We start from the raw sequence: 144,179 nt of genomic DNA, 5'->3' as shown, positions 1-144,179 counted from the left end.
AGGTATGTTTATGATCAATAAGCTGATGCTATATGAGGAATGTGATTACGTGTTTATATGTATATGAATAATGAATAGAAGTTAGGGACTCTGGTTTATGAAAGAGTATGTTGGAAACCGAGAATCGTACTTTAAGAGTTATGAAATGTGTGCATATGCGTGAATGTATCACTATGCTGGCGAAAATTTTTTGGACACTGTTATATTTACAGGATTTTGTTTCTACAGATTTGAAACGCAAATACTCGACCTGTGAAATTTTTATATGAGACTGTCACTCTAGTGCAAACTGGTGTCGTAAATATTTCAGTAAGAAAGTTAAGTGACCACCTGCACATAATGCGTTGTTGGCACCCAGCTGCGCGACAGTCACCTGGAAAAAAAGCCATTAGTGTGTGTCTTTCAGAGACACAGGTGGAGAAAAAAAAAGGAGGCCATTATCCTCGCTATTGACATTCGTTTGTAGAAAGCATCGCAAATACGACATACTCAAACTTGAAAACATATGATTATACTGTGGAGCTCTTAACTTATGATATTTACTAAAATGCCTAATGAAACGATGAGAAACATTTCACGGCTATTGCCTAGCTGGTTGAGAGAAATGCCATATGGCTTGCTTTATGTATTTATTTACTCATTTTGTTTAATATCTAGTTTATAGCTGCACTGCAGCATTGGTTAAAATAAAATTTAATAGCTGTACTAATATACACTCCTGGAAATGGAAAAAAGAACACATTGACACCGGTGTGTCAGACCCACCATACTTGCTCCGGACACTGCGAGAGGGCTGTACAAGCAATGATCACACGCACGGCACAGCGGACACACCAGGAACCGCGGTGTTGGCCGTCGAATGGCGCTAGCTGCGCAGCATTTGTGCACCGCCGCCGTCAGAGTCAGCCAGTTTGCCGTGGCATACGGAGCTCCATCGCAGTCTTTAACACTGGTAGCATGCCGCGACAGCGTGGACGTGAACCGTATGTGCAGTTGACGGACTTTGAGCGAGGGCGTATAGTGGGCATGCGGGAGGCCGGGTGGACGTACCGCCGAATTGCTCAACACGTGGGGTGTGAGGTCTCCACAGTACATCGATGTTGTCGCCAGTGGTCGGCGGAAGGTGCACGTGCCCGTCCACCTGGGACCGGACCGCAGCGATGCACGGATGCACGCCAAGACCGTAGGATCCTACGCAGTGCCGTAGGGGACCGCAGCGCCACTTCCCAGCAAATTAGGGACACTGTTGCTCCTGGGGTATCGGCGAGGACCATTCGCAACCGTCTCCATGAAGCTGGGCTACGGTCCCGCACACCGTTAGGCCGTCTTTCGCTCACGCCCCAACATCGTGCAACCCGCCTCCAGTGGTGTCGCGACAGGCGTGAATGGAGGGACGAATGGAGACGTGTCGTCTTCAGCGATGAGAGTCGCTTCTGCCTTGGTGCCAATGATGGTCGTATGCGTGTTTGGCGCCGTGCAGGTGAGCGCCACAATCAGGACTGTATACGACCGAGGCACACAGGGCCAACACCCGGCATCATGGTGTGGGGAGCGATCTCCTACACTGGCCGTACACCACTGGTGATCGTCGAGGGGACACTGAATAGTGCACGGTACATCCAAACCGTCATCAAACCCATCGTTCTACCACTCCTAGACCGGCAAGGGAACTTGCTGTTCCAACAGGACAATGCACGTCCGCATGTATCCCGTGCCACCCAACGTGCTCTAGAAGGTGTAAGTCAACTACCCTGGCCAGCAAGATCTCCGGATCTGTCCCCCATTGAGCATGTTTGGGACTGGATGAAGCGTCATCTCACGTGGTCTGCACGTCCAGCACGAACGCTGGTCCAACTGAGGCGCCAGGTGGAAATGGCATGGCAAGCCGTTCCACAGGACTACATCCAGCATCTCTACGATCGTCTCCATGGGAGAATAGCAGCCTGCATTGTTGCGAAAGGTGGATATACACTGTACTAGTGCCGACATTGTGCATGCTCTGTTGCCTGTGTCTATGTGCCTGTGGTTCTGTCAGTGTGATCATGTGATGTATCTGACCCCAGGAATGTGTCAATAAAGTTTCCCCTTCCTGGGACAATGAATTCACGGTGTTCTTATTTCAATTTCCAGGAGTGTAGTTATTTTATGCCTACAGATCCAGTCAGTAATAACTTTATAATCTATTCCAAAAAAAAAGAGGGAGCACAAAAAGAGATTTCCCTTCACAGGAATTGCGTACATAATTTTTGTCAATGACTGGGTAACTTATTTAGTAGTGTAAGTTAAGGTGATGCATCACCCTAGTGTTAAGATGTGACATAGGTATTAAACATAGCCATTTTAACTGTAATTTTTTTTTCTGCTTGAGCTTTGTCATGTTTAGATATAAGTTATTGTATTTGCTGCTGCTGTTTGCCATGCATAATTTTACTGAATTTGACTTTGTATTACTCTTTTAAGCCAGTTTTACTACGGTTTTTTTTTTTGTTGTTTGCTGCGCATTAGTTGTAATATTGCATTTGCTTTGCTAATTTATGCTGCTTGCTTTGCCAATTTCCATTTTTTTTCTGTCATTGCCGTTTGTGTTAGTTGTTTTGTGCTGCTGCATTGCCTCGTCCCTTAGTTTAGCATCTGACCTCAGTAGATTTAAGTTAGCTTAAGAGGGGGTAGACTATATAAGAGAATGAGTTGCGATGAATTGGAAGAAATGCATTGAGAAGTTATACGAAAAAAGTACAGAAAGCAGGTATAGGCAGGATCTTCTTGGAAATAAATGATGAGGTAAGATAATCGAAAATAAATAATGACGTAAGAAAAATGTGAACATATAAATACAGAAAGCATGCTTGGATAGGATTTTTTTGGTGGAAACAAATGTTGAAATAAGAGGAAAGATCTATGAAGTGAAGTTTTGGGTTGGACTGCACTACCAAATGTTACACTGAACACGAACCCTGTCTTTCCTTTTGTATTATTCCGCTATGTGTTTATGTACTCTTGTGTATTTGTCTTCTTCCTGTCTTTATGTGTTTAGCTAATAAGATTTATGTTGTAGAATTTTTCTGATAATATGTCATTTACCTTGTAAAGATGCTTAGACATTATTTATTCTGTTTTGTTTTAATGCTCATGTGTAAAGTTGATGTTTCAAAACTTATTCTGATCTTTTATGTATTTACTTATGTCATAATTCCTATAACACTGATGTATATGTTAGTTCAATTCTTTTGTAAAGCCCATATTACTACAAATGTTATCTGTATTGTTATGTTCTTTAATGATATATTTTGTACCTTTGTCATTGTATTCTCATGTTATAATATTGTAATTGACACCAGTTCAGCAAATTAAGTAACTTGTAAGCATTCATTTCACTGCACACATTTCTGTTGGTCATAGTATATGGACAATATGTGAGAAGTAGGGACTAACAGTTTTTGCATGTGTGTTGATAATTCAGCAAGGGACTGGTTAACAGCATTGCTGGTTCTAAGGATATTCCAAAAACTTTTGTGAGTACACAAGTGGTGGTTTATGGACTTGCTATATTCTCTGCAAGACTCTTCGATGGTGGTTGTGTACATGCACAGTCGCAACAGATGGCTGCTGGCCGTCTCTACATGGACTGCAGTGGGTCTGCATCTTTAATGGACCACCAATACCATTATTTCTACAAGGACTGCACTGGGTATGCACCTCTGGTGGCCCACCAATACCGTAATCTCTACCAGGACTACAGTTGGTCTGCTCTGTGATGACATACCTACCAATATCCTTCAACTTCGGCTGACTCTGATGTGGGTTTGCTCTGTTGTGGCCCATTATCTGTCTGCATGTCAAGAGTCAGCACTGTCTTTCTGTTGGAAGGAAAACACTACTTCTTCAAGACTGCATGGAAATCCACTACGTCCGTGTGCATTTTCTTTTACTGCTCAGACATTGAGAAAAACAATGCTATTTTACTGTGATGAACTATCAGGACTGTCTTTATGGACTGTGAGAAAATTTTAGCTTTTGACTAACATTGTATCAATAAGTGTGTGCATTTGATTTCTTTGTTATTGTAATTATAATTATGAAAAATTTTTTCAAATCCGTATTGGCCAGTGCCCAAAACAATTTGTAAAATTTTTTGTGGGGAGCATGGGGGCTATGTAAGTAGGCTGTTTAGGTTTTTTTATTGGTAACGCCACCTCTGTATGAAAATCACTGGCTGTGCTGTGTGCAGTCTGTGGCTGGTTGGCATTGTTGTAATACTCGCCATTGTAGCGTTGGGCAGTTGGCTGTTAACAGTGCATAGTGTTGCGCAGTTGGAGGTGAGCCACAGTGGTGGTTGTGGGGAGAGAAATGGCGGAGTTTTGAAATTTGTAAGACTGGATGTCATGAACTGCTATGTATATTATGATTTTTCAACACTATTAAGGTAAATACATTGTTTGTTCTCTATCAAAATCTTTCATTTGCCAACTATGCCTGTCTGTAGTTAGTGCCTTCCGTAGTTTGTATCTTTTGTTTAGCTGGCAGTAGTGGCGCTCGCTGTATTGCAGTATTTCGAGTGTAAGGCGTATAGGTTAATTTAGTCAGGGCCATTCTCTTGTAGGGATTACTGAAAGTCAGATTGCGTTGCGCAAAAAATATTGTGTGTCAGTTTAAGCACAGTCACGTATAAATTTTTCTAAGGGGACGTTTCACCGTTTATCCTCCGCATTTCTTCTTGGTGTAGCAATTTTAATGGCCAGTAGTGTATATATAGATGGTTTTTATTGACTTTTGGAGGATTCTTTAAATATTTTATTTTTAATCACATGTGTAGTTTTGGTTGGGTTAAATTAACAACAACCTTGTGTATAATTCACCATGGTATGGGGGCTTCCAGCGTTATGTTACAACAAAACATCTGGAGTCAGCAGTCCTCGTCGTCCACTCCCTATTATAAGATGAAAGTGTTTTCGTATCAGATTTTCATGTAACGAATGCTCAGATATCCCTTTTTCCACCCCAAAAGAGGATTACAATGGCTCTCTCTCTAGATGGTTCAGTGCGGAATTATTTTGCTTATGCGAATACCTATGGCGCCATTCATTGCTCTATCGTTTCAGGTTGGTGATAGTGCACCCACGTTTCATCTACTGTAAGAAATATGTCCATCAATCCATTACCTTCGACATGGAAACGATTTAAACGTTCCTCACAGGCATCGAAGAAACGATCTCTCAGTTCAGCAGTCAGATGACGTAACACTTGTCTTTCGGACACTTTAATGAATCGCAGCACATCATGAACAATTTTTTTGTGCCAAACCACCATAATATCCAAAACAGTGGCTGTTTCGTTTACAGTAAATAGCCTGAACTCCTTGACATACTCTCTGAATAAGTCACTGTTTTCGTTCGTCAATCCGCTGTGTGGATGGTGCGGGTAAGCCTCCTTTAAACTTTCTGGAGCACTTGTACACTTGTTGCAGGACACACACAAATCACCGTACTGCACTTTCACCCTGCGATGCATCACTGTTTGAGCAGCTTCACTGCTTAAAAAAGTGTGATAGATCGCTGCTCAAAAGCGTTGCAAGTCGACAATGGTGTGGCCATTTCTTACTGACTCAGCTTCCTTACCCATTTATTGAATCACACCGGTAATTCCTGTTAACGGTCAAGCCGATAGAACTACTTTTAGTAATTTTATTACACTTATAAGGTTCTGAATTGAGTAACATTCTATTTCACCCTGAGGTCACACAAATCGTACGATTTTCGATGTTTTAACAACCAATAGTACCATCTGTGTAACCTGAGGCTGAACTACACTATGTGGTCAAAAGTATCCGGACATCTTGCTGAAAATGACTTACAAGTTCGTGGCGCCCTCCATCAGTAATGCTGGAATTCAATATGGTGTTGGCCCACCCTTAGCCTTGATGACAGCTTCCACTCTCGCAGGCATACGTTCAATCTGGTTCTGTAAGGTTTCTTGTGGAATGGCAGCCCATTCTTTTCGGAGTGCTTCACTGTGGAGAGGTATCGATGTCTGTCGATGAGGCCCGGCACGAAGTCGACGTTCTAAAACATCCCAAAGGTGTTCTATAGGAGTCAGGTGAGGACTCTGTGCAGGCCAGTCCATTACAGGGATGTTATTGCCGTGTAACTACTCCGCCACAGGCCGTGCAATATGAACAGGTGCTCGGTCGTGTTGAAAGATGCAATCGCCATCCCCGAATTGTTCTTCAACAAGGCGAAGCTAGAAGGTGCTTAAAACATCAATGTAGGCCTGTGCTATGATAGCGCCAAGCAAAACAGCAAGGGGTGCAAGCCCCCTCCATGAAAAACATGACCACGCCATGACACCACCGCCTCCGAATTTTACTGTTGACACTACACACGCTCGCAGACAAAGTTCACGGGCTTTCGCCATACTCACACCCTGCCATCGGATCTGCAGATTGTGTACCGTGATTCGTCACTCCACTTACTGTTTTTCCACTGTTCAATCGTCTAATGTTTACGCTCCTTACACCAAGCGAGGCGTCGTTTGGCATTTTCCGGCGTGATGTGTTGTTTATGAGCAGCCGCTCGACCATGAAATCCAAGTTTTCTCACCTCCCGCCTAACTACGATAGTACTTGCAGTGGATCCTGATGCAGTTTGGAATTCCTGTGTGATGGTCTGGATAGATGTCTGCCTGTTAGACATTATGACCCTCTTCAACTGTCGGCAGTCTCTGTCAATCAACATACGAGGTCAGCCTGTATGCTTTTGTGCTGTACGTGTCCCTTCACATTTCCACTTCACTATCACATCGGAAACGGCGGACCTAGGGATGTTGGAGAGTGTGAAAATCTCGCGTACAGACGTATGACACAAGTGACGCCCTATCACTTGACCACGTTCGAAGTCCATAAGTTCCGCGGAGCGCCTCCATTCTGTTCTCTCACAATGTCTAATTACTACTGAGGTCGCTAATATGGAAAAATACGTAATACATATAGGTGGCACAGAGAATACAATCAAAACGGCGGGCAAAAAATGTAGACACTAAAAAACAAAAAACATGGAGCCGTTCACGCTGGACGAGAAACATCACTAACACTAGTTGACACGGCGCACATAACATGGGTGATGGTGACGGTACACGTGAATAGTGGTGGCGTGACGACGAACAAACACTAAACATAAACGAAGGCACACACACGAGACACTGATGGCGATGATATCTGGTGCGCGAATGTTAACTGAGCGTGTGCGAGTCCGGGGACCTGCCAAGAGAGGAGGAGGGGGAAGGGGAGTGGGAGAGGGAGAGGGGAGAGCACGGATGCCATGGACAGGGGAGATGGGGGGAGGGAGGAAGGGGGAGGGGAAGCCCAGGGGAAGAGGGGTGGAGGGAGGGGACAGGGGAAAAGGGAAGAGAAGGGAAGGGAAGAGAAGGGAGGGAGGGTGCCTAAAGGAAAGGACACCGAAAGTGGGGGGGATAGGATCAAAGTTGATAAGTTGATAGGAGGGGTAGACGGAGGGGAGGAGGACATCATCAGGGAGGGGGAGCTGGCGGAAGCCACCTTGGGAGAGGGTAAGGAGGGTGGAGAGATGGAGACCGGGTGGGATGTGGGAATACAGGCACGGCAGTGGGGGGGTGGGGGGGGGGGTGGGAGAGGATGGGTGAGACAAGTGGATGAGGAGGATCGAGTTTGCGGGAGGTGTACAGGATCTGTATCCTTTCAAGGAAAAGGAGGAGGTGGGGGAACGGAATGAGATCATACAGGATCCGCTTGGGGGAGGGGAGACAGATGCGATAGGCGAGGCGGAGAGCAAGGCGTTCAAGGATTTGAAGGGATTTATAAAAGGCAGGGGAGCGGAGATCCAGGCCGGATGGGTGTAACAAAGGAGAGGGCGGATGAGGAATTTATAGGTGTGGAGGATGGTGGAGGGGTCCAGACCCCACGTACGGCCGGAAAGGAGCTTGAGGAGACGGAATCAGGAGTGTGCCTTGGCTTGGGTTGTCCGGAGATGGGGAGTCCAGGAGAGGCGATGGTCGAGGGTGACGCCAAGGTACTTAAGGGTGGGAGTGAGGGCGATAGGACGGCCATAGATGGTGAGATAGAAATCAAGGAGGCGGAAGGAAGGGCTGGTTTTGTCTACAATGATCGCCTGGGTTTCGGAGGGATTGACCTTGAGCAACCACTGCTTGCACACCTGCGCCAGACACTTGTTGTCTTATATAGGCGTTGCCGACCGCAGCGCCGTATTCTGCCTGTTTACAAATCTTTGTATTGGAATAAGCATGCCTATACCAGTTTGTTTCGCTCTTCTTTGTATTTGTTCTACCATGGTGGCGTTTCAGTGTCATTTCTATTGTGCGTTTTGTGAGTCGGAGTATGTTTTGTCGTTTGAACCAGTTCTGGAAGCATTTATTGCACTTTGGTGTTGGTACGGCCGGCCAGTGTGGCCGAGCGGTTCTAGGCGCTACAGTCTGGAACCGCGCGACCGCTACGGTCGCACGTTCGAATTCTGCCTCGGGCATGGCTGTGTGTGATGTCCATAGATTAGTTAAGTCTAAGTAGTTCTAAGTTCTAGGGGACTGATGACCTCAGATGTTATTCCCATAGCGCTCAGAGCCATTTAAACCATTTTGTTGGTACGCCAAAACACATGGTATCTGAACGACTCAACCGTTTCCTAAGGCAAAGAAAATCTCTATCCGCCGATTATTTTATTTTTTTCAAAACAAAGAACATAAAGTTGTTAAACGAAAGCTGGTGAATTAATCTGAGGTTTTTATCTATCAGGTAATTGATCGTTTGATGTGCAGTGTGACAGCTGACAGTATCATGACAAAGAATGATGCCGATTTTCGGTTTTCTCTCCTCATTTCATCGATAACTCCTGACAGACAAACTGTCGTGTGCGACTCCGCATAATGTCCACTGAAAAGAATGAAACAAGCGATCAGTTCCGTGGACGTACCGGTACCTCGCGAACAACCGTTTCTGTTGGTTTCGGCTCGTTTTGAAACACCCAAACGGTTGATCGGCGCTTCATAGTTTCCGGCTAGAACGAATACAAAATGATTCAAATGGCTATAAGCACTATGGGACTTAACATCTGAGGTCATTAGTCCGCTTGACTTAGAACTACCTAAACCTAACTAACCTAAGGACATGACACACATCCATGCCCGAGACAGGATTCGAACTTGCGACCGTAGTAGCAGCGCGGTTCCAGACTGCGGCGCCTAGAACCGCTCGGCGAAACGAATATATCCGAGTTCCCTGCTACTAAATTCTACAGGGATTGTTCATGACCTCCGTCGGATTTTTTGAGCATTCCCTTACGCCAGTTGAAACGAGCTTATTTCGATATTCATTCAAACTGCACAAAAGTCATCGGGAACGGATCTTTTTCGCAGATAAACGATAGAAAAGCTAACGTACTGCAGCTTTCGATGTGTCTCTATCTCAAGGTAAGTTAAGTGCTGCCAATCTTGAGTCATGTAGAGCAGAGAATCTATGTTTTTGGAAGGAACAACTCACTTTTGTCGATCCTGACGTAATTCATCGCTGAATGAAGCAAGACCACAACGAAATTCTCACCACCAAATTTAATAAGTCTTTTCTGAAGGTGACTGGACACATAAAGCTGAACGATGCCATCGTAGGCACTGTTATTGAGTATTCCTCTACGACAATTGTAGAAAATCATCTGACGAAAAATCTTAACGTGTAATTTCTATTTTTTCACAGTGCTGTTCTTTAAATGTTCACTGTAAACTAGCCACTCGGCCAGTATCTGAGCTATCATTTTTAACAGAAATATACTGCAAATTTTAAAATTCAGTAATGCCAATTTCAATAGCGTCATGTAGATGCTGCTGGTAAAATTTAAAAAGCCACTCTCGTAAGTGAATTAGTGCGAGGTAATCAACATCTAAATTTGTCCCTGTTCCATTCGCGAATCGTGTCTAAGAAGAAGGAGAGTCAGTAAGCCACCATATGAGCGTTACTAATACTTCGCGAATCGTGCGTGGGAGGAAGTAATATACTGCCTGACCTTTCCTGGAACGCACGCTCTTGGAATGTCATCATTTCGCGTCTGCCTGAAGCTCAACGGTTCTCTTGTACAGTCTTATACTGGTGTTCTTCCCTGTTTTCCGTAAGCTCCCAGCCAGATGAGCAAGCTATACTGCTAACAAGTGGACCAGGCCTAGTCGTCATCACTGATTTCGTCCAAATATGTATCTATTTGCAGGGCTTGGCGAGAAATGAAATTGACTTAAGTGGGCACTCAAGATGGCCAAGCATTTAGAAAAATAGCATTTTTTGAGGTGGATCGGATGAGGCATGAACCACATCCTTTAGCGTAGTCTGCAGGCGGTGCTTTGCGCATGAGAAAGGATACCGAATGGTAATCCGAGGGTCGTGGGATCGTGTCCCTATACAGAAACGTTTTTCAATTTTTATATTACTGCAAATAAACCGATATATGAACAAAATAACTCACATTTATACAGCACAGTATGTTATAACCCTTTCTGGAAGGTTATTACCAATCGTCTACGTATGCCTACAATTCTAATTGCCCTTTTGGACCGAGTATTCGAAAAACGGTGGATGAATACTTGATAAAACATAGTAATGCCGTCATTACTTCGACAAAATCTGAAAAAATTACAACAGCCTAATACAAAATTTTTTGACTCACATGGTGAATCGGGACATGCAGGAGCAAGAGTTTCTTCTGTTAACTGACTCGTGGGGATGTCAAACAAATCCATTATTGTATGTCGACATTTCTCATGATCAAAAATAATTCCAGTCGTGCAATATTAACGTGATTGCTCCCCAAATTCACTTCGCTAGTGCATCCCTGTGATGCTTATTTTTATCTTCAGGTAAATAATTTGATGAAAAAGCATAAAAACAGGTCTTACGTCATCTAAAGAGAAAAAGAAATCACATCCCGGGAAGACTGCATCAAAATACATTCCATTGCACACCACCGCCACCTAACGTCGTCAGTGCCTGGCGAAATGATGCGCGCCCGCATCTCGTGGTCGTGCGGTAGCGTTCTCGCTTCCCACGCTCGGGTTCCCGGATTCGATTCCCGGCGGGGTCAGGGATTTTCTCTGCCTCGTGATGGCTGGGTGTTGTGTGATGTCCTTAGGTTAGTTAGGTTTAAGTAGTTCTAAGTTCTAGGGGACTGATGACCATAGATGTTAAGTCCCATAGTGCTCAGAGCCATTTTTTGAAATGATGCGTTACACGTGGTTTCCTGTCAAACTACGTGATGAGAGTGAACCTTTCATGAATGTAAACAAAGTTTCTTATCCCATAGAAAATTTATAATTACCACGCAAGAATACGAAATATATAACGTTTGCAAGACACCGAGGAAATTACTGCTTCCCCTGTTTTTACGATGAATATCACTCCAGGCCGTGTAAATCATTAACTTTAAATTGGTAAAAGTATCCAATTTTAAATACGAAGATCTCGTGTGCGCCTTGTAACCCCTTCCTGGAAATTTACTCCCAATTCCCAATTTACGTTCAAATGGTTCAAATGGCTCTGAGCACTATGGGACTTAACTTCTGAGGCCATCAGTCACCTAGAACTTAGAACTACTTAAACCTAACTAACCTAAGGACGTCACACACATCCATGCCCGAGGCAGGATTCGAACCTGCGACCGTAGCGGTCGCGCGGTTCCAGACTGTAGCGCCTAGAACCGCTCGGCCACCTCGGCCGGCACACATTTTACAGACAGTGGCCACATACAGCACTGAATATCTCTGCAAAATTACATCACTGTTCAGGTGAAAAATTTAAAATAGAAGCTGAGCGCGAAGAAAATGACTATGATATTGTGAAAGTGGGAGCGAAAGAAACAGAAATACGATTTCGTGGCGTATATTAATTCAGTTAATAAAAATGAAAGCAGGGCTAGTGTGACTTACCTACAGAAGTCGGACAAGTCTGACAGACAAGTTTTGCTTGCTGCAGATGCAGAAACTTGTGAAACTAGCTTCACAGATGTGATTTGTAGACTACCAAAGCCTTCCTCAGTCGACGGTACAAAACGACCTGGAGAAATATTCGTATTTCCTATTGACATGGGTACTTACAATGTCCAGGGATTTTATTGTGTGGAGATTCAATTTATCATACAATGTTTATTAAGAAAAATAAATGTTTCCAGTCTGCCGGTGGATCTTGTTTACCGCTGCACTCAGTGACCCAGGGTAATGCTCAGGTCTTCCCCGTAATAGGAGTAGAGTGGGCATTTTCGCATCACTTTGCTGTCAGTTATTCTGTTTGTAAAGTTTGTATCAGAAAAAAAGCACGTAAATGGTATAGGCCACCTACGTGACACGAAATAATAAAAAAAATCATCAAATTTCATCACAAAATATTCTAAAAAAAATGTACCCACTGTCTCACAGTCTCCCCTTATTCTGTTTACAGCGGTGGTCTAGCGGTTCTAGGCGCTAAGTCCGGAACCGCGTGACTGCTATGGACGCAGTTCGAATCCTGCCTTGGGCATGGATATGGGTAATGTCGTTAGGTTAGTTAGGTTTAAGTAGTTCTAAGTTCTAGGGGACTGATGACCACAGATGTTAAGTCCCATAGCGCTCAGAGCCATTTGAACCTTAGATTACGGTTCTTTACTCTTCCCACTGCACTAATCGGTTCCTGGAAATCACTTTCACATAAATGGCTCATGTCTCGCTTGACGAGCCCTAAAAATGCTATTCTTCCTAAACTTCGGCCATCTGGTGCCCTCACTACCGTCCCTTTCATTTCTAGCCAAGCCCTGCACACACCATAAATTTGGACGAAATCGTTGATGACGAGCAGGCGCCTTATCCTTCTAAGCTGCCGTCTCAAGGCACGGAACCGACACGAGCTGCAGGATGTCAACAAACCAAGGGTAGTCAATCAGCTTTACTTACCACCCACTTTTGTATTTCTGTTAGTACACTACTGGCCGTTAAAATTGCTACACCAAGAAGAAATGCAAATGATAAGCGGGTATTCATTGGACAAATATATTATACTAGAACTGACATGCGATTACATTTTCACGCAATTTGGGTGCATAGATCCTGAGAAATCAGTACCCAGAACAACCACCTCTGGCCGTAATAACGGCCTTGATACGCCTGGGCATTCAGTCAAACAGAGCTTGGTCGGCGTGTACAGGTACAGCTGCCCATTCAGTTTCAACACAATACCACAGTTCATCAAGAGTAGTGACTGGCTTATTGTGACGAGCCAGTTGCTCGGCCACCATTGACCAGACGTTTTCAATCGGTGAGAGACCTGGAGAACGTACTGGCTAGCAACATGCGGTGGTTCATTATCCTGCTGAAATGTAGGGTTTCGCAGGGATAGAATCAAGGGTAGAGCCACGGGTCGTAACACATTTGAAATGCCACGTCCACTGTTCAAAGTGCCGTCAAATCGAACAAGATGTGACCGAGACGTGTAACCAATGGCACCCCATACCATCACGCCGGGTGATACGCCAGTATGGCGATGACGAATACACGCTCCCAATGTGCGTTCACTACGATTCGCCAAACACGGATGCGACCATCATGATGCTGTAAACAGAATCTGGATTCATCCGAAAAAAATCACGTTTTGCCATTCGTGCACCCAGGTTCGTCGTTGAGTACGCCATCGCAGGCGCTCCTGCCTGTGATGCAGCGTCAAGGGTAACCGCAGCCATGGTATCCGAGCTGATAGCCCATGCTGCTGCAAACGTCGTCGAACTGTTCGTACAGATGGTTGTTGTCTTGCAAACTGTTGATTCAGGGATCGAGACGTGGCGGCACGATCCGTTACAGCGATGCGGATAAGATGCCTGTCATCTCGACTGCTAGTGATACGAGGCCGTTGAGAATCCAGCACGGCGTTCTGTATTACCCTCCTGAGCCCACCGATTCCATATTCTGCTAACAGTCATTGGATCTCGACCAACGCGAGCAGCAATGTCGCGATACGATGAACCACAATCGCGATAGGCTACAATCCGACCTTAATGAAAGTCTGAAACGTGATGGTACGCATTTCTCCTCCTTACACGAGGCAGCACAACAACGTTTCACCAGGCAATGCCGGTCAACTGCTGTTTGTGTATGAGAAATCGGTTGGAAACTTTCCTCATGTCAGCACGTTGTAGGTGTCGCCACCGGCGCCAACCTTGTGTGAATGCTCTGAAAAGCTAATCATTTGCATATCGTAGCATCTTCTTCCTATCGGTTAAATTTCGCGTCTGTAGCACGTCATCTTCGTGGTGCAGCAATTTTAGTGGCCAGAAGTGAGTGAAATTTTCTAATTAGTCACTGCTTCCTTAGTAATGATGATTTATGAACTGGGGAAGTAACTTCACTTTGTGAAATGTAGAAAGCAGAGTTACAAAATATTAAGCCATATAATGATAATTTCTTACCATATGCTTTATGTCAAAATTTTATGCAAACCTGATGAAAATGTTTTTCATACACCAACCGCCTGCCGCCCACCATAAAAGATGTAGCGAATTAAACAATTTTAAATTCTGACCTAATCTACTCACTAAGTCATTGCCTTGAGGCAGCTTAACTCACCACATTCACGTTACACAGACTGGAATTCATCCAGCATTTGGGAATGAGAACACTTAATGACTTGCAAAACACTTTACACATAATTTCCAACCATTACGATACTTGTTCTCGCTCATATCACCCAAAAAATTATCAAAAATTATATGTTTTACTACATTTTCGCTCTTCATGCACTAAAACCGCCGCATGAGACATGAAGTTTTACTGATTTTTTTCTTTACTACCTATTGTATTCGCAATACATTTTACAAAAACTTCAAATGGATCTGAGCACTATGGGACTTAACTGCTGAGGTCATCAGTCCCCTAGAACTTAGAACTACTTAAACCTAACTAACCTAAGGACATCACACACATCCATGTCCGAGGCAGGATTCGAACCTGCGACCGTAGCGGTCGCGCGGTTCCAGACTGTATTGCGTAGACCCACTCGGCCACCCCGGCCGGCACACATTTTATAGACAGTGGCCACATACAGCACTGACTATATCTACAAAATTACATCACTGTTCAGGTGATATGACGTCATAAACATTGAGATGCGTGAAAAACTGGTTTTTGATTAAAACGGAACGCAGATTACCAGAATATATTTACTCAATGTTTGATAAAGAGTGCAGTTAGCGACTTCCAAAAAACTTCAAACATAATTTCAAAACTCGCTGATATGGTTAACTTCAAATATATAACTGGTTGACTCATTTGTACAGTTATCAGATGTTAGCAATTATTTTATGCATGAGAGTTAGATTCTTTAAATAATCGGGGGTTTGGTGGTACTTAGAGAAACGATCGAATGAGTGTTTCCTAAGCAATTTTATTCTTGGATGAATTACATGTCCTCAAGATTCTTTCAGTGAACCTCAACGCACCAATGATTTATTGACAATTAGTGTGATCGAAGGTTAAAGGATCTCTTCATTTTTAATATTCGTTGCATATACAGGCTGCTTCACAGTAATTCATGTTACAGGCTTCTAGTGGTTGCAGAGGGAACGCAGTACGTAAAGCAATGATACGGAACCCATGGAACCCATGTCCGCGTATCTATCGTTTGGATATAAAATAAACTTGAAGTTGGGATCATTTTAAAACCTCCCGCATCACGGTAAGGTTGGTAATGGCAGAGTTGCACGACGCAAGTATTGAGAGTGTTTCCCGGAATGCCTCAGTCTGTCACGTACAGTTTTGTCCGACTACAACGAAGATTGTGAGGAACTGGTATGTTCGCAACTGCAGGGTGCGTAAGAAGTCGCTCCATAGTTTTAAATGCCTAAAAAATTGGATTAAGGGGAAGTTAACTATCTTTGGCCCGAAAAAAGCATGTTCTTTGAGAATTTTTTTCTCTGGATGTATTATAGATATCAATGTCAAATTTGGTAAAAATGGTTATTGATATTTACTCCACAAACTGGAATTTTTTTCGACTGGAAATGTCGAAGAGCAAAGGCGGAAGTGCCGTCGGAACGAAACAAAACTTCGATATAGACCTCCACGCGCGGAATGTCACAGGTCAGCCGGCTCGTCTCAAATCAAAATTGAGTTGACGTTAGGGAAGAATATAAGATTCTTTAGGAGTTGTACCTCGCTTAAGTTATTTGGATGATAGGAAACAATATGGCAGCCATTTGAAAAAAATTTCGTCGGCCAAGTACAAATATTTGTAGTTGATGGATCGGAATAAAAGTGGTACAACTCCAAGACAATTTAATTAGCTTCGTCGGAAACAAAGAATCTTGCCAATCTGTTCAGTAGATTTGAAGTTACCATACCACGCGATAAAAAAAAGTCATTTCGAGAAAAACGCGTTTCAAGTTTTGACTACATATAAATTCAATACTATGCAACTTACGTTCAATCTGCTATTCCGGGTCCATAAACTAGTCCTTCCTCTTCCTCATAGAGGGCGTTCTGCTCGATCTGGGGCATCCTGCGCTGCTCTAGAGCCGCTCGTACGGCCGGTGACAAGTGGTTTTCGGGAGCTTGAATCCGGTGGTCGTCCGAATGCTTGGCGAACTGCGTCGAATAGAGTCCTAGGGTGATGTCCATCGTTGTCGTGGTCTTCAGAATTGCTGAATACCCTTCGTTGAAGCTGCTCACTGCCAGGAAAGTCGCGATCTCCAGTCTTCGCACCAGAATGCAAATGCTTGGGGGCTAACCTCCAAACACATGCGTTCAAACTTTCATTTGAATTTTGTGTGTTTCTCCCAAGCACCGGTACAATAACTCATCCTCCGAAGAAAAAAAATAGTGCGTGAAAAAGGCCGGTTTCAGGCAGGTGCATTTTTTTGTTCAACAAATAACAAACATTTCCGTTCCGTATTCGGAAAAACCATTTCAGTGGTTGATTCTAAACACTTTTATGGATCCAAAAATGCAATTTAAAAAAAAATCGATTTTTTGAACCAAAAGATAGTAAACCTCCCCTTAATGGATATTTGCTCATGGAACAAGCTATAGTTGGCTCTCAGGACCATGGGAACAAGTATACTACGTGTACTACACTGCAATTCTACATATGCTACTGCGTTGTCGACCAAGCGACGTAAACGTATAGGAATGTCATCAATGAGACGATCTGTGCTCATACCTGTTAATTTTGGTGGACTTTGAGATTTTTCAGTTGTTATTCCTGGATTTTTTTCTGCCTAAAACTGACAGTTGGGTCGATTGACGAATCTCTCAACGTGAAACACCGCCTCATCGTACCAAGTAAAGTCGTTGAACAGATCGGGCCAATCGTTATCCCATGACAGCATAGTTTTCCCATATTCCATCTGCCTGTCACAGTTCTTCACAGGTAACTTCTGAACATAATGAGGTTTCGATGGCTTCCAAATCAGGTCTTTCTCTAACACAACATGCAACGTGTGTCTACTGATTCCACTTTCGCGACCTGACTGGCGTGTTGATTTACGAGGACTGCGCATTGAGGTATCCCTTGGTGCAGCAACGTTTTCTGGAGATCGTGTCGCTGAAGGTCGTCCTCCTCATCGTTTATCTACAATTGACACAGTTTTAATTATCTTTGTGTGACAATTCCTTTTTTTTTAGATCAAGATGACCATGAAACCCCTCCACCATCGCTGAGTAAGGGCTACAGATCGCCACACTTAAAACCGCGCAGCGGCCTGGGCGCGCTCTTGCAAGGTCAACTTCCCTGCTGAAGAAGACGTTACGGACGATCATGGCATTCTCAGGGATCCTGTAATGAAACACAACAACGTTCATTTTCACAAAACTTATAGACATTTAAAACTAGGGAGCGGATACTTCTCCCCCATCCTGTAGGAGGGTTGACTGTGGTGCTCCATGTATGCGCGCGAGAGTTTTTGGACAATGCGTGTGGAAGAAAGCGTCGCGTATACACCTTGAGAGACGAACAGTAGGTCACCATGTGGAGCTCCTCCAGAGCACACAACTCAGAACTCACTGTCGCCACTGTGTGCATACCATGAAGCGGGAGATGCGAAATTGATCCCATCTTTAAGTTCATTTTACATCCAAACGGACACGGGTTCTTTATCAAACCCCTCTACAAGTCCTACACGAATATAACAGGAATTGTGAAACATCTTGTATGTACGATCAAAATCAGTTGCCAGCCCTGGACCAATACCCACAAATGAAAGCAATAACTCAGTCCTATCTGATTTGTTACAACGTTAGTGCTATACATCAGGATCAAACCACGTCGTTTATACAGCAGGAATAATAACGCGAAACGCATGAAATGGTGCGAACACATTGTAGCGTTGAACGGGTAGAAACGATTGATTATGTCACAAGTACATTAACATGTCGCACATTTGTTAATATTCTCACAGTTTTAACAAGTTCACAACCTGTGTCTGTACCTTTATATCTCATAAAATGCAAACAAATAGCCAATTAATACAGCTGAACAATAATAATTTTCCTGTACAGGAATCCAGAAATAAGCAAACTTTCAATATTTCTCAGATAACCAAACCTGCAAATTAATTACTCTGTAACCTAACAGATATACAGAAATTAAAATTTTCTTAAATTACCTAAAGAGGCACAAGAATTATTCACCAGGTCATGCGTTTGCCAACCATGAGACGACTGTTAGCACGAATTATTGAAATTTTTTTGACAGCTTACTCTGTGCAAACCCGTAACCTTACTGAAAGTCCAAAACGCAGAAATTAAAATATAAATATATATATTATCCAAGATTGGGCTCTGAGAGAAACACTAGGAGGATAACAGTAAGTCGTACAAAGCTCTCTATGCTTTGCTTAACTCACAGAAACACTCGAAATGGCTTGGCATAGCATCAACTGGCGAACATAGAACACAAATATTTGCAACAGCGCCTTCTTGTTTTGCGTAGCTTGCTTCGGTTCGAGGCGCTGTCCCGCTATATGCAGTATTTAATACTACTGGCCATTAAAATTGCTACACCAAGAAGAAATGCAGACGATAAACGGGTATTCATTGGACAAATATAATATACTAGAACTGACATGTGATTACATTTTCATGTAATTTGGGTGCATAGATCCTGAGAAATCAGTACCCAGAACGACCACCTCTGGCCGTAATAACGGCCTTGATACACCTGGGCATTGAGTCAAACAGAGGTTGGATGGCATGTACAGGTACAGCTGCCCATACAGCTTCAACAGGATACCACAGTTCATCAAGCGTAGAGACTGCTGTATTGTGTCCAGCCAGTTGCTCAGCCACCATTGACCAGACGTTTTCAATTGGTAAGAATGTGCTGGCCAGGGCAGCAGTCGAACATTTTCTGTATCCAGAAAAGCCTCTACAGGACCTGCAACATGCTGTAAGACGCCGTGGTCTCCTGACCTTCATTGCTTACATATTCCGCCCTCACAATCATATTCCGCACATCAAGATGCTTCACTCGAACCCAAACTCGATAAGATAAAGTCAATGTTGCATGAATTCATGTAAACGATATGCAAATAATTAGTAAATCGCAAGTGTGCATCGAGATTGAAATACTCAAGGCTGGCGTACACACACACATTCAAGACACGACGGTCGCAGGGGCTTTTAGTTTGGGAGAGGCAACCTGCACGCCGGATGGCCGGTCCCTTCAGAGGATGAGGTCTCTTCTCAGCTCCACAGCAATGCATCTGCGACGTGCATGGCGTCGTCGCTGGCGGCGCAGCGTTCCTGTGTATCGCAGTTTGAATGCGATTGATATTGACTTGGCTGGTCAGTTTAATAAACAGCAATTGATTGGAGGTCCAAATGTTTTTCGTGGACTCCATCTGAACTTCACTTGTGATATTCAGCTGTGTTTGGAGGTAGTACCTGGTTGACACTGGCTGTTATTTGGGCCAATCATGCAGATTATGGTGGCCTTGAAGCATTTCCAGATGCAGACATTTTGGCTTGGAAGACATGGAATATAGCTGAGACTACAGGACTCTTGGCTAAACAGCCTTATGGTACACTTGTTCCAAGCATGCCATTTGTTTTGAGTACTAGAAAGAAGAAGAAATTAAATGCTGATGAGTACCTTTTTATATGGGCAAAAGTCGGCAATGGCAATTGTGCTGGGAGAGCACCGCTGTCGAGAGCAAATCGGAGTGCGACTCTATATTGAGTCCTTGCGATTAAGCGTTGTTCACTGTGTTGGCCACCACACTTATTGTGCGGTGTGAACGGACAGAGCTATAGTTAAACGCCTGTGAGTGTATTTTTGAGTGGCATCGCAGTGGACTGGTTATCTGACTGGTGTACCACACCAATAGTTAGACTAGGGGCGAAGAGGAGTCCTTGACTTCATCAAGGTGTAGGGAGAGTTTGGTTGGCGAAGGTCAATCCAGACAGAACGAGAGTTATCTTATTTGTCAGCAGCGAGCAGTGCAGACAGAAGTCATTGCAGCTTACGGTATTGTGCGCTACAGCTCTTGCGAGCCCCATATTTCCTCCACAACAGTACACTTCACTGTATTTCACACGTGACAGCCTCAACCGTACCTAGCAACATTCTAACGGATAATTATTCAAGTTGAGTAGGCACGGCTCTCAGCCATTCTGCCAAGTCAATAACAATCTTAAACTTTGTATAGAAATTTCATTAGCGAATCCTGTCCTGTAGAGGTAACTTCACATTCAGAAAAGAACCCGGAAATAACTTGTTCAGTTCATAACTAAAAGTGCCATTGCAATTTCTCAGAATTGTTGCAAAATAGATAATAATTTTCGTTAGTTTCATGTTTTTCTTACACTAACTAGCACTACTCCAGTACCCAAGTATCCCACTAGTTACGTAAGAAATTTTGTGAATTTTTGTGTCATTTCCTTACAGCGGACGTCTCCAGAAAATATTTATTGCTAAAAGTTTTTCAGGCATTTATCTTTAGAACGTTAGGAGCGTCTATCTGACTTCTTTAGTAGTGTGGGGGTGGAAATTGCATCTTGCAGGAGCCACAGAGTAAAGGGTACATCTCAGATTAATCCGTTGCGCAGAATGACAGAATAGCACCCACACATTGCTCGCAGAAAATGGTGACCCTGCCAGGATAGGTAAAATAGGTAAGCTACCAGGATAGGAAAATGTCAAGATAGTTAGGTACGGCAGGTTGCAACAGTAGCACTTTGAAGAAGTTTCTTTCATGTATTAAATAGCTATTTTTAAAGACTGGGATCAGAATAGATACAGGTAGTGAAGAAAGCAGAATTGTAGGAAAAGGGTGTGTGTTATTGTGTTGGAAAATTTTGCATTTTTTTACGGTTTTTGTGTAGCTTTTAGGGTATAGGATTTTCAGGTGATAGGCACAGACGCAGAGTGACGCAGAGACGCATTGTGACGCGGCATCATAGAAGTTAGAATTAAGAAATAACATTTTTCTCCCTTTGCAAGCGCACAGGTGGAGATTAGAGACTGTAGCTGAGCAGACAGAACAGTAGCCGAGAATTCACGACGTTGTTGTTGTTGTTGGTTCAACCAACTGGTAAGTGGTCGTACAGTTTTGTAGATAGGGTTGTGGCGTGTTGAAATAATTTCCATGTTAACGAGAGCACAAGCCAAAAGGTTACGTGAGAGACAGCAAGTAGACAAGATGGGGGAGAATCAACCAGATACACAGCAAGTAAACGAGCTTATTGAGAATAGGACAGAAGGTGAACCTTAGAATAGGACAGACGGTGAATCAGAGAATAGGACAGTCGGGGAGCTGCAGAATCAGCAGGCTCAGTTAGACTTAGATAAAATTGAGAGAGATCAGACAGATGGGAATCGAAGGGACGAGAACATCGAATTTCCAGAATATGAAATTCGAGGTAGGGCACATTCTGAGCCAGAAATAGACAGCCCACAAGGGAAATGGCAAATATTAGAAGCGAAACGAGCACAGGAAACGCGTTTGTCTGCCGCATACTCAGGGACAGAATACGCGTCAATACAATGAACCGGCAGTTAGCTAACGTTCAAAGAGAAGTAGACAGTGAGGAAGAGGGGGAACATTTAGAATACGTCGAACCTATCGTACACATTCTAAATATGCCCCAACAACAGACACAGAATTTTGCGGAGTTACGAGCCCCACGAAAAGGTTCCGTAACAGACGCAACTGTACCTGCAAACACAAGACATACACAACAGAGAGGGCAGAATGCGGAGTTGTTTGCGCCACGTAATGGTTCAATGACAAACGCAACTAGTCCTCAACACAGACAGCACGGGTTATTGCAGTTATCAAACTTAGAAACGCCACAGCATAGCCCAGTAAACGACGTAACTGACCGAGAAGAAAACAATAGATCGAGAATACATAGTTCAGCAGAAGGTAGTGTTACAGGACAGGACGCGATCATGGAGATGTTATAAAAAATGAACGCTAGTATGACGAAACAGAATAAGGATATTAATACACAAATAACGAAACAGAATACACAGATGACAAAATAGTATCAGGAATTGAAACAGGTTAATCAGGCTATTAAGACACAGATCCAACAGGTTAAAATTCAGATGGAAGAAGCGATCGCCAGAATTGATAGTCAGATCACTCAGATAAACAAAGACGCGAAAGAATCTAGAGAAAGATTTCAGGTACTAACACAAGGTCAGCAGCAATTACGCGCTGACGTGGACAAGGTCCAATTGGACATCGTAAACGTTGACAAAAAGGTGGAACGTTTTACGAAAAAAGCCACTCGAACAGCAACACAAATTTCGGAAGAACAAGCAATTCACAGCAAGGTCGCAAAGGTTGCACTGAAAAAATATGATCAGTGGATCAATAAAATAGAACTTAAAAACAAAGATCAGTTTGAAAAGCTTCGAACAGAGTTGATACAAACTATCGAAGAAAAGATCGAGACCGAATACACCTGTAGCGAAACAACTGACACGTCCAGCATTAATTCAGTACACGAACACGCGCCGTCTAAGGAAGTTCAAGTAGAAACAAGGCTAGACGTAACACTCGCGCAGAAATCGAAACAGAAAACCCCGATTAAAGTGATACACGACATGCCACAGGAGCAGGCACGGTACCTAGAAAAACGGATCACATATATTCGGCCGGTACCAATCGAAAGACAGTCAACTGAACCAGTAAATCCAATGACACGACATAATAGCAGCACAAGTACTATACCGCGAACGACGAGTGTAGAAACACACGAACAACACTTTTGTTCACCAGTGATACGATATGACGCGGATATGAGTCAGGAAATTGAGAATAGGCAGACAGGCAGTAGATTACCAGAGAATAAACACGACGACACAAGCTGTGGCAGATTATTTGAGTCCATGAATCAGCCACAAACCGGATTTATGAGTAGATATGATGCGGACCACTTCCTTACAGTTAGAAAATTTCAACATTTCAAGGAAGAAGGTGGAAGCTTGCATGTACGCGCATTCATCGATCAGTTTCAAGTAGGCTTCCAAATCACTGGAGCGTAGCTCACAAACTTTACTTCATTTGTGCACACATGTCAGAGACAGTAGCAGAGGTGGCGCGAAAGATCGCGGCTACCTGTACGTCTTACCTACAGTTCAGAACATCATTTCTCGAAAGATATTGGTTTAAGGAGGCGCAAAACAAAATTAAATACGAGTTACTTCAGATGACACCATATTAAAACTCAGGAGAGGAAAGCGCGGTAAAATTCTTTGATACAGTCAATGCCTAGACAAACTATACAGTAACGGAGAGCTGATACGTCTATGTAGAATGAAATTACCGGTAAAGTATCAACAGGCGGCAGTAGGAAAAAATGAAAATACCGAAGAATTCAAAGAGGTTTTAAGGGAACCTGAATTTATGTTTAAAGAAGACGAGGTGAAAGAAAAAAGAAAGGAAAACGAACAGCAAAAGGAGAGGACTAGGAACGACTATTCCAATAATAATAATCGTAATCCTAACACCAATAATTTCAGGCAATTTAACAGACAAGGACAGTGGCACAATGGAAACAATCGGCGTAGAAACATAACCAGAATAATTGGTACCGAAATAGGAACGGTAATGGACACTCATACAGTGGCGGATATGGGTTTAGGAATCAAAATACCAACGCTAAAGGGTACTTTGAAAGAGGTCACGATGTTAGAAACAGCAACTGGCGAGACCAGGGCGCGAATAATCACCGAGGAAATTATGGTCCACAGAGACAAGAACAACACAGCACAGAGAAACCAGATGTAGAAGTTAGGCCACCGAATACTGCAAAACGTGAAGTTTGAATTGAGAAATGCGGAAGAGGTTAGGCAAACTAACGTCCACTCTATCTTATACTAACCACTAAATAAAAGTTAAAATAAGAATCAACAAAATGACACATTAATTAAAAGAAAAAGAGACACAATACACACTAACAATCTCTTGTAGTATCAAGTACACTACAACATGCACACAAACAATAAAAGGTACACAACAGTTCAAAGAATGAAGAAGTGGTAGGCTATAAAAATGATAGATATATGCTTTAATTAAATTATCATATGAGAAATAAATAATAATTTTCTTCATTTTTATAAACATTGCATTGTATAGAGTCAAAATCTCTTGTTGTTTGTATAAAACAAAACATTGTTAAAAATTTCTCTACACGAAAAAAGGGACATCGCCACCAACTCCATCACTAGCTCCCTAAACACCAGATACTTCGAGATAGCGACGGAGAGGGTACAGACGTGTTGAGAAAGCACTTAGGGCAATAACAACAACATGAAGATCAACACCACACTGGAAATGCAGGTTGCAAGCAGGTTGGACTTCAGGAGGACAACGCGCAGCACGAACATTTCATATGTCACGACACTGGTACACAACGGAAGAGCGTGGTGAGAATCATACCACGATGAGACGACAATGAAGGTACAAAAAATTACTAAGATCTACAAACTTATCAAGTAACATTTGGAAAGGCAGCCAGATACTACAAATCCTATATCACTCCTACATTAAAATTCATATATTCCTAGCCCAAGAAGAACAGAAGAATGCAAGAAAGGAGAGAAGAACAGGAGACGCAAGATGAAGAAGGGCAGAAGACAGCAAGATACCTTTTTCTCCTATCCTACAAAGCAAATTGCTACAAACGTCTTTCCATGAACTTTGAGGCATAGCTACCACTACAACCACCTCTCCAAAAATAAAACTTGACTCGTCAAACAAATACAAGCGAACAGCAAACGGAATGTTAAGCAGTACCAACCAACATTATCTAGAAATAGATTCAGCAAAATAAACAGTATTCTCCCTACCACATCACCCAATTGCCATACCGAACCAGGTGTGAAGTACCAAGATGTCACAGCACAATATTGGGTGACGATCGTCGATAGTCAACTACAATCATCGAACTGCCATACCGCTCAGGTGGGACAGCAAAGGAGTACCAAGACATCACTGTTTATACAGTAAACCACAGTCATCATCATCGGTTAAAAGTACCACTCCATGATGACAATGTCAACAAGTAAGACCCGGCATCGTATGTCAGATTGTTTCTCTCATGATTTGTGAAACCCATACAAATGAGTCGACGCCTTCCAGTATTTCAATGGAGATCGTCGAGCATTGAAACTGACGCAGCACAAAACGAAAAGACTGATAAAACACAAATGTAGAGTTAAGAAAATGCTATATTTGTAAAAATATTTTTTCCCTTTTTGTAAAAGTAATTATTTTATCATGCATGTAAATCCCATAATGTGATAGAGACCTTAAAATATTATGTATTGAAAATTAATTAGTATAAGTAGATAATCTCAAAAATCCCTGTAAATCCGAGTTAGTTTCTATATAAAAAAGGTTTTGGTTAATCATAGGTTGAAAGAGGATAGAATAAAGAAAAAACACTTCTTCACTTTTAAAGCAGTGACACAAAAAAAGATAAATAATGCCTAAAGAAATAAAACAGTCACACAATAGAGCTTTTGAGAACATTCACGAAAAGCTTAACTAAAGAAAAGATATAACCACACTAAAACATGATACACTGTACACTAATGAGTTTAGAAAAATTAATATTGTAAAAACAATTTTTGGAAATAACAAAGAAAAACAGAGTCACTTACTGGCAACGACAAAGAATAACAGCCATTGTAAAGTCTATATTTGCCTAACAACAAAACATAAATTGTAGAATTAAAAAATAGAAACAATAGCTATAAATAAATCATTAGAAAAAATTATTAAGAATGGCTGAGAAAAGTTTATTGGAAAATCTAAAGAACAATTTTTGCCTGGCTTTGTCAAAGTTTTCCTCGGCATTGACAAACTCCAGGCAAAAATTTTGTCAGAAGAAGGGAGGTATGTACGACATGGTCGCCTGACCTTCAATGCTTACATATTCCGCCCTCACAATCATATTTCGCAGATCAAGACGCTTCACTCGAACCCAAACTCGATAAGATAAAGTCAATGTTGTATGAATTCATGTAAACGATATGCAAATAACTAGTAAATCGCAAGTGCGCACCAAGATTGTAATACTCCAGGTTGGCATACACACACACACATTTAAGACACAAGGGTCAAAAAAGCTTTTAGTTTGGGAGAGGCAACCCGCACACCGTGGGACTGGTCCCTTCAGAGGATGAGACAACCTATCTACGTCGGCCGGTGACTGCCCATAGAGCAGACAGCATTTGCCCGAGTGAAAGGGAGAACGACCCTGTGTTCGGCTTAAAAGCAAATTCCGCTACATTTTGTGGCAGCGCCCAGCCTACACATTCTTTACAAACATAGCATGCAGTTTTAGAGGTTTTCACGGAGAGACAGCAAACGCCAAACGCCGATGCTACAGATTTCCGAATTGGTCGCCGTAAACGAAACCTCATTCTCCCGTTTTAGAAGAGCAATGCTAATTGGCAAACGATATTCCTGATGCCTTGAGCTGCAGAAGTAATGGAAGAGACCAAAAGATATACCCCTTCATGTCTGGCTTGGAGAAGGGCTGTCCCGTTGTCACTCTTGGAGCGAGAACACGTAACGAGAGCGTGTGCGCTCGAACGTGTACTCAAAGAGCTAGGAAGAAGTCTCTTCTCAGTACTTCACTGGGAGAGCACCTCTGTCGAGAGCGATTTGGAGTGCAACTCTATATTGAGTCCTTGCGATTAAGCATTGTTCACTGTGTTGGCCGACACACTTATTGTGCGATGTGAATGGACAGAGTTGTAGTTAAACGCCTGCGAGCGAATTTTTGAGTGGTATCGTGGTGGACTGGTTATCTGACTGGTGTACCACGCCAATAGTTAGACTAGGGGTGAATAGAGAGGGCATAGAGAGAGTTTGATTGGCGAAGGTCAATCCAGATAGAACGAGAGTTATCTTATCTGTCAGCAGCGAGGGGCGCGGACAGCAGTCATCACAGCTTACAGTATTGTGTGCTACAGTTCTTGTGAGCTCCATATTTCCTCCACAACAGTACACGCTTTATCAGTCCTGACTGCCGCGACCGGAAGTGAATTATAGCTCAACACGGGCCTAGTAATACTGGGGCCTGTGTTGCCTGGCAGCCTCGCGCAGGGGCTACGTCTGCTTCAAGGTCACCCGCCTAGCGCCACCAAAACAAAAAGTGAATAGATTTTTTGAATAAAAAGGGAGGGAGATAAGGATAAGAGATAAAGAAAGGACAGAACACACTTTATTGTCTGTAATAAATTATACAATCACCATTGATCTTTATTTTACAATTGCCATTACCGACTTTGGCCCATAAAAACAGGTACTCATCAGCATTTAATTTCTTCTTCCTTCTCGTAGTCAAAACAAATGGCATGCTTGGAACAAGAGTACCATAAGGCTGTTTAGCCAACAGTCCTGTAGTCTCAGCAATACTCCATGTCTTCCAAGCCAAAATGTTAGCATCTGGAAATGCTCCAAGGCCACCATAATCTGCTTGATTGCCCCAAACAACAGCAAGTATCAGCCAGGTACTACCTCCAAACACTGCTTGTACATCACAGGTAAAGTTCAGATGGAGTCCACGAAACACGTTTGGACCTCCAATCAATTGCTGTTTATTGAACTGACCAGCCAAGTCAATATCAATCGCCTTCAAACTGCGATACACAGGTACACTGCGCCGCCAGCGACAACGGTAACCACGTCGCAGAGGCATTGCTGTGGCACTTTAACACAAGTGATAAGATAACTCTCGTTCTATCTGGATTGACCGTCGCCAATCAGTGCCTCTGCTGGCGGCGCAGTGTACCTGTGTATCGCAGTTTGAAGGTGATTGATATTGACTTGGCTGGTCAGTTCAATAAACAGCAATTGATTGGATGTCCAAATGTGTTTCGTGGACTCCATCTGAACTTTACCTGTGATGTACAAGCAGTGTTTGGAGGTAGTACCTGGCTGACACTTGCTGTTGTTTGGGGCAATCAAGCAGATTATGGTGGCCTTGGAGCATTTCCAGATGCTAACATTTTGGCTTGGAAGACATGGAGTATTGCTGAGACTACAGGACTGTTGGCTAAACAGCCTTATGGTACTCTTGTTTTGACTACGAGAAGGAAGAAGAAATTAAATGCTGATGAGTACCTGTTTTTATGGGCCAAAGTCGGTAACGGCAATTGTAAAATAAAGATCAATGGTGATTGTATGATTTATTACAGACAATAAAGTGTGTTCTGTCCTTTCCTTATCTCTTATCCTTATCTCCCTCCCTTTTTATTCAAAAAATCTATTCACTTTTTGTTTTGGTGGCCGTGCTGCTCTTGGTTGCGCGCTAGGCGGGTGACCTTGAAGCGGACTTAGCCGCTGCGCGAGGCTGCCGGGCAACACAGGCCCTAGTATTACTAGGCCCGTGTTGAGCTATAATTCACTTCCGGTCGCGGCAGTCGCGACTGATAAGGCGCGCTGACGCTGTGCGAGCGCGTGGCGACCGGAAGTTGTGGTTGCGATAAGCGCTACTGGGGTCCAGCTGCGCTTCACACGTGACAGCCTCAGCTGTACCTAGCAACATTCTGACGGATAATTATTCAAGTTGAGTAGGCGCGGCTCTCAGCCATTCTGCCAAGTCAATAACAATCTTAAACTTTGTATAGAAATTTCATCAGCGAATCCTATCCTTAAGAGGTAATTTCACATTCCAAAAAGAACCGGGAAATAACTTGTGCCATTGTGATTTCTCAGAATTGATGCTAAATAAATAATAATTTTCGTTGGTTTCATGTTTTTCTTACACTAACTAGCACTACTATAGTACCCAAGAATCCCACTAGTTACGAAAGAATTTTTGTGAATTTTTATGTCATTTCCTTACAGCGGACGACTCTAGAAGATATTTATTGCTAAACGTTTTTCAGGCATTTCTCTTTAGAACGTTAGGAGCGTCTATCTGACTTCTGTAGTAGGGTGGAGATGGAAACTGCATCTTGCAGGAACCACAAGTTAAAGGGTACATCTCAAATTAATCCGTTGCGCAAAATGACACAATAGCAACCACACGTCGCTCAAAATGCGTTGGTGCATTATCCTGCTGAAATGTAGGGTTTTGCAGGGATCGAATGAAGGGTAGAGCCACGGGTCGTAACACATCTCAAATGTAACGTCGACTGTTCAAAATGCCGTCAATGCGAACAAGAGGTGACCGAGACGTGTAACCAATGGCACCCCATACCATCACGCCAGGTGATACGCCAGTATGGCGTTGACAAGTACACGCCTCCAACGTGCATTCACCGTGATGTCGCCAAACACGGATACGACCATCATGATGTAAACAGAACCTGGATTCATCCGAAAAAATTACGTTTTGGCTTTCGTGCACCCAGGTTCGTCGTTGAGTACACCATCGCAGGCGCTCCTGTCTGTGATGCAGCGTCAAGGGTAACCGCAGCCACGGTCTTCGAGCTGATACTCCATGCTGCTGCAAACATCGTCAAACTGTTCGTGCAGATGGTTGTTGTCTCGCAAACGTCCCCATCTGTTGACTCAGGGATCGAGACGTGGCTGCATGATCCATTACAGCCATGTGGATAAGATGCCTGTCATCTCGACTGCTAGTGATACGAAGCCGTTGGGATCCAGCACGGCGTTCCGTATTACCCTCCTGAGCCCACCGATTCCATATTCTGCTAACAGTCATTGGATCTCGACCAACGCGAGCAGCAATGTCGCGATACGATAAACCACATTCGCGATAGGCTACAATCCGACCTTTATCAAAGTCGGAAACGTGACGGTACGCATTTCTCCTCCTTACACGAGGCAGCACAACAACGTTTCACCAGGCAACGCCGGTCAACTGCTGTTTGTGTATGAGAACTCGGTTGGAAACTTTCCTCATGTCAGCATGTTGTAGGTGCCATCACCGGCACCACCCTTATGTGAATGGTCTGAAAAGCTAATCATTTGTATATCACAGCATCTTCTTCCTGTCGGTTAAATTTCGCGTTTGTAGCACGTCATCTTCGTGGTGTAGCAATTGTAATGGCCAGTAGTGCATCATCAGCCTTTGAATTCCATCGCATGAAAAATATTACACCATATCTCATAGAAACAGGCCAGTGTTAGAAATAAGCGTAACAAAGGTTCACTTATACATGCATCCTACAAAAGTGTGTTATAAACTACGAAACAAGCAAGCCAACATTGTACATGTTTCAATGGGATATCTGTAATACCACACATAGTGGGCAGATATCACTGAACAGTTTAAATCAGGCAACTGCCTCTGTAATAAGTGTTTACACGAAAATGTTGAAACTCTGCATCTCACGCAGCACACAAAATACACTGACGGAAAAAACAGGAATACGTTTGTCTGCGAAATATATTCAAATGGTCAACATTGCAAGATCACAGGTTAATGAACTTGTGAGATACGCCCTTGCAAATGTGGAATGATGATACATTTATAAACGGTGTAACCACCAGCAAAAAAATGGTTCAAATGGCTCTGAGCACTATGGGACTTAACATCTGAGGTCATCAGTCCCCTAGAACTTTGAAGTACTTAAACCTAACCAACCTAAGGACATCACACACATCCATGCCCGAGGCAGGATTCGAACCTGTGACCGCAGCGGTCGCGCGGTTCCAGACTGAAGTCCACCGTGCCCTCCAGTGTCCTCTCGCTTGACAACTGAAGTTGCAAATGGTGGTGGTTTGGGATCATTAGAATACATTCTACAGGGGGCATGGCTCGGAGTTATCCTTGAAGTAACCCATTTCTTACAGTTCATTGTGTCACTGTGTTGGCAGATGCTGTTCGAGTTGCTGCTGCAGATATAGTACCATGTGCCAGAGCCATACGACGAACACGATTGTCTTCCCTCCCGGTAGTGCCACGTGGCCATCCAGAGTCCGGTCTTCCTGCTATCGTACATTCTCGTGACCACCACTTCCAGAAATCATGTGCAGTGGCTACATTCCATCCAAGTCTTTTTGCAGTAATGCAGAAGGGGCATCCAGCTTGTAGCCCTATTAGACGAACACGTTCAAACTTAGCGAGACGCTACTAGTACCACTCTTACGCGACTGACACGAAATTTGAATATACATCATCTTTCAGATGTGGAAACATGCCTACGAACTCTCGCTTGTGTCGCACAACTCCTTCTTGGTGCTGCGATTTTTTTCCGTCAGTTTATATACGAAGAGTTTTGTGAGTAAATAACAGTACACCATAAGAATGGAAAATCATGAAATGGTGACAGAATCATCAGTACACAGTACCTCATGAATCAGTGTGTGACATAGTCGTGACGTACAATTGTTATGCGTCCCGCTTATTCACATTCGGTAAGTGCACAGTGCGTTCGTGAAAAGCATACACAATGGCAGTCCTCAGATCGACAGACAACAGTCCCTTCCACTTAGGTTCATCCTATAAATATACCGTCTGTCCGTGTCGGACGTTCCCAGTCAGCGACAACTTCCTGCTTACTCGGGCTACTGATTCCAATTAGGCGCTTCTGTCACTCCCTTTCCGCGGTGCGCTCGCGCAGATAGGCCGTTCTCTCTGCCAGAGAGATAACAAGCAGTGTAGATAGGAAGTATGGCGAACCTAGAATAACAGTTTGGCTGTTGCCACCCAGGCCATAGTGCCAAACACCAGTTAACATGAAAAACCAGTAATAAGACAAATTAGACTCGCTGAATGGGACTGTCAGGTAAGTGCAGCACATATGTTAAGGAAACAGCATCTGCGAAATAGTAGTGCGACCAGTTCCAGAGAAATTTTTGACTATCTGGAATCCTTATCTAATAGGACTTACAGCGGGTGTCCAATAATTCAGTGGTGGGTTTTTAAGAGTGGCAGAGGTCTGTACCATTGGCTATCATAGTGAATCAGAGATAGCCAGCGAGTATAAATAGAATTGCCGGCCGCTGTGGTCGAGCTGTAGTAGGCGCTTCAGTCCGGAACCGCGCTGTTGTTACAGTCTCAGGTTCGAATCATGCCTCGGGCATGGATGTGTGTGATGTCCTTAGGTTACTTAGGTTTAAGTAGTTCTAAGTCTAGAGGACTAATGACCTCAGATGTTAAGTCCCATAGTTTTTAGAGCCATTTGAACCATTTTTGTAAATAGAATTAGGGGAGACTGTGAGACAGTGGGTACATTTTTTGTTTTAGAATATTTTGGGATGAAATTTGATAATTTTTGTGGATTAGTTCGTGTCACGTAGGCGGCCTATACCATCTCGCATGTATATGATTTATGTGCTTTGTTCTGATACAAACTTTACAAACAGAATAACTGACAGCAAAGTGATGCGAAAATGCCCACTCTACACCTATTATGGGGAACCTTGAACATTACCCTGGGTCACAGAGTGCAGCGGTAAACAAAATCCACTGGCCGTCTGGAAACATTTATTTTTCTTAATAAACATTGTATGATACATTGAATCTCCACACAGTACAATCACTGGACATTGTAAGTACCCATGTCAATAGGAAATACAAATATTGCTCCAGGTCGTTTTGTGCCGTCGACTGAGGAAGGCTTTGGTAGTCTACAAATGACATCTGTGAAGCTAATTTGACATGTTTCTGCATCTGCAGCAAACAAAACTTGTCTGTCAGACTTGTCCGACTTCTATTAGGTAAGTCACACTAGCACTGCTTTCATTTTTATTAACTGAATTAATATACGCCACGAAATTGTATTTCTTTTCCTTTCGCTCCCACTTTCACAATAACATAGTCACTTCCTATCTTAAATTTTTCTTCAACGTAAAAACTCGAATTATCATCACTGTCAGTCGTCAGAAGAATAGCAGAGTCCTCATATGCTGCTCTCTGCCTGAAGTTGCCTTCTGACATTTTTAAAAGTGGGCTGTTGGTTGTTTGATTTCGAGAGCTTGGCCACTTTGTTTTCTTCCCATTTTCACATTCTAGAATCTCCTGCTTCTGCGGGCTATCAGTAAGAATTCTTATCATTTCTCTGTTCCTTCCATTGTGAGCTGTTGTCTTACAGATGGTTCCTTTTGGAAAACGTAGAAATTCCCCTTATGATACCACGTGTCTTGAACGGTTTAAACACTCTTCCAATTACTGCACCTTTTTTACAGTCACATTACAAAGGTAACTTACCTTTCTAGGGTCTGTCTAGGAAATTTTTATTGTTTTGCTGCTGTCAGAAATTTTGTGCCATTTTGAATTACACAACTCACAGCCTTCGTTATTTCTTCAACAGATGTTAAGCCAAAAGTTGTTTTTCTCTCTCTGTAGTGAACCATTTTTGTTTCCTGTATATATCCTCACTGTACCCCAGAAAAAAAGTTGCTAACTCTGCCCCGTATCCCATCAGCACAACTGAACGTATTTATTGGGTCACATACAGATGTTATAACTCTATATTTAATATGGTATGAAGAGACAATACCCATGATAGCTGCTTACCTTCTCAATATTTGGTTTCTACAAAATGAGCAAGTACAAGTCATTGCTGCAGGCTTGGCAAGCTTTGGTTCAAATGGCTCTGAGCACTATGGGACTTAACATCTATGGTCATGAGTCCCCTAGAACTTAGAACTACTTAAACCTAACTAACCTAAGGACATCACACAACACCCAGTCATCATGAGGCAGAGTGGCAAGCTTTGCAGAGGATGACAGTAAAACACACGAGTCACAATTTCAATACTCCAGCATCATTCAGTCATCTAGTTTTCAACAGTCTTCTAAATGCGCCACGGAGTGTAGGGTACGTGTGAAAAACTATGAAGGTGTCCTGACAGTCATATGTTTTATATAATCGATTGCTCACTGTTCCCCAGTCTCCTCTAATCTTTTCATGTGACGTGCCGTTAAAGCCGCGAAACCCTTTTGACTAGCTTTCGAGAATTGTCATTTCGAGAAACACTCTACACTACAACAAGCTTTCTACCTCTATCGTGTATCACGCCAATAGATCCCGACAATGTAATAAGTGAGATGCGCGTGCACGAGCGTAGAGGGAGTCATTTTCCATTTTGCTGCCCACGAATGGCTAAGATTGCTGCAAACTTCCCCATGACATACACTGTAAAGTATTTCTCGGAGTTTGTATATTGATGTAGACCTTTACAGTACACAAAATCTCAAGTCGTCGTGAAAGGTGTCTCGCATAATTATATCCATTACAACTGGTACCAGAATCGTGGTTGTTCTAATGCAAAGTAAGGAAGATTAAGCTTTAACATCCCACTGACTATGACGTCATTGAAACCGGTGCCCAGACCGGGAACTGGGGAAAGAGCGGGACAGTAATCAGTCACGCCCTTTCGAAGGAACCATCCGAGAATTCACCTTATGCGATTTATGGAAATCACGAATAATCTGAAGCTTCATCGGCGGATCGGTATTCCATCCCTGGCCTACCGAATGCGAGTCTGTTGTGACACCACTGCACCAAGTCGCCCAATTCTTCTAATGTTGAAGACGGCATGACTTGACACGATATCATCCTTGCGTAAAAGCTATGAAACGCAACGCTGAAAAACTGTTGTGGATTTGAGGGTTAGTCATAGCTCTAGTTATAACATATCGAAAAAAATGAAGCTACGTAATTAATATCTGCTTGTTTGCAGGCACAAGCCAGTAGTCCTAGTGTGCAGCTACTGCAGCGTCACTGTGGTATCCACCACCCTTACAGCTCCGCACCGAGCAGCGGCACGCTGCATTATGCGCGGCCTACAAGCGCATCGTTAGCCGCACTTCTCCGTGCGCGGACCGCTGTCAACAACACAGACCTTCGCGCAAGCGCGCTTCAAACCCCTGCGACTGGCCACCCATAAAACTCAGCGATTGGCCGCCCAGGATACACAGCGATCCCAGCCGCTGGCTCCACCAACTATCGAGCCTTATTTAACGCCGCTACTGACGTCCAAAAGCCAGTCCTGGGGGCTGCACCACCGTCCGATCTTAACACCCCCATCGTCACACAAGACATCGTCACCACACTCCGCACCAAACACAACACGGCTCCCAGTTATGATCGTATTACATACCGCCATCTCCTTCCTTACAGTCCTAGCCACCCTCCATAATGTTATCCTCTCCACCAGCTTCTACCCCGACCTGTGGAAGACTTCCCAGATCCTTATGTTTCCCAAACCTGCTAAACCCCCTTCCGACACCTCCTCCTATCGCCGTATCAGTCTTATGTCGGTCTTCAGCAAGGTCCTGGAGTCCACCCTTACCTGCCGCATTCACCACCACCTCCACCTTTCTACCCACCTCAATTCCCATCGCTCCACCATCTTTGTGTCCCTTGACCTTGAACACATCTATGACCGTGCATGGCATCCGGGCCTCCTCTTCAAACTCCAGACTTACGCCCTCCCCATCAACTATGTTCGCCTGATAGCCTCCTTCCTCTCTCTCCACCCTTCCTATATCACCATCCATAACTCCAATTCTTGCACCCTCTACCCCTCCGCAGGCGTGCCCCAAGGCTCCATCCTTTCCCCTCTCCTCTACTTCTTATAGACGGCAGACATTCCACAGCCCCCACCTCCCGTCCATCTCCTGCAATATGCCGATGTCACTGCCTTCCTTGGTCTTGCCCCCTCCCTCCAACATTCCCAGCAAATCCTCCAGTCCCACCATGACCTGTTCACTGCATGGTGCAACCAATGGCTCCTTAAGATCAATCCCTCCAAGACCCAGGCAATCATCATAGGCCACACCACCCCCTCCTTCCGTCTCCTGGATATCTACCTTACCATCTATGGCCACCCCATTGCCCTCACTCCCACCCTCAAGTATCTTGGCATCACCCTCGACCGCCGCCTTTCCTGGACCCCCCCATCTCCTCACTGTCCAAGCCAAGGCACATGACTCTCTCTGTCTCCTCAAACTCCTCTCTGGTCGCACATGGGGATTAGACCCTTCACTATCCTACATATCTGTGAGTCCCTCATCCACCACATCCTATGTTACGCCCACCCCTCTTGGATCTCCACCCCCCCCCCACACACACACCTACTACAAATGCCTCCAAATCCTTGAGCACCCCGCACTCCGACTCACTTATTGCATCCGTCTCCCATCCCCCATGCAGATCCTTTATGATCTGATTCCCTTCCCCCATCTACTACTGTTCCTTGAGCGAATACGGATCCTCTACATCTCCCACAAACTGGATCCTCCCCATCCTTTGGTTTCCCCCATCCTCTCCCACCCTAGGCCGCTGCTACGTCTGTACCACAGTGTCCCGCCTGGTCTCCATCTCCACATGCTCCATACCCTCCCCCAAGGTGGCTTCTGCCATGGTATACCAGCAGTATACCATGTTATTTCCTTTCCAGTAGCATTTTACCAACGCAGGAAACATCCAAACCAGATTCATGGAAAGTGGGCCGCGGGGTTGCAATGTTTAGGGCGAAAATGTCATTTTGTTACTCCTAAAGGTCAGCTGTCCCATGCAGAAGAAATGATCAGGGACATGATCATCTCGGATATTTCAGACAGGGATTTCCAGCACGAGGCACTTCAACTTGAAGACCCTCATCAGGCGAAGTTTTGGACTTAGCACAAAGCTTCGCAGTGACCCCAGCAGCAGCTAAGAAAGTCGTGGATCGACATGGCAACCGTTAATGTAAACACAGACGAGACAGCAGCCAGTGGCCACACTTATGGCGATTTGGACATTTGGACGTAGCAACAGTACAGTCGGACGCCATACTATTAACCAACAACGTCCTCCACTCTGCTGGAGCCGATAAAACCCGTCTTGGGTACCGAAACGATTACCGTCATGTCCGGATTGTTTTAAAAAACATCAATGCGTCCTGACAGATGGAACTATTGCCAAAACTGATCCGCTAACGGCCATCTAGCTTTTGTACGTCGGAAGTCCTGTCAGGCAAGGCTGCCTCCTGCCCAACAGATTGATGTTAATCTGGTAGTCGCTATAGACCATCAAGAGACCTGCAATAAGCTTTTCGTAGAAGTGTAAATTGCAGAGAAACCAGTTCAATTACAAATAGACGCCGGCGCAGCTGTGAGCATTCTGAATTACGGTACCTACTTGAAACTTGGAGCTCTTCCCTTGTAAGAAACAGAGAGATGTCAAATGGTGCATAATAAACATACCATCCCAGTACGTGGTCAAGTCGAACTGCCAACGACATACCATAGTGTCACCCGCCCATAACCTTCATATTCGTTAACAGTGACTCCGCTGAGAACTTGTTTGGACTTGACTCTTTTCAGAAATTTGGATTTTCAATAAACGATTCTGTGAATCTGGTATCTGAAAGTGTTTCGTATTTGGACCTAGAGACACTTTGCCAGGCAATTGGAGATCTAGAAGCTATTCCTTCTATCCAGTGGGCTACCCCATTAATCATAGTGCGAAAGACATCAAGGAAGATCCACCAATGCGGCGATTTTAGAGTAACTATTAACGCTCAATTAGAGATTGAGATACATCCTATCTAAACCCGGAAGAACTACTGTCAAAATTAAATCATAATACTTTTTCTCTAAAATAGACCTAGTGGATGTGTACCTCCAACTTCTCCTTGAAGCAGAATCTCAACAGTTTCTTACACGTAACATGCTTCACTAACTTTGTTTGAAACGCCTAATGATTGGTACAGCAAGTGCCCCCGCCGTTTTTCAGCGGTGTTTGGAACAATTGGTATTCAAAGTGGATGGATGCAGTAACCATTTATACGACATCATTGTAACAGGGAGAACCACGGAGGAACACCATTGTAATCTGAAATCTTTATTCAGCGTCTTAAGGGAGGATGGCCTAAAATGCTAAAAAGAAAAATGTTGTTTCTTCCAGCCTGAGACTGAATACCTCGGGCACATCATTTCCAGCTCGGGCATTCATCCTCTGGATAAACTGTCGAATCCATAATCAAACTTCCCAGACCAGCAAAGCTTAAGCAACTTCGTCCCTTTCTGGGGAAGATATCGTATTTCCGATAGTTTTTACCCGCAGCAACAGAAACCGCCACCTTGTCCCACTGACGCAAAAATGGGGTGCCTTTCCAGTGGACACCAGACTGCGAGAGCGCCTTCCACAGGTTGAAAACCCAGTTGTTGATGGCGGTGTGCATCGCACGTTTTGACCCAACTTAACATTGATGTTGTCAACATTCAAGAAACACATACCAAAGACGAGCAAGATCTTGAGCGTAGAGGACAAATAACTGGTTATACACTGGTCGAAGCTATCCACCATCCACAAAATGGAATAGCCACTTAAGTTAAGTCAAGCCTAAGCGGAGTATATGTAATTGATTCTACAGACGTTAACCACATCTACACAATAGTAATCCAGATAAACGACTTAAAAATTGTCAACCTGTACAAGCCTCCAAGTGTGAATTGGATCTCCACAGTTCTGCCGGCTTTCGATCACCCTTCTATATACACTGGAGACTTGAACAACCATCACACGAATTGGCGGTACGACACCGTCAATGTCAATGGGGAGTTACTAGCTCAATGGGCAGAAACTACCAGCATGCACTTGGTCTTTGATGTGGAAGACAAGGGAACCTTCCACTCTGCACGCTGGAATAAGGATTACAACCCAGACTTGGTATATGTGACCAAGGATCAGCTAGGTCAGCCACTTAACGCCACTGGTACTGTTCTCTCTTACTTCCCAAACTGCCAACACCGTCCTGTTATGACAGAAATTGGTTTAAAAATTCCCCTTGTAAACTCAATGCCCCTACCCAGATGGAATTTTCAACGAGCTAACTGGGATGGATTCTCAAAAGACCCTGACTCCAACTTATGTGCGAAGAACTTACGGACAAAAGTAAACAACTACGATGAATTCGTTAGACTAGTTATCAAAGCTGCTAAGTCAAACATTCCTAGGGGTTACAGAAAGGAATACGTGCCTGGCTGGAACCAAGAAAGTGAGACTTTATATCAAGAATGCCAAAGTTCTAGAAATCAAACAGTGGGCTCACAGCTACTCCACTCTTTAAACAAGAACAGACGAGAGAAATGGGAAGCAACACTCAAAGAAATGAACTTTGTCAAGTCAAGTAGGAAAGCATGCAGAGTTTTGAATGGGCTAACTGGCAAGCAACACCTCAAAAATCCATGTCCTAAATTGAGTCCGACCTCATTGCTAACAGGATCACAGACCTCACAAGGGCAAAGAGAGACAAGAATCATACCAGAGCAGTAAAATGTAAACTCTCTAACCTCAAGCGCAGTACCCCAAGAAACGAAAGCGCAGTACCCCAAGAAACGAGCCATGTCCTAAATTGAGTCCGACCTCATTGCTAACAGGATCACAGACCTCACAAGGGCAAAGAGAGACAAGAATCATACCAGAGTAGTAAAATGTAAACTCTCTAACCTCAAGCGCAGTACCCCAAGAAACGAGCCGCTTTCTAGGCCCTTCTCCGGAAGTAGAAAGTGCTGTCAAGCAACTGAAAGTCGGTAAGGCTGCTGGCCCCGACAAAATCTATAATGAATTTACTGGTATTAAGAACATGGCCCACACTGCATACGCTGGCTCACTTCGCTCTTCACTTACATACTCAAATAGAACAAACTTCCCAGACACTTCAAACTGTCGAAAGTTATAGCCACTCTCAAACTTGGCAAGCCTGAAGACAGCCCTGAAAGCTACCGCCCTATAGCACTGCTCATTTGTACATTCAAGCTTTTGGAACGAGTCCTCCTAACCAGAATAGCACCGTTCACTGAGTCTGCTACCCCTCCTGAACAAGCTGGCTTCAGACAAGGACGCAGCTGCACCGATCAAGTTCTTGCCCTAACTACCCATATTGAAGCAGGTTTTCAAGGCCATCTAAAATCAACAGCTGTTTTCATCGATCTGACAGCCACGTATGACACTGTCTGGCGACAGGGATTGAACTACAAGCTAATGTAAGTTGTACCAAGTCGAGAAATTGTGGATCTAATATCCAGCATCCTTAGTGAAAGGAAACTTGAAGCGTTTCTAGGCAGCTCTAAAAGCCACAAACGGAAACTAAATAATGGACTACCACAGGGATCTGATTTAGCCCCATCACTATTCAATTTATACATTAGTGATTTACCAACCACAATATTAACTAAATTTATCTATGCTGATGACATCGCACTGGTAGCACAGAGCAGTAATTTCGAAGATGCTGAACGAATTCTTATGGAGGATGTGGAGAAGATGTCAGCTTTCTTTAAGACCTGGAGATTGATCCCAAGCACATCAAAAACTGAAGTCTCTTGTTTCCATCTAGCGAATTGTGCTGCGAACTACAAACCAAGAGCTCTGCTCAATGGACAAACGTTGAGGTACAATCCTCTCCCAAAATATCTCGGAATCACTCTAGATAGAACCCTGAGCTACAAAGAGCACATCACCAAGCTTTCTCATAAAGTTGCTGCAAGGAACAACATACTACAACATACTACATAAGCTCAGTGGTACCACCTGGAGAACCCCTGCTGACTGTCTACGTTTAACTGGCATCAGTCTTGTGTACTCTGCTGTCGAGTACTGTGGACCTGTCTGGTTGGAAAGTGTACATGTGAAGAAGGTAGACACAAAACTTAACGACACCATGCGCTGCACTACTGGTTACATCAAATCAACCCCATGCCACTGGTTACCTGTACTGAGTCACATTCCTCCACCTCACTTAAGGCGGAAACAAGCTCTACTGTGGGAGGCCAAGAAAATCTCTGCATCACCCTCTCTACCACTGCACCAGGAATTTCTGTCATCTGCCACAGCAACGATTGCGATAAAGAAGACCAGCAAGTGTTACTGTAGGACAACTCACCGCGGATGGTTTTGATCTAAATGAAAGCTGGAAGCATAAGTGGTCAACAAAAACATTGGGAACAAGAGCCCATCACCTTGATCCTATAAAAAAGCCAAAAGGTTTTGACCTATCAAGGAGCCTTTTGCGCCACCTCAACAGGTTAAGGTCTGGACATGGTTGTTGCAGGTACTTCAGGTACAAATGGGGATGGATCAGTTCACCAATGTGTGATTGTAATCAAGAAGAGCAGACAATTGAACACTTAGTCCAACGCTGTCCACTTCATTCATACCCTGGAATTCCCAATGACTTGCTCACTCTCACACCCAGGTTAATTAACAGGTTGAAAAACACGGACTTTAGGGATTAATCTTGTCTAATATCATATGTATATTGTATAAAATAATTTGCCTTATATCAACTGTACATTGTATAAAATCACCATACGATTAAATAAAATACCCAACAAAGCCGTTAGTTGCTGCGACAGACGCATCTGATACAGTCGTTGGAGCAGTCCTGGCACACAGGGAGGCGGATGACTCTGAGCACCCTGTGGCCTATGCATCGAAAACATTAACAGACACCCAACGCACGTACTCCCAAATAGAAAAAGGAGCTCTGGCCATCATATTCACATTAAAGAAATTCCACGTTTTTGTTTATGGCACAAAGTTTCACCTCGTCACAGACCATAAACCGCTGATCTTTTTATTCAATCCAGAAGCAAAGATTCCACACAGGACTGCCTAACGCCTCCAGCGCTGGGCTTTATTTTTGGCGCGCTGCCAGTATGAGATTCACTTTCGTAACACGACTGAGTATGCCAACGTTGATGCCCTCTCCCATCTTCTGTGGAGACCCGATCCAGATTTCGACAAAGGAGAAACTCTCCGTTTTCACATCGATGAAGAAGCAGAAGCCGCCATAGATTATTTTCCCATTGCCAGCTCCCGGATAGCAGCCGTAACGATGAGGTACTCCAATAAGTCCAGACTCACATACTTCACGGATGGCCAGAACGACAACCTCTGTCAGTTCTTAAATGCCCGCCATCAGCTCATGTTGATCGACGGAGTAATTCTGCTCTTTTCCGACGATGGACACCCACGAGCAGACATTCCTCATTCTTTACGTCAGCAAGTCCTGCTACTATTGCACCAAGGTCACTGGATGGTATCCTGAACCAAACTCCTGGTCGCAGGTTCACTTACTGGCCAGGCATGAACCAGGAGATTGAACAACTCACTCAAACATGTTCATCTAACCAAAGCCAGCACGCAGTCCCAAGACATTTCTTTGCTTCTTGGCCACCATGTGCTCAGCCATGGTAGTGGGTGCACATTGATTTTGCAAGGCCAGTGCTTAACGCCATGAACCTTATAACGCTTGGTGCTTATTCCAGATTCCCCAACATTGTTCGCTGCAATGCCACATCAACCACCAACGCTATCATAGCCTTAGAGAAAACTTTTTGGATTGAAGGTCTGCCAGAAGTGCTCGTAACTGACAGGGGCCCGAGGTTTGGTAGCGAGGAGTTTCGTGGTTTCTACGCCCAACGTGGTATTCGCCACTTTCCAACGCCTCCCTTCCATACACAATCTAATGGACAAGTCGAGAAGTTGGTCCGCACTTTCAAAGCCTGGATGAAGAAATACCTCCAGGATCACTCCACAGATGCACCACTATCTTTTTTTTTGAGAAGTTACAGGTCCACACACATCGGAGACAAATGTTCTATGGAACTTCTCCATGGACGGTAGCCCCGGACCCTCTCGAACCCGCTCATGCCGACGCCATGGCCAGCACCACCATTGCTTGCTTCCAAGTTCCGCAATGGGACCTTGGTGTGGGCAGAAGGATTTGGCTGGCAACCAGCCTGGGTTCTGGGAACAAGCGTCCAGCACCCGAGCCATAGGTTTTCCATGTGCAGCTTCTGTACTGGGAGGTTCTACGACATGCCAATCAACTTTGTCCCCGCCTAGATTCCCCCTATCTGCGCCACAGTTACCAGTCACCTAGTTCCCTTCCTACCTGAAGCCACCCAACCAGTGTAACATCAGACTTGTACATGCCTTTTGCTCACAGCCAGCTGACCAACACCACATCCCAACTAGAGCAACTTACCCCAGACGTCGCCCAGCCCCAGAAGCTGACCTTCCCAGACTACGAGATGTCATCCAGTCACCAACTACGAGTAATCCCGGAAGAAGTTGAAGGCATGCCACTGGCTGCTCCTATTCCACCTGCTCCTCAGCCTAGATCAAAACTGCACAAAGTTTGCTCCTGCGCCCCGAGTCACTAACGCCGCTGAGGACTCAGAGGAGGATCCCATGGATGTGGCGTTCATTCGCAGCAGATGTTTCGCTGCTTCCCAAAGGGAGAACGGGTGTGGTATCCACCACTCTTAAAGCTCCTCACCGAGCAACGACGCGATGCATTACGCGCGGCCGAGAAACGCATCGTTGGTCGCACCTCGCGCACGGCGTGCTAGCAACACCGCAGCCCGCCTACGGGCGCGCGCTTCAGACCACAGCGATTGGCCACCCATAACACTCAATGATTGTCCACCCAGAATATACAGCGACCCCAGCCACCGGCTCCATTAACTATGGAGCCTTATTTAGCACCACTACTGACGTCTACAAGCCAGTTCTCATCGTGCTAGCCTATGTTCTACTCCACAACTCGGGCGTGCTGCGATGCTGTGGAGCTGCTGTTCGATGTTGATTTGGTTGCGTTCTAGATTTAGAATCCGAACGCTGTACTGGAACTTGGACTTCAACGTTCACTAAGCTTAGTATGTCAACGGACGTGGGATTCCGCCGGGAATTCTGCATTTCACTTGCACTTCCTGGACAATGGTATAATTACCATCAATTTATATAATTCTCCGTAAAGTGTCCATCTACAACTTGGCGCTTCTGATCAGAATTATTTGTATCAGTTTTCTGGTACCACGCGCCGCGGAATTTGAATCCGCGCCAGACAATATGGACGTCGAAGACCCCCAGAGGTCTCTGCACCATCGCGCCGTAAGCCGTGGCAGCGCGCGCCTCCTGGCACGCATTTGGTATGAGGGCGCCACAGTGGAACACGTGGTCCCAGCAGCCAATAGCGGCGCCCTTATCATGGATTTAAGCGCCTGCCTCTCGCTCAGCCAGTCAGTCTAACCTTGCGTTCGTCTCTGGACATATCACCTCGCCTTAGACAGTGTATTTACTTTCGTGTTCTGTTTATGAGTGGACGTGGTTGTCTAATTAGGTTTTCTTGTGACTCTGTTGTTTCGTTCTTGTTGTCGTCGTAAGGTCCTTCGTTGGTCGTGTCCGTCCTCTCCCGTTTATGTTATTGTTCGTGGGCCAGTCCGTGGGTCCCACCGCGCTTTCCGTCACGTCAGCCCCGCGACCGTTCCGGTCGCAGTTACAACAAGTGTTGTGTCTATAAACCGTAGAACGGTGATATATTTTATTGTATATTCCTGGTTATAACAATCACAAACGAGGTGACAGTGTAAGTAGTGAAAGTCAGTCACGGATCATAAATCTCCTTTTTTCACGGTATCAACATGAGTTAGTGTGGCTAGAGGTTATACTTGACAATGGAAATAAATTAATAATGGGTTTCTTTCGCCTATTTCCCCTATCCCCACCTCCCCTGACTCAGAACAGAAGATACAGTTGCCGAGATGTTCAAAGAGACTTTTACCATCTCAAATAGGTATTCCACTCGTACAATTATAGTTGGCGCTGATTTCAGTCTACTCTTCATATATTGCCGAAAAGCTTGGTCCAAAATCTTACTGAATGCTTTCTCCGAAAATTATGTTGAACAAGTAGCACACGTGCCGAGTCAAAGTGTAAATGGTTGCGGAAACATTCTTGACCTCTTGGCGACTAATAGCCCGAGCAAATAGGAGCATCTTGATGGGAAAAGGGATTAGTGGCCACAAGATCACTGTAGCGAGAATGAATACTATATCATACAAATCTACCAAAAATAAACATAAACTATGTCTATTTTTAAAAACTAGATAAAAATTCGCTTGACGCCTTCCCAAGAAGCAGCCTCCAATCCTTCGAAAGTAACTATGTAAGTATAAACCCGACGTGGCTTAAATCAAAGAAATAGTATTAATGGCAACTGAGAGGAAAAAACGGCTCTGAGCACTATGGGACTCAACATCTGAGGTCATCAGTCCCCTAGACTTAGAACTACTTAAACCTGCCCGAGGCAGGATTCGAACTTGCGACCGTAGCAGCAGCGCGGTTCCAGACTGGAGCGCCTAGAACCGCTCCAACTGAGAGATGTACTGTACAGCAAATCAATTACTAAGATATGGTTCTGATCATCCATGATGCACAAAACAGGACAGAACACTATAGCAAAAGCAACGAAGCATGCCAAATTTAGAAGAACACAAAAATCCCCAGACTGTCTATGCTCGAAATTTAGTGCCAACTGCTATGCGAGATGCTTTTTAATAGTTTCCACGACGAAATTCTTTCGAAAGCTAACGATAACGATGGTAATATTGCCGATAACAGTGCCACTAAAGGGGTATTACTAAACACGGTTTCCCCAAACACCTTCACCAAAGAAGACGATGTAAATATTCCAGAACCCGAATCAAGAAGAACTGCCAACTTGAGTAACTTTGAAGTCGATATCCTCCATGTAGCGAAGGGCCTTGAAGCACTTAATGAAGGCAGGTCTTCCAGTCTGAATTGTACTGTATATCAATTACGATCCTTTCGGAGTGTGCTGATACAGTATCTTCATACTTACCAATCATACACAACCGATCGCTTGACGAAAGATCCTCACCCATAGACTGGAAAGTTTCACGGGTCACAACAACAGTCAAGAAAGGAAATAGAAGTAATTTTATGAATTACAGACGAACGGTAGAGAAAATACTTGAATGTGGTTCCGTGAACCCTCTGCCAGTCACTTCAGTGTGAATTTCAGAGTAGTTACGTAGATGTAGAAAGATGTCGCCGTCCGCTGCGTTCCCTGGTTGTTCACGTCCATTCAAAAAGACCAGCGAACTGAGGCAGCAACGAAAATTTTGCAGCTCTGTCAGGCCACTCCAGATGACTTACGGCCCTGAGACAAAACAACAAAACTAAGCAATTGAAATATGTGGATTTACCACCGCCGGTAATAGCGATGACCCAACTATTATGGATGATGGTCGATGATGGCTGATTTGACGGAGATCTTGGTTGTCGAAGTCTGAATTCTATCCGTTCAGTAGAAATTGCAGTTGTGCTATCACGTCGCCGTCATTCTGGATTGCCTGCCACGGAATTGTTTGTTCATCCAACGAAAGAGGAGAAATTACGGGGTGGAGGGAAATGCAAAATTTTATAGCACAATGAAACAGCGCTTTTGATTGCGTTCCCAATTAACTGCAGTTTGGAGAGTAAAAACAACCCCTTGGACAGTAACCCTTCCGACGCTTCGTCATGACAGTCCCGCGTAACCTCATCAGAAGATTTCGGTAGTGTGCTCGTATGACAGTTTATCCCTTAAGATCATAACCTGTTAACACCATAACATGGCAGTTACAACAAAAACACACACAAACTCTCTCTCTCTCTCACACACACACACACACACACACACACACACAGAGAGAGAGAGAGAGAGAGAGAGAGAGAGAGAGAGAGAGAGCGAGAGAGAGAGAGAGAGAAAGGAACAGCAGACGGCCGGCCGCTGTGGCCGAGCGATTCTAGGCGCTTCAGTCCGTAACCGCGCTGCTGCTACGGCTGCAGGTTCGAATCCTGCCTAGGGCTTGGATGTGTGTGATGTCCTTAGGTTAGTTAGGTTTAAGTAGTTCTAAGACTAGGGGACTGATGACCTCAGATGTTAAGTCCCATAGTGCTTAGAGCCATTTGAACCAATAGCAGACGCTTCCACAACCACAGAAAACAAAACAAAAGGCGATCGCAGCTCACAACGTTAAAACGAAGCACATAAGGTGTAAGTGCAGCTACACACAATGCAAATAAAATTACATTATGTGTCACTGAAGTGGAATATTCTAAAAATCGAGCATCTATGCGTGGAGGAACAATATGAATGAAGTATGGGGCAAAAAGTCATGAGTAAGAAGTGTAATTTAATACCCTTTAATAGTAATAATGTAAAACATGAGAAATCACTTTCAAATGATAGTGCACAGCAATCAGTCGTTCTTTTCTTGCAGGTTTCATTCGGCAAATCTAGATTTCAGCTAGTGGCTAGCCATTATCAATGTACTATTTCGTAGTGTCACTGCACGTTCTAGTGCGACAGCCCCGTGTTGTTCGTGCTTTTGTCACAGTTCGTTCAAGACTACTGTACATTGAACTGTGACAGAAGCCTGAACAACAGGGGTCTGACGTACTAGAACATGCACTGATGCTATGAAATGGTGCACTGATAATGACTAGACACTAGCCGAAATCTAGATTTGCCGAATAACCTGCAAGAAAAGGACAATTGATTGGTGTGATCTATCAATTGAAGGTCATATCACAGTCGTTCAGTGCACCCACGTTCGTAATGGATGGTAACTTGATGAACATGAAAAATTTTTACCATCTTGGCAAACAAATCTCTAACAAAGCGAAATTGTTACACTAGCCCCTGAAGATGCTTCGAATTGAGCCTAAAGGCGAATGATCTAAATAAGACTTTTATTACAATCTCAAAAACGTGTTAACCTAAATTGCGTTTTAATTTTTGCTTATACCTATCGACTCAGTTGTATTCCAAGCAGGTTCCCCTTTGTCAAGCCGGTACATTTACCTTTCTTCAGTATTGCCGACAACCCCTTACGTAACTAATAATTCTCATTATCTCGCACGTTAAATACCCACAAGCAAGAAAGCAGGAGAACAAAAGAAGGGCGGCAGCGTTTATTAGTTACTCTCGCAGATGACAGCAGGTTTCACGATAAAACGATCCCAAATATCCAACTAATGACGTCATTTTCGCACATTATGGCCGGACGTATGGCGGCCCGAAATGCTTTAAGTTGAAACGCCCCATAAAGATAAAAGGAACGGAAAGGCTTCCATAACTCTCTCACAAAGTTTAAATTGCGTCGAGCCTGCGAGCCGGGAGTCGCAGTTAAGCGCTCTGTTTTCCACTTTCTTTTGTCTTCCGCGCCATTTCCATCACATCTGCTCTGCGTTATTCACGACGCAAACTTGGATCGTACGTTAGCCAAACGGGAAATTCCGATAATGATGCATCAGCTTAGATAACTAGCTTTCGCTCTGGATACCCTCCTGTGAGTTTCAACGGCCATATAATCTTACTACCGGCGTTGAATTACAAGCTTTTCGCGATGTTATCATGTCTCAGCAACTTATTTAAAACACTCTGACGAAAGTGGTTAAGCATTAAAAATTTTCAGTTTAGCATAGCAATATTGTGACAACAAAATTCACTTTGTATATAGCGTAATTAAAAAAAACTGAAGTGTAAAGGTAATTTGCTAAAACCAAATGTAACGTATTTTTTAATGTAAAAGCGTGTATTCTGAACAATAACATGTTTGGTTTCTAATTACAGTTGTATTAAGGAAAGAACTGTCGCAGGTAAGTGATCTCTGTTTGTCCTTAAAATGGGCATCATTGTCGGTGTCTTCCAGTCGGCAAATGTCATACCTAGCAGTCCAGCAAACAAGCGCATACCTGAAAATGGAAGGGCCGGGGGATCAAATCTGAGACGGACATCGGAAATTTTCAGTCCGTCTGTAGCCTAGCCTCACCTCTCAACGATGTGTGGAATTGTCAGGAACGACACTTAATTCGGATTCCACGTTAAACTGCAGACCCCCTCTCTTCAGTTGGCTAACTTGTAAGTAGGCTGTTTAGGTTTTTTTATTGGTAACGCCAACTCTGTATGAAAATCACTGGCTGTGCTGTGTGCAGTCTGTGGCTGCTTTGCATTGTTGTAATACTCGCCATTGTAGTGTTGGGCAGCGGCAGCTGGCTGTGAACAGCGCGTAGCGTTGCGCAGTTGGAGGTGAGCCGCCAGCAGTGATGGATGTGGGGAGAGAGATGGCGGAGTTTTGAAATTTGTCATGAACTGCTATATTTATATGTGATGATATCAAGGTAAATACATTGTTTGTTCTCTATTAATATCTTTCATTTGCTAACTATCCCTATCAGTAGTTAGTGCCTTCCATAGTTTGAATCTTTTATTTAGCTGGCAGTAGTGGCGATCGCTGTATTGCAATAGCTTGAGCAGCGAAGATTTTTGTGAGGTAAGTGATTTGTGAAAGGTATAGTTTAATGTTAGTCAGGGCCATTCTTTTGTAGGGAATTTTGAAAGTCAGATTGCGTTGCACTAACAAAATATTGTGTGTCAGGTTAAGCACAGTCTTGTATAAATTGTTCAAAGGGGACGTTTCATATGTCGACCCTTAGCCGAGGATACCTCACTGCAATCTTCTGATTTTTTGTTGTAGTTTGTGTAATTAGTGTAGATTTTGTTTATTGCTAGCGCGTAATTGTAGAGAAAATCTCCTTTGTAGTTGCAGTCTTTCATTGTTGTACAGTAAAACAGTTGTGGCATGCATGTAGATTTGCACCAAGTATTTCGCAGCTGCAATTAACTAGATATTATTTTCAGTGCTATGTTAATGTGTTCTCTTATTTTTGATCTTCAAATTGTGTTTTTCTGTGTTGTCGTGTGAAATACTGTGACAATAATGGCGTGTGAAAAACGTAATACTAGGCTCCAAAGTAAACTGAAAAATGACAGTGAAAATGAAAGCAGTGTGTTAGCGCCACCGAGTAATGAATTAACTGATGTTCAAAGTAGTAATTTGGTAATTGTGCATAGGGAAATGGAGCGGGCTGCAAACAATGGTGTAGACAGTGAAACAGGTAGTGAACAGGGAAGCATTATCGATCAATCGGTCGGCAACAGCTCGCCTCAGGAATCCGAAATGACAGGACACAATTTCGCAAATACTGTAGATTCAGGTTTTGGGTCATCACCGTTTTCTCAAATGTGTCAACACACATTTTCTGCTTGTCAAAATGTGAATGTTGCCGGTGCAAATGCACTGCCGAAAAGCGTAGAGAAACAGATTCCAGACACTAATACATTATTATTGCAATTAATGCAACAAATGGAACAAAATCAGAGACAAACACAGCAACAGTTAGACACAATGGAACAAAATCAGAGACAAACACAGCAAAAGCTTCAAAAGTTAGACACAATGGAACAAAATCAGAGACAAACACAGCAAAAGCTTCAAAAGTTAGACACAGTGGAACAAAATCTTAAAAAGTTAGACTCATTGGAACAAACACTTGAACAAACACGTGAAGATTTAACTACTGAGTTACATAACATTGAATCGAAATGTCAAAAAGTCTGTAATGACGTAAAAACACAAATTTGTGAGCATTTTCAACCTATTTTTTCGCGGCATGAAAATGCATTACAGAATCACGAAGCAGCCATAAAAGAACTGCAAACCATTGTTCATGAAAATCATGAGACATTGTGGGCTAAAATTGACTCAGTTGCATCTACCGATTCGGTTACGCAACTTGCAAAAACTCAGGAAAACTTAAAGGACACAGTAGATTCGATTTCAACACAAATGGACACTCTCAAACTTGGTTCAGAAAAACACACTGAGGAAATGTGTTCACTATCGGAGAAAGTAGCCGAACTTTCGGATCAGGTCACTAACTTATCTACAAAGGTAGATGATGATCTGAATGACACAAGACCTGTAGCCTTCACTGACACAGAAGAGTATGAACAAATTAGAAAATTCAAACAGAATCAAAATCAAATCAATACACAGTACAAAAGAGAAATCCGAGAAGTACAAGATCAGCTGACACAGGTAATACAAGAATTACGTATTTCAGAGGATACTCGCGCCCCAATACGGGAAGAGGGACACAGAAATACGGAACAGCCACAAAATAATAACACAGGGCATTTCGGAAGTTATGAAAGAAATTGGCAATGTGCACCGAATTTTGAGATGGAACGGCGGACACGACCTAACAATGACCGATATGCGACTCGCCGACATGATGATTTTGACTATAAGCTGTTCATTACTACACGTAAATTCAAAACATTTAAGAATTCTGGCAACGACATTCATCCACAAGCATGGCTCCATCAATTCTCGCATTGTTTTCCTCCCAACTGGTCGTTAGAACACAGATTAGAATTTATGTGTGGCTACTTGGAGAATGAACCAGCTGTAAGAATGCGATCGGTAATTCACGATTGCCACAGTGAAGGAGAGTTTTACCATGCCTTCCTATCAGCATATTGGTCTCGAGCCACACAAGACCGAGTAAAACATAGCATCATAATGATGAAACGTTTCGAACAATCTGAATTTTCCAGTCTTATGAAATATTTTGAAGACATGTTGCATAAGAATCAGTATCTTTCAAACCCATACAGCCCGTCAGAACTCATCCGCATTTGCTTAATCAAACTGCCTGAACATTTACGACATATTATTTTGGCAGGACGTTGCAAAGACGACATTGAAGCTTTTCAGGGACTCCTACAAGAATTAGAAATTGACACAGACAGTCGCCGGATGCGAAAACAGGAAAACAATCACTACAGGTCACATATGTCACAATTCCGTGATGACAGAAACAATAACTGGACACGAAAAGGCTATTCTTACAACGCAAATCGTGACCAAAACAGACACCACCCATATGACAACCACTGGAAGAGTAATAATAGTTACAGAGAAAGATCGCATTTCCGTAGTAATGAATATGACAGAGATAACCACAGAAACAGACAATATGGGAACCAAAATAAATACTATCAAGGGAGACAGAATAACTTTAGACGCAACGGACCAGCGCGCAGTTACGATTCAGGGAGAAATTCTCCACCATGTGACCGACAAGAAAGAAACTATGGAATCTACCGACATGACGACAGACGATATGATCGTAACGACAGACCTGAATTGCATCAGAACTGGCGGGATTCAAACAGAGCAGGGCCCTCTCGTCACGGTGAATTTGTAGAAGTTAGGTCTCCAAATCCCAATAACGACGCGTGCCAACAAAGAGACAATAGGCAATGACTCACACCGCTGGCAGCAACAAAACGTACTTATGAAACTGATGACGCAGCTGCCGTAGCTAGTAATTACGTAAAAATAGAAGACATTAGGGACATCTTACTCCAGGAACACGACGTAAAACTTAACAACATTGCATATCCTGTGATTCACATTACTGTAAATGACGTAAAATTTACGGCAGTACTTGACTCTGGCAGTCCCATCTCAGTAATTAGTGAAACAGCCTTTAGCAAATGCAACAAATCGAACGATTGCCCCACACTTCCGTTACGTAAGATTAAATTACAAGGTGCAATCTTTGGAAAAAGTGTAGATGTACGCCAACAAACCAACTTAGAATTCTTTTGTCAAAGCCACAGCTTCTCTACGAACTTTCTTATTGTTCCATTATTGTCGACGGAAATTATATTGGGAGTAGACTTTTTGAATGAATTCAAAGCAATCTTAAACTTTCACGATGCTGAAATAAGTTTAGAGAAAGAAGGTAAGTCAATAGCTTTGAAATTTGAAGACTGGCTCTCAAACCATGTTGAGGAAATTAATCGGCTTTACGTTCTCTTAGACAACAGTTCGGAATTTTCTACGGAACTAGACACTAACAATCACTCTGCAAATACTGACAGGGATGACATCGACGGCATATTTGAAATTAATGAGTTAATTCAGAATAAAATTCAAACAATTGAGAATTGTAATGACACTGATAGGCAGGACCTTTTTGAGATTTTACAAGCACATTCCACAGTTTTTACTCACAAAACAGGAACAATCAAGGGATTTCAATACCAATTTCGTGTTCGTGAACATACTAAATTTTGTGTTAGACCATACGTAATTCCGGCGCATTATAGGGACCGTGTTAGAACAGAAATACAATCTATGCTTAATGAGGGCATTATTGAGCCTGCAGTAAGCTCATACAACAACCCATTACATGTTGTTGAGAAGAAAAATGGATCGATCAGGCTTGTTTTAGATTCGAGACAAATCAATACTATCATCATTCCTGAAACAGACAGGCCGCAGACGATGGAAGAACTTCTTCAAAATTTTAATGGTGTAAAAGTGTTGTCTTCCATTGATCTCAGATCCAGCTTTTATCAGATCGAACTTCATCCAGAATGTAGAAAATACACAGCTTTCCTTTGTTTCGGCGTTTGTTACCAGTTTCGGAAACTTCCTTTTGGTTTGAATATTTCTTCAGCAGCATTCATTCGTGGGTTAAATTCCATATTACCTGAGTTCTTAAAACGTCACATCACCTTATATGTGGACGATATTCTGATAGCAGAAGCTTCATGGGAACAACATAATCGCATTCTCAACAGTTTGTTACGTATTTTTGCAGAATCTGGAATTACAGTTAACTTGGAAAAGTCTGAATTCGGTAGGACAAAGGTGAAGTTTTTGGGACATATTATTTCTTCTGAAGGGATTCAGCCGGATCCTGAAAAGTTAGAAGCAATCAGAGCCATTCCAGTTCCATCCACAAAAAGACAAGTCCGCAGCTTTCTAGGTCTCGTAAATTTTTACCGTCGTTTTCTGAATATGCAAATTCTTGTTACACCAAAACTTTGTTCTCTCACTGGAAAAAATACTATTTGGAACTGGGACGAACAAGCACAATTGGAATTCAATTCTTTGAAAGAAGCGTTACTTCACGCGCCAATCTTAGCTCATCCAGATCTGTCACAAGATTTCTGCTTTAGCACGGATTGTTCTAAAGTCGGTCTTGGTGCCCATTTATTTCAAGAAGCCATAGAAAATGACACTACCATTCAGAAAACCATTGCTGTTGCTAGCCGAGTGCTAACAAAATCTGAAAAAAATTATTCCGTTACTGAATTAGAAGCTTTAGCTATCGTTTGGGCATTTAACAAATTCCGTTTCTTTCTTTCTGGTAAGCACGTAAAAGTATACAGTGATCATCGTGCATTACAATTTCTTATGTCTTCAAAATTAAATCATGACAGGTTAAAACGTTGGGCATTGTTTCTGCAAGAATTCCACTTTACAATAGTCTACATTCCCGGCAAGGAGAACATTGTTGCGGACGCGCTGTCACGCGCACCGGCTGGGCTTGAGAAAAGTAACACAGAAGGCAACCTCGAGAAAAATTTCAGTATTCTTTACATTCAGAAAGTCGCCTTTGAAAACTTCATCACCACATCTTTAAAGGACATTGCTCATGAACAAGATAAAGATCCGATTTGGAAAGACATCAAAAGTAAATGGCATGAAAAGACATACACTCAGATTCGGCATCATTACCTGGTTAGAAACAACATACTCTTCAAACGCTGCACTGTTGATGACAAGCTATGGGTACTTTGCATTCCAGACGATTTTGTTAATAAGCTCATATGGTACATTCATTTCAGCTACGCACATTTTGGTCCACGAAAATGTTATCATATTCTTCGAACGACTTGTTATTTTAACAATATGGAAAAGCGAATTCGAAGAGTATTGTCTATTTGTAAACTTTGTCAAAAGGCGAAACCATCTACTATCTCACATCGTGCTCCGTTGTTTCCTATTATTCCTTCTAAATTAAAAGAATTTGCTGCTGTTGATCTCTTGGGACCCCTTGTCAGAACATCCAATGGATTTTCGTGATACATTTCATTCCATTGCTGTAATCTGTAACACCTGAGGGTATAATTACATTAATCCTCAGGGGGGTACACGCTTACTTTGTGTACCATGTGTGTGGCAACCACAAGGAACCCTAGCTAATATGGTATTTGCTTATACAACTTTACATATCGGTACCATATTTCTCTAACACACAAATTACACAGCTATCTGATCATGTAACTGAGAGATAAACTTTTTTTATTACATCAGTGACAGATGTTTACGCAATTACACAGTTGGATAACTTCACACTTATGAAATTGTATTTTGTCTGTACTTTGTGAAATGCTCATATTTTTTCGGAACCATTGTGATACTATGAGAGCTTTGAATGATATATTTGGTAAGGGAGCATGATTTTAAAGTACGTTTGAGGCAGATGACACTTTTGACATGAACAGAGAATTTTTTTAATTATTGGAGGAAGCTACGACGATTTTGAGATTTGACTGAGGTGTTATGATGTTATTTTTACGACGACGATGTGTATTATGCTGCTGAGGTATGTTTATGATTAATAGGCTGAGGCTATATGAGTTATTTGATTATGCTTCATATTTATAATGACGAAATATTGACGAGTGTCGATGGATACGTATATGTGTAATAAGGTAAGGAGTAATGAATAGTGGGTAGGGACTCTTGACTTGTGAAACAGGATGTTGGAAACCAAGAATCGTACTTTAAGAGTTATGAAATGTGTGTAAATGCGTGAATGTATCACAATGCTGGCGAAAATTTTTTTGGACACTTATATTTATAGGATTTTGTTTCTACAGATTTGCAACGCTAATTCTTGACCTGTGAAATATTTTTATGTGAGACTGTCACTGTAGCGGAAATTGCTGTCGTAAATATTTCCGTAAGAAAGTTAAGTGACCACCTGCACGTAATGCGTCGCGGGCACCCACCTGGGCGACAGCCGCCCGAAAAAAAAAAAGGGCCATTAGCCTTTCAGCGGCACAGGTAGAAAAAAAAAGGGTAGGCCATTGTCCGCGCTACTGACATTTCCTTGTTGAAAGCATACCGTGGAGCTCGTAATTTATGATATTTACTGAAATGCCTAATAAAATGACAAGAAATATTTTTACATCTGCACACCTGATTAGGACAAGTGTCTTTCTACGAGAGTTGAGAGCTACTGACTTACGAAATGCCACATAGCTATTGAATGATGTTTTTATGCTTTGGTTTGCGTAATTGCTTTTTTCATTTGACATCTGTTTTCCAGCTGTGTTGCAGCATTGGTTTCATAAAATAAAATTAAACGCATTTGCTAATGTGAACACTTTCTGTCAACAGATCTATTAAATAATAATTTTGTGATCCACATTCTTCAAAAAAGGAGCACTCGGAAAGGAAAGAACAATAAGAAGGGACTAGTAACAGTAACTGCATACATAATATTCTTTTCAAGTACATGGTAATATTTCTTTTACAATAAGTTGTTGTGGTGCACCACTTTAATTACTTAGACATTAAGATGTGATTATACATTTCCCTTATCTGCATTGTTATCTTTAGTGTACTATTTTTTCTGCTTGAGCTATGTCATGTTTAGATATAAGCTGCTGTTTGCCAGGCATAGTGCTACTGAACTTTAATTTGTGTTACTCTGCTAAGCCAGATTTATTTTTTTGTTTGCTGCGCATTGCCTCATATTAGTTGTAATGTTGAATTGCTTGGTAATTTAGATTTACTGTAGCTTGCTTTGCGATTTTCCATTTTTTTTCATTGCTGTTTATATTAATTGTTTTATGTGCTGCTGCATTGCCTCGTCCCTTAGTTTAGCATCTGAGATCAGTAGATTTAAGTTAGCTTAAGAGGGGGTAGACTATATGAGAAACTGACTATGGAGAATAGGTAAAGAATGCATTTCGAAGTTATATAAAAAAGATTTGGGCCCAAATGAGTATTGTACAATCAGAAATAATTATTTTGAAAGAAATATGAACAGAATACAGAAAGCAGGCTTATATAGGACTTTTTGGGAATAATGATGAACAAAGGGAGATCTCCACGCAAAATACTGCAGTAAACAAACCCTGTCCTTTCCCTTTTGTGTTATCCCACTATATGTTTGTGTACCCTTGTGTATTTGTTTTCTTCCTGTCTCTGTGTACTGTTTCATAGAACTTTTTTCTCTTCTAATACTAAGTTACATTCACTATGATGAGGAATACTGTTATCCTCAAATACAATTGGCATTAATAATGTGTTATTTACTTTGTAAAGATGTTTAGACATTATTTATTCTGTTTTGTGTTAATGCTCATGTGTGAAGTTTATGTTTCGAAAGTTACTCTGATCTTTTATGTATGTACTTATGTCATAATTCCTGTAACACTGATGTATATGTTATTTCGATTCTTTTGTAAAGCCCATATTACTACAAATGTTATCTGTATTATTATGTTTTTAATGATGTATTTTGTACCTTTGTAATTGTATTCTTATGTTATAAAATTGTAATTGTCACCAGTTCATGATTTTATTAACTTGTTAGTTACATTACACTGCACACGTTTCTGTTGGTCATAGTATATGGACAATATGTGAGAAGTAGGGACTGTTAGTGTTTGCACATGTGTTAATAATTCAGCAAGGGACTGGATAACAGCATTTCTGGTTCTAAGGACAATTTCAAAAACTTTGTGAGTGCACAAGTGGTGGTTTATGGACTTGCTATATTATCCGCAAGACTCTTCAATGGTGATTGTGCACCTGCACAGTCACAACAGATGGCTGCTGGCTATCTCTACAAGGACTACAGTGGGTCTGCATCTTTGATGACCCACCAGTACCATTATCTCTACAAGGACTACAGTGGGTCTACATCTTTGATGATCCATCAATACCATTATTTCTACAAGGACTGCAGTGGGTCTGCACCTGTGGTGGCCCACCAATACCGTAATCTCCACCAGGACTACAGTGGGTGTGCTCTGTGATGACCTACCTACCAATACTCTTCAAAATTTCGACTGACTCTGCTGTGGGTTTGCTCTGTTGTGGCCCATTACCTGTATGCATGTCAAGAGTCAGCACTGTCTTTCCGTTGGAAGGACAACACTACTTCTTCAAGACTGCATGGAAATCCACTACTTCCGTGTGCATTTTCTTCTACTGCTCAGACTTTGAGAAAAACACTACTATTTTACCGTAATGAACGATCAGGACTGTCTTTATGGACTGTGAGAAAATTTGAGCTTTTGACCAACATTGTATCAATAAGTGTGTGCATTTGATTTCTTTGTTATTGTAATTATGAAAAATTTTTTCAAATCTGTATTGGCCACTGCCCAAACCAATTTGTAAAATTTTTTGTGGGGAGCATGGGGGCTATGTAAGTAGGCTGTTTAGGTTTTTTTATTGGTAACGCCAACTCTGTATGAAAATCACTGGCTGTGCTGTGTGCAGTCTGTGGCTGCTTTGCATTGTTGTAATACTCGCCATTGTAGTGTTGGGCAGCGGCAGCTGGCTGTGAACAGCGCGTAGCGTTGCGCAGTTGGAGGTGAGCCGCCAGCAATGGTGGATGTGGGGAGAGAGATGGCGGAGTTTTGAAATTTGTCATGAACTGCTATATTTATATATGATGATATCAAGGTAAATACATTGTTTGTTCTCTATTAATATCTTTCATTTGCTAACTATCCCTATCAGTAGTTAGTGCCTTCCATAGTTTGAATCTTTTATTTAGCTGGCAGTAGTGGCGCTCGCTGTATTGCAATAGCTTGAGCAGCGAAGATTTTTGTGAGGTAAGTGATTTGTGAAAGGTATAGTTTAATGTTAGTCAGGGCCATTCTTTTGTAGGGAATTTTGAAAGTCAGATTGCGTTGCGCTAACAAAATATTGTGTGTCAGGTTAAGCACAGTCTTGTATAAATTGTTCAAAGGGGACGTTTCAAACTGATGTGGATTAGGGTCAAGCAAGCCGCTGAAGTGGCGTCTAAAGGAAAGATTTGGGCCTGATCATTGACCCACACAGAATTGTTATTTTTGAGGCAGTAACTGAATTTTTTGTGGTGGAATCATTTGCTACTCTCCGAGCTGGAATCATGTTATTTTGTGAGCAGTGCATGACATTTATATGTCTTTTATAATTTCATGAATGCACCTATACTTTGTTCTAAGTGTGTTTTGTTGGGTAAGCAATCACCCGTAGGATGTTTAAGAATGTACACCACATATTACTATTATTGCGTGTTTTTGCACATTAAGGTTTTTCGTAGGATTGTAGTACTGCAATGTGACACACTTGAATTTGTCATTGACGTGTGGTACTATGTGACTCAATTGGTGTGACAGACGCTTCACTAAAATCAAAAATGAAACACGGAATAAAACGGTTACTGAGCTACAGTCTTTAAGAAGATCTATAATACATGACCGACTATGCTCTTATTTATCTAATTATACGCTGAAAAGCCAAAGAAACTGGTACACCTACCTAATATCGTATATCAGGGACCCGCGAGCACGCGGAAATGCCGCAACACGATGTGCCATGGACTCGACTAACGTCTGAAGTAGTGCTGCAGGGAGTTGACACAATGGATCCTGCCGGGTTGTCCATATATGCGAAATAGTACCAGGAGGTGGAGACCTCGTCTGAACAGCACGCTGCAAGGCATCCCTGATAAGTTCAATAATGTTCATGTCTGGGGAATTTGGTGGCCAGTGGAAGTGTTTAAACTCAGAAGAGTGTTCTTGGAACCACTATGTAGTAATTATGGATGTGTTGGGTGTCGCATTGCCCTGCTGGAATTGCCCAAGTCCGTCGGAATGCACAATGGACATGAATGGATACAGGTAATTAGGCTGGATGCTTACGGACGTGTCACCTGCCAGAGTCGTATCTAGTCGTATCAGGATTCCCATATCACCCCAACTGCACAAGCTCTGCACCATTATAGAGCCTCCACCAATTTGAACAATCCCCTGCTGGCATGCAGGGTCCATGGATTCATGAGGTTGTCTCCACACCCGTACACGTCCATCCCCTTGATATAATTTGAAACGAGACTCGTCCGACTAGCCAACATGTTTCCAGTCATCAACAGTCCAATGTCAGTACTGACGGGCCCAGGCGAGGCGTAAAGCTTTGTGTCGTGCAGTCATCAATGGTAAACGATTGGGCCTTCGGCTCCGAAAGCCCATATCGATAATGTTTCGTTGAATGGTTCGCAGTCTGACACTTGTTGATGGTCCAGCACTGAAATCTGCTGTAAATTTTCGGAAGGGTTGTATTCAGTCTTCGTTGGTGCCGTTCTTGCAGGGTCTTTTTCTGGCCGGAGCGATGTCGGAGATTTGATGTTTTATCGGATCCCTGATATTCACGGTACACTCGTGAAATGGTCGTACGGAAAAATCCCCACTTCATCGCTACCTCGGAGATGCTGTGTCTCATCGCTCGTGCACCACTATAACACCACGTTCAGACTTACTTAAATCTTGATAACCCGCCATTGTATCAGCAGTAACCGATCTAACAACTGCGCCAGACACTTGTCTTATATAGGCGTTGCCGACCGCAAGGCTGTATTCTGTCCGTTTATATATTTCCATATTTGGATATGCATACCTACATAAATTTCTTTGGCGCTTCAGTGTAAGGCCACTCAGAATCTGTACATTCTGTGTGCATTCGTCCGTGGTCTAAGAGATGTTTCTATGCTTAATATTTCGTCTTCTAATGTTGCTGACATCCTTCAAGACAAGACATAGTTAACTGATTTTCTATCTCAGACAAATCCAGCAAGTCGATATGTTACAACACAACAGCTTTAGTGTGACATCATCTCACCGCTGCCGGAAATTGAAGAGTCATAGCTGTGTGTGTTATGGATCTTGTATTGAAAAAGAGTTGCTGCTTTTTGCTTTACTCATAACTTAGGCCCACAACTTGTCTAATTTCAACCCTTCTTTTCCGTTAAAGCTATTTTTGACGTTTTAATTGAAAGTTCTTTCAGAACTTGTTTTCTTTTGATTTTGATCTCGTACTGGTTTTGTGGCTTTGTGCATTTCCAACTGCGAGTGAACCCAAAAACTCGTATATCGGCCTGCGAGAGGACAACACGATTTGTTCCTGTTTTATAATCTTTCTAAAAATGTACAAACTGATTAAATCCTGAACTTCACATTTAATCTCTTTAATTGAACAAAGTGGTCCTTGTGCGTTAATGATCTGCCTGATAATGCTGTTCGTGAATTGGTCCCTGTGCGTTGATAATTTTCAAGGGAAACTGATCCTAAAATGAAAATATCTTACATCAAAATGTGACTGCTTGGAAACGCGTTGCTTGCTGCTCTCTGTGCGCCGGCTGCAGATTTCTGACCACAGTTGCTGAGAACTCAGTGCAGTGCTCCAGACAACAAGTAAACTATTTTATGCACATCACTGAGTGAGACACTCTTGAAATAAAAATGATTTGGATCGAGGATGTGGGCAGTGCTCTTATATGCCATATTTCTTTAACAAACTGTTTTTAAATTACCCAATTTATTATTATTCGTATGAAATTTATGTTACAACAATCATTAACATTGACAAAGGGCAACACTGATAACAAACTCTTACTCTCACAAATGTTAGACATAATTAATAAACATAAAAAACAGTACAGTGAAAATTACTCAGTCTTTAACGAAGACTCTAAAGTTCCCAGATATGGACGTCTCATTCAACAATGATTCCAGACTATTCGCGACAGCAATGCAACTAAATCATAGATATTACCTTCATTCTTCTTCATGTACAATTCTAATCTCATTACATCTCATTTCATTCTAAATCACTAATCGAATCTTTCTCCTCTTTTTCACAATATTCAAACACAAATCATCGTACTTAAATACAGTTGCACTTTAGGTCTTCATTGCCACGAGTCTCTGCCCGGCGTCTGACTCACTGTTCTTTTAACGATAGAACTCCCAGGCTCCTCGCAGCCAAGCAGCGATGAGAAATACAGGTTGCAGCGACACAGCTACTCTGACCAAAGCCTGCGTGTGAATAATTAGCAATTCAAAGTTTTCGCTTAGCGTTTGAGACATCCAAAGTATGTACAAATTCCAGAAATGCAAACGATAATTGCTCTTGTGTTCACTGAGCTACGTGCTGAAGCGTAAACAGCCCTTCAGGGAGGAAATGGTTTCCAGTGTTCGAAGTTTGTAGAACTTACGACACTAGAGTGTGAGATTATTGAACTCTTTAAACTTTTTATTGGTTTGCCGGGACCGTGGCATTATTGCGAAATTTGCAGGGTTAGTACATTTTGTAAAGTCTACTTCCAAGAATAAAATTTTACAAAAGGCTGGTTCTGCTGTTGTTAGGGAGAGGCTCCGGTATATCCATTGAAAAAGCACTTGGTTTCTGACGAGCTATATCGCCTGCACCTAGAGATGTCTCTGGAGTTATCCAAAAACTCATGAAACTGGGGCGATGGTACGACAAGGGCTAGATCTGCTTGGGTTGCAGGTGGCAACAGTCACACTACAAGTCTTAACAAGCGACTTGAGTTGTCAAGGCAGAAAGAAACTGTTTCGATGTTCTGTCATTAATATGATGTGTACAGGTCATATACCAAAGAACTGATAAAGATCACACTAACCAGGTGGTAAGGAAGACAACTGTGTTTCTCAATGCCACCCATTTCCCTCTGGAAATTGTGCAAGGACTCAAACCAAATGGCGCGGCACCTCTGAGTATTCATGGGCTCCAGAAAATCCATAACGAAGATGTTCCTGTGCGACAAATACACTGAAGCGCCAAAGAAATTGGTATAGGCATGCGTATTCAAATAGAGAGATACGTAAACAGGCAGAGTACGGTGCTGTGGCCGGTACCGCGTATATAAGACAACAAGTGTCTGGCGCAGTCGGGTACTGCTGGTAAAATCGCAGGTTATCAAGATTTAAGTGAGTATGAACGCGGTGTTATAGTCGGCGTACGAGCGATAGGACACAGCATCTCCGAGATAGCGATGTAGTGGGGATTTTCCCGTACGATCATTTCACGTGTGTACAGTGAATATCAGGAATTCGGTAAAACACAAAGTCTCCGACATCGCTGCGGCCGGAAAAAGACCCTGCAAGAACGGGACCAACGATGACTGAAGAGAATCGTTCAGCGTGACTGAAGTGCAGCCGTTCCGCAAATTGCTGAAGATTTGAATGCTGAGCGAACCATTCAACGAAACACCATCGATATGGGCTTTCGTAGGCGAATGCCCACTCATGTACCCTTGATGACTGCACGACACAAAACTTTACGCCACGCCTGTGCCAGTCAACATAAACATTGCACTGTTGATGACTGGAAACATGTTGCCTTGTCTGACGAGTCTCCCTTCAAATTGTATCGAGCGATGGACGTGTACGATTATGGAGACAATGTCAGCATGTAACCTCCCCCTCACTTATCGACCTTCATGACAGTGAAAAATTAAACCGTGTGTACCTAATGGAAATTTGGGAAAAGCAATCGTCACCGAAGTTAATCTGTCGGTAAAGAGAGAGGAAAGGGTTACATCTAAATGAAAGGAAAAATGCAAATGAAATTGGTGGAAATTAATTTTGAGAAAAGGGCAAAATTAATAAAGAAAGTAAATGTGCAGTCGTTACGTTAACAATTCATTGGCGTTAATTAGATATTTGAGATTTGGGGAAAATTACGGTCGCCAGTCCTATGGACAACTACTATAATAACTGAAAATAAAAGATTAATGCACATATAATTAGCACTAAAAGCGTGGCAACTGAAGGATGACGCGTGTTGCGTGAAAACTGAATGTTTGTCAGAGGTAATAAATTTCGCTACACTCTGCCTTAATTTAGCAAAGGAATTAATAAAACCGGAAAATTGAAAGTTAATTTAGTGACTGAAATTAATAGCGAACTTTGTTTCTGAAGCACTACGAAATTCAATAAAATAAGGTTAGTCTTGGGTTACCTCAACAATCATTTCAAAAGCTACTTGAATCTACGCAATTTAGAAATAAGAGATTTAACTTTGAACTTGAATTAAATGATTCTGAACAATTAACAATAGTAAAATTTAGTACGTACGAAGCTGAGCTGCAGTCACAGGTAAGCTAAAATATGGTAACAAAACTCGCACTCTTAATTTGTGCTTGTGTAATCTAAATATTGTAGCCAGCTATGAATACTTTAACTGGACTTTGAAATTAAAGTAGTGAAATGGAATGATATTACTTTAATGCTGGCGTTTGGATTTCGACGACACTCTGGTTCATTCCGGAAAAGGAAGGGACCTTGCTTGGTAATGCACTTGGGACAGTGAGCAACAAATGTTCATGCTAAGTTGCTGTAATTTTAGTTATGGAACAGTTTGAAAAGCTGAGGTCTGCCATACAGTTCTAAAACTTTACGTGCTTCCAGTCTTCCTTGTTGGTTGAATGAAGGTTTGAAGCCGTCGATCGAGGAGGTGGCGACAGTCACTCATTGTCGGCTGTCGCTGTTGCAGAAGCTGGATGTTGGCGCGCCTTCTTCTCGACACGGTCTCCAGCCGAAACGGGCTCTTGATGTGTGCCAGCTAACGCTTCCCGTCCGCGACACCACGTCAGAAACTAACATAGCAAATCGAGCGCAATTACATGCTGCCAAACCCCGAAAGCGCGGCAACTCGCGGGAGTGTCACTCAACACACCTGCTCCACTGCCCTACTCCAGCCAGACTCTGCCAGCGCTCCATGCGGCCGAGTTAACACTACCAAAGATCCTAACCACTTTGGTTCTCCACACGACCTATCGACGTAATCGTTCGATAGCATATTCTTCCCTAGGTCAGACTCAGCGTAAAATTACAAATAATATTTACAAACAAACCAATTATACATCGACATAAATGCATATATATATATATATATATATATATATATATATATATATATATATATACAAATAGTAAAACAATTACAATATACAAAGACACAGAAACGTCATATCTTCAGGTAACAAAATAAGGAAAAAAATGTATAGTACAATAGATGGAAATAGGATGATATGCATTTCCGGCGTTACAAGCAGGGGACTGTTCAAGCTGGTGGAGCCTCAGTAATGGTGTGAGGCGTGTGCAGATGGAGTGTGTGGTACCCCTCCTACGTCTAGATACTACATTGATAGGTAACACACATGTAAGCATCCTGTCTGATCACCTGCATCCATTCATGTCCATTGTGCATTCCGACGGACTTGGGCAATCCCTGTAGGACAATCCGACACCCCACACGTCCAGAATTGCTACAGAATGGCTCCAGGAATGTTCTTCTGAGTTTAAACAGTTCCACTGGCCACTAACTCCCCAAACATGAACATTATTGAGTATATCTGGGATGCCTTGTAACGCGCTCTTCAGAAGAGACCTCCGCCCCTTCGTACTCTTGCGGATTTATAGACAGCCCTGCAGGATTCGTGGTGTCAGTTCCCTCCAGCTCTACTTCAGACATTAGTCGAGATCATGCCACGTCGTGTAGTGGCACTTCTATGTGCTCCTGGGGTGCCTTACACCATATTAGTTAGGTGTACCAGTTTGTTTAGCTATTCAGTGTATTACTCATTGCGGAGCACCGAGTATGCAAGATTTTCATTTAGCTGTGGCGGTAAGACGTCATCTGAGAAAATGTACACATAATATACGTAACTCTACACACTTTATTGAGAAACTTAAATCACTCAGACTGAACAGTTTTGATTCATTCGATAGCTCTGATGTGGTTTCGCTATTCACCAAGGTTACTATTACAGCATTTTTATTTCTCATTGGCTTTACAGCTTTGTCATACACGGTTTGATCTTAATTTTTTAATAATTAATTTTTGGAACTGACTGACAATGTTGCTATGGGTTGTTCCTTGTTGGCCTTGGTGGCTTTTTTGTTTATGGACGACTTCGAGGAAAAGGCGCTAGGATTTGTTGAAACCCACAGTCTTTTTGAGATACGCTGGTGACGAGGTTGTAGTGTGGCCCCATCATGAAGACACATTACAGGAACTTTTAATCGGCCGCTTCGGGCAAGGATGTGTGTGATGTCTTTAGGTTAGTTAGCTTTAAGTAGTTCTAAGTTAGGGGACTGATAACCTCAATTGTTAAGTCCCATAGTGTTTAGAGCCATATGAACCATTTGAATTTTTAATCCGTCTAAATTCCACCTACGGAAATAGTTTACAATGAAAATCAAGAAGAAATGACGTCTTCCATTCTCGGATGCTTTAGTTCGTCGCAGAGATGATGACACTTTACTGGAAAATATTGGATTTGTACATCGGATTTGTACTTACATGAAAATAGCTACCTTTCCCGGACGATGACTGTTCTCAGAACTTTGGTGCACAACGCATATAGTATTGCTGACGAAAGCAGTCTGCATCATGATATTCTATACATAAAACAGTTTTTGAAATAAATTCTCTCTATGACATATTCGTAAAATGTAACGTGAACTTGGGGAATGAGGAAGGCGACATCGAGAGATTTGCATCTATGGATTTCCTGCAGTACGTGGGAAGCCTGTCGCCGAAAATAGTTCGGATCGCATCCAACCACGAAGCAAAAATGATTTTTCGCTCTCCACCGAACATAGTAGCACTCTAAGGCTCCATCAAATATGACTTGATGTCACGCAAGGTTGAAGTATATATGATACCCCGCGAGTGTGGCCTTTAATACATCTGGAAGATTATGGATACGTGGAAGATGGACAGAATATATAAGGTACGCCCTACAACTGGCTGTTACAGCCAAACAAATCGCCTGTGGCGATGCACTGCACCGAGATCCGCCACTCTACGCTGTGTGACAATGTCGAGACTCTAAAGTCGACGTCATCCTTTTCGGACTCGCTAGTGAAGGGAACAACGAAAATTCGTTTGGCAAAGAACTTATTTAATATAGTGATTTCAGCCTGTACAAAGCATGATGCGCGAAAAGTATACGGCCGAACTATCAAGTGAAGAAATAGCGTTTCTTGGTATAAGGTCGAAATCTCAGGGATCAAGCTGTAATTAAGTTCGCCACTTTATGTGTTCTCCGTGGTTTCTTAGCTGCTTCTATATTCATCACAACTAAATGAGAGGCTGTTTGTTTTGTGCTACATGCGTTTCGCTTCTTTTATTTGTGAAGCATCTTCTGTGGCCTCTAATACAGGTTTGTCTTATGTATAATAATTGTGATACATAACAATTACGAATATGTTACTACGTTACTAATTTCTTGTTTTCCTCCTGTTTTTTTTATTTTTTTATTTTTTTACGTGTGTCGTCCAGGGCTCGTAGTTGGTCTGCATATTCCACATGGGCGATTTTCGGCGGTTTTTCGAGCACATCTAGTTGAACACCGCGGATCACATTTCACTGTGCGCTGATTGTATGTGTTTACAGCGTGTAGTGCTGCCAACTGTTGCTGTGTGTTTATCATTTGTCTTTTATTTGTGTTGCGGTGTCTAATTGTAGTTCGATATTTTTTTGTTTGTTTGCTGTGTGTGTGTGTGTGTGTGTGTGTGTGTGTGTGTGTGTGTGTGTATGTACGTGTGTGTGTGTGTGTGAGAGAGAGAGAGAGAGAGAGAGACAAAGAGGACACGAAAAATTGAGATGGAACTTGATTCGAAAATTATTAGACTGAACAATTACAACAGAAATCTGCTAATACTATAGGAAAACTTTCACATGCAAGGAGCCCTTGCAATGAACAAGAAATCAGTATAAGCAATAACTCACTATAACTCACTGATCATATTAATCACTAAAGCAATAAGAGATTGGACTGTATAACATAACCAATCTAAATAATAAATTAATCTCTCTGTCTGTCTGTCTCTCTCTCTCTCTCTCTTTCTTTTATACACACACACACACACAAACACACACACGCGCGCGCGCATGCACGCACGCACACACAGAGCAACACATTCAGATACATAACAACACACGTCACATACAAGGAAATATGAAACTACGTATAAACACCAGAACACAAATAAAAGACGAATGATGAACACACAGCGACTATTGAAATACTACACATTGTAAACAGACACACAACACAAAGTGAAAGCAAAGTATTCCAATGACTGTGTTCAAAAATACGCCGAAAAGCGGTAATCTGTAGTACGCAGACCAACTAAATACAACTCCAGGACTTCACATGTGGTTTAATAATATCATAAATCATAAATACCACCAAATGGCAATTTAACTTCATGAAATTTGTGCATCAAAAGTTGTTTCTCACCTAAAAAACAAGTTAAAAACAAGAAAAATGTAATATATTTTTAATTGCTACTATCACAATTATTATATACATAAAAAACATATATTACAGGCCACTAAAAAAGATACTTCACAAATAAAAGAAGCGAAATGCGAGTAGGACAAAATAAACTCCCTTTCACCAACTTACAAAGACAAAATCTATCGCCATGAATACATTCATGTTGTCCCACATTTACTGCAATTGGCTATATTCCACAATATTTTTCTTGTTACACAGAAAATATGTATTTCACATAAGCAACTTTTCCGGCTTTCCAGACCAAACCTAACAATATTCCTGTTATGCAGAAGCGAACAGTCTTGGTTGCGAGGTTGTAATTATTATTTATTTACCGATGACGCGTTTCGCCTTATTCAGCTATTTTCAGATTGGTCTACACAAAAAATATGAATTTCGTTAGAAGTGTCATGACCACAGTTTGCAAAACTGAAGTTACTAGCAAGAAATTGTAACAAGGCTTACTGATATTAGATAGGGTTGGCCACATGGGGTACCGATCATACAAAATGTCACAGGAGATAACTGTCCCCAGGAAGGTTATTCGGAAATTAAGGTCCAATCGAACCCGAAATGAAATCACAATTAAAGTCCAATGACACTTCGTATTGCTGTGTTGGGCAGTGTCTCTAGTATGCCCGTCGGTCGCGTCACGTAGCACGTTTCAGCTGTGAGCGCACAGTGAGCACGTAAAGAGGCCTAGTTCACTGATGTCCAAAGTTAAAGCAACGAAAGGAAATTTTGAAAGGTTGCGTTCTTTTTGCCACAAAACAGTGTAAACACATAATACTAAAGTAAAAACAATGTAAATAATACAGAACGCAAACAACTGCAACATGCACAATGGTAGACAAAAACGTACTTCTTTTTTTCCAACTTTGGATTTGCACACACATTCCGACAACTGGTCAGTGTGTCCAGTCGGGGTGTGACCACCTCTGGCAGCAGTACAGGACTGTCGTAAAGCCGTAAATCTCTGTGTCGTGCAGTCATCAAGGCTACACGAGTGAGCCTTCGGCTCCGAAAGCCCATACCTACTGCCCGTAATCGAAAACACAACGCCCGCACACGTGGACTAAACAACGTTGAATTAACCACTTACGCACGAGCACGCAAACAGACACACAAGGCAAAACACACTAGCAAAGAAACCAAGAGATCATAACAGTCCCAACAACACTAACCACTAGACAACTCTGAACACACCCTCCCAGTGATCGACTGGAAACAGCAAAAGAAGAGACGCAACACCACCTACAACACCAAAACGATTGTAACAAAACATACTACAATGTTACTATGCTCACAACCGCCATATTGTATTAGACAGACAAAACTTGTGTAATACACCAAAAACTACTTTTCTGTAACTTTATCACATCTTAATTCTACTATATTCTGTAACTAGTTAGCTTTTCTTCCACTAAAAATTTCTCCCTTATATACCTCCAACTACTAATTACTCTGCTGTAAATGTATTACCTTTTAAATTCTACTATTACCTACTATTCCGTCAATGAAAATTTACTATTTTTTTATCAATATGTACCTCCAATTATCATTTATACATATCTTTCTTCTCACTTAAAATGTTTATATTGTAACGAATTTATAAAATATATTAATTTCTAGCTCCTACAAGATATATAAATTGTAATATCAAAAGAAAACTATAAGACTGATTAGATCCCTACCCAAATTGAAAAATAAGTGGTGCAAAAACAGCAAAACGTAAGTCTAAGCTAATGCTTTCAAAGTGGCACTGTGCTCTCCACGAGACCGCCCACCCTATCTGTTGTTAAAAAAAAAAACATAATGGACCGCTTGAAGATGGCAACGTGGCTGCTTACTGAAATAACGTGGAGGAATTACGACGTGAACCGGACGGTCACTCGAGAATTCTATAAATATAGCGTAATTCAGCACTACAAATCACTCGTTTCTAATCATTCTTTGTGCAGTGGCGCCGTGCGGGATTAGCCGAGCGGTCTCAGGCGCTGCACTCATAGACTGTGCAGCTGGTCCCGGCGGACGTTCGAGTCTTCCCTCGGCCATGGGTGTGTGTGTTTGTCCTTAGGATAATTTAGGTTAAGCAGGGTGTAAGCTTAGGGACTGATGACCTTAGCAGTTAGGTCCCATAAGATTTCACTCACATTTGAACTTTTTTTTTTGCAGTGGCGCCGCACCTCACTTCACCTCGAGCGCTGCTTACCACTGACTTTTGAAATGTGTGGCTTATCAGCTGCTTGGCCGACCGGCCGACCGTTGTTCCACATTGTTTCTAACCCGATACGCCAAGTCTTTGTGCTATATGGACAGCTGGTGGCACTATGGAACTCACGGGTGATTCCATCTTCGATTTTTACAGTCACCCTTCCGCAGTGATCGACGATCCCTGCAGTTGTGCCCGGTCTTGGTTTAGCTGAGACTGTTCCGTTGCGTTTCGGCTTCTCAATCGCATCACTAGTAGTTGGATTTGTTACTCAGTTGGCATGCAGTGTGTAGCGCACTTTGGAAGTGACTTAGCTCTCCTGACCAACCGGAAAGATTAGAAAGCAAATAAATCACGTGGTCTGGATGGCATTCCAATTCGGTTTCACAAAGTGTACTCTGGAGCATTTGCCCCCTACGCACCTTGCATTTATGGTGATCTCTCGCCCAGTAAAAATTTCCAAGGGACTGGAAAAAAGCACAGATGACTCCTGTATACAGGGTGGTCCATTGATCGTGACCGGGCCAAATATCTCACGAAATTAGCGTCAAACAAAAAAACTACAAAGAACGAAACTCGTCTAGCTTGAAGGGGGAAACCAGATGGCGCTATGGTTGGCCCGCTAGGTGGCGCTGCCATGGGTCAAACGGATATCAATTGGGTTTATTTAAATAGGAACCCCCATTTTTTATTACATATTCGTGTAGTACCTAAAGAAATATGAATGTTTTAGTTGGACCACTTTTTTCGCTTTGTGATAGATGGCGCTGTAATAGTCACAAACATATGGCTCACAATTTTAGATGAAAAGTTAGTAACAGGTAGGTTTTCTAATTACAATACAGAACGTAAGTACGTTTTAACATTTTATTTCGGTTGTTCCAATGTGATACATGTACCTTTGTGAACTTCGACGACCAACCCACCTGTCATGAAATACGCTATTCAATATCGCTTCAACCGCAAGCGAGCTATGTGCCGGACATCCATAATGTTGGAAGTACATCGCCATTCTGCCATGCAGTGAAACATCTTGTAGTAACATCGGTAGAACATTACGTAGGAAATCAGAATACATTTCACCATTTGGATTGCCATAGATAAAATGGGGGCCAGTTATCCTTCCTCCCATAATGCCGCACCATACATTAACCCGCCAAGGTCGATGATGTTCCACTTGTCGCAGCCATTGTGGATTTTCCGTTGCCCAATAATGCATATTATGGCGGTTTACGTTACCGCTGTTGGTGAATGACGTTTCGTCGCTAAATAGAACGCGTGCAAAAAATTTGTCATCGTCCCGTAATTTCTGCTGTGCCCAGTGGCAGAACTGTACACGACGTTCAAAGTCGTCGTCATACAATTCCTGGTGCATAGAAACATGGTACGGGTGCAATCGATGTTGATGTAGCATTCTCAACACCGTCGTTTTTGAGATTCCCGATTCTCGCGCAATTTGTTGCTACTGATGTGCGGATTAGCCGCGACAGCAGCTAAAACACCTACTTGGGCATCATCATTTGTTGCAGGTCGTAGATGACGTTTCACATGTGGCTGAACACTTCCTGTTTCCTTAAATAACGTAACTATATGGCGAACGGTCCGCACACTTGGATGATGTGGTCCAGGGTACCGAGCAGCATACATAGCACACGCCCGTTGGGGATTTTGATCACAATAGCCATACATCAACACGATATCGACCTTTTCCGCAATTGGTTAACGGTCCATTTTAACACGGGTAATGTATCACGAAGCAAATACCGTCCCCACTGGCGGAATGTTACGTGATACCACGTACTTATACGTTTGTGACTATTACAGCGCCATCTATCAGAAAGCGAAAAAAGTGGTCCAACTAGAACATTCTTATTTCTTTACGTACTACACAAATATGTAATAAAAAATGGGGGTTCCTATTTAAAAAACCGCAGTTCATGTCCGCTTGACCTATGGCAGCGCCATCTAGCGTGCCAACCATAGCGCCATCTGGTTTCCCCCTTCAAGCTAGTCGAGTTTCGTTCTTTGTAGTTTTTTCGTTGGATGCTTATTTCGTGAGATATTTGGCCAGGTCACTGTCAGTGGACCACTCTGTATTAGAACGGTAATGGACGGACCCACGAAGTTACAGACCAATATCTCTAACTTCGATTTCTGCAGAATTCTTCGACATATTCTCAGTTCGAATGTAATAAACTTTTTTGAGACTGAGAAGCTTATGTCCACGGATCCGCTTGGCCTTAGAACGCATCGCTCGTGCGAAACTCTGCTTTCCCTTTTTTCACGTGATATGCTGCGAACTGTGGATAGAGAGAAACAGGCTGATTCCATATTTATATATTTCCGGAAAGGATTCGACACGGTGCCCTATTGACGGCTGCTAACGAAGGCACGAGCATATGGAGTGAGATCACAGGTATGTGAGTGGGTCCAAACTTCGTAAGTAAAAGAATCCAGAATGTCGTCCTCGACGGTGAGTGTTTATCAGAGACAATAGTATAGACAGAAATGCCCCAGTTCTCCATATATATAAATGGTTTGGTGCACAGGGTGGGCAGCAATCTGCGGTTGTTTGCTGGTGATGCTTTATGGTAAGGTGTCGGAGCTGAGTGACTGTAGGAATATAAAAGACGTCTTAAACAAATTTACTAGTTGGTATGATGAATGGCAGCTAGCTCTAAATGCGGAGAAATGTAAGTTGATGCGGATGGTAGGAAGAACAAACATGTAATGTTCGGATAAAGTATTAGTAGTGTACTGCTTGAGACAAGGAAGTCGTTTAAACATCTGGGCGTAACATTAGCAAGCGATGTGAAATGGAACGGTCATGTGAGAATTTTGGAAGGGAAGGCGAATGGTCGACTTCAGTTTATTGAGAGAATTTTAGGAATGGGTGGTCCACCTGTAAAGGAGATCGCATACATGACGCTGGTGCGACCTAATGCTCGATTGTTCGGTATCCGTAGCAAGGCGGATTGAAGGAAATATCGAAGCAATTCAGAAGCGGGCTGCTAGATTTGTTACCGGTAGGTTCGAACAACACGTAAGTGTTACGTAGATGATTCGGGAATTCAGATGGGAATTCCTGGAGGCAAGGCGACGTTCTCTTCGAAGAACACTTTTGAGAAAATTTAGAGAACCGGCATCTGAAGCTAACTGCCGAACGATTCTACTGCCGTCAGCACACACTGCGCCTAAGGACCGCAAGATAAGATACGAGAAATTACTGCCTATACGAAGGCACATACAGGGTGTATCATAATTAATGGCGTAAACGCATACAGTTGAAAGTACGTTATAATAGAAGCAAAAACGTCTCAGCAAGCATAGGGTCGAAAATGCATACCTGAAGAGCTATGACGAATTTTTCATCTTCGATACTGTGAAACAAATATGTTCTACTGCAAGCTCTTTGCTTTCCATATTTTGCGAAGTGGCGGTATGGACCAAAAAAAGAAAAAAAATATCCAGTAAACATGTGCTCTAAAATGCATACCTTAAAAGTTATGTGCATTTGTTCATTAGAAGAGTTATGTTTCTAAGTTGCAAAGATGAAAACGTGCTGATAGCTCTTACCGTATGCATAAATTTTTAGACAACATAGTTGTATGGAGATAAATAGCGATTAATTTACTTATAATCAATTATTCAAAATGACAGTCACAATCGCATTATTTATTTTGCCGCCAACCGGTTTCAACCCGCGATGGGGTCATCTTCAGGGCAATGTACACCATTTGGTCGCTCGCTGGAGTCGTCACCCTGCCTGAGCACGGTTGAAAACTATGTTACATAGTAACATAGTTGGCGGCAAAGTAAATAATGCGATTATGACTGCCATTTTGAATAACTGATCTTAACGTATGCATTTTTGACCCTATGTTTACTGAGACTTTTATGCTCCTAGTATAATGTACTTTCGACTGTATGCGTTGACGCCATTAATTATGATACACCCTGTAGATTATCGTTTATCGCTCGCTCTGTTTGCGAGTGGAGCAAGGGAGGTAATGACAAGTAGTGGCACATGGTGGCCCCCGGTATGCACCGTACGGTGGCTTGCAGAGTATCTATGTGGATGGATGCGGATGGACCTGTTCTGCTGTTACTAAATCTCTGCTGACAACACAATACTCTCCGCCTTCTTTTGTAACAGTGAGTTCGCCCCTCGTGACATCTAGAGATCGATTCCGCATTACGTGGTGGTGTCGGGATACTTACGATCACGTAGTGTACAAGAAACAAGAGGGAAAAATAAAAACGGAAGTCCAAGAGAGATGTGCTAGGGCTGAAAATGGCATAAGTCAATAATGCAGTCTTTATCGCCTACTGTTCAACCTGTACATCGAAGACGCGACGCCGGAAATAAAGTTTCAGGAGCGCCAGTATAATTCAGGGTGACAGAATTCCAATGACTAGGTGTGATGTTGTAGATACACTCAGTGAAGGAAGAATTACGGGATCTTTAAATGGAATGATCAACCTAATGAGTGCAGAATATGGACGGAGAGTTAACCGAAGAAAGACGAAAATAAAAATTGTAGAAGTGAGATTAGCTTTTAAGGGGATTGGTCCGTGAATACCAGGGGAAACCTTGAAAAAAATTGTCAGTTTTCCAAACAGTGTAACTCAAAGAATAAGATTTGTAAGCCCATATAATACTTACCCTTTTTAAATACATCTTTCGGGAACATTTTTATGTATGAACCACAGCTTTAGTTCTCAAACTTTTTTAAATTGTATTTTTTGTTGCAAGAGAAATAAACCATGCTAATTACTTACGTGCATCATAGGTACACATTACCCAAAATACAAATAAATTAGAAGGTTTTTTCTGTAAGTTCTCTACACTATTATCTTTAAAGCAGGCCACTGGAAAGATTGTGCTGTCATAAACTGTGGTGTAAAAAATTTTAAGTATGATTATCAAAAATTTCAGCGCTTTTCTTAAAAAAAAGCATTTCATTTTCGAAGTCACAAGAGCACTCTATCTTTTTAGTTAAGCATGTTTCAAGACAGTATACAAAATGTCAGCTCTCTAACTTCAATAGTTTTAGCCAAAATGTACCAGAACACGAAAGAATTTAACTTTCGGGAGATCCAAGTTAAAGTTAAAACTTGCTTTTTCTACGAGGCCTGTTCAGAAAGTAAGCTCCGATTGATTGCCAAATTGAAACCACAGTGAACATCAGAAATGTTTTACTTGTAACAATTAGCTACACCTTTCAGCTACTTCTCTACGTAGTCGCCGTTCTGACTTAGACTTTTGTCATAGCGTTGTACCAACTTTTCAATAGCCTCATCATAGAAGGCAGCCGCCAGTGCTTTCCGCCAATTCTCCACGCTGGCCTACAGCTCGTTGTCTGTGCCAAAATGTTGTCTTCAAAGACAGCGGTTCATGTGACCAGAGATGAAACTCAGGGGGAGACAATTGCGGACTGTATTGTGGGTAATCTCACATTTCCATTTGAAAACGATGCAGGAGCATCTTCATTGCCCCTGCAGAATGCGGCTGAGAATTGTCTTGAAAAAGAAACAGCACGACAGTTATGTAATGTTAGCTGCATAGTTGTTGTTGTTGTTGTGGTCTTCAGTCCTGAGACTGGTTTGATGCAGCTCTCCATGCTACTCTATCCTGTGCAAGCTTCTTCATCTCCCAGTACCTACTGCAACCTACATCCTTCAGAATCTGCTTAGTGTATTGATCTCTTGGTCTCCCTCTACGATTTTTACCCTCCACGCTGCCCTCCAATGCTAAATTTGTGATCCCTTGATGCCTCAAAACATGTCCTACCAACCGATCCCTTCTTCTAGTCAAGTTGTGCCACAAACTTCTCTTCTCCCTAATCCTATTCAATACCTCCTCATTAGTTACGTGATCTACCCACCTTATCTTCACCACTCTTCTGTAGCACCACATTTCGAAAGCTTCTATTCTCTTCTTGTCCAAACTGGTTATCGTCCATGTTTCACTTCCATACATGGCTACATTCCATACAAATACTTTCAGAAACGACTTCCTGACACTTAAATCTATACTCGATGTTAACAAATTTCTCTTCTTCAGAAACGATTTCCTTGCCATTGCCAGTCTACATTTTATATCCTCTCTACTTCGACCATCATCAGTTATTTTACTCCCTAAATAGCAAAACTCCTTTACTACTTTAAGTGTCTCATTTCCTAATCTAATCCCCTCAGCATCACCCGATTTAATTTGACTACATTCCATTATCCTCGTTTTGCTTTTGTTGATGTTCATCTTATATCCTCCTTTCAAGACACTGTCCATTCCGTTCAACTGCTCAGTCCTTTGCTGTCTCTGACAGAATTACAATGTCATCGGCGAACCTCAAAGTTTTTACTTCTTCTCCATGAATTTTAATACCTACTCCGAATTTTTCTTTTGTTTCCTTTACTGCTTGCTCAATATACAGATTGAATAACATCGGGGAGAGGCTACAACCCTGTCTCACTCCTTTTCCAACCACTGCTTCCCTTTCATGCCCCTCGACTCTTATAACTGCCATCTGGTTTCTGTACAAATTGTAAATAGCCTTTCGCTCCCTGTATTTTACCCCTGCCATCTTCAGAATTTGAAAGAGAGTATTCCAGTTAACGTTGTCAAAAGCTTTCTCTAAGTCTACAAATGCTAGAAACGTAGGTTTGCCTTTTCTTAATCTTTCTTCTAAAATAAGTCGTAAGGTTAGTATTGCCTCACGTGTTCCAACATTTCTACGGAATCCAAACTGATCTTCCCCGAGGTCCGCTTCTACCAGTTTTTCCATTCGTCTGTAAAGAATTCGCGTTAGTACTTTGCAGCTGTGACTTATTAAACTGATAGTTCGGTAATTTTCACATCTGTCAACACCTGCTTTCTTTGGGATTGGAATTATTATATTCTTCTTGAAGTCTGTGGGTATTTCGCCTGTCTCATACATCTTGCTCACCAGATGGTAGAGTTTTGTCATGACTGGCTCTCCCAAGGCCATCAGTAGTTCTAATGGAATGTTGTCTACTCCCGGGGCCTTGTTTCGACTCAGGTCTTTCAGTGCTCTGTCAAACTCTTCACGCAGTATCTTATCTCCCATTTCATCTTCATCTACATCCTCTTCCATTTCCATAATATTGTCCTCAAGTACATCGCCCTTCTATAAACCCTCTATATACTCCTTCCACCTTTCTGCCTTCCCTTCTTTGCTTAGAACTGGGTTGCCATCTGAGCTCTTGATATTCATACAAGTGGTTCTCTTCTCTCCAAAGGCCTCTTTAATTTTCCTGTAGGCAGTATCTATCTTACCCCTAGTGAGACAAGCCTCTACATCCTTACATTTGTCCTCTAGCCATCCCTGCTTAGCCATTTTGCACTTCCTGTTGATCTCATTTTTGAGACGTTTGTATTCCTTTTTGCCTGATTCATTTACTGCATTTTTATATTTTCTCCTTTCATCAATTAAATTCAATATTTCTTCTGTTACCCAAGGATTTCTATTAGCCCTCGTCTTTTTACCTACTTGATCCTCTGCTGCCTTCACTACTTCATCCCTCAGAGCTACCCATTCTTCTTCTACTGTATTTCTTTCCCCCATTCCTGTCAATTGTTCCCTTATGCTCTCCCTGAAACTCTGTACAACCTCTGGTTCTTTCAGTTTATTCAGGTCCCATCTCCTTAAATTCCCGCCTTTTTGCAGTTTCTTCAGTTTCAATCTGCAGTTCATAACCAATAGATTGTGGTCAGAATCCACATCTGCCCATGGAAATGTCTTACAATTTAAAACCTGGTTCCTAAATCTCTGTCTTACCATTATGTAATCTATCTGATACCTTTTAGTATCTCCAGAATTCTTCCAGGTATACAACCTTCTTTCATGATTCTTGAACCAAGTGTTAGCTATGATTAAGTTCTGCTCTGTGCAAAATTCTACAAGGCGGCTTCCTCTTTCATTTCTTCCCCCCAATCCATATTCACCTACTATGTTTCCTTCTCTCCATTTTCCTACTGACGAATTCCAGTCACCCATGACTATTAAATTTTCGTCTCCCTTCACTACCTGAATAATTTCTTTTATCTCGTCATACATTTCATCAATTTCTTCATCATCTGCAGAGCTACTTGGCATATAAACTTGTACTACTGTAGTAGGCATGGACTTTGTGTCTATCTTGGCCACAATAATGCGTTCACTATGCTGTTTGTAGTAGCTAACCCGCACTCCTATTTTTTTATTCATTATTAAACCTACTCCTGCATTACCCCTATTTGGTTTTGTATTTATAACCCTGTAATCACCTGACCAAAAGTTTTGTTCCTCATGCCACCGAAATTCACTAATTCCCACTATATCTAACTTTAACCTATCCATTTCCCTTTTTAAATTTTCTAACCTACCTGCCCGATTAAGGGATCTGACATTCCACGCTCCGATCCGTAGAATGCCAGTTTTCTTTCTCCTGATAACGACGTCCTCTTGAGTAGTCCCCGCCCGGAGATCCGAATGGGGGACTATTTTACCTCCGGAATATTTTACCTAAGAGGATGCCATCATAATTTAATCATACAGTAAAGCTGCATGTCCTCGGGAGAAATTACGGCTGTAGTTTCCCCTTGCTTTCAGCCGTTCGCAGTACCAGCACAGCAAGGTCGTTTTGGTTAATGTTACAAGGCCAGATCAGTCAATCATCCAGACTGTTGCCCCTGCAACTACTGAAAAGGCTGCTGCCCCTCTTCAGGAACCACATGTTTGTCTGGCCTCTCAACAGATACCCCTCCGTTGTGGTTGCACCTACGGTACGGCCATCTGTATCGCTGAGGCACGCAAGCCTCCCCACCAACGGCAAGGTCCATGGTTCATGAGCTGCATAGCTTCAGGCGAAATTTCTCACCAGGCCCTCGTACTTGGCGGCAGACACTACTTTCTAGACATCTTTACGCACTCACTGCGAGCTCAGAAATGAGAAGAGCGACGTGATGCTAACTGGGGTTATACTAGAGACACTACCCAACACATCTGTGCAAAGCTTTATCGGATTTTCATAGTCGTTTCCATTTCGCGACCGATCGGAGCTTACTTTCTGATCGCCCCTCGTATTAAACTTGCGTGGCACTAATGCATCCCAAGACCATATTCATCTTGTTCCATACGCTGGTCTTGCTCCCTTTTCTTTTTCACCCTTCTTCTTCTTATTCTTGTTTCTTTGGTGGCTTCCAACACTGATTTTTCTGCTTCGAAGAGTCTTCTTCGGTCAAATGTTCTAATGTGTGTGAAATCTTATGGGACTTAACTGCTTAGGTCATCAGTCCCTAAGTTTACACACTACTGAACCTAAATTATCCTAAGGACAAACACACACACCCATGCCCGAGTGAGGACTCGAACCTCCGCCGGGACCAGCTGCACAGTCCATGGCTGTAGTGCCGTCTTCGGTCAATGGCTATTAGAGCTCTATGCATAATTACTCCATCAGGCACTCCCATCAGTTCCATAACATTAAACTTTGACACTGCACCGTCATTGAAACACAGAACAGCATCTAGCATACTTATTTTAGGTATTTAGTCCTATTAGAACAGTTTTTGGTATCCGTACCCATATACAATCGTTGAAACTTTCATTTGGATCTTGAGTCCTACCATGTAAACATTTCTCTAATAATCTGTAAAACTTACGCAGGTTAGCCAACTTAAGTGACTAAAAAGTCACAAAAACGAAACAAATGAGAGCAAAACTTTATTTTTAATAGAGCTAACTGTGTGCCATGGAGATGTCGTGGTGTGTGCAGCCACTTTTAAATTCCTCTAATTTTGGTACTTTCTGTGGTCCATTTTCCTGGAAGTAAACTTTTTTTCGTTCAGAAAACTACAGAGAATTTTTTTAAATGAAAATTAAAAAATCGATTTTTTGACAATTATTCACATACGAGCCCTCTTAACTTAATATCAAAACTGACGGCCATCTAGTAAACGAAATAAGGAAATTCTTCTACCTTGGAAGCAGAGTAAGGCATGACTGGCGAAGCATTGCCGATGCAAGAAGTAGACTGTTACAGGAAACAGGACGTTTCTCGCTAAAAGAAGACTAGCAGTATGGACATGTGAATTAATTTGAAGAAGTAATTTCTAAGAAAGTAAGTCTGGAGCACGGCACTGTAAGCAAGTGAATCGTGGGCTGTTGGTAAATTCAGATTTAAGAGACTCGAAGCATTTGAGAGGTAGAGCTATAGAAAGATAGAAGGACGTTGAAAATTATGTGATCTGATCAGGTAAGAAATGAGGAGTTTCTTCATAGAATCGACAGGGAAAGGGACGTGTGAGAAACACCGACTAGAAGAAAGGATAGAATGAGAGGACCTGTATTAAGAAATCAGGGAATAACTTCCAAAGACATTGTGTGGAACTGCTATTATGAGATGATGATGAGGTTGTCGCAGGAGAGGAAACCATGGCAGGGCGCATCAAACCAATCATTCAGAGGATTGATGAAAAAAAGGAGGTAAATCTTACGGCGGGTTCCACTGTCTCGAAATCAGTCTGTGAAAAATGGAAAAAGGTACGGAGAGTTTAGATGGCATGTGTTGGCACAGGCGCGTACTGCAAGTGAGAGGGGAAACGATGGGGTTGCTACAGTCGAGTTTCCGGAATGTTTAAAAAAAATGGTTCAAATGGCTCTGAGCACTGTGGGACTTAACAGCTGTGGTCATCAGTCCCCTAGAACTTAGAACTACTTAAACCTAACTAACCTAAGGACATCACACACATCCATGCCCGAGGGCAGGATTCGAACCTGCCACCGTAGCAGTCGCGCGGTTCCGGACTGCGTGCCTAGAACCGCGAGACCACCGCGGCCGGCCCGGAATGTTTAGGAAATGCGGAGGTATTCAGTGTATGTGAGAAAGATGAAGAAAATGACGATGTGAAGGAGTGGCGCAATGTTAAACTGCACTAATTTAGGTATTCCTGCGTTTATCGCCAAAGACGTTGATGATTGTCTGTTGAATGAGGTTGTCGTGACAGGTGATTGGAGGGCGTAACTGTGCGGATTTTCTTCGTATTTGTGGATGCCTATGACGATAAGATCTTCCTAGCACTGGGGTCAGATGAAAATTCAGACGGAAATTTAAAGTCGTGCTCTCAATTAAAATTGTTCGGGTGCTTCGATAAACGGTATACAGCGTATCCCGCTAGGCACAGAGGCTCCACGCGATACAGCAGTGTTATTTGGGTTGTCTGTCCAGTAGGAGTTAAGCAATGACACTACGTATGGCTAAAAAAAGCGGTAGTTCCGGTATGGTCTACCAAGACCGGTACAATTGCCACCCTGCACTGCATGGCATGCCACGTGGGTGTAACCGGGAAGGTGCTCAGTAACTTTCCACACACGGGTATTTTTGTGAGCTGCACGGCCCCATTAGCTGAATCGACTGGAGAGCCAACCGACGGCTCCACTGTGCACGAATCGCCCCACTAAACCTCCAGAAACGTCTGAATTTAGACGGTGAGTTCATACATAGTGGTATAAGGGTGGTCTACATTTACATCTACATCTACGTGATTACTCTGCTACTCACAATTAAGTGCCAGGCAGAGGGTTCAGTGAACCACCTTCAAGCTGTCTCTCGACCGTTCCACTCTCGAACGGCGCGCAGGAAAAACGAGCCAACATAACTGGCTTTCCCACCCGAGTTTTGCGAGAATGAAGCCAGTCCGTCCTCAAACCGACTTAGTGAGGCGCCGTGTTGCAGTTCTTCCTACGTGCTATGTGGATATGTTCTGGTTGTTTCATGTTCCCTTGTGGAGCCGTAGCAACGCCGTCGGATTCTGAAAGTGCAATAGTACTTTCTGTGTTTTACATAATAAAGAGAGAAGAAATTTTTTGTGCAAATAATTTTTACACGGAATGCCATTGTGGAGCATTTATTTAAAAAACACCGTCAAATGAACTTGTTCATACTGATTATAAGATAACTATTAACGGTTATGAAAGCATGGTCTACAGTATGACAAGATCGAAAAGCACCCTGTCGACGACTGCCGATTGCGGCGCACAGTCTAACTTGAGCACACAATCGGTATAGCTCGTACAAGGTCGTACATCGTCGGTTATGCCAAAGTTATTCATTTATTTATTATTATCAACGACTCCTGGGATTGTACAAGTACTGAAAGGCAGTATTTATGAGTCGTAGACCACTCCTGATGTTTGAGTGGTACAAGGCAACGTTTGTCACCTAATATTTATTAATAACAATTACTTGATTCGCGCCAGAATAAATGTATTTTCCCTACATATCTCTTTGCTGACGTCACGAGAGCTTTCTGCATCGGCACCTCATCCCATTGCCTCTGAAAGCACCCGATGGCCAACCGCCCCTGTTAGTCAGTGTGGGAACCTATCGGTTGCTCCTTACTGCGTACGTACTGCAGCGCTGATACATTCACTTCACGTATATGAAGTAGTAATACTGGAAATTAAGTAAAGCGCTCTCTTATATGCATAGAAGGGGTACCTTACAACTTCTGAGGCTGACGTCCAGCCTTCCAATTAAGACTAGTGCCTGCAGACAACAGCCTGCTACGAGTCTTCGACGGCAGCCGCTCATACACCATTTAAACCTAACAGTACCAACAGGGCAACCTACTTTATGCCGACCTTTTGCAAATATTGTAAACTTCTTGTGTATATCATATTTTAAAATCGTGAAAAAATATTATTTTTAATGAATTCTTCCACCAGATCCTATGACTGCTAAAACTTTTCTTGAGTTACACTGAACCCAAAAATTTAAGTCTAACTTAGAGAGTCAAAGCCTCGCGTCCCCATCTCTCTCCATCTTAGCAGCAGATGTAACTTTTCACAACGAATGTCATAGTCAATATTTTTAGGTTCTGGATCCTACTTATACATCATAGTCTCTTTAAAAAAGGATATCGTTAATCAAAGTCAACAACAATTAACGAAATACGTATTTCTTGTGGTGGTCGTAAAGTACCCTGCTGCCCCAGTTGAAAATGTGTTGCTACGATTAATCCCTTCGCTGTCTCCAGGACTTTCTTCTGACCCATATCCCGGCTGTACACCTCGTTAACTTGAAATGTGCGATAGGCAATCACATCTCTACTGTTATAACTCTCCAGACCTGCAACGACTGTCACTGTATCAATAGGGTACCGCACAATTGCAGCAGTGATCCAACCATTACCATGATAAGCCGTATCATTTTTCGTAACTGCAAAGTTCGGTACACACCCGAAAAACAGGCATGGGCCCTGCCGAATCACTTGCGCTCCGACTTTACTACTCGTAACAACTTCTATATGGCTTTATACACCGTCGGCCGAGAACGCCTAAATCTCCTCCACACGTTTCAGGCGAACGAGGTCTATAACTGGGACACTGGTCAGTCATATTTTACGTCTACGACGCCAGAAATCCATAGAGCTGCCTACTGCCAGATTAGCATTAAGATTCACAGTGATTCTTGTCAAATATTGTACCTGCTGTCGGTTCTCTTCCAAACGTGAGTTCACTATTTTCTATATGTCCATGAAATGAACAAAAAATATGGAAACACCAAAAACAAGACATTACTACGCCCAATACGATGCGGGAAATCAGCTGACATTGAAAAATGCTTCCAGTGGTTCTGAATGGATAAATACAAGTCCTGTATGGTTTTCAAGATAATTTTATACCCCTTTTCCTGCAACATAGTGCCAATTTGAGGGAATGATGATGGAAGTGGATAGCGATCACGCGCCCTTCTCTCCAAAGTAGACCACAGAGGCACAATAATATTGAGGTCTGGCAGCTGTTTGGGAATAAACATTGTACCATAGGATTGACCTGATCGAACAAAATGGTCACGTTGCCCTTAGTAGAAATTCGATCTTGCAGAGTGATCATGGAACCTATAAATACTTCGATACACCTACTCAGATCATCAGCGAATCCCTGTCATGTTTCACTCATGGGACGTAAAGTCGGCAACAAACTGGAAACACTGTAAAATCAGATTCATCCGTCCAAACAATATTCTTCCGTTGCTCCATAGTCCACGGTTTATGACTTCAGCACTACGTTTTCCTTTTACGGACATTTGCATGGCCGATGAGTTGGTTTGGAGTACCACATAGCCCTATAGTTTCTGCTTCTGGAGCTTCCTTTGTGTTTTTATGGTGCTTATGGGGTTCGCGAGTGCGGTATTTAAGTCTCCAGTGACTTTTGTACCTGCCTTCTTCTTCTTTTGTTACTGCCTTGTCCCCCATCGCGCGCAGGGTCGGCAGGGTTAAGTACGGATTTGGCATGGTTAATTTTAAGGGGTGGCCGGATGAGCTTCCTGCCGCAACCCTATACCCCCCCCCCCCCCACCCCGCCGAGACGGAATTAGTGTATCCCAGCTGTCTGCGTCGAGTGTAAATCATGAAATAGTTGCGAATGTGTTTCAAATGCCTGCGAATTGTGTAACTGAGGCGCGACGTGCGTACCAGCCCTGTATTCACCTAGTGGAATGTGGAAAACGGCCGAAAAACCACACCCAGGCTGACCAGCACACCGGCCCTCGTCGTTAATCCGCAGGGCGGATTCGATCCGGGGCCGGCGCGGCTACCCGAGTCCAGGAAGCAACGCATTACCGCTCTCTGCTAACCTGGCGGGTACTTTTGCACCTGTCGTCCATTATTTTCCGTCACAATCCTCCTCGATAACTGTTCGTTACGGTCACTCGACACACACTTCAGCTCCCGTTGTGACTTAGCGAATGGCATTTACTGCTTTCCCCGTACGTGGTATAAATCTTCGATACGGATCGTCTTGAAACACCAAAGACTCCTACTCCCTTGTTTACGGCCCACCGGCCACACCAGCGCCAACAATTTGCCCACGTCCGAACGCACTGAGCTTCGACATACTACACTCAGAACTATACAGAACACTGTCTGACCACGATTGACACTTGCAGCGTATTGAGGACACTGCACAGGCGCCGTTCGTGGTCAACCAGAACACTGCACCTGGAAGCTTATCAAGTTCTGCATTTACCTTCAAGAATGAATTTTCATCGTGTTTCGATACTTTTGTTCACACTCTGTAATTGAGTCGGTGATAAAATATTGTGAATTTTGACTCACCACTCAGTAGTTGTGTTAATCGTAGCCACCATGGTAGAACTAATACGCTGAACCGCCAAAGAAACTGGAACAGGCATGCGTATTCAAATACATAGATACGTAAACAAGCAGAATGCGGCACTTCGGTCGGCAACGCCTATATAAGACAGCAAGTGTCTGACGCAGTTGTTAGACTGGTACAATAGCATGTTATCAAGATTTAAGTGAGTTTGAACGTGGTTTGTTAGTCGGCGCACGAGCGATGGGACACAGCATCTCCAATATAGCGATGAAGTGGGGATTTTCCCGTACGACCATTTCACGAGTGTACTGTGAATATCAGGAATCCGGTAAAACATCAAGTCTCCGACATCGCTGCGGCTGGAAAAAGATCCTCCGAGAACAGGACCAACGACAACTGAAGAGAATCGTTCAACGTGACTGAAGTGTAACCCTTCCCCAAATTACTGCATATTTCAATGCTGGGCGACCAAAAAGTGTCAGCGTGCGAGCCATTCAACGAAACATCATCGATAAGGGCTTCCGGAGCTGAAGGCCCACTCTTGTACCCTTGATGACTGCACGACACAAAGCATTACGCATCACCTGGACCCGTCAGCACCAACATTGGACTCCTGATGACTGGAAACATGTTGGCTGGTCGGACGACCCTCGTTTCAAATTGTATCGAGTGGATGGACGTGTATGGGTATGGAGAGAACTTTAAGAATCCATGGACCGTGCATGTAAGCAGGGGACTGTTCGAGCTGGTGGAGCCTCAGTAATGGTGTGAGACGTGTGCAGATGGAGTGATACGGTACTCCTCATACGTCTAGATAAGACTCTGATACGTGACACATACGTAAGCATCCTGTCTGATCACCTGCATTCATTCATGTCCATTCTGCATTCCGACGGACTTGGGTAATTCCAGTAGGACAATCCGACACCCCACACGTCCAGAATTGTTACAGAGTGCCTCCAGGAATATTCTTCTGAGTTTAAACACTTCCGCTAAGCACTAACTCCCAAGACGTAAACATTATTGAGAATATCTGGGATGTCTCGCAACGTGCTGTTCAGAAGAGACCTCCACCCCTTCGTACGTCGTGTCAATTCCCTCCAGCATTACTTCAGACGTTAGTCGAGTCCATGCCACGTCGTGTTGCAGCACTCCTGCGTACTCCCTGGGGTCCTACACGATATTATGCAGGTGTATTAGTTTCTTTGGCTACTGAGTCTATAATCACTTTTGTGCATGGTAGGCGTCGTAGTACCCTGAGATCTAGCAAATCTCGCCGCTAAGGTGTACACCACATGAGAGCAGAGTACTGCGTATATATGTTGGATGTTAAGATTTGAAATTGTTAACAACGTTGTAAATAATTTTCAAGGAAGCTGTTTTTACTGTCAGTTTGGAGTAATAAGTGTTCGGCGACAGTAGTAGTCATCATTTGCATGCTTCTGATTATTCTGATCAAATTGTATGCCATGAATATTGTGATTGATTCGAAACGTGAAGCACCCTTGTACCACTCAGACACAAACACTGCCGAAGCGTGGGCGTCCTCTCGTTTAATGGGAGCGTTTTAATTTATTTAGAGTGCCACGGACCTCGGGCCCTTGAGCTGACCTGAATGGGCCCATTCGCCAGTAAAATTTGTTTTCCTCGCAATGCAGTACTGAATATTGTTTCAGACTATATTTTAATGAAAGTATTTATCTCTTGAGCAACTGCAGTACTGAATATTGTTTCAGACTATATTTTAATGAAAGTATTTATCTCTTGAGCAACTGCAATATGCAATATTCATGATCTACATTTCAAAGCCTGACGTACTTTTTCCTGGAAGTGTGCTGTAAACATTTTTGAGGTTTGCTTCCAGTAGTGTACAAATTTATTTTTGAATACATTCGCCCTGCTTTGAAAGAAGTCATTCCGACATTGCATTCACGCTTTTGTCGTGGTTGTACCTTTTTCCCCTCTATTTCACAGGATAATTACGAGTAACCAAGGCATCAGTCTATACTAATATTATAAATGCGAAATTAACTCTATCTGTTACGTTTTCACGACTAAACCGCTGACCTGATTTTTATAAAATTTGGTACGGAGGTAGCTTGAACGCTGAGGAATAACATAGGCTACTTAGTAAAATGTGTAGCACAACACATTTATTGATTTGAAGAACATTATGTGAAATATGGGACAATAATTGCTCTTTGAAAAAGCTATTTACGTTTGGCTTTTGATCTTCATCACATTAATTATGGAAACGCTTTCAGTGTTTCATATGTTCTACATAATACGATTCAGCGTAATGAACTCAACGCTTATACATTCCTCTACGTGTTTAATCCACGTCAATCCATAATTTCATATTTCGTACTAATATCGTAAATGCGAAAGTAACTTTGTCTGTTACGTTTTCATACTGTACCACAGAACCGATTCCGATGAAATTTCGTGTAGAAATAGCTTGAACCATGATGAAGAGCGTAGGCCAGTTTAGAAAGTTGTATCTTTCTGGGTATTATTAATATTTTTAAATATGGTATACCTGCTTTTAAATATGGTATACGGGAGTGTGACGCAGACGACACAGGCGCAATGGTCAGCGAGTCTTGGTGTCTATAGATTATTCCGTCACAGTGCAAATTCAATGTTATTGTGTGCATGGTTTATGATATTGAGATGCTACACCACTTGGCACTGCAAGAGAGTTTTGGTGGAGATACAACAATAAAAATCAGACGGTAAACCAGAGAACCATATTCAAAACTATACAGGAAGTCTCGCAAGCATGTCTGATTTAGCACATGATTCTAAGAAACGCTCAAGCTGCGATAATTAGTCGAATCTAGTGAACCGAGCTACACAGAGACAGTCACAAGCCCATAGCATTTTAGACGTTGAGCGTCACGCGTCTCTTACAGCTGCCAAGACGCTTGAGACTCTTAACTATGGCTTCATTTAGAAGCTGTACGACAAACAGAGGGTTGTACCTTTATATGCGCACTGTGGAAGGCTTTTGGTGAGGTTGCACTTGATTATGATCTATTAATTGACAATGTTAATCACAAATTACTCATCATATGGAGAAGGATAAAAAATGTGAGCACCATAATAAGTTAGAATGGAAGAAGAAATGGTTAGTATGTGTTACTGCAGAGCAACTCCTACAAATTCTACTCTTGCACTAATCTAATGAATCGACGCTTTTTTTAATTTTAATTAGAGAATGTAAAGCGTACATTCAGATTCGACATAAAGCAAAATAATAGAAACATACCAGCACTGCATACATTTTTATGTACAGGATGGTCCATTGATAGTGACCGGGCCAAATATCTCACGAAATAAGCATCAAACCAAATAACTACAAAAAACGAAACTTGTCTAGCTTGAAGGGGGAAATCAGATGGCGCTATGGTTGGCCCGCTAGATGGCACTGCCATAGGTCAAACGGATATCAACTGCGTTTTTTAAAATAGGAACCCCCATTTTTAATTACATATTCGTATAGTACGTAAAGAAATAAGAATGTTTTTGTTGGACCACTTATTTCGCTTTGTGATAGATGGCGCTGTAACAGTCGCAAACGTGTAAGTACGTGGTATCACGTAACATTCACGTAACAGTCCGGACGGTATTTGCTTCGTGATACATTACCCGTGTTAAAATGGACCGTTTACCAACCGCGGAAAAGGTCGATATCGTGTTGATGTATGGCTATTGTGATCAAAATGCCCAACGGGAATGTATGCTGCTCGGTATCCTGGACGATATCATCCAAGTGTCCGGACCGTTCGCCGGATAGTTACGTTATTTAAGGAAACAGCAAGTGTTCAGCCACATGTGAAACGTCAACCACGACCTGCAACAAATTATGATGCCCAAGTAGGTGTTTTGGCTGCTGTCGCGGCTAATCCGCACATCAGTAGCAGACAAATTGCGCGAGAGTCGGGAATCTCAAAAAGGTCGGTGTTGAGAATGCTACATCAACATCGATTGCACCCGTACCATATTTCTATGAACCAAGAATTGCATGGCGACGACTTTGAACGTCGTGTACAGTTCTGCCACTGGGCACAAGAGAAATTACGGGACGATGACAGATTTTTTGCACGCGTTCAGTTTATCGATGAAGCGTCATTCACCAACAGCGGTAACGTAAACCGGCATAATATGCACTATTGGGCCACGGAAAAGCCACGATGGCTGCGACAAGTGGAACATCAGCGACCTTGGCGGGTTAATGTATGGTGCGGCATTATGGGAGGAAAGATAATTGACCCCCATTTTATCGATGGCAATCTGAATGGTGCAGTGTATGCTGATTTCCTACGTAATATTCTACCGATGTTGCTACAAGATGTTTTACTGCATGACAGAATGGGGATATACTTCCAACATGATGGATGTCCGGCACTTAGCTCGCGTGCGGTTGAAGCGGTATTGAATAGCATATTTCATGACAGGTGGATTGGTCGTCGAAGCACTATACCATGGCCCGCACGTTCACCGGATCTGATGTCCCCGGATTTCTTTCTGTGGGGAAGTTGAAGGATATTTGCTATCCTGATCCACCGACAACGCCTGACAACATGCGTTAGCGGATTGTCAATGCATGTGCGAACATTGCGGAAGGCGAACTACTCGCTGTTGAGAGGAATGTTGTTAAACGTATTGCCAAATGCATTGAGGTTGACGGACATCATTTTGAGCACTTATTGCATTAATGTGGTATTTACAGGTAATCATGCTGTAACAGCATGCGTTCTAAGAAACGATAAGTTCACAAAGGTACATATATCACATTGGAACAACCGAAATAAAATGTTCAAACTTACCTACGTTCTGTATTTTAATTTAAAAAACCTACCTGTTACCAACTGCTCGTCTAAAATTGTGAGCCATATGTTTGTGACTATTACAGTGCCATCTATCACAAAGCCAAAAAAAGAGGTCTAACTAAAACATTCATATTTCTTTACGTACTACACGAATATGTAATAAAAAATGGGGGTTCCTATTTTCAAAAAAAACGCAGTTGATATCCGTTTGACCTACGGCAGCGCCATCTAGCGGCCCAACCATAGCGCCATCTGGTTTCCCCCTCCAAGCTAGACGAGTTCCGTTCGTTGTAGTTTTTTCGTTTGACGCTTATTTCGTGAGATATTTGGCCCGGTCACAATCAATGGACCACCCTGTATACGCCTCTACACCACTATGTACAGAGACATCTCGTAAAATTACTAATTTGCTTACTCACCATCACTCACCGTAACGAAACTACTGATGTGCGAGTGAAGCAGCGGGTGACAAATAGTATCTTGTAAATGCTCTATTCCGCAAACCACAGTACTGTGTGTGGCTAAAGGTGCTTCGTGTGTCACTGTTATGTCCACACTCGCAAAAGTTGCGAGTTTTAAAAGTGATCCGTTCATAAAAGTTATTTTATTTTATTGAACGGTACGTAGGGGGACACTTTTTGCTTATCAAAACTTCATCTACTACGTCCCCTCTACAGGGTGTTACCAAACTCAAGGCCTGATTTCATTTATACAGGGTGTTACAAAAAGGTACGGCCAAACTTTCAGGAAACATTCCTCACACACAAAGAAAGAAAATATGTTATGTGGGCATGTGTCCGGAAACGCTTACTTTCCATGTTAGAGCTCATTTTTTATTACTTCTCTTCAAATCACATTATTCATGGAATGGAGACACACAGCAACAGAACGTACCAGCGTGACTTCAAACACTTTGTTACAGGAAATGTTCCAAATGTCCTCCGTTAGCGAGGATACATGCATCCACCCTCCGTCGCATGGAATCCCTGATGCGCTGATGCAGCCCTGGAGAATCACGTATTGTATCACAGCCGTCCACAATACGAGCACGAAGAGTCTCTACATTTGGTACCGGGGTTCCGTAGACAAGAGCTTTCAAATGCCCCCATGAATGAAAGTCAAGAGGGTTGAGGTCAGGAGAGCGTGGAGGCCATGGAATTGGTCCGCCTCTACCAATCCATCGGTCACCGAATCTGTTGTTGAGAAGCGTACGAACACTTCGACTGAAATGTGCAGGAGCTCCATCGTGCATGAACCACGTGTTGTGTCGTACTTGTAAAGGCACATGTTCTAGCAGCACAGGTAGAGTATCCCGTATGCAATCATGATAACGTGCTCCATTGAGCGTAGGTAGAAGAACATGGGGCCCGATCAAGACATCACCAACAATGCCTGCTCAAATGTTCACAGAAAATCTGTGTTGATGACGTGATTGCACAATTGCGTGCGGATTCTCGTCAGCCCACACATGTTGATTGTGAAAATTTACAATTTGATCACATTGGAATGAAGCCTCATCCGTAAAGAGAACATTTGCACTGAATTGAGGATTGCCACATTGTTGGATGAACCATTCGCAGAAGTGTACCCGTGGAGGCCAATCCGCTGCTGATATTGCCTGTACACGCTGTACATGGTACGGAAACAACTGGTTCTCCCGTAGCACTCTCCATACAGTGACGTGGTCAACGTTACAATGTACAGCATCAGCTTCTCTGACGCTGACATTAGGGTTATCATCAACTGCACGAAGAATTGCCTCGTCCATTGCAGGTGTTCTCGTCGTTGTAGATCTTCCTCAGTCGCGAGTCATAGGCTGGAATGTTCCGTGCTCCCTAAGGCGCCGATCAATTGCTTCAAACGTCTTCCCGTCGGGACACCTTCGTTCTGGAAATCTGTCTCGATACAAACGTACCGCGCCACGGCTATTGCCCCGTGCTAATCCATACATCAAATGGACATCTGCCAACTCCACATTTGTAAACATTGCACTGACTGCAAAACCACGTTCGTGATGAACACTAACCTGTTGATGCTACGTACCGATGTGCTTGATGCTAGTACTGTAGAGCAATGAGTCGCATGTCAACACAAGCACCGAAGTCAACATTACCTTCCTTCAAATGGGCCAACTGGCGGTGGATCGAGGAAGTACAGTACATACTGACGAAACTAAAATGAGCTCTAACATGGAAATTAAGCGTTTCCGGACACATGTCCACATAACATCTTTTCTTTATTTGTGTGTGAGGAATGTTTCCTGAAAGTTTGGCCGTACCTTTTTGTAACGCCCTGTATAACCGCTGTTGTGGAAAGCCCTGTACACAGAACGTCGTCAGGCGCATTTTCTCTGACTTTTCGAAGGATATTTGCAATTTCGTTTTTACATCGCGTAGCTACAGTCAGCCCAAACAAATGCTGCTCACCATGTCTGTCATGTGACGCCCAGCGTCGGTTTGTTTCCCATTACAGAGAAAATGAATTTTAAGTCGTAATTTTTGTTGTCGATACGGCAGAGCGGTCCGAAATTAGTCCAGCAGGATATTCGTTTTATCGATGTGTATCAACAGGGACAGTAAAACAGGAACAATAAACAGCACGCCGGCAGCGACCGCACCGTCCTGGCCCTCGGTGACTGCCACCGCCAAGCAGAAGGGCGCTGATTATTTTTCGTGTTTTACTGTTTCTGTTAATACGTACCGATAAAAGGAATAACGCGCTGGACTAATTTGAGTCCTCTCTATCGAACTGATAATTGAAATTACGATTTAAAAATCATTTTCTTTGTAAGTGGAAAAAAAACCGCGTTTGCGACCAACGCTGGACGTCGCATGAATGACGCGATGTGTACGATTTGTCTGAGGTGACTCCAGCTACACGTTGAAAAAAAAAAGGGACTGCAAACATCTGCCCGAACAGCAGAGAATATGCGTCTGACGACCCACAGGAAAAATGGGAATGAGCGTTTGGCGTCATTGGCCGGGAGACCCCTTACGGGGCAGGTCCGACCGCCTTGGTGCATGTCTTGTTACATTCAACGCCACATTGGGCCGCCGAATGGGGATGAAATGGTAATGAAGACCACACAATACCCAGTCCCTGAGCGGAGAAAATCCCCGACCCAGTCGGGAATCGAACCCGGACCCCTTAGGACGGCAGTCCTTCCGCTGACCGTTCAGCTATCGGGGCGGACGACCCACAGGAGAGATACCCGGTATACAACCCCATCATCCGCAATAGAGGACCTGTACAGGGTGTTCTAGTAGGAATGGTCAGTATTGGGGATATGAAAAAAGTATCCAGTAACCATGGGCTCCTACGTGCATACCTTAAGAGCTACGAACACTTGTTCATCTTCGTTACTACGAAACACATCTCTTCTGCTGAAGAAGTACTCACACCTCTCACGTTATGCACTTCAGACTCCATGGTTACTAGACTTTTTACTTCGAATGATCCTTCCTGTCGTATCACTGAAAATTAATCATTTCTTCTGAGACAATCTGTATATGCCTTCTTCAACAATTTTTATAACGCTTTCAACTCTTTTTACAATACACTACTCAAACCATGTACTTTTTCCCTTATTTTAACACCATTAATGCTCCACTAACATTATAAGAAGTCGTTGAAATGAATGGCACTTACCTCTTACATTCATTCTACATCTATACAAATACTCCGCAGACCGCTTTATAATGGATTACAGTGGTACTTCATACCAATCTTAATTGAATCCTTAGAATCTCTTGTCCAGTTTGGTGAGGATCGCGAACGCTCATTCACAAGTCCACGATACGATCTTCCAAGAAGGTGTCTCCTTCGCACCTACAGTATACTTTCCCAGAATTTTTCTAATTACCCAAACTCGCCAGTCAGCACTCCCCATAGTTGATTTCATGGATTCCTATCACTGCACAGCGGTCCTTCATATCACCACTAGATATTCAACGCCGATGACTGGTGTAAAGTATGGAAACGGGCTTTCCGCAGAAGGCTACCATTAGCATTCGCAAGTTTCGCCAGACCAGCTGTTGGCCGAGGCGGTATTCCAGGCAAGCGACCAGACCAAGTCTTTTACGGCACCGGCGATTGATGCGCTCAGGTGAACATACACTACCGGCCATTAAAATTGCTACACCACGAAGATGACGTGCTACAGACGCGAAATTTAACCGACAGGAAGAAGATGCTACGATATGCAAATGATTAGCTTTTCAGAGCATTCACACAAGGTTGGCGCCGGTGGCGACACCTACAACGTGCTGACATGAGGAAAGTTTCCAACCGATTTCTCATACACAAACAGCAGTTGACCGGCGTTGCCTGGTGAAACGTTGTTGTGCTGCCTCGTGTAAGGAGGAGAAATGCGTACCATCACGTTTCCGACTTTGATAAAGGTCGGATTGTAGCCTATCGCGATTGTGGTTTATCGTATCGCGACATTGCTGCTCGCGTTGGTCGAGATCCAATGACTGTTAGCAGAATATGGAATCGGTGGGCTCAGGAGGGTAATACAGAACGCCGTGCTGGATTCTCAACGGCTTCGTATCACTAGCAGTCGAGATGACAGGCATCTTATCCGCATCGCTGTAACGGATCGTGCCGCCACGTCTCGATCCCTGAGTCAACAGTTTGCAAGACAACAACCATCTGTACGAACAGTTCGACGACGTTTGCAACAGCATGGACTATCAGCTCGGAGACCATGGCCGCGGTTACCCTTGACGCTGCATCACAGATAGAAGCGCCTGCGATGGTGTACTCAACGACGAACCTGGGTGCACGAATGGCAAAACGTCATTTTTTCAGATGAATCCAGGTTCTGTTTACAGCATCAAGATGGTCGCATCCGTGTTTGCTGACATCGCGGTCAACGCACATTGGAAGCGTGTATTCGTCATCGCCATACTAGAGTATCACCCGGCGTGATGGTATGGGGTGCCATTGGTTACACGTCTCGGTCACCTCTTGTTCGCATTGACGGCGCTTTGAACAGTGGACGTTACATTTCAGATGTGTTACGAGCCGTGGCTCTACCCTTCATTCGATCTCTGCGAAATCCTACGTACGAGCCTTTCTGGATACATAAAATGTTCGAGTGCTGCCTTGGCCAGCACGTTCTCTAGATCTCTCACCAAATGAAAACGTCTGGTCAATGGTGGCCGAGCAACTGGCTCGTCACAATACGCCAGTCATTGCTCTTGATGAACTATGGTATCGTGTTGAAGCTGCATGGGCAGCTGTACCTGTACACGCCATCCAAGCTCTGTTTGACTCAATGTCCAGGCGTATCAAGGCCGTTATTACGGCCAGAGATGGTTGTTCTGGGTACTGATTTCTCAGGATCTATCCACCCAAATTGCGTGTAAATGTAGTCACATGTCAGTTCTAGTATAATATATTTGTCCAATGAATACCCGTTTATCATCTGCACTTCTTCTTGGTGTAGCAATTTTAATGGCCAGTAGTGTAGTATGGGAAGCATGCTAAGTTCCCCGTGGTTACTGTTTAGTGTATTCGCGTACAATTTCAAGTAAACAGTACTGTGCTATGTGCGCAGAATGATGAACTGGTACCTGCACAATTCGTTTCGCCTGCAACTGGAGACTCTGGGAAGAAAGGTAGTTTTGAAGCACATGGAATGTGAGACGTACCCACGGCGTGTTGGCGGCAAAAACCAACAGGAAAATTAGTAAAGAAAAGGGGAAAGAGAGACCCTCGTGTTATAGTGCCATGGATTGACCAATAGAAATCATAAGCTCAGCCAATCGTGATTGATACTATTCAAATGCCTGGCCCTCGTGCAGAGAGGGAAGAGGAACGAAGTTTTTATATGGACACGGAAAATAAGATTTGGGGACATTCTGCGATAAATCGTGAGATGGAGGAGTCTTATCATTTGCGATCTCGAAGCCAAGCTGCGGGCATCAGCTGACAGCCGTCTCCGGAGCAAAATGGTCACACGCCAGACGCCAGCCACTGAACTCGGCAGACTGCAGGTAATCTATAACGTTTGGACAGACGATCCGGTCGGCAGCCGCTGCAACAGCAGCATTCCTCACACACGTGAAGTAACGCAATCCACTGCTCTTGATGTGACCTGGATCAAGCGACTCAGAGCACCGTGGATTGTGTCTGCATAGCCTTTTCTTGGTAGTATCCTGAGGTTTGCTGCCGGATAGTAAAAATCAACAAGACTAGATATTTCGGGGATCCGTCTGTCCGACATCCTCAGGTGATACGCTGCTGCTGCTGAAATACACCGAAAACCGATGCCGTCGTCGTGCTGTATAAGCCCCTGTATCGCATACGAGTGACCACGGTTGGTGGCTCCCGGAAGGCTGTGCTTCTTGTGCCAACCACAGTAGAGCACCGGAGCCTGCAACCTGCCGAGGTACTTAACATCCGTTCTTGCTCATCTGTTGGCCAGTATGAACACCGTATATGCATTTTCAACTTCTCGCGGCACAATGAATAGTCCATTAAATTTCGGGCTTGCAGCCACGTAAATAAAATTTCATCCACTGATATTTCGGCCTCGTATCGTCCGGCCATCCTCAGAGTGAGTCACAACACTGATGACATGATGCCATGCGCGGCCTTATATGCTCCACCGCGGCGGTACTGCGCATGCGGTTCACAGATGCTGGTCGGCGGCAGAGGAATACGCTTACACACGCGCCGCCTGTAGCGAAGGCGTACAGACATTCGATTCACTTATCGATGTATGATCGGCGGCGGTGACACCATGACGACTTCACGGCAGTTTAATTAGCACAAGAGCCGGATTCCATGCTTTGTCCAAATTAAAACCAGTATCTCAATTTATTAAATTATTAGCAAATCTAATCTCTATAGCTTCTTTGAAGACAGATTCCCAAAAGGAAGACGTGGATGTTAAAATCTTCACATCACTGTAATTCATGGAATGCCCCGCATCAATACAATGTTCGGCCACAGCTGACTTGTCTGGCTGTAATAAGCGTGTGTATCTTCGGTGCTCCACACATCTCTCATGAACGGTGCGTGTAGTTTGACCTATATACGACCTCTCACAATTTCCGCAAGGAATCTGATACACAACCGCATTACCCAGCTGTAAATTATCCTTCACAGAGCCAAGTAAAGCTGCAATCTTCGTGAGGGGCCGGAAGATCACTTAAACACAGTGTTTCTCAAAAATACGGCCTATCTTCGAGGAAAGAGCACCCACATAGGGCAAAAACGCACTAGATCTGAAGGAATTACTATCCTTCCCCATCGCATACCAGCATTCTAGGTTTTGCATTGAATGCTCTACGAATTTGTTGCGGAGAAAATTCATTCGATTTGAAAATGCTCTTGAGGTATGTCAGCTCTTCTTGCAAATTGTCTTTATCGGATATACAGTGCGGTCTATGCACTAGTGTCTTAAGGACACCTATGGTCTGTGAAGGGTAATGGCAGCTACTGGCATGAAGATACAGATTTGTGTGTGTTGGTTTCCGATATAAAACATGTCCGAATATGCCATCAACTTTACGGCGAACAACATCCAAAAAGGGGAGGCAGCCGTCTTTTTCTATTTCCATAGTAAATTTTATGCTAGCATGGACGGAAATCAGATGCTCAAGGAATCAATGTAATTCATCCACCCCGTGCGGCCATACCACAAATGTGTCGTCCACGTACCTCCAGAAGACAGTTTGTTTAAAACTTGCTGAGTCCAGTGCCCTGTCCTCGAAGTCTTCCATGAATAAATTAGTTACCAGAGAGGAGAGGGGGCTTCACATAGCAACACCATCAATCTGCTCATAAAATTCACCATCGATCGAGTCCAGTATTTATGCCTGGAAGGAGCTGGGCGTCCCGTCTGGACTCGATCGACCCAAGGACCAGTCTCAGGTAGCACCTGAAGTAGACAGCAAGGCACGCTGTTGAAATATCATGCGAGAACGACGCGAATATCCGGCTGGATTCCCGAATATCCAAGATGTCAACAGATCGCCGGGAAAGCATGTAGAATTACATTAAATATATATGTTTAAATATATGCAGATAAAATACCTTCTGCACCATCCAAAATTTTCGTCGTTTAATATTCGTTGATAACTAGCACTGTACTTTTGATTCTGAAGGCGTAAGCTGCACTGCAGAAGCCATATTTAATTCGTAATCGATGTACTAGTGTATTTAATTTTGACTGTATGTAACTGATTATAATTATAATGAAAATATCGTAAATTTCTGGGTAATAGCCAAGGGAACTTTATTGAAATGTATCGATAGCAACGACAAAATGGTAGTAGCTGTGCCGTTGTTTATCTTTGGGTGTGGAGAGTCTCTGTTGCTTTTCGAGCAGAGAGGAAGCAGAGCAGCTTCAGTTACGAAAGAGTGCAGAAGTGTTTGTTGGGCGCTCCCACCGACGTGGTGTGTGCAGCTATGCTCGCGTCACTGCAGACACGCCTGATTCGATAACCTGCGAGTATTGAGAGCACGGTAGGAGTGGACAGGCGGAGGAAGTTGCAATTCCAACTGTTGCCTGTTCCTTAACTATCCGTGGCTCTGAAGACGACTCGGGGTTCTTCTCATCGAGCAGCAGCAGCAGCAGCACAAGTGTCAGCTCAGCATTGTCGTCGGCTACATTCTTAGTCGTCCGCACAAATACAACACCGTAAGTCTGTTTACTGACAAACACTGTAATATAGAGGCTTTGCCCAGCAATATTCCTTTCACTAAGTATGAATAACTTGAATAATAACTTGCAATAGTTAAAACTTGTGGGGCACCTGGGTTGTCATTGTCCTCAGACATTATTACCAAGCAGGGTCCATTTCCTTTCCATGCAACCACCGAGTGTCGTACGAAAATCAAAAATTAGCTATTTACTGCCAATTTCAGTCTAAAAATTTTTGCCTCAGTAACATTTCATTCTTGTATTGCATGACAGAGGCTACTTAAAGTAAAGTAAAATTTCACTGGCAAAACTAATAACTAAAGATACAGCACAAATTAAGAGTGCGAAATTGCATTTATTCTGTATTTAGCTTAGCGAGTGACTTCTGCTGGCTTGGTATGTATTTCATTGTTGTTATTTTACAAGTAAAACCAATTGCCCATTTGCTTAAAGTAAATTCAGTTCAATCTTTCAATAATCGTAAGTAAATCGCTTCTCTTTTTCTAAATTTTGCATTATGTTACACTGAGGTTACTTAAAGTTTTTTTTTTTTTTTTTACATAACAATTTTCAAGTTAAGCCAGTCATTTATTTAACCAGTAATTTCATTTGACGTTACTTTCATAATGTAGTACATATCAGAAAAAGTAACTGCAAGCTCAGTGCTTTCTGATTCATTTATTTTCTCGTTAACTGTTGTGCTGCGGAAAAGAGTGAACCCCTTCTGTTGCCACGCCAGTGATTATTTGCTTAATTTTCTTTGCCATTACCTTTGTCATTATTCTGAAGATTCATTGCCCTAGCGGGCTACCGACCGTTTAATTATCCTTTCCTTTTCGCTAATCAGTGTATTCTTTGTGTCATCAGTGATTTTTGTTGTAAACATTGCGTAGGACCCTTATTCCCCTGTACGAGTCGTGAACGATTGCACTCTACTCCACCCATTTCAAAATTGTCATCAGTATTTAGCTTAAATTTAGTATAGATTCTTGCTTCAGAAGGGTCTGTTGTACACTTTCCTCCAACTAACCGATGTTATTTTCCTTCGGTAACGATAGCCTTATTCACTGTAAATTTTCATTAGGCATATGCGATCACGGTCAGTTATATCGCAATCCAGTAGGCCGATTAGGAAGGGGGAGGTTACAAATGGATACTCCGACTAGCAGATTGGTTGGACTATGAACTTTAGAGCATCCACGGAGATGCATTAAGAAGATCATAGATCTGCAGCATTTAGCCTTTCAAAAATGGTTCAAATGGCTCTGAGCACTATGCGACTTAACTTCTGAGGTCATCAGTCGCCTAGACCTTAGAACTAATTAAACCTAACTAACCTAAGGACAACACACACATCCATGCCCGAGGCAGGATTCGAACCTGCGACCGTAGCGATCGCTCGGGTCCAGACTGTAGCGCCTAGAACCGCACGGCCACTCCGGCCGGCCATTTAGCCTTTAAGTTGAAGCCTGTCCTTGAATGAATACTGAGGTGATTTGATATTAGGATTGTCTTCCGTCCACTTGCCAAGATTATGGCATTCCTCGGCACTGCCAAGGATTGTTTGGGGTTCAAGTAGCTTTGCTTGCACAAAATTCCGTCTGAGTGTGGGAAGTTTAAATCAGTGGTTGAGGAGAGGGGCGTGGATCATCGTCGTCACCCGGGACTACAACAGCCTGAAAAATCAGCGGCAGTACAACATTGTTTAAACTATGGGCACAGGATGAAATCTGACAAGACACAGATAGCTGTCGGTACATCCGGTCTGAGGCAGTGCTTATAAGCATGCAGCTGAAATTAGGTTGACAGAGAACTTCATTCATAGAGGCAAGGGTTTCATGGGAACCTGTACTGTTTCGCATCAAAACAAAACGTTCTTTGGTTCCGTCGACCTAAGTGTTTGAGGATAGTCTTTGATTGTGATACTTCGTTGGCGACGATGGTCTTCGACTGGTGGCACCGCAAGCCCAGTGTTAGGGAGAGCCCCGGCGTATACGCCGTGGACGGTAATAGGGCCTATATAGAACGACAGTTTCCAACCATGACATCAGTTTTCAGCTGGACTCAGCAGCAGTAGCGTCTCTCCTGAAGATGGTTGACAGGTGGATAGCCGAAATATCGAGACATGTAGATTTTGGGATTTGGCAGCAAACTCGTGGTGCCTACCAAGCACTTAGGATTCTTATTCATTTGTGTAATTAACTGTTGATCAAGTTATACAGAATAAAAGTTATGTCATTTATGTCTAAATATAAATTTTCTGCATAACTCTCTCTCCAAAATCCCAGTAAAAATGTAGATCCAGCATTAAATATACACTGAGGTGACAAAACTCACGCGATACTTCCTAACATCGTATCGGATCTCTTTTTGTCCAGCGTAGTGCAGCAGCTCGACGTGGCATGGACTCAAAAAGTCGTTGGAAGTCCACTACAGAAATATTGGACCTTACTGTCTTTATAGCCGTCTATAATTGCCAAAACGTTGCCGGTGCAGGACTTTGTGCACAAATTGACCTCTCGATCATGTCTCATAAATGTCCGATGGGATTCATGCTAGGCTATCTACGTGACCACATCATTCGATCGAACAGTCCAGAATGTTCTGACATGGCGCATTGTCACCTATGAAAATTCCACCGTTGTTTGGGAACCTGAAGTCCATGAATGGCAACAAATGGTCTCCAGTCAGACAAAAATAGCCATTTCCTGTCAGTGATCGGTTCAGTTCGATCAGTGGACCCAGTACATTCCTTTTAAACAGGGCACACACCATTATGGAGCCACCACCAGCTTGTAAAGTGCCTTCTTGTTAACTTGGGACCAGGACTCCATGGGGTGTGCGCCATGCTCGAACCCTAGTGTCAGCTCTTACCAACTGGATCGGGACTCGTCTAACCAGGCCACGGTTTTCCAGTCGTCTAGGGTCCAACTGATATGGTCACGATCCCAGGAGAGCCGCTGCAGGCGATGTCGTGCTGTTAGCAAAGGCACTCGCGTCGGTCGTCTGCTGCCATAGCCCATTAGCGCCAGATTTCGCCGCACTGTCCTAACAGATACGTTTTTCTTACTTTCTACGTTGATTTCTCCTGTTATTTCCCGCAGTGTTGCTTGTCTGTTAGCACTGACAACACTACGAAAACGTCTCTTCTCTCGGCCACAAAGTGAAGGCCGTCGGCCACTTCATTGTCCGTGGTGAAAGGTAATGCTTGAAATTTGGTGTTCTCGGCGTACTCACGTAACAGTGAATTTCCTAACGATTTCCGAAATGGAATGTCACATGCTTCTAACTCCAGCTGCCATTCCACGTTCAAATTCTGTTAATTGCCTTCGTGTGGCCATAATCACGTCGAACACCTTTTCACATGAATCACCTGAGTAAAAATGACAGCTCCGCTAATGCACTACCCTCTCATACTTTGTGCACGCAATACTACCGACATCTGTATACGTGGATATCGCTATCCCATGGCTTCTGTTACTTCAGTGTAGGTCTGCTGTCCATAGCCGGATGTGACACGAAAAGACGGAGTGATTGTGATGAGCGTCGGGTAATGTCTATGTTATTTCCTTTATATAACCAGAAAATATTAGACACAATACAGCGTCAGATTTCTAAATCCGTACACACAGTGTTTTGGATCTTTTTGTCATACTCGTTTACGTTATCTTGTAGCCTTCTTCATATTTCAAGCAATCTGCTAATTTTAGTAATACTTTGGATATTTTAGCTACATATTTGTTTACAAATACAACAGTATACATGTGATGTGTTATGACAGCGAAAGGAACCTGTGACCACTGGTAACAGGGCCACAAGTTCCTCCAAAATATCATAACACAACACACACATAAATGTCATACTAACTAATGTAAATCCACCCGATGATGGAGGTTTAAACCTTTGAAACGCGTCGTGGAAATAAATAAAACGGTGACTCGTATCAGTAAACTTGTTGTTTCATTTAATTACCTACATCACCTTGGCTTTCACTCTAGTCGTAAGAAAACGGTTTTTCCTATAGACACTACATCGTCAGCAAACGGTATGTCGTACTCAGGATGCCCAGAATTAATACTTAACTGACAATAAGCGCGCTTATACCACGCTTTCTTTCGCACGTCAGAAGTTATCTTTGAAAAACAGTATAGCCACATTGAATTAACAAAATCGCCATTTACTAAAGTCATCGGAAGCAGCTGTAAGGTCTCTGACACCATAAAGTATCGGGAGAGGCAAGTGTGTATTAAGAAGTATGCCTTACCTCTCGAGCCGTTCCTGTTGATCTGAAACTTAAACTGTTGCCTACCCTAAAATTTGCTTTCTGTGACCCCGTCTGCCGCCGGGAAGTGATGCCCATGATATTTGGAAGCTTGTGCTTAAATTTCTTAAGAAAGTAAGTTCCCGGCGTCTGAAGGTAAATAAATAGCAAGAGTAACGACGGTTGTGAAGTAGGAGAAACTGACATTTTATTTTTGCTAGGGCTGCACGAGCGCTCTACAACGAGATGTGCAAAAATATCTAAGAAATCGAACAAGTGAACTCTTTATTCGTCGTTTCGCACAATAGCAGAACGTATGCGCTGTGCAGAGATAAATTTTACCAAAGCTATTGCCTTATTAATTTCTGTGGACGTCAGCGTATATAACAAGTGCGACGTCATGCGTGAAAATTTACTCAAAATAAAGCGAAGCCAAAAGGTGTGAATTTACATATGTAAATCTGAGTTGCAACTTAAGACCGTTCCTGTTTAAAACATATATCAAAGAAGCAATGAAAAAAAGGGCAAGTAAAACTCTGAAAGGGATAACAGTGAAATAGGTTAAGGTTTCTAAATGCCGTCCATTGTAGAAGTAGTAAAGGCATAAAATAGTTGTTGAATGGACTGTACTGTACTGTACAGTGTACAGTCAACTTGGCAACGAATCTAAGCTGAAGATCAACGCAACAGGGACACAAATGAGTAGTACCGGGTAGTTTTAATTAAAGTGCGGCTTCCCACGGAGGTTCAGTGTGAGCTTTAATTATCATATGACAGCCAAACTTCTTAGATACGATAGTGCGTTAATGCGGAACCCATGTACACTGGAAAATAAATTAGCGCTGATTGGGGCAACTAGGTGCAAATCTTACGCTGTACACCGTTTGTATGACGGCAAGGCACCCACGTCGTCATTTGACAAGCCATAATTTGCGTGAACAGTATAGTTGTCGAGAAGAGAGGGCGTGCTCTGTTAGTGAAACTGTTTTATGTGAACGACAGCAATTGCAGCGCTGTGTTGAGAGAATATCGTCGATTGTAAGGTCTGATGAAAGATCCAGTTACCATTAAATGACTTTAAGAAGATGATAATTAAATTCGAAAGCACAGGTGAGTTGGATGTGGCACCTTGGAGAGGTTGTCGCCGTATACCGTTGGAAGTTATTGACCAGGTAACTAACGATGCAGCACGTGTCCTGGGAGGTGCTACTTCTCGTGCTGTGTCACGAGAGTTGTCCATCCCATGGACAACAGTGCAGGACGTTTTGCGGTCGGTTTTACACTGGTAGCCGTACAAGATCCAGACGGTGCAGTAGCAGAAAACTTATGATCGTTAGTAAAGTTCTGCACTTGCTCTTCAGTTTCTGACACGTATTTAGGTTGATGACACGTTCTATGTACTGAGGACGCACATTTTACACTATGAGTGCAGTAATTACACAGAACTGCTGAATTTTGGGTTGTGTTAAACCGCGTATTGTTCACGCGTGTTGTTCCACTCACCGTATCTGACTGTGTGGTCTGGACTCAAAAGTACCTTTATTCTCAGCCCGTTCTACTTTGAAGAGAAAACACCCAGCGGGCGTATCAGTCTACCGTGACGCCTACACGCTATCGACACCTCCTCGTCTTCCTGCTTTGGAAGAGAGCATCTGTGTGGAAACCACTGTTTACATGCAAGATAAGGCAACTCATTGTGTTACTCGCACAGCGAAAGACCTGCTTAATCCAACCTTCCACGAATGTGTTATCCCCAGACATCTTACAGATGCGCGGCTTGCGAGACCACCTGAACCTAATCCCCGCCGGCCGGAGTGGCCGTGCGGTTCTAGGCGCTCAGTCCGGAACCGGGGGACTGCTACGGTCGCAGGTTCGAATCCTGCCTCGGGCATGGATATGTGTGATGTCCTTAGGTTAGCTAGGTTTAATTAGTTCTAATTTCTAGGCGACTGATGACCTCAGAAATAAAGTCCCATAGTGCTCAGAGCTATTTGAACCATTTGAACCGAATCCCATGTGACTATGTTCTCAGTGTATCTTAAAGAACGCACATTCGGTCTCTACCTCGTTGGAAGGCCAGTATACAGGAATACGTTCCTCACATTCCATCGGAAATGCTGCGATTAGCTATCGGTCATTCAGTTTTACGGATGTAGCATCTTGTCGTCGTCTCCGATGCTCAAACTGAACAAACGGCGAAAGTGTTTTTTTTTGTTTGTTTGTTTTGCCCGTACAAGTGCAAGTGCTGGTTAATAATAAAATACACATTATGTTTTTCCCACTTGTTTGACCTTTTTGACCAAGCCCGTTCTTAATCTATTACATATCTACACGTCTTTCTTGCATTCAATGCGCCAGATATGCACCTGGTGACCAAAATTTGAACTAAACTTTGTATATTTATCTCGGGCACCTCCAGTGCTGGTCTAGGTTCACGTGCTGCGTGTGTCCTAAGAGACCAAACCGCTGAGGTCATCGGTCCCTCGACTTACACACTACTTAAACTAACTGAAATTAACTTATGCTAAGAGCAACACACACACATACCCATGCCCGAGGGAGGACTCGAACCTCCGGCGGGAGGGGCCGCGCAATCCGGCCACTTCTCGCATCTAGGTTTGCGTCCACTAATGATTCCAAGGTTTATCAGCAGCGGTGGCGTAGAAGACGGAAACAGACAGACTCGAACGAAACAGACATAGCCCACAATGGTGAGCAGGGAGGAATCTTTACAGCAGCTAAACACTCACAAAAATATAGCAGCATCCAAGGTTGGCAGCATACACGCAAATTAAGGACTGAGAGAAGCCTATAGGTCAGGGAACTCAACAAAAAAGAAACAGAGGACAACAAATATCAACACAAGTAAACACAAAATATCTGATAGGTGTCAATTCACATTTCAGAAATACAAGTCAATAAGGAATAGGCAGACGTGCAATGACACTAACGAGTGACAGATGTCGTTCCGCATTTGATGTGGACCACATGGCAGTAGACATTAATACTGATCTTCAAAATTCTTTATAGCCCGCTACAGAAATTAAAACCGAAAAAAGTAGCACAAATATAAAGCTGTAGTGAAAGGAAACGAAGCTATAAATGAATACACAGCTCTCTGTAATGGAACTCTGTTCTCTGCTCTGAAAGAACTGTCAGAAGACATGGATTGAAACAAAACAAAACTGAACCTACCGGCACCCCCCCCCCCCCCCCACTCTCTCTCTCTCTCTCTCTCTCGCGCGCGCGCGCGCATGCACACGCACACAGCGCGTATGCACGCCCCTTTCAAAGTTCGCTGTCAATACAAACATCGAAATAATACACGCACAAAACAGTTGATTGTATCGTGAACAGTGACACATTGCGCACTGCAAATGTTGTTCATAAAGTTTTGAGAGTGCGGGAACAACAAAAGGTAGGTTAACAAATTACAAACGCCTCTCTCATTCACGAATCTTAAAAAGTGTCATATGATTAACTTGTCCTCTAAACTAACAGGCGGACATATCTTTTTCTCACAGAGTTATAGTAATTTAGTTCACAAACGAAGTGCATGATTAGCGCAGCTGTGTTCACAGCAGAAAAACGTATAAATAGTGGGTGTAAGGAAACTAATGTTAATAAAGGTCAAAAAACTCGAACACCAACAGTTTTCGTTTCAGACCTTGCATTTCTTCGTTTCATGCAAAGCACAAAACTTTAGAGAAATCATTATTACTAACATATGACACATTGTACTGGAATATCAGCTGTTCCACTGAAAACGTAAAGGAAAATGAACAACAGGTGTTGTTCAAAATGGTTCAAATGGCTCTGAGCACTATGGGACTTAACATCTGAGGTCATCAGTCCCCTAGAACTTAGAACTACTTAAACCTAACTAGCCTAAGGACATCACACACATCCATGCCCGAGGCAGGATTCGAACCTGCGACCGTAGCGGTCACGCCGTTCCAGACTGAAGCGCCTAGTACCACACGGCCACACCGGACGGCTCAACAGGTGTTGTTGACGTGTACATTTTTGTTATAGCCTTAAGTGTGATGACTACATTTACAAATTACATGTGTTCTCTTGCAAATATTCACTTATTAACAGATCGAAAAATGAAGCGAAACATCGTGACACGAGGTACGTTAAAGTGAGCTGAAGTGATTTGAGTCTGGTCAGGCGCGACATTTGAATGACAATATTACGCATCCTCTGGCGTGGAGGCCAGTCTGCCATGGCTCTGACGACTCCCTGGAGGGCATGGTGGCCGTGAAGTGGGGTGCCTGGAACCACGTGGTACTGTTAGATCTCTGCACTATCTGGATGTGACGTAATGTCAGCCCGGCTGCGATCGCGAGGGCATGAATAGCATTATACACTTATGCAGCACGAACTACTGCAAGTGCAGTGAAGCTCGATACACCGTTTTAAAGAGGAGAAAATGGCAAATCAGCAGATTTATACACTAAATCGCCAAAGAAATTGGTAGAGGCACGCGTATTCAAATACAGATATATATATATATAAACAGGCCGAATTCGCTGCTGCGGCGGCAACGCCTATATAGGACAAGTGTCTGGCGTAGTTGTTAGATCGGTTGCTGTTCCTGAAATGGTGGGTTATCAAGATTTAAGTGAATTTGAACGTGGTGATATAGTCGGCGGTCGAGCGATGGGACACAGCATCTCCGAGCTAGCGATGAAGTTAGGATTTTCCCGTATGACCATTTCACCGTGAATATCAGGAATCTGGTGAAACATGAAATCTCCGACATCGCTGCGACCGGAAAAAGATCCTACAAGAACGGGACCAACGACGACTGAAGAGAATCTTTCTACGTGACAGAAGTGCAATCCTCTCAGAAACTGTTGCATATTTCAATCCTGGGCCAGCAACAAGTGTCAGCGTGCGAAGCATTCAATGAAACATCATCGATATGGGCTTTCGGAACCGAAACCACACTAGTTTACCCTTGATGACTGCACTAAACGAAGCTTTACGCCTCACCTGTGCCCATCATCACCGATAGTGGACTGTTGATGACTGGAAACAGGTTGCCCAGTAGGACGAGTCTCGTTTCAAATTGTATCGAGCAGATGAACGAGTACGGGTGTGGAGACAACCTCATGAATCCATGGACTCTGCATGTCAGTGGGAGACTGTTCAAGCTGGTGAAGGCTCTGAAATGATGTGGGGCGTGTGCAGTTGGAGTGATTGGAGTGATACTGGACCCCTGATACGTCTAGATACGACTCTGACAAGTGACAAGAACGTAAGCATCCTCTCTGATCGCCTGCATCCATTCATGCCCATTGCGCGTTCCGACGGGCTTGGGCAATTCCCGCAGGACAATGCGACACTCCCGAAGTCCAGAATTGCTACAGAGTGACTCAAGGGACACTCCTCTGAGTTGAAACACTCCCGCTGTTCACCAAACTCCCTAAACATGAACATTATTGAGCATATCTGGGATGCCTTGCAACGTGCTGTTTACAAGAGATCTCCACGCCCCGCAGGATTCATGGAGTCAACTTCCTCCAGCACTACTTCAGACATTAGTCGAGTCCATGCCTCGTCGTGTTGCGGCACTCCTTCGTGCTCGCGGGGGCCCTACACGATATCAGGCAGGTGTACCAGTTTCTTTGGCTCATCAGTGCAGATGTACTATAGATATGTTATGTAAGAAAAGATACAGAGGCGAGAATGTTTCGTTAAAGAAAATTTAATACGTGATCTATTGATCTGATTGAATTACATTTTAAAGGTTTTTGAAACATTTTGTCTTATTTTTGCTGTAAAGTGAGCAGTTGTGTTATAATTTATTTTTTTTAACAGAACAGTCCCAAATGCATAAAGGTGCTTATTTAGTTACTGGTTTGACTAGTTTCGACTACTGTTCTGGTCATCATCAGAATACTTAATCTGTGAAAAGAGTAACTTGAAACTACTTAGAGGAACGTAAACTACAGGCACAAAAATAAACATAACCCATCAGCAAACACGTAAAAGAAAGAAAGAAAGCAATACCTATGGGAGTCTGCTGAAAATGGCGAGGAGCAGGTGCCACTCTAGGAGGCACATAGCCACTGCTATATGACCTGCAATTTACATCGCTTAAATAGTCGTAAAACACGTCAAATAAAGTCTAAATAAAATTATTTGTGTACAATATTTAGTCCGAACACTACGTATATCCAAAATAAAAATAAGCTTTATCCAACTATAATGTAAAACTTAAAATTAAGTAAAAAGAAAAAAATAAGCTGTTTGCGTATAAGAATACGCACGGTATTCTCTATATGGCGCTGTGCTGTGTGTAATAACTGTGAGGCAAAGATGTTTAGCAGGGATGCCACCAGTAACCCCGGTAATGCTCAGAAGATAGATGTATTACGATTACACATCAAAGATAAATTAGTATTGGCCAACAATCTTTGGGTCGCCAGTAATCTAGGTAGCATCATAAAGATGGACGTATTATCACTACCGATCAGGAAACCAAACAGTTATAGAACGAGATTTTCACTCTGCAGCGAAGTGCGCGCTGATATGAAACTTCCTGGCAGATTAAAACTGCGTGGCGGCTCGAGGCTCGAACTCGGGACCTTTGCCTTTCGCAGGCAAATGCTCTACCATCTGAACTACCCAAGCACGACTCACGCCCCGCCCTTACAGCTTTACCTCCGCCAGTACCTCGTCTCCTACTTTTCAAACTTCACAGAAGCTCTCCTGCGAACCTTGCAGAACTAGCACTGCTGGAAGAAAGGATATTGCAGAGACATGGCTTAGCCACAGCCTGGAGCATGTTTCCAGAATGAGATTTCCACGCTGCAGCGCAGTGTGCGCTTTTATTATACGTTGAAAATTATTATTGTCACAATTATATTCAAAATTAATGTGGCCTTTAACTACTAAATGCAGCTACAACGCAAAGAACATTAAGATATAAAACATTAGTGCTTTTCTTTAGCGGCAAGTGCATAGCACGTCAGGTGTATTTTTTTTTTGTGGAGTTTTAGGGCGCTCAACTACTGAGGTCATTAGCGCCCAGTCACAAATGTAACTGCACATATAATCTGGTAAAACTCAAAGGGGGGTACACCATAAAGTGCTGACAAGGACGAAGATAAAATAACTAAAAGAGTTAGATGTCTTTGGACAAGTCTGTCAAAACAATATAACGATGAACACGAGCAGCTGCTCGAGTGTCATCAGCTAAAATTTCCCGTAAAGTAGATGGCAGAGACAGGACAACACGAGATTGATTAAAACGGGGACACGACAATAAAACATGGCGCACTGTCAATGCATGACCACAAGGGCACTGCAGGCCGGGGTCACCGGATAGCAGGTAGCGGTGGCTAAACCGGAATGCCCAATCCGCAACCTGGCCAAAAGGACCTCCTCTCGCCGAGATGGTCGGGAGGAGGTTTTCCAAGTTGTTGGGAACGGTTTTGTGGCCCGAGCCTTATTGTCTTGAAGTGACGACCAACTATCCCACTATAACGACAGAAGCCTCTTACAAACAACCCCACTAATGTCAGACGATGGGACACAAAGGGAGGCTGGCCGAGGCAGGAGGACTGCAGCCTTGACCGCAGCATCAGCAGCCTCATTCCCAGGCACTCCTACATGGCCTGGAACCCACATAAAGCTAACAGGAGAGCCATCATCAGCAAAAGAATGGAGGGATTGCTGGATCCGTTGCACCAAGGGATGGACCAGATATGGAGCTCCAAAGCTCTGAAGAGCACTGAGTGAATCAGAGCAGAGTACATACGGAGAATGGCGGTGGCGGCGGACATACTGGACGGTCTTATTGAGAGCAAAAAGCTCAGCCATAAAACTGTAACACTGGTCGAGGAGCAGGTATTTAAAGGTGACGTCCCCGACGACAAAGACACAGCCGACACCATCGTCAGTTTTGGAGCCATCAGTCTAAATAAAGGTGTTACTGGCAAGTCGCGCACGAAGTTCGACAAACTGTGAGCAATACACTTCATCTGGAGTACCCTCCTTCGGGAGCGAGCTGAGCTCAAGATGAATGTGAACCGGAGCCTGGAGCCAAGGTGGTGTCGGGCTCTCACCCTCTCTGAAGGTGGTAGGGAGGGCAAAAGCCAATTGTCGAAGCAGGCGACGAAAGCGGACTCCAAGGGGCAGGAGGGCAGACACATACAACCCATACTGACGGTCGAGAGAATTGGCGAAGAAGGACTGATAAGAGGGGTGGTCAGGCATTGACAACAGCTGGCAGGCATACCGACAGAGCAGTACGTCGCGCCGGTAGGTCAATGGTAATTCGGCAGCTTCAGTATAAAGACTCTCGACGGGACTAGTATAAAATGCTCCGGTCGCAAGACGTAACCCCCAATGATGGATGGAGTTGAGACGGCGTAAGAGGGATGGCCGGGCAGACGAGTAGACGAGGCTCCCATAATCCAGCTTTGATCGGACTATGGACCGATATAAGCGAAGCAGGACAGTGTGATCCGCTCCCCAAGATGAACCACTAAGAACACGGAGGACATTAAGGGAACGTGTACAATGGGCAGCCAAATAAGAGACATGCAGAGACCAACAAAGTTTCCTGTCCAGTGTGAGCCCTAAAAACTTCGTTGGCTCCATGAATGGGAGAACAACGGGACCAAGATGTAAGGATGGTGGAAGGAATGCCTTATACCGCCAAAAGTTGATGCAAACCGTCTTCCCTTCAGAAAACCGGAAGCCATTAGCCACACTCCATGAGTATAGGCTGTCAAGACAACGCTGAAGGCAGCGCTCCAGGAGGCATGTTCTCTGGGCACTGCAGTAGATCGCGAAGTCATCGACGAAAAGAGAGCCTGAGACGTTAGGTGGAATGCAATCCATAACTGAATTGATCGCTATGGCAAAAAGGGCTACACTCAAAACTGAGCCCTGAGGCACTCCGTTCTCCTGGAGGAAGACGTCAGACAATACAGAACCCACACAGACCCTAAACATTCAATCTGTTAAAAATGAATTAATGAACAGGGGCAGGCGACCACGTAGGCTCCACCTGTGCATAGTGCGGCGGATACCTCCTCTCCAACAGGTATCGTAAGCCTTCTCCACATCGAAGAACACAGCTACCGTTTGGCGCTTACACAAAAAGTTATTCATGATGAACGTCGACAAGGTCACAAGGTGGTCAACAGCGGAGCGGCGTCGACGAAAGCCGCATTGAACATTGGTAAGTAGCCATCGAGATTCAAGAATCCAAACCAACTGAGCGTTAACCATGCGCTCCATCACCTTACAGACACTGCTTGTAAGAGAAATGGGGCGGTAACTTGAAGGAAGGTGTCTATCATTCACGGGTTTGGGTGTGGGAACAACGACGGTCTCACGCCAACGCATAGGGACCTGACCTTCGGTCCAGACGCGATTATAGGTACGAAGAAGAAAGCATTTGCCTGACATAGAAAGGTGTGTCAGCATCTGAACGTGAATGGCATCTGGCCCCGGAGCAGTGGACCGGGACAGCGCAAGTGCACGTTCGAGTTCCCGCATGGTAAAGGGGGCATTAAAATCTTCCAGATTCAGCGAGTGGAAGGAAGGTCGCCGAGCCTCTTCTGCCTCTTTTCTGGAAAGGAAGGCAGGGTGGCAATGGGCGGAGCTTGAAATCTCCGCGAAAAAGCGACCGAAGGCGTTGGAGACGTCTACAGGGTCCACAAGTACCTCATTACCTGAAGTCAGGCCAGGTATCGAGGAGTGGGCCTTAATGCCCGACAGCAGGCGCAGGCCACCCCAGACGACAGAAGAGGGAGTAAAACTGTAAAAGGAGCTTGTTAAAGAGGCCCAACAAGCTTTTTTGCTGTTTTTGACAACTCGACGACATTGCGCTCGGAGTCGTTTGGAATCAATACAATTCGCCAGCGTAGGATGGCGGCGAAAGGTGCGTAAAGCACGTCGTCGAGCACGGATAGCGTCTCTGCAAGCTTCATTCCCACCAAGGGACTGAAACGCGACGTGAAGAAGAGGTAGTAAGAGGAATGGAACGTTCGGCAGCATTGATGAAAACAGGCATAAGGTATTCGACCTGACTGTCACAGCTGAGAAAATCTTGGTCCGGAAAGGTCGCCAGGGAGGAGTAAAGTCCCCAGTCAGCTTTTGGTAAGTTCCAGCTCGAGGGATGTGGGGATGGGGTGTGGTGCAGGAGACGAACGACACGAGGGAAATGGTCGCTCGAATAGGTGTCAGAAAGGACATACCACTCGAACCGACGGGCAAGAGTGGTAGAACAGATCAAGAGGTCCAAGTAGGAGAAGTGTGAGTAGAGTCTGAGAGGAAAGACGGGCCGCCAGTATTGAGGCAGACAAGATTGAGATGGTTGAAAACATCCACCAAGAGGGAGCCTCTCTGACAGAATGCAGGAGAACCCCAAAGCGGATGATGGGCATTGAAGTCGCCAAACAATAAAAACGGCGGAGGAAGCTGAGCTACGAGGTGCATCTTGTCAGCCAAACTAACCACGGATGACGATGGAGTGTAGACAGTACAAACAGAAAAAGTAAGGCAGAAAGGGTAGTACGGACAGCTATTGCTTGGAGTGGGGTGGTCAATGGGATGGGATGGTAATAGACATCGTCCTGAACGAGCAACATGACCCAACCATGAGCTGGTATAGTGGGTAAAAGCAACACGGTCAGTTGGGCGTAACTTCGTTTCCTGGAGACCAATGACGAGCGGACAATGCAGGCGGAGGAGCAGTTGTAATTCCTCCCAATTAGATCGAATACCTCTTATGTTTCAATGTAACAGAGCCATCGCGAATCAGAGAAAGGGGGAACGAAACAGGTGAAGAGCTGGTCACCTCGACGGCCGCAGAGGGCCAGGTTTCGAGGGAACATCGCTACAACCGTCAGGAGGCGGATCCTGTTCCATCGAGTCGTCGCCAGCTGTGGCTACATTCCTGGGTTGCGGAGGAGGGGCAGCATCGTCCGCCGACGACAGGCCAGCTGAGCGCCTGGCAGCAGAGCGTCCCAGCAAAACTGAGGACGGCCAGGAGCAACGACTGTCGGATGGAGCATCAGACGAAACGTGCTGGGGTGGAGAGAAGGATAAAGACTTCTTCTCTGAGGCCTTCTTGGAAAACCGATGAGTCATAGGGATGGTGGGCTGTGGGGGCTGGACCCCTCACGCTTGGGGTCCTTTTTGGAATGCCGGACCTCAGAAGCCGGGGTCTGTAACGTTTCCCCGATGGACGCCTGAGAAGAGGATCGCTTCTCAGGCGGCGGCGGCGGAGGAGGAGGAGGATGAGGAGGAGGGAGAGGAGGCAGAGGCTGTGAGGGAGGAAGATTTGGAAGGGAGGGATTTGGGAGGCAGAGGGATAGACCCCAGATGGGGTAAGGAGGTTGAGGGGGGACAGGATATGGGTGAGGATACTGCGAAAGGAGTGGACATGGCCGAAGCAACGACGTTGTCAACATCACGGGATGGAGGTGGTCATATTTCTTCCTGGCCTCAGAATAAGACAGACGGTCCAAGGTTTTCAATTCTTGTATATTCTTCTCCTTCTGATATGCAGGGTAGTCGAAAGATCTAGGCAAGTGGAGGCCAGGACAATTAACGCACCAAGGTGGTGGGGTGCATGTATGTCCCTCACGAAGAGGATGTCCACAATCGCCACAAAGGGGCTCAGCTTCACACCGTGATGATGAGTGCCCAAAGCGCAAACATCAAAAGCATCGCATAGGAGGCAGGACATAAGGACGCACGTCGCACCGGTAGCACATCACCTTACCTTCTCTGGGAGAACATCCCCCCTCGAAGGCGAGGATAAAGGCCCCAGTGTCGACGCGACGATCTTTGGGGCCGCACTGGACTCGCTGGAAGAGCCTCGATTTCTCTGAAGATATCCTCGAACGTCCCCCTGCCGGTCCGAGAACAGACTAAATAGTGGGGGAAGTATTTCACCCCAAGCTGATGGGCCTGTCCTTGCTCCCAGAGAGTGGCCAAGGGGGGAAAGTCAGAAATACCAGAACCAGAGACAGAGACAGAGGCAGAGACAGAACTCTTCCTCTTAGAAGACGCGACCACAGAGTGACCTGATGCATGTTGACATTTCATCGGCGAAACGTCCCCCCCCAATACCACCCACTCCGATCAGGGACTCTCCCCATGGGTGCCACCCAGCCTAAGCAAGGGCCACCTGGCAGGATGACCGTTGCTGGGAGTCCTGATGCCCCAGGTAGACGGGCATCGACTCCTTGGCTTATGTGGGGAAGGTGCAGCTCAGGTATCGGCAGTAAGATTGCTGTGTTGTCAGGGGCTACAACCTAGAGGGTACATGACGACCCCACCACAATGGGCTGGCTACTGTGCTGGATTTCGGGTGCCATGGAAAGTCCATCATGATCGTAGGTGCAGATGGGGACGCACTATGGGCGTAACTTGTGCAACCCATCAGGTGGTTAGGCCCAAATTGATGAACAGTGGGTGCAGTTACCACGCCGTTACGATGATGAGTGCTAAGGTGTTAGTGCACTGAGGACCGGTGATATACCATGTAAGGTGTCCTTCCCCAAAAGGCTCGTACTTCTGTAGAATTTTGAAAAATGGAGGTCAAACCCCAATGGGGACCATCACATTGAAGGCCGAAATGGTTCGAACTCCTTTTAGTCGCCTCTTACGACAGGCAGGAATACCTCGAGCCTATTCATACCCCAGACCCGTAGGGGTACATGTCAGGTGTAGATGGTGAGAAAATATTACCTATAATCAAGATCCATATGAAGACCGATATGTTCCTTTTCTTAATATTACGTACAACAATAGATGTGAGGCATTAATTATCCCCATAGTTCACAATTACGATTAAAACATTAGAAACATTAAAGTACCTTAACGGACTAATAAACTGAAATAAACCTTTGTCATTAACATCAAATGTCCACAGTGGGGGAACCTCGACAACACTGACAATTTGAGAAGGGGAGAATAGGCTGAAGGCGCGGAAAGAAGTTTCTGTTAGGCAGGGCATTGGACTATGGTTGTCTGTGCGGGTCTGTTTCCCATGTTGCTACTGCAGTGTGATGGTTAGCACATCTGCCGAATAAGCGGGAGTCCTGGGGTCGAGTCCTGGCAATGGCAGAAATTTAAATTTATTGCCTCATTATCGAAGAAAATTTAGTAAATAATTGACAACTATTCCTATTTTGATTGCAGAAAAATATCGACGTATCAGGTAGGAGTACTTGTACTTAAATTCTTAACCTGTAAGATAAATTTTGATCGGACATTTGATTAAAATCAGTATATACTATAGATCAAAGTAGTTACACTACTAGCAAGACAGTACACGTTACCTAAAGTATAAATGCATCACCTATTGTTAATGGTTATTTCAATTAATTGTTTTTATTTTGTCTACTTTTGCGCTTAATTTAAAAACAGTTTGCGGTACATTATATGCAGTTGCAGCCAAGTTCGGATTGAGATGAGATGGGAGCATCTAGGTTTGTCAGGAAAGTTCTGAAAAAAAATTCATAACCAGTCGACTTGAAGTTACTCCTGAAGTTTATTGGCTTCAAACGTTACTACTAGTGGATACAGCCCTTCTGGAAGAAAGTAAATCCCAGTCCCCCACGTTTCACAGGAGATCTTCTGTGAAGTTTGCTAGGTAGGAAATGAGGTACCGACGGAAGTACAGCTGTAAGGACGGGTCGTGAATCGTGCTTGGGTAGCTCAGTCGGTAGAGCACTTGCCCACGACAGGCAAAGGTTCCGAGTTCGTATCTCAGGTCGGCACACAGTTCTAATCCGTCAGGAAGTTTCATCAGTGTGTTGACTCTTTTTTCTCTACGTCGACCAGTCTTCCCACAAATATGTCACAAACTTTACGACTGATGTTTTCTGCACAGTCGTACCGCACCACTAAGTAGACTACACCTGTCTGTGTAGAGTAATCATTTTGCATCCATGCGTCCGTATTTCAACACTTGATCTGCTTCCCAGGAGAAACAAGCGTTAATAGCTTTCTCTTGCCACATGTACTTGGAGGTACTAACCAATCTAAAAACATTGTACTTCTGATAGAGGTAATTATTAGTCTGCAAATGATGTAATACTGATGTAATGATGTGCAGTACACTGTCCTCAGTCACCAATAAAAATATCTCCACTTACAACCGCTACAAGCTGTATATTCTGTGAACCACTGCACGTTATTGGCTAAGGGTACATCATACATGCTTTCGTTGTACCTCTCATGTCCTGCTGATGGTCAGTTATTAACATGTGCTGTAGCTCATATTTGCATCAACTTGCTAACATGTGGAATGTGTTACTACTTTTATGAATAAGGTACACCTGCTCTTTGAGAACATGGCTATTATTTCATTGCATTTTACTTTAAATCTACAAATACAGTGACAAAAGTAAGCAAATCACCTATTAATACCACCTACTCACAAATTCATCTACAGATGAGGAGTTGCCACGCAAAAACGATTTCAGTGTGTGTTTTTTTAACTTTCATTATCTGATAGTATCTTTACTTCATGGTCAAAATACTGCCTGACAACACCAGGCGGCAAAGAGGTTGTGAGAAGATCGATAGTAGGTGCAAGCAATGCGCCTATCAGGACAGAGGCCAAAAACAGACTCGCAGGCAACGCGCCGCCAACGCCATCTCGACCGCCAGTATTTAGATCGCCGCCGTGGACCAGAGACCAAGTCTGTCCGTATCTAGCGACCAGAGTAGTGTCTGTAGGAGGACACCAGCAGTGAGACTAATGTGGACTATAATGGAAAGCTTGTACTGCAACACCTGGACTATATTAAGTAACTTCTTCTGCTTATGAATAAAGAACCCTATTAATACGTATATGCAGTTGTGTTATAGAAAGAGGATACTGGCCACCAAACAACATTCTCTCCTTGCTTCCCATGGTACAAGCCTACAGAGACAACGAGACGACACAAAATCTTTAAAGGAAGGAGTAAACGAAGAGAAACTTCAGTGGTTGAAAGCGTATGTGGTGTTATTGCAGCAATTACAAAATTGAGTCAAATCAACATAGAGCATCCTAGTATGAGCTCATTTCTCAGTATGATGTTGCACCCCCACTGGACTGGGTGCTTGCACTGATTCGGTTGCGAAGGATTTCACAAAGCCGTTTTATCGTCTGCTGGAGCATTCTGGCCCACAACCGTTGTAACTGGTCTCTTATTTCCTGGACACTGGCAGTTGGATGGAGACGACGTCCGAGTTGGTCCCATACATGCCTATCTGAGACAGATTTTGGGATCCTTCTGTCCATGGGAGTACCTCAGCATCAAGCAGATAGTTCATAGTGACATGTGCCGTATGTGGACGAGCATTGTCCTTCGGAAAACTGGCACCACGATACTGTCAAATTGGAGGTAATATGTGAGGACACAGGATGTCCATGATACATCGTTGTACGTCAGAGTTCCCACACCAACTACCAGCTGTAGTCTGAATTCACACAAAGCACCAGAAGTAAAACCACAGTGCCTCTCTGAAACAGTAGAAGAATGGGAGCCATCCCCAGATCGTCGAGTATGGTCATCAGAGTAGTGAAGAATCGTGGTTCATCACTGAACACAATGCAACACCATCCATGAGCAGTCCATGGTTCCTGCACATGGAACCACTCCAAACGCAACCACCATGGTGTTATCAGCGTGGTACAGTAATTCCCTATACTCCATACGGGGAAAGAAGAACTCTGACAGTACATGCGGCCATCGCGCACGTGCCTCGCACATCCACGATGGCCAATCAGATCGCGAGATATCGCTTACGTTACCGTGGAAACGCCCCAGTGTTGCCGTAGTGCTGGACGACCGCTGTTTTCAGTCAGTTGCGCCACGTGCTACGTTCAGGTTTGTGTATACACGGTGGTCCATTCATCGTGACCGGGCCAAATATCTCACGAAATAAGCGTCAAACTACAAAGAACGAAACTCGTCTAGCTTGAAGGGGGCGACCAAATGGCGCTGCCGTAGGTCAAACGGATATCAACTGCGTTTCTTTGAATAGGAACCCCCACTTTTTATTACACATTCGTGTAGTACGTAAAGAAATATGAATGTTTTAGTTGGGCCACTTTTTTCGCTTTGTGATAGATGGCGCTGTAATAGTCACAAACGTATGGCTCACAATTTCAGACGAGCAGTGGGTAACAGACAGGTTTTTTAAATTAAAACACAGAACGTACGTACGTTTGCACATTTATTACGGTTGTTCCAATGTGACACATGTACCTATGTGAACTTATCATTTCTGAGAACGCATGCTGTTACAGCGTGATTACCTGCAAATACTAAATTAATGCAATAAATGTTCAAAATGATGTCCGTCAACCTCAATGCATTTGGTAACACGTGTAAGACAGGCCTCTCAACAGCGAGTAGTTCGCCTTCCGTAATGTTCGCACATGCATTGACAATGCGCTGAAGCATGTTGTCAGGCGTTGTCGGTGGATCACGATAACAAATATCCTTCAGCTTTCCACACAGAAAGAAATGTGGGGACGTCAGATCCGGTGAACGTGTGGGCCATGATATGGTGCTTCGACAACCAATCCACCTGTCATGAAATATGCTATTCAATACCGCTTGAACCGCACGCGAGCTATGTGCCGGACATCCATCATGTTGGAAGTACATCGCCATTCTGTCATGCAGTGGAACATCTTGTAGTAACATCGGTAGAACATTGCGTAGGAAATAAGCATACACTGCACCATTTAGATTGTCATTAATAAAATGGGGGCCAATTAACCTTCCTCCCATAATGCCGCACCCTACATTAAACCGCCAAGGTCGCTGATGTTCCACTTGTCGCAGCCATCGTGGATTTTCCGTTGCACAATAGTGCATATTATGCCGGTTTACGTCACCGCTGCTGGTGAATGACGCTTCATCGATAAACAGAACGCGTGCAAAAAATTCTGTCATCGTCCCGTAATTTCTCTTGTGCCCAGTGGCAGAAGTGTACACGACGTTCAAAGTCGTCGCCATGCAATTCTTGGTTCATAGAAATATGGTACGGGTGCAATCGATGTTGATGTAACAATCTCAACACCGACCTTTTTGAGATTCCCGATTCTCGCGCAGTTTGTCTGCTACTGATGTGCGGATTAGGAGCGATAGCAGCTAAAACACCTACTGGGGCATCATCACTTGTTGCAGGTCGTGGTTGACGTCTCACATGTGGCTGAACACTTCCTGTTTTCTTAAATAACGTAAATATCCAGCGAACGGTCCGGACACTTGGATGATGTCGTCCAGGATATCGAGCAGCATACATAGCACACGCCCGTTGGGCATTTTGATCACAATAGCCATACATCAACACCATATCGACCTTTTCCACAGTTGGTAAACTGTCCATTTTAACACGGGTACTGTATCACGAAGCAAATACCGTCCGCACTGGCGGAATGTTACGTGATACCACGTACTTATACGTTTGTGACTATTACAGCGCCATCTATCACAAAGCGAAAAAAGTGGTCCAACTAAAACATTCATATTTCTATACGTGCTACACGAATATGTAATAAAAAATGGGGGTTACTATTAAAAAAAATGTTCAAATGTGTGTGAAATCTTATGGGACTTAATTGCTAAGTTCATCAGTCCCTAAGCTTATACACTACTTAACCTAAATTATCCTAAGGACAAACACACACACCAATGGCCGAGGAAGAACTCGAACCTCCGCCTGGACCAGCCGCACAGTCCACGACTGCAGCGCCTGAGACCGCTCGGCTAATCCCACGCGGCTACTATTAAAAAATAAATTTAAAAAAACCCGCAGTTGATATCCGTTTGACCTATGGCAGCACCATCTAGCGGGCCAACCATAACGCCATCTGGTTTCCCCCTTCAAGCTAGACGAGTTTCGTTCTTTGCAGTTTTTTCGTTTGATGCTTATTTCGTGAGATATTTGGCCCAGTCACTATCAATGGACCACCCTGTATACGTGTGCGTTCCGCTACTTCTGTGAGTTTCTTGCTTTGTGTGTAAGTGGAATAGTGTGTATAAGTGTCTATAAGTGGAAAATTGCTGCCTGTAGTGCAGAGAAGAGGGCTTATGGGAAAGCAGCTACGCTGAAATCCCAAGCACGCGAATTTATATACTGACTGCGTGTTTAGTTTAAAAGGGAAAGGGACAATGGTGCTCCCTTCATATCAGTGAGTAAAGTGGTTGACACAGCGGCAGAAGTACTGAACATCTCTTCAGCGGCAGTGAAGAGAGTCACAAATGATAAAGAGGCTGCCAATTCAGCTGTGGGCCCTGTTATTGCGACGCCTGGAAAGTCAAGGAAGAGATCACGTAGTGTGACTGAAACAGACAAATTTAACGAAAGTGCTATCAGGCAACACATATACGTGTAGTACAGCAGGAACGAGTATCCGACATTTAAAAAGTTGATGGCGTCACTGTCGGACAGTGGTTTGTCCACAGACAGAACGGCAGGTCTCCTCATTGTTTTGAAAAAAATTGGTTTCCGTTGGAAAAAGTTGTCAGGACGACAGGCATTAATGGTACGCAGAGACAATGTAGCATGGAGATGTGGTTTCCTGCGCGAGTTGCTAGCAGTTGATGTGTGGTCTGAGAGGCGTTCAACTGCGCGGTCATCAGCGCCCGGTTGTTAGCAGTGAATCCGGAAAATGTTGTATGGATTGACGAAACGTGGGTCAACGTGTGTCATGCACGCTGACACGCGCCACGGAACTATGACTGTGCGAACTGGTAAGGGAGGGCGACTAATTATAATTCATGCTGGGTCTATAAACGGTTTTATGCCCGGTGCTATGATGATGTTTGAGTAAAAAAAAAAACTGTCGGCTACCACGACAAGATGAATGCAAAAACATTCAAAGACTGGTTCGTTAGTCGTTTGTTACCAAATGTCAGTTCTGGTACTGTTTTTGTAATGGACAATGCGCTGTACCACTCTGTACAGTTAAATAAAGCACCAACGGCTGCTGCAAGGAGGGACGAAATAGTCAGCTGGTTGAAAGATAATAAAATAGGCTTTGAACAGAATATGCGGAGAGCGGAACTTCTGGAATTAGTGAAACGATACAAGCCACAGAAGACGCATTATGTGATTGATTCATTAGCAGAAGACCACGGCCACAAAGTTACACTTCCACCGTATCACTGCTATTACGACGCAACTGAACTTACCTGGGCTCAAATAAAAACAGATGTTGCGGAGCGAAACAAAACCTTTACGTTCCGAGACACAGAGAGGCTGGTAAAGGACGCTCCCATACGAATAACGCCAGAAAATTGGAAGAACGTCGTGAATCACGTGTGGAAAGAGATTACAATGTCAAACACAGAAGAAAATGTAAGAGAAGAATCCGTTCATAATATAGTAGTTTCTTTATCAGACGATGAAGACAGCAGCAGCGAAGATACCGAAGACTATGTGGTCGTGACGAGAGATGACGATGATCTTGGGGTTTACGTTCTCCCGCACGAAAAACAGAAGTAACGTCCTTATTCGATATTTTACACGTAACGTTTGTGCAATTTGCTTTACCTTATTAATGTTGAAAATCTGATTTTCATTTTGTCTGGAACCATAGTCATAGTAATTTTTTTTACTGATGTTACCTCCGTTTGACGGTAATAACTTTTATTTTGTTGTTATACGGTCCACAGATCAGCCATAGGCCATTTTCAAGTTCAGTAACTTATTTATATGTCCAAAGATATCAGCCTGGTATGAAATACAGCGAAATCTGAGTCGTATAACAATAAAATAAAAATTGTTGCAGTCAATATTTATGTTTGTGTTAGTGTAAGGTAACAAACACTGCTGGCCGGGGTGGCCGAGCGGTTCTAGGCGCTACAGTCTGGAACCACGCGACCGGGTCGCAGGTTCGAATCCTACCTCGGGCATGGATGTGTGTGATGTCTTTAGGTTAGTTAGGTTTAAGTAGTTCTAAGTTCTAGGGGACTGATGACCTCAGAAGTTAAGTCCCATAGTGCTCAGAGCCATTTGAACCATTTTTAACAAACACTGGTAGCGCATTTGAAAAAATATTCCATCAACGAACGCATCGATCATCGGAATGCTGACCCTACAGGCATGCTGCAATGAATGAAGCAGCATTGTTAGGTTCTGAAGGAGCCGAGTGTTGCCGCGGGCAGAAGGGTGGGACGGGAAGTTCCGTCACCCGGCTCCCCCCACCACTGCTAGCTGCCCGTCCGTGTCGAATACTGGCAACTGCGCTCCCAGCTGTCAGAGCCCTTTTTTCGATGTATGGAATATACCCCAACTGCTGCTAATCTCCGACCAATGGAAACGGGTGACATAGAATGTTGCAGGGAGTCCATTAGTTGTTCTCTTATGCAGGAGCGGATGTGGAGAAGTTGCGATTTGCTTGGTGCACAAACGGTTCCCTCTTGTGGTGGTACCTATACATTTCAGCAGCAGTCACATCCGAATGCACCTCAAATTTGCTTATTGCATTCGACAGGCTGTCCCTGTGGCGATCCACAACAGAGCAGCTTTCAAACTCTTGTCAGGTGCTGATAACGCTTTCTCATACATGTACACGTCACATCCACGTCCTTCACAGTGATCACTCAACATCTGACGCTGTTCACGCCGCTTACATACCCTACCAGGCCTGTTAACAACACTAAGCATGAACAACACTAATGCTCTTTCGAGGCTGTACTATGTGTCATGGAGAACTGCAGCTCTAACCATTTACATATCCGCCAGTGGTGTACACGTGTACTAAGTTAAATTGACATCCAGCCATTTCCTATGAGTCCCTCACTTTTTTTGTCAGACACTATTTTTCTATGCCTGTATAACTAACTAGTTTTTGAGGAATAGTAAGCTTACATTGTGGATAATGGAGGCTATATTTGTTCCTAGGCCACCTCCATAGCCAAGGTCTCTCGACGTGAAAGTAGGCTGGTTCTAGTCTCCATGCTGTAAAATGTTCACTGCCAGTATTGGGCCAGGGGAGGAGAGGTCGTGGTGTAAAGCTACTGATTGCCTCTGTGTGCGCCAATGTCCGATTAAATTCCAAACGTCTCCACAGTGTACCATGAAGTGAGAGCACGCGATACTGTTGGTGGTGATCCGTCCATCGGAATGGGACGTTAAGCTTGGCGACATCTTGCAGCTATTCGAAAGAAGTAGTCTATGTGCCGGTACCGGGTTTCACCCTCTGCCTTCCCTTCATCCACAACAACACAAACCCAACAGCACACTGTACAAGCGATCATCACACTCATCCACGCGACACACACACACACACACACACACACACACACACACACACACACACACTGGATACTTCACGACAGCAGAGGTTGAAAATATCGCTTCAGTTTGCGACGTGCCGGGGTGGAGAAGAGTTTGTACCTCTTTAATTCTGACGAATTTTGCATGAGAACGAGACATGCACTCGACTCCCTCCTTACCTTCCACCTAATTAATTATGCACACAACGGTAATGAAAGAAAATGATGATGGACTCTGCTAGTTGGTAAAATAAGGAGTGCACACTCACAATAATTTAATAAAAATCGTTATCTACTCAGAGAGAAAAAAAGGGAACTTTATCACAATAGCCGGCCGGAGTGGCCGTGCTGTTCTAGGCGCTACAATCTGGAACCGAGGGACCGCTACGGTCGCAGGTACGAATCCTGCCTCGGGCATGGCTGTGTGTGATGTCCTTAGGTTAGTAAGGTTTAATTAGTTCTACGTTCTAGACGACTGATGACCTCAGAAGTCAAGTTGCATAGTGCTCAGAGCCATTTGAACCATTTTATCACAATAAACAAGAGGAAATAGGATTCTGCATATATCTACGAAATAATATGCGGATTAAATATTACAATGAGATGTATTATACATCAGAACATAAAGGCACATGGTTATTGACGCAAACAGTAGGTTAAAGGATAGGGTATACTGAACTATTCTGAGAATAAGAACTGGCTCGAGAACGAGGGGATCCTACTCTCTGTAATGCAATAGATTGACGATAATGACTGGAGGTCCTAATGAATCAAATATTACTCTCCCGACTATATTGCAGTATCGCGATTAGTAGTGAGAGCTCAAATGGGATTACATGGAGAACCAAGCAAGGTGGACTTGCAGCAAAGCGAGCACATGTGCTGCTGAGCGACTCAGTATAAAAATGTTAGGTCCTACAACGCCGAAGCCGCAAAATACTGTACCAGACCTGAATTCTGCAGCACATCGTCGGTACGCAGCGTTCTTTTGATGTAGGCGCCGACTTCTGCTGTGCAACAACTCTGTTTCAACCCCTGGCCTCGAAGGCTGTCCGAGAATTCTAAGTTCTGCCTAAAAAGGCCGACAAAGTCGCAAGACCATCCGACTCCGAGGAAGATCAGATCCCGAATCCCTGCGCCCGCCCAACGCAAGAGCGAAGTCAACATTGCTCAACTCCCTACTGTCCTCGAAAACGGCGAATCAGCATTTAGTGCTGATTCCAAAATTTCCCCATGCTGTCTTAGAACACCATTCGCGCAAATATCAACCGTTCCCTCCAATTTCGAGCAGCGCTTTATGACGTCAACTAGCCTCAGTTTAAGTTGACCTATCATGCCTCTGCTATTTAGCTGAGGGCACTAAACTTGCCGTCTGACCGGCTACGAAAACAAACTGGCTAGAACACCGGCCATCCAGCGCCAGACAGTCGCGTCCAGCAGGACACGGTCCACAAGTATTCTCAGAATCATGACGACAATGCAGTCAGTCGTCGCCAGCAGTCTTGATTCCGGACGCACCGGAATGGTAAACACATAAACTGCAGCGGCACTCAGACGTCTCGCAGGTCGTTTCGCCCTACATACAATAGGTCGGTCAGTCGTTCCGCCAGGCGCTCAAACCTATTGATGTACAACCCTCTCAGTATTCGGAGAAGTGCAGCCCCCAACCGGAAACGCAGAGTGCCGTCCTCCTATACCCGCCTCGCACAAGCCACCCAGGGAAGTAACACAACATGCATAGGAATCAAGGGAAAAATACTCTCATTACAATAACCTTATTCGGCCTGTTACCGCCGTGCAATGACATAAAACCTTAATAAAATTGATGAAAATGAGAGGCGACATGCAAATGAGGGCATGGAACCTCTGAAGTTGTAACGTTCTTTTTATTTAAAACACGAGCAGTTTCGGGCGCTTATATGCCCATCATCAGGTGTCATAAATCTGTGCTCTGCACTCGCTGGTGATACACCGCATTCTGTACTCGCCCACCGCCGCGCTCGAGATCATAGCACAAAGTTATAACACCTGATAATGGGCATATAAGCGCCCGAAACTGGTCGTGTTTTAAATAGAAAGAACTTTACAACTGGAGCGGTATTTTCTACCTCTGCTATAATGCTCAAATGCTCAAATGCTGATGTTCCTCCAACAGGGTTGTTTGTACTTCATAACAGATTGGAGGAAGGCAACAACAAATTCTCTCGCCTAGGATCTTGCCTGTAACAGCGATGCAGGACTCCTGCATTTGTTACCCTACACTCATTCACTGTGTGTGGAAGTAATTTTAATTTGTTCCTAGTGCTATTTATTAATTCAGTCATTATTTATTAATTTATTTCTTCATAACTAACTTCATAAGAGAGCGAATGCATTGTGAAGCTATTGTTGGCATACATGTTTTCCCTCAAAAAGTTGCTGAATGGTGTTCGAGGATCAATACCAGATCGTATCCTTACAGTATGTTTCTCTGCAGTGAATACTTTGTGTCTCTGTTCGGAACTGCCTTAGAAAATTATTCCATATTACATTAATGACTAGACGTATGCAGTGTAAACCACCTTTCTGATGTTTTAACCATCGAAATTTACAATTACACGTAGAGTAAATGATGCTGAACAGAAGGATTCAAGAATATCTATAATACATGACTGTCAGTTGAGGTCATAAACACCATATACAACGTAGAAAGTGTTCATTCTGTGTTATATAGTATCTCTGTCCTGTTCATTGCGCTGTTCCCCCCTTCGGAGGGTGTGTGTGTGTGTGTGTGTGTGTGTGTGTGTTGTCCTTAGCGTGAGTTAGTTAGTTAGTTAGTTTAAGCTAGATTACGTAGTGTGTAAGCCTAGGGACCGATGACCTCAGCAGTTTGGTCCCATGTGAACTTATCACAAATTAAAAAAAAAAAAATTTCCTATTCATTATTTACTCGTATCTGCCATGTTATTGGCAGATAGCATCAGCGAGCTCATTACGTTTAACAGTTTATTTCCGTCAGATGCTCACGTACTATGTTTATACCGGTTCTGATTATACCGGTATCGACCGACTTGATATTATCTATATCGCGTAAATAATTATTGACTCATGAGTACGTCATAATGTGCTAGGAATCAATATTTCCGTGAGAATTCTAGCAGGAGCATCTCGTAAATCTTGACTTCTAACCTGTTATGATGTAGCTATCACTCAATAATTGTTTCTGTGGCATTAATTATGGCAAGTCAGTCAGAACAGGTATTGGCATTAAAGGTTCTGTTGGTAATTCTGAAAGGTTGCTGTTTATTCATTACTTTCATTTACCTCATGATGTATCTTGTTCTCTGTTGCTCATGATACTTATGTTTGCTATACTCCTTGAGAAAATGCGTTTATAAATTTCGACCAGTCGATACAACTCTGTAACAACCTCTCTGCTTATTCTCTGTGACATGTTTAAGTCTTTGGCCAGTCGGAAAAATTGGAAATTTGTGGTAAGGTCTTATGAGACCAAACTGCTGAGGTCATCGGTGCCTAAGCATACGCACTACTTAATCTAACTGAAACAAACTTACGCCTTGGACGACACACACACCCACGCCCAAGGGAGGACTCGAACCTCCGACGGGGGGAGCCGCGTAGACCGTGACAAGGCGCCCGAGACGGCGCGGCTACCCCGCGCGGTTGGCCAGTCGGTTTGCTCTCGTCAAACAGAATTCGTTTGCCGCTGCTAGCCATCTGGGCTTTCTTGTTTGAAGAGATTCAACTATTCTGTCTGTTCTGTTCGCTCACTTATCTGGCTCTGTATGGGGAAGTCGAAGAGATTTTATGATGTGGGCCTTTGTCGATAGTGTTGAACAGATATTACGAGGCATACGGAATTGAGTGAGATTATTACAATGTATCTACTTTGAGGAAGTTTAGTTTTCTTGGAGAAGTTAGCTCTGCACTACTTAATGAAGTTTATTGTTCGAGTGTGTATCAGGTCGGATGATTGGACACAATGAAATTGGGGCTAGTAGGTTGCTATTATACAGGGTGGTCCTTTGATCGCGACCGGGCCAAATATCTCACGAAATAAGCGGCAACGAAAAAACTACAAAGAACGAAACTCGACTAGCTTGAAGGGGGAAACCAGATGGCGCTATGGTTGGCCCGCTACATGACGCTGCCATAGGTCAAAAGGATATCAGCTGCGTTTTTTTTAAATGGGAACTCCCATTTTTTATTACATATTCGCGTAGTACGTAAAGAAATATGAATGTTTTAGTGGACCACTTTTTTCGCTTTGTGATAGATGGCACTGTAATAGTCACAAACATACGATTCACAATCTTAGGCGAACAGTTGGTAACAGGTAGGTTTTTTAAATTAAAATACAGAACGTACGTACGCTTGAACATTTTATTTCGGTTGTTCCAATGCGATACATGTACCTTTGTGAACTTATCATTCCTGAGAACGCATGCTCTTACAGCGTGATTACCTGTAAATACCACATTAATGTAATAAATGCTCAAAATGATGTCCGTCAACCTCAATGCGTTTGGCAATACGTGTCACGACATTACTCTCAATAGCGAGTAGTTCGCATTCCGCAGTTGTCGCACTTGCATTGACAATGTTGTCAGGCGTTGTCGGTGGATCACGATAGCAAATATCCTTCAACTTTCCCCACAGAAAGAAATCCGGGGACATCAGATACGGTGAACGTGCGGGCCATGGTACGGTGCTTCGACGACCAATCCACCTGTCATGAAATATGCTATTTAATACCGCTTCAACCGCTCGCGAGGTATGTGCCGGACATCCGTCATGTTGGAAGTACATCGCCATTCTGTCATGCAGTGGAAGGAACATCTTGTAGTAGCATCGGTAGAACATTACGTAGGAAATCAGCATACATTGTACCATTCAGATTGCCATCGATAAAATGGGGGCCAATTATCTTTCCTCCCATAATGCCGCACCATACATTAACCCGCCAAGGTCGCTGATGTTCCACTTGTCGCAGCCATCGTGGCTTTTCAGTTGCCCAATAGAGCATATTATGCCGGTTTACGTTACCGCTGTTGGTGAATGACGCTTCATCGATAAACAGAACGTGTGCAAAAAAGTCTGTCATCGTCCCGTAATTTCTCTTGTGCCCAGTGGCAGAACTGTATACGACGTTCAAAGTCGTCGCCATGCAATTCTTGGTTCATAGGAATATGATACGGATGCAGTCGATGTTGATTTAACATTCTCAACACCGACCTTTTTGAGATTCCCGATTCTCGCGCAGTTTGTCTGCTACTGATGTGCGGATTAGCAGCGACAGCAGCTAAAACACCTACTTGGGCATCATCACTTGTTGCAGGTCGTGGTTGACGTTTCACATGTGGCTGAACACTTCCTGTTTTCTTAAATAACGTAAACATCCGGATGATGTCGTCCAGGATATCGAGCAGCATACATAGCACACGCCCGTTGGGCATTTTGACCACAATAGCCATACATCAACACCATATCGACCTTTTCCACAATTGGTAAACGGTCCATTTTAACACGGGTACTGTATCACGAAGCAAATACCGTCCGCACTGGCGGAATGTTACGTGATACCACGTACTTATACGTTTGCGACTATTACAGCGCCATCTATCACAAAGCTAAAAAAATGGTCCAACTACAACATTCATATATCTTTACGTACTACACGAATATGTAATTAAAAATGGGGGTTCCTATTTTAAAAAAAACGCAGCTGATATCCGTTTGAACTGTGGCAGCGACATCTAGTGTGCCAACCACAGCGCCATCTCGTTTCCCCCTTCAAGCTAGACAGGTTTCGTTCTTTGTAGTTTTTTTTCGTTTGATGCTTATTTCGTGAGATATTTGGTCCGGTCATTATCAGTTGATCACCCATATAACTGTTTGGAAGCTGTTTATCGCATCTCTCATACATTATTTTGCTTCGTGATGCAAATTTAAGCATACTATCCTCTTCTGGAGTAATGAGATTGCTTTTCTTAATCGGGTAAATTTTATTCTGCAGAGACGATTTTCTTCTGCTTGTACATTCAGAGTTCGAAATTGTAGGTTGAAATATTCCTACGGGGCTGTAAGTTTATCCATTTTTCATTTACTGACCGGATACTCCTTTTTGACTCAGTTCCCTCGGTATCGTTTGAAAATCAACCTTACTGTGCGGATGTAGCCCTACCCGACTTACTCAGATAATTACAAAATTGCGAAATAAGGCATGATGGGCAACACCGGTGGGAGGAGAAAGGGCCGCTTTGTTATCATTTCCTCTTATTTCGACCCCTTGAGTGTGCGCTGCTGAGTCGCGAATTTGTTATGTTGCGTGAGCGAACTTCACGACTCACAAACATTCTGACGAACAGGAGCGCATTTGTTGAGCTACCGCTGGACAGTGTTAGTAATAAGCAATCCTACCCCTACAGATTATTAGGTTAAAAGACTGCGAAAGGTAGATCGACGTGTGCTGCATTGTTGACTATTGTTTTTGAAGTATTAGGCTACGTGAATTCATGATTTCGATGTTATGTACAATGTAAGACAAAAAAGAAAACGACTCTCCAGGCAGGAATTATCCAAATGGGACGGAAATCAGTAGACGCCGTGTCATGCACGAACAAACAAATGATTACCATTTCATAAAAATAGAATGGGTTATCCAAGAGAAAGAGTCACTAATTGAGCAAGTCAGTGACTCGTTGGTCCACCTCTAACCCTTATAAAAGCAGTTATTCAGCTTCTTTTTGGAGGGGCGGGGGGTGGCTTGGGCGCAAAACATCGAAGGTCATAAGCGCCCAGTATAGAACCATAGAATGCTGGGACCTCGATGGTAAAAAACCTTTTCGAGGCCCAACACAGAAAGGAAGAAAAAACAAATGTAAAACGATAAGACGTTACGGAAAAGTATCTAAAAGAAGTCGACAGGACACCAAAGTCACCAGGTAGAAATCAAATCTCCTTTGTCATACTACTGCTTTTTAAAAAACAAAACGCGAGCCACAGCTCGGACGTCATCCGCTAAAATGTCTAGCAAAGCGGGTGGCAGTCCGACCCTGAGACGTAAGTGGCTAAAATAGGGGCAGAGGATTAGGAAATGTCTGACTGTTAATGGCTGGCTGGGTGCAGGGTCGCCACTCATCAAGGTGCGGTGACTAAAGCGGCAGTGCCCTATTCGCAACCGAGCTAACATAACTCCCTCACAGCGAGACGGCTGGAAGGAAGTCGTCCAGGCTGTTGGAGAGATTTGACTTCTCTGAGTTTGTTCCCATGAAGGGAGCACCAGTGGCCATGCCAAAGTGATGTGCTACGCCGATAGAGAAAAGTACGAGTATCTTGCGAGGGAACAGAGTAAGAAGCCGACCGATCGAGATGGACTGCGGCCTTGGCTGCAGCATCAGCAGCAACATTCCCAGGCACACCAACATGGCCAGGAACCCACATGAACATCAATTGGGTTCCCCCATCTGGGAACAAATGGAGGCAGTTATGGATCCGTCGAACGATGGGATGGACTGGATCTGGATCATCCAGACTCTGAAGGGCACTGAGGGAGTCAGAGCAGATCACACACCGAGGAAGCTGGTGCCTCAGGACGTAGTGAACAGCCTGATAGAGGGCAAAAAGCTCCGCGGTAAAAATTGTGCACTGGTCGAGAAGCCGGTATTGAAACTTATCATCCCCGACGACAAAAGCACAGCCAACACCGTGGGCGGACTTGGAACCATCAGTGTACAAAAATATGCTATCGGCAAGTTGTGAGCGAAGTTCGAGAAATTTGCAGCGATAGATCATCTCGGGAGATGAATCATTTGAGAACGAGCTGAGGTCAAAATGAACACAAACCTGTGCCTGAAGCCAAGGTGGTGAAGGGCTCGGAAAGTGACAGGAAGTGTGAACTGCAGCTGCTGAAGCAGGTGACGAGAGTGGACGCCGGGAGGCCGCAGAGGAAAAACGTACACCTTGTATTGGTGGTCAAGAATGTCATCAAAAACAGGGTCAATGGTTGGGTGGCCTGGCATGGAAGAAAGCCGACACGCATACCTACTGAGTAGGATGTCGCGCCGGTATGACAGTGGTAGTTCACCGGCTTCTGCGTAGAGAGCCGGCCGAAGTGGCCGTGCGGTTAAAGGCGCTGCAGTCTGGAACCGCAAGACCGCTACGGTCGCAGGTTCGAATCCTGCCTCGGGCATGGATATTTATGGTGTCCTTAGGTTAGTTAGGTTTAACAAGTTCTAGGGGACTAATGACCTCAGCAGTTGAGTCCCATAGTGCTCAGAGCCATTTGAACCATTTTTTTCTGCGTAGAGACTCTCAACTGGGCTAGTAAGGAAGGCACCAGTGGCGAGACGGATCACCAAATGGTGTATTGTAGTTAGTTATTCAGCTTGACATTGATTCATAGAGCTGTTGGAAGTTCTCTTGTGGGATACTGTGACAAATTCTCACCAATTGATAGCTTACATTATCAAAATCTTGTGCTGCTTTGACGGCCCTGCCCATTATGGTCCAAAAGTTGTCAATTGGAGAGAGATTCAATAACCTTGCTGGTCAACCCCGAAGATAAGCAGCAGAAACTCTCCCCGTGTACTGGGCGTCGAATATCGGCGACGTACCTCTTTGCAATAAGTGTGCCGCAGATGACAACCAAATACGTCTAGCTATGAAAAAAGTGGCACCCCAGACCATCATTCCTGGTTGTCGGGCCGTATGGCAGGCGACAGTCAGCTTGGTATCCCACCGCTGCCAGGGGCGTCTTCAGAGAGGTCTTCGACCTGGGTACTCATTGACTGGAGTATGAACTGTATTCAGTGACGAGTCGCGTTTCGAATTGAGCCTTGAGGTGCCCTGGGCAACGGTGGAATACCAACCCGCCGTGTGGCCCAACAACCAGAGTGATGATCTGGGTTACCATTTCAGTTCATAGCAGGACCCCTTCAGCTGTCATCCACGGCAACCCTACAGCGCAGTGGTACGTCGACGATATTCTACGTCCCATTCTGTTACCCTTCATGACAAGCCATCCTGTGCTTACATTTCATCAAGATAATGCCCGCCCGCACATGGCGAGAGTTTCTTCTGCTTGTTTCCGTGGTTGCCAAACCCTACCTTGATCAGCAAGGTGGCCGGGTCTCTCTCCAGTTGACAACGTTTCGAATATTATGGGCAGAGTCCCCCAACCAGCTCGGGATTTTGATTATCCAACGGCCCAATTGGACAGAATTCGGAACGATATACCTCATGAGGACATCCAACAGCTCTATCAATCTATGCCACTCCGAATAACTGCTTTCGTAACGGCCAGAGGTGGACAATGCTTTAGTGACTTGCTCAGTTTGTGAATCTCTCTCTCTTGAGTAAATCATCTACTTTCTTTGAAATTGTAATCATTTGACTGTCTGTACATCTACATCATATCTACCGATTTCTTTCCCATTCAGATAATTCCTTCGTGGTGCGTTCTTTTTGCCTTAGAGTGTATTATGAAGAACAAGGCTCAGCCCCATTGCACACATGGATGCTGTAAGCCAAAGGCTAGCACATATTCAGTGTAATCCATTGCCTTATCGAACTAACATCTTCACTGTCTAATATGCAGATATCAGATATGTAGGCACATTTCTTTCCGTTGCGCTAAACTTACGAAAGTAAAGTGGTGTGTGACTATTTTCTATCCAATTCACAGGCCAAATCGCGTTTACACTTTATTTCTGAGACATTAAAATTATATAAGTGGCAGTCCAATGAAAACGAAACAGATGGAAAACAAAGTAATTACACCGTTTATTATTTCAAAAGTAATTGACATATCTACTAATGCATTAATCCCATTGTGAGACTAAATAGGCATTGTCTTCTTGGAAAAATACCTATGAAACTGTGATTGTCCCCTGGCGCGCACCTCTTTGTCCGAAGTAGATCGAAGGTCACGAATGTCTTTCTTCTGGGCTCCAAAATTATAGAAATTGTATAGGCAGAGATCGGAACTGTATGGAGGATGTGTAAGGTCTTAGCAGTGAAACTTCTGCAGTATAGTCGAAACAACCGTGGTAACATGTGAGCAGACCTTACACATACTGTATACGTTCCTGATCCCTCCCATGCGATTTCCATATTTTCGGAGCCCAGAAGAAAGACATTCGTGATCGTCGATTAGCTTGGGACGATGACGTGCAAGTACGGGTACAATCATGATTCCATACGCAACCGGGAACGTTTTTTCATGAAGGCAATGATGTCTTGTTTCACAGTAAGATAAATATATTAACAATTATGTCAATTACTTTTGAAATAATAAACAGTTTACTTACAAAATACTGTGAATAATAGAAGACTTAAGTGAATTAATTAACGCATCAAGGATGTGTGTTCCAATGACGATGGCATAACTCTGTCGCTGCCGCACCATGTGGTGCCACTAAGTTGATAATGTGAAGATTCACATTCATTAACTATTTGATGTGCCGTCATGAATTAGATTTAATAAATTGGACCGTATAAGGCCAGCGAGCACGTTGGATGACGTCATTGTTAGATGATGCGTGACCTATCATTCGCGAACAATTCTAACGCAGAAAGATATGTAAGGTAAAGAAAACCAGCGACAAAATAATCTCAGGGAGGTTCTGTCTTCGAAAACGAAACAACACGAACAGTGTCCGGTAGTTTCATCATCGAACAATTCGTTTGCTGCTTTTCGTACTCCTCTGCTGTAACAGATCAAATTATTATAAAAATTATCGTAATTGCGAGGAGATAAGCAAAGTATGTGATTTTTAAATATTTATACACAATTAAGTATAATCAACAGCTCACTTATTACCAGCAAACAGTAGTACACTGAAACGTACCCTCGCTCTCTCGGAGTCCACGCAGAAAAAAGTACAAATGTGGTAATAAGATGATTGAAGGTCTGTCATTAATTTTTTATCAACGATATAACGTAAATGTTCTCTGACGTTTCAGAGGCTTCTCTTTCATCAACATAACTTTACTCATTATGAAAAAAAAGATTTTATGTATAATGCTAACGTCATTTCATAAAAAGTATGTTCACATACATTCACATAATAATGCGGTATCATATTCTCATACACAGAGTCCTTTACAGGTCACATTCTGCCATTCTGCATGTCTTGAAAGTGGAAGGGCTAAATTTCGCTATTTTAGCAATATTCTACTCTTTTCTGCACGCAGGCACACAGCTTTCAAGACACATAGCTTTCAATAACTAAACTAGGTCCGTCCAAGCGAAACTGAATGAAATAAATTTTATCACACGCTTTTTGCCGTTATTTTTTGAAAGGCATCATCGGTGGCAAGGTTTGTAGTTGCTGCTCTACGTGAGTGCTCGGACTGCTGGTTTTAAATCTGCTGTTTCGCATCCAGTCTTTCGAATTATCACTAGCACAGCACTGAGAACACGAGTACACGTTTTCTTCACGTTTTGCCTCAGATAGTTCCTTCCGAAAGACAAAGGCGAAACGCGTATGGCACGATAAAGTTGGTTTTATTCAGTTTCACGCTGGTAGACTAAACGTAACGATGAGAAAATGAAGTGATCGTATGGCATTGATGACAGGGAGGTCCCATCCGGGGAAGTTCGGCCTACGGGTGCGCGTCTTGTTTCAGGTGACGCCGCATGGAGCGAGCTGCTTGTCGATGATAATGAGGGCACCACACCACCCTGTCCACGAGCGGAGAAATTCTCCAACCCAGTCGGGAATCGAACCCGGGCCCACTGCAGGGTACGCAAACCCGGTACCACTCAGCTAAGTAGGAGGACAACGTAACAACGATGAACGCTATGAGGACGACAGAAGAATAATGGCCATTAAAGAATTTACATGATAATTTGACTGAAATAAAATGTATTCGCCTGTGCCTTATTCTTGATTGATTAAATAAATTTATTAATTATCTCAAATTCGTACTTATCAGTAACAGAAAAGCTGCGGCCATCTCTCTGTTGTTTACTGAGATAACCATGAAAGAGTTCTGCTTCTCATCGCTGCTAATTGGAAATCAACTATATTATCGTATCAGTTTAACTACAGTGAAAAGCATACTCGATTTTCTGCAGCAGAACAACATCTCGCACATAGAAGACACAATATAACCTTTTGCCCATCGTGCATGCTGCTGCACAAACTCCGCAGAATTATTCGCCAAGAACAGTTACGTGAAAGCTGCCTTCCGCGTGATGCTGACAGTGCAGCCATCAAAATACATCCTAAATTATATTTAAAAAAGGAATATTCGTGACTGACTCAGATATTGTAATAATTTTGCAAATAAAGTAATATACCATATAACTTCCGAAATTAGGAACTCTTAACAGCACTGTACAGTTGTTTCTTTTCGTTACAACAAAAGATGCCCATGCCAGCGGTGCAAAGCATGTTTGCCTAACGAATAATGTAATTTGGAAACACTTTTAGAAAAGAAAGAACAATTTCAATACTTCAACCATGAAACTTGAAATATTGCAAAGAGAAGCTGTTTCAGAGGATTATTGTACTGATGTTACGGTATACAACGTTTTGCGCCTTAATAGATGCAGAAAATGAGACAGGAAAAAACTACGCACTTGTTAGGAATGATTGAGAAACCAGAATAAAAAGTACGAGGTGCATTCAAGTTCTAAGGCCTCCGATTTTTTTCTCCGGACTGGAAAGAGATACAAACATGCGCATTGTTTTAAAATGAGGCCGCGTTCATTGTCAATATGTCCCACAGATGGCAGCACCATACGGCAGATGGAATTTTACCGCCAGCGGCGAGAATGAGAACTGTTTTAAATACTTAAAATGGCGACGTTTTCCTTACTTGAACAGCGTGCAATCATTCGTTTTCTGAATTGCGTGGTGTGAAACCAATTGAAATTCATCGACAGTTGAAGGAGACATTTGGTGATGGAGCTATGGATGCGTCGAAAGTGCGTTCGTGGGTGCGACAGTTTAATGAAGGCAGAACATCGTGTGACAACAAACCGAAACAACCTCGGGCTCGCACAAGCCGGTCTGACGACATGATCAAGAAAGTGGAGATAATTGTTTTGGGGGATCGCCGAATGACTGTTGAACAGATTGCCTCCAGAGTTGGCATTTCTGTGGGTTCTGTGCACACAATTCTGCATGACGACCTGAAAATGCGAAAAGTGTCATCCAGGTGGGTGCCACGAATGCTGACGGACGACCACACAGCTGCCTGTGTGGTATGTTGCCAAGCAATGTCGACATGCAACGACAGCATGAATGGGACTTTCTTTTCGTCGGTTGTGACAATGGATGAGACGTGGATGCCATTTCTCAATCCAGAAACAAAGCGCCAGTCAGCTCAATGGAAGCACACAGATTCACCGCCACCAAAACAATTTCGGGTAACCGCCAGTGCTGAAAAAATGATGGTGTCCATGTTCTGGGACAGCGAGGGCGTAATTCTTACCCATTGCGTTCCAAAGGGCACTACGGTAACAGATGCATCCTACGAAAATGTTTTGAAGAACAAATTCCTTCCTGCACTGCAACAAAAACGTCCGGGAAGGGCTGCGCGTGTGCTGTTTCACCAAAACAACGCACCCGCACATCGAGCTAACGTTACGCAACAGTTTCTTCGTGATAACAACTTTGAAGTGATTCCTCATGCTCCCTACTCACCTGACCTGGCTCCTAGTGACTTTTGGCTTTTTCCAACAATGAAAGACACTCTCCGTGGCCGCACATTCACCAGCCGTGCTGCTATTGCCTCAGCGATTTTCCAGTGGTCAAAACAGACTCCTAAAGAAGCCTTCGCCGCTGCCATGGAATCATGGCGTCAGCGTTGTGAAAAATGTGTACGTCTGCAGGGCGATTACGTCGAGAAGTAACGCCAGTTTCATCGATTTCGGTGAGTAGTTAATTAGAAAAAAAATCGGAGGCCTTAGAACTTGAATGCACCTCGTAATACTGTTGTTGGATGTGCCAGTCCATTAGTAGAACCTTATGTTACTGATACGAAACACTTAATTAGAAACACTGTACCCATGTACTGTATATAAAAGATGGTACTCTGTAAGCTGCTTCATTAATTTCGTCCTGGAACACAAAGAACGCGTAATCAGATTATGTCTGAGTGTTTCCTGACAAGAAGGCGCCTTTACTCCCTCGTGGCCATGTTCCCGTGAGTTTACTGCAAGTCAGTGATTTATTTTCGCGAGCTTGTAGCTGTGATTAACGACCCTGCGGTCTCTTGCGTAATCCCGTGGGCGATATTAGGGGAGCCCGGAGGTAAAGGGACTTTGCGGAGGCCATCAGCAGCAAGCGAGCTACAGCCACGTGAAGATGTTTTTCGTGTAGTTAGGTAAAGAGTGCTAAGATTCCCCGCAAATATCGAGGAAGGGGTGGGGGGGGGGGGGCTGGCGGCTGTAGAACACATATCACCGAGTAAAATGCTCCCTGTGTCAGCCTGGCCATACCTACTCACAACAACATATCGACACGATTCGTTAGTCCATGGGTAGTGCTCGAAACCAGGTCACAGCAATTTAGCAGCTGTATGTACGCAACTACGAGAAATAGGATTCTTCTGTTTCAGAATGCAAGATACTGACCGGGTATGACAGGATTTTTCACTGTTCACTGTGCAGGTATTTTCACAGAAAAAAGGTAGTTGGAGTAATTAAACGAATAAATCATAATTGCCCTGTCTCTCTGTAACGATCCACCAGAGAATATGGGTCCTCCATACCAAAATACTGCACTTGGAAAATATCCCTGAAGAACCTCTCGAAAATTTGTCAGCGGAGTTCTGGTTCACTTGGTATACACGATGTTGTGGGTATAAGGTGCAGATATTGTCAGTACTGGTATCGTAATGTGTCTGCAAACACTGGAGCCCGGACACGGAAGAAGAAAAACTGTTGTGTGTTACGTCATTTTTCTCCGAATCTAACAATCTCCCGCGCACACCTTACGTAAGTTACTACCTGATATTTTCTGCACTGTCATAACTGTACCTCTACGTGGACTACGCCTGCCAGTATAGACAAACCGTTTTGCATCAACTCATCCACACTTCAAGATCTGACCTGCTGCCCAGGGGAAAATAAGCATCAATGGTCTGCTCTTGGCACACATACTTGGAGGTAGTAACCAACATGGAAACATACTACTCCTGATAGCTGTAACCAGTAATCTGCGAATGAAGTAAATACTGGTGTAATGTTGTTCTCAGTCATCAATCAAAATATCTGCACTTATACCCTTACACCATATATATTACTCCAACATACTCGAAATTTAGTACACAGAACTACATTGTCTGGCACTAACAACGGCTGTAACCCATTTGTGGCTTCGCATTGAACTGAACTTGGATGACAGAATATGGATACACCAAACCATGCAACCTAAACTCTGTTCCTCAATTGCAATGTCTGCTGAGGGATGGTCTGCCAGTCTCACAGCACCCGTAATGTCTGCAATGTCTGAGTCGGCCGCGGTGGCCGTGCGGTTCTAGGCGCTCCAGTCCGGAGCCGCGCTGCTGCTACGGTCGCAGGTTAGAATCCTGCCTCGGGCATGGGTGTGTGTGAGGTCCTTAGGTTAGTTAGGTTTAAGTAGTTCTAAGTTCTAGGGGACTGATGACCACAGCAGTTGAGTCCCATAGTGCTCAGAGCCATTTTCTCTGCAATGTCTGAGAGAGTGAGGGAACATGCTGCTTACGACAACAGATGAACAATCTCTTTATCAACAAAGGTCAAGACAGCACGAGCTAGGGTCTGTGTAGAAGACTGTGGTCAGTAGATGCACAGACGGCAGGGCACACGTGGGGAGGGCAATAGTGGTTGGGTTATGGGCTGGCGCTGTAGGAGAAATGCCGAACACTGTAGGGGAGATGCTGTTCTAAACTGTGAAGCCTACACTCATTTTTTTTGTTGTTGTAAATATTAAGAGGAGCATCTCCACACCTACATCTGTCACCTCTGCTTTGGTTAGAATCTAAAAAAATTCTGCAAAAAATGCAGCGATTTATTGTTAACCGTTTGCAACTTTCAGAAAAGCGAATTTTGAGTAAGACTTACACAATTTTCTTGCTGTCATGTTAAAATCTTTTTTTGCCAGATCATAGTGGAGTTTACACAGTCTCTCCTCAGTAACATGTTGTGCAGACGCAATTGCGAGATAATTCTGAAACAGTGAGTTATTCAGTTTATTGAGCCAGGAACTGAGGAAAAGTAAAACCAGTAGCTTATATAAAAGCTCATTCTTGGTACAAAATAAACATGTAATGACTTCACTTATGTTATTCCAAAACCCATAACATTCCTCGTTTGACCAGCTGTCAATGGCCCGAAAAAATTACATTGTTTCAATGAATAAGTCTGTAGTTAGAGGACTAACACCGTAGAGAATGAAGTTTTGCATAATAATCGTATGGCAAAATACTCTATTCTTTCCGTTCTACCATTTGCCAAAATCTCACTGTGGTATCTCAAACCGTGTATGAAATATGTGGAATGTTGTGGATGTTTCACTCTGGCATTATCACTGTCTTAACATCATGTAGTCTATCTGAAACCCCCAGTGTCTCCAGGCCTCTTCCACGTATATGACCTCCTTTCATGATTCTTAAACCAAGTGTTAGCTATGATAAAGTTATGCTCTGTGCAAAATTCTACTAGGCGGCTTCCCCTTTCATACCTTACCCCCAGTCCATATTCACCTACCACTTTTCCTTCTCTTCCTTTTCCTACAGTCGCATTCCAGTCCTCCATCACTACTAGATTTTCGTCTCCCTTCACTATTAGAATAATTTCTTTTATCGCATCATACATTTCTCATTTCTTCAATCTCTTTGGAGTTACCTGGCATATAAACTTGTAGTACTGTGATAGGCGTGGGATTCGTGTCTGTCTTGGCTACAATTATGCGTTCACTGTGCTGTTCGTAATATCTTACCCGCGTTCCTATTTGTTTGGCTCTGAGCACTATGGAACTTAACTTCTGAGGTCATTAGTCCCCTAGAACTTAGAACTACTTAAACCTAACTAACCTAAGGACGTCACACACATCCATGCCCGAGGCAGGATTCGAACCTGCGACCGTAGCGGTCGCACGATTCCATCCTATTTGTTTATTCACTGTTAAACCCAATCCTGCATTACCGTTATTTGACTTCGTATTATAATCCTGTATTCACCTCACGAGAAGTCTTGTTCCTCCTGCCACCGAACTTCACTAATTCCCACTATATCTAATTTTAACCTATCCATTTCCCTTTTTAAATTTTGTAACCTATCTGTCCGATTAAGGGATCTGACATTCCACACTCCGATCCGTAGAACGCCAGTTTTGTTTTTTCTGATAACGACGTACTCCTGAGTAGTCCCCGCCCAGAGATCCGAATGGGGGACTATTATACCTCCGGAATATTTTACCCAAGAGGACGCCATCATCATTTAACCATACAGTAAAGCTGCATGCCCTCGGGAAAAATTACGGCTGTAGTTTTCCCTTGCTTTCAGCCGTTCGCAGTACCAGCACAGCAAGGCCATTTTGGTTAGTGTTGCAAAGCCAGATCAGTCAGTCATCCAGACTGTTGCCCCTGCAACTACTGAGAAGGTTGCCCCTCTTCAGGATTCTGGTCTCTCAACAGATACTCCTCCGTTGTTGTTGCACCTACGGTACGGCTGTCTGTATCGCTGAGGCACTCAAGCCTCCCCACAACGGCAAGGTCCATGGTTCATGGGGAGGATAAGGATATAAGTAAAGAAAAAAACGACTTTTTTACCGAAGATTTTCTGCAAAATCGCTTGAGAATGATTGTAGGGCGTGCGATTCTGTTATCGCCCAAAGGTGGCAAACACTGTCGGCTTCCCCTTCCGAACAAACGAATGAATTGGCCTAGTGCTTTGGACGAAAATTGGCCACAGCACACCGGCCACCGTATCTTGCACGGACACTACATGTGGTGTTATCTTGTTGAAAGATACCGTCAGGGGAAACTCGAAAGATACGCCACAGAAACAGGCCTTATCACGTTATAAATGTAATTTCTGATGTGCAGATTACATGATATGCCAATCAGAGATGCCCATTTGTCCACCCAATGGTACCTCATACCATTATGCCAGATACTCGGCAAATACAATATAACAATGACAAATGCAGAGTGATACACATGCGGATATGTCCGTCCTGACTTGTCTGGAACGGCGACCTGCCGCCACTTATGTGTCCAGTGTTGTCTTAGGGTACATCATTACAGGCGTGCCTCTCTGCTACCGCATCAAGGGAAGCCGCTACGAAGGTCGCCGTTTTGGTAGTCAGTTCTGCTACAGACATTATGTCCAATGGTTACATGTCTTCTATTAAAAAACAGGTCCGAACGCTGTTGCAAAAGCAGCGAAAAATGCATGCCAGATTTAAAAGAATGCAAAATCCTCAATATTATTGATGTTTTAGAGAACCTGGAAATGTAGCGCGAACTTTAGTATGAGATGCTTCTAATAATTTACACAACGAAACTGTCTCTAAATCTGGCAGTAAACCCAATGCGATTCTCGTCATATGTAAACCCTCTGTTCCCAGACCGTTTTTTGGCCACACTCTGTCCCAGGTGGAGTCTGAAGGACTGCTATATTTAATTAGCCATAAAAATTGCATTCAGCAATTTCATTGAGAACATTCAGCTTCTTATGTTAAAGGTTACTTTAATATCACACAAGAGATATATTCAAATAAATTTTAAAGTTTATTTTTACCAAAAAAAAAGCATTTAAATAGAAAACTGCACAAAATGAACATAATATTATACGATAATGGTATGGGAACTCAGATACCCTGCATTCTGAATTTTACTTTTTGTTATATTTTTATTGCTTATTATGCATGTAATAATAAAAAAATAACTCCCATAAAATGGTCAAGAAAATGAAAATTATACTAGTACTTTTTAGCTTTTTGGTTCCCTTCTTTGAGATTTTCTTTACACCAGCTGCAAATTATTGTAGAACGAAATTAGAATTACATTAATACCGTCATCTGTTCACGAGCGTTGATATATATCCACGGGGACAGGTGAAAATGTGTGCCCCAACCGGGACTCGAATGCGGGCTCTCCTGATGAAGGTTTCTCGGGTCTCCATCCGGGTGGTAGCGTTGATATCTCGCGACGTTTCGGAAAGTGTCATACTACCCATCTTCTGGCCAGAAGATGGGTAGTGTGACATTTCCCGAAACGTCGTGAGATATCAACGCTACCACCCTGCTGGAGACCCGAGAAACCTTCATCAATAGTTTACGCCGGGAAAGCCTACAGTCACATATACGACACCTCTACCGGGATCTCCTGCTTACATGGCAGACGCTCTATCCATCTGAGCCACCTAGGGCACAGAGGATAGTGCGACTGCAGGGACTATCTCGCGGACGCCTCCCGCGAGACTCACATTCTTACCTTGTCTGTCCACGCACTATATTCGTAGTGTCTCAACTCTTACGGGACTTGGTAAGAATGTCTTCCACGA

Source organism: Schistocerca americana, chromosome 3 (genome assembly GCF_021461395.2).
Source record: "Schistocerca americana isolate TAMUIC-IGC-003095 chromosome 3, iqSchAmer2.1, whole genome shotgun sequence".
In the NCBI taxonomy this organism is placed as follows: domain Eukaryota; kingdom Metazoa; phylum Arthropoda; class Insecta; order Orthoptera; family Acrididae; genus Schistocerca; species Schistocerca americana.
This window is presented reverse-complemented; position numbering follows the sequence as displayed.